Here is a 144,179-nt window from a genome sequence, read left to right as displayed (position 1 = left end):
TGAACTTCCTGCGTTTTCCTCTGGGCTTCCTGTTCGACCACTTCGGCACCATGGCGACCAGGCTCCTGGCCACGTGAGAATGTTTTATTATTGTAAAAAAAAAATGTAATGCTGCCCATCATTTATTTTTGGTGGGTCAACTAACTGGTGAGTGTCGTTTTTACAACAATGGCTTTGTCTGAAATAGCACCCTATTCCCTATTAGTGTACTACTGTTGACCAGAGACCTACACTATGAGCCCCGGTCTAAAGTAGTGCACTGGGACAGGGTGTGAAATGAATTTCCAGGTGAACCAAAAGGAGAGCAGTTATTGATAAAAATCTATCAAAAATCTATCTGGTTTATTCCAAGAGTTCAGGGAGAACCTCCAGAACAGAAGCAGAGAACATTTCTAATGTTAATCACATTGTCACAGAAGATTCTGGAAACACCAGCCTGAGAGACTTGTAGGAATTCTCATCATCAGCTGCTACAGAATCACAGTGTCACAGAGACACAGTGTGTCTGGTTCCAAACCTGAACCACATTCAACACCAGCAGACATTTATACCGGCAGCTAAACAGGTCAAAGGTTGGGACGTCCCCACTGGGCACAGACGTCAGTTCAACGTCTAGTTTTCATTTACATTTGGTTGAGTTGTCAACTGACGTGAATTCAACGCTAAATCAATAACAAAACAAAACAATCACCACGTCGTTGGATTTCAGTAAAACGTTTGGGGTGACAATATATGACATAATCTGACGTTGAAGACTTGTCAAATCCAATTCGTTTTCCACGTTGATTCAACGTCCATTACGTCAATGTTTTGGCTTGAAATGATGTGGAAACAACATGGATTCAACCACTTTTTGTCCAGTGGGTCAGTACTTAGTTCCAACCGATAATTATAGACTAACAGGGTTAATTAAACATGGTTAACTCCTGTTTCCCTCCCCAAAGGAAAGCATCTGTCTGCGTCTTGCCGCACATAAAATCATGTTTATTACATATCAATCCATATCAACAGAAAATGAAATACAAGAAAATAATTTCTCCAATAATTTCCCATTACAGGCTGTCATTTCAGATACAGACAGGTGTGTTTATAGATTTTTTCCGCTGACAATGATTTGATTTAATTGTTTAATTTTTAATTTCACCTTTATTTAACCAGGTAGGCTAGTTGAGAACACCTTTATTTAACCAGGTAGGCTAGTTGAGAACACCTTTATTTAACCAGGTAGGCTAGTTGAGAACACCTTTATTTAACCAGGTAGGCCAGTTGAGAACACCTTTATTTAACCAGGTAGGCCAGTTGAGAACACCTTTATTTAACCAGGTAGGCTAGTTGAGAACAAGTTCTCATTTACAACTGCGACCTGGCCAAGATAAAGCATAGCAATTCGACACATACAACAACACAGTTACACATGGAATAAGCAAAACATAGTCAATAATACAGTAGAAAAAAACAAAACAAAAAGTCTATATACAGTGAGTGCAAATGAGGTGAGATAAGGGAGTTAAGGCAATAAATAGGCCATGGTGGTGAGGTAATTACAATATAGCAATTAAACACTGGAATGTTAGATGTGCAGAAGATGAATGTGCAAGTAGAGATACTGGGATGCAAAGGAGCAAGATAAATACATACAGTATGGGGATGAGGTAGATAGATGGGCTGTTTACATGATGACAATGGTGATGGTATTTTCCACATTTTGTTACGTTACAGACTTACTCCAAAAATGTATTACATTGTTTTTCCCCCTCATCAATCTGCACACAATACCCCATAATGACAAAGCAAAAACTGTTTTTTGGAAATGTTTGCTAATCTATTCAAAATAAAAAACTGATATCACATTTACATAGTTATTCAGACCTTTTCTCAGTACTTTGTTCAAGCACCTTTGGCATTGATTACAGCATTGAGTCTTCTTTGGTATGTCGCTACAAGCTTAGCACACCTGTATTTGGGGAGTTTCTCCCATTCTTCTCTGCAGATCCTCAAGCTCTGTCAGGGTGGATGGGGAGCATTGCGGCACAGCTTTTTTCAGGTCTCTTCAGACATTTTCGATCAGATTCATGTGTGGGCCACTTCATGACATTGAGACTTGTTCCGAAGCCACTCCTGCGTTGTCTTGGCTGTGTGCTTAGGGTCATTGTCCTGTTGCAAGGTGAACCTTCGCCCCAGTTTGAGGTCATGAGCACTCTGGAGCAGGTTTTCATCAAGGATCTCTCTGTACTTTGCTCCGTTCAGGTTTCCCTCAATCCTGACTGGTCTCCCAGTCCCTTCCGCTGAAAAACATCCCCACAGCATGATGCTGCCACCACCATGCTTCACTGTAGGGATGGTGCCAGGTTTCGTACAGATGTGACGCTTGGCATTCAGGCCAACATTTTGTTTCTCATGGTCTGAGAGTCTTTAGGTGCCTTTTGGCAAACTCCAAGCAGGATGTCATGTGCCTTTTACTGAGGAGTGGTTTCCGTCTGGCCACTCTACCATAATGGCCTAATTGGTGGAGTGCTGCAGAGATGGTTGTCCTTCTGAAAGATTCTCCCATCTTCACAGAGGAACTCTGGAGCTCTGTCAGAGTGACCATTGGGTTCTTGGTCACCTCCCTGACCAAGGCCCTTCTCCCCCGATTACTCAGTTTGGCCCGGGCGGCCAACTCTAGGAAGAGTCTTGGTGGTTCCAAACTTCTTCCATTTAAGAATGATGGCCAATGTGTTCTTGGGGACTTTAATGCTGCAGAATTTCTTTGTACCCTTCCACAGATCTGTGCCTTGACATAATCCTGTCTCTGAGCTCTTCAGACAATTCCTTCAACGTCATGGCTTGGTTTTTACTCTGACATGACCTGTCAACTGTGGGACCTTATATAGACAGGTGTGTGCCTTTCTAAATCATGTCCAGTCAATTTAATTTACCACAGGTGGACACCAATCAAGTTGTAGAAACATCAAGGATGATAAATGGAAACAGGATACACCCGGTGCTCAATTTCGAGTCTCGTAGCAAAGGGTCTGAATACTTATGCAAATAAGGTATTTATTTTATTTCTAAAACCTGTTTTGACTTCATCATTATGGGGTATTGTGTGTAGATTGCTGAGGATTTAAAATATATATATTTTTTGAATAAGGCTGTGTGGTTAGTCAAGGGGTCTGAATACTAACCAAAAGCACTGTTTCTCTAAATCAATGTTATCATGACACCAAACCATCACAAAACTACCTATGCTCATACCCTCCCTCGCCCCTACCACCCTCCCTCCCTGCCTGCGTCTTCTTTTCTAGATGTCTGTACACCACGGGGACCTTGTTGATAACTGTCTCCAGTCCAGGTACTTTTATAACATATTGAAATGTCGGTTAGCGTGTCTTGACCTTCGGTCTTTAATTGACGTTTTTTGTTTTTTTTAGGAATTATTGCTTTGTCCCCCCCCATCAACCCACCCCATGCTTCTCTCTCTCACACACAGAGCAGTCAGCGTTGCTGTTTCCTGCCATCTCGTGCCTGATCACATCTGGAATGTTGTTCTACACCACCAACGCTCAAGTTGGTCTCTTTCAAAGCTACAGTCTGTCATCTCTATGTCATGACATGCATTTGGTCAACAGATGGTAAACTAGTGGTCATCTCTGTACCTCTGTCTTCTTAAGGTGGGGAACCTGTTCGACAGCCACCGTTCCACGGTCATATCGGTCTACGCCGGGGCCTTCGACTCCTCCGCCGCTGTCTTCCTCATCATCAAGGTAACACAGCATCTTCCTTATGACTATTCCTCAATGTGGGACAGGTTTCCTTATGACTATTCCTCAATGTGGGACAGGTTTCCTTATGACTATTCCTCAGTGTGGGACAGGTTTAATGAGGGTTTATACTGTTGAAAACCTCCTGACTTCCTGAAAATTCCTCAATTAGGGACAGGTTTAATGAGGGTTTATACTGTTGAAAACCTCCTGACTTCCTGAATATTCCTCAATTAGGGACAGGTTTAATGAGGGTTCATGCTGTTGAAAACCTTCTGACTTCCTGAATATTCCTCAATTAGGGACAGGTTTAATGAGGGTTTATACTGTTGAAAACCTCCTGACTTCCTGAATATTCCTCAATTAGGGACAGGTTTAATGAGGGTTCATACTGTTGAAAACCTTCTGACTTCCTGAATATTCCTCAATTTGGGACAGATTTCTGGTGCTTGAACTGTTGCACAGTCAGCACCTGCTGTTTTCAGAAGGGACTACATCAACTGAAATGTAGCATCCTCTAGATGAAACATGAATCCAAACGGTCATTAATGATTTGCTTCTCCTTAATCTGACCTTTGACTGACTGCTTAATTCCATTGTGACAGATGCAAGCTTAGCTCAGGCAAAAACATGAATGATTTAAGTAACCACTGATAATCAAAAGAGGTGAAGAAAGGATTCATACATGCTGTATATAACCTCTCCCTCTTCCTCCCCCCCTCTCTCTCTCTCTCTCTGAAGTTTTTGTATGAAAGAGGGGTCTCTTTCCACTCCTCCTTCCTCGTTCTCTCCGTCTGCAGCGTCATCCACGTCTTCCGGACGTTCTTCCTCATGCCCAAGACCCACATCCCCTACCCACTCCCCGACAGATACGCTTACGGGTCAGAAGAACTATGACTCCCACGATGCACCACCACACCACACAACCAGACTAACAGTCACCATGGTGACCGACCACTATGGACGCCAAACAGGACTGTCGCCGCCATGATTTTAAAGCGGTGACTCTGACTCAGCTCTTTGTGACAGGGTGAGCTGCGGTGGCCGGTGTTGGAAGAGAGGGGGAGAGAGAGGAGAAAAGGACGGAGGAGGAGGAGAGAGAAAAGGAGATGTGAATGCCAAATATCAGAAGATTGCTGTGTTACAGAAGGCTGAGAGTGCCCCGCTGCAGTCGCAGGACAAAGCAGGACCTTCCAGACCCGATCAGCCTGAGAGAGGTAAGAAACCTGGTCATCCAGTCAATTCAAATAAATATAAAGGGCTTTATTGGCATGAAATAGTCCTACATATTGTAAAAGTTACTAAAAAGCACTGAGAAAGTGAGCAACGTCATTCACTCACAGACACCTCATACAGCCACACAAGCATCATAGAATATTGCCCCAACCAACACCCAGTCTCTGTCCTCCTCCCTTCCTCCGTTTCTCCCTCTCTCTCTGTCCTCCTCCCGTCCTCCGTCTCTCTCTCTCTCTCTGTCCTCCTCCCTTCCTCCGTCTCCCTCTCTCTCTGTCCTTCACCCCCCTCCTTCTCTCTCTCTCTCTCTCTCTCTGTCCTTCACCCCCCTCCTTCTCTCTCTCTCCCTCTCTCTGTCCTTCACCCCCTCCTTTTCTCGCTCTCTCTGTCCTTTACCCCCTCCTTCTCTCTCTCTCTCCCTCTCTCTCTGTCCTTCACCCCACACCTTCTCTCTCTCTGTCTCTCTCTCTCTGTCCTTCACCCCTCCTTCTCTCTCTCTCCCTCTCTCTGTCCTTCACCCCCTCATTCTCTCTCTCTCTCCCTCCCTCTCTCTGTCCTTCACCCCCCTCCTTCTCTCTCTCTCTCTCTCTCTCTCTCCCTCTCTCTCTCTCTCTCTCTGTCCTTCACCCCTCTCTCTCTCTCTCTGTCCTTCACCCCTCTCTCTCTCTCTCTGTCCTTCACCCCTCTCTCTCTCTCTCTCTGTGTCCTTCACCCCACTCCTTCTCTCTCTCTCTGTCCTTCACCCCACTCCTCTCTCTCTCTGTCCTTCACCCCCCTCTCTCTCTCTCTGTCCTTCACCCCCCTCCTTCTCTCTCTCTCTCAGTTACCAGTTTTAGGAGTTGTGTCCTGTCCTGGTTCTTCCTGTGGCACCTGGTCTGGGTGGCTGTCATGCAGTTCTGTCACTTCCTGTTCATCGCCACGGTGAACCCCATGCTCAACCGGCTGGCCAACAGAGACCAGACCTTGGGTAAAAAATAACAGAAAAACACAAATACAGCTATTTTTCTGCCTCTGTGTAGACTACTTCTCTAATTTAGTGGTTATCAATGCTGTTCTTTTCTCTCTCTCTCTCTTCCTCCACCTGTCTCTTATTCTCTATCTCTACCCCCACCTTCTCTCTCTCTCTCTGTCTGTCTCTGTCTCTCTATCTCTACCCCCACCTTCTCTCTCTCTCTGTCTGTCTCTGTCTCTCTATCTCTACCCCCACCTTCTCTCTCTCTCTCTCTCCTCTCTCTCTGTCTCTGTCTATTTCTTTCAGTGAGTCAGTACACCAATGCCTTTGCCTTCACCCAGCTCTGTGGGGTCCTCTGTGGTCCCTGGAATGGCCTCATCATGGACAGACACAAGGGGAAGCCACTGGCTCCAGGTGGGTGACATCATAGACGTTAAGGGCAGGTGACAGTGTGGGCATTAGAATAAGATGGTGCTGCTATTGATAGACAACATTTACACACAGTCAGGCAGAGACAGCAAGGGCAGTTCGTTGCTCCAGAGCCTTTTCGTTCACCTTCACACTCCTGGGCCAGACTACACTCAATCGTATGACCCACTGAAGAGATGAGTCTTCAGTAAAGACTTAGAGGTTGAGACCGAGTCTGCGTCTCTCACATGGGTAGGCAGACCATTCCATAAAAATGGAGCTCTATAAGAGAAAGCCCTGCCTCCAGCTGTTTGCTTAGAAATTCTAGGGACAATTAGGAGGCCTGCGTCTTGTGACCATAGCGTAGGTGTAGGTATGTACGACAGGACCAAATCAGAAAGATAGGTAGGAGCAAGCCCATGTAATGCTTTGTAGATTTAGATGGTGAATAAGTCCTGGAAAAGCTTACAGCTGTACTTAAAGATGGACTCCATTTATTTAAACACAGTAGACCCAAGCAACAAGCAGTTAAAATGAAAGTCATAAGTATCTCAATCAACGTTTCATCCTCACCTACCTCTTTCTGTCTTTCCCATCCCTCCCTCTGACACACTCTCCCTTCTCTCTCCCCAAAGGAGAAGAAGCAAGAAGCCGACCTGCGCTCCTCCTCTCTCTTCCTCTCACCTCCCTCATTCACCCACTCTCTCTTCCACCTCTTTCTGACACACTCTCCCTTCTCTCTCTCCCCCTTTCTCTCCCGAAAGGAGAGACGAAGCAAGAAGCCGACCTGCGCTCCTCTTCTCTCTCCCTCTTCCTCACCTCCCTCCAGTGCCTCCTCTTCTACGTCTGCTTCTCCTCTCCTCTCCTTGCTCTTCAGTACCTCACCTTCATCCTGCAAGTCCTCAACAGTGCCTTCATCTATGGTGGACACCAAGCCTTCCTCACCATCGCGTACGTTCACACTGTGTGTGGGTGTGTTATGTCTCCTATCCTAAAGTACCCCCAGCCCCACCACCACAATTTAACCCTGCCTCGACCACCATTACTACTATTGCTTTTACCATCGAGGACCACTTTGTAAATAATCATTTTAATGAATACTTTCAAGTGATATCCTCTGGGTCCACATTGTACAGTTTGTTGTATATGTCTGTTACCCAAAATAAATTAAATTCAACAAAAGAAAACTCCACTAGTCATCCAGTTGTTTAATCCGTCTGTCTTCTTCTTTTCCTCTCATCTCCCCACCAGGTTTCCCGGCTGCCATTTTGGTAAGTTGTCTGGTCTGATAACATCTCTGTCAGCTGTGGTTCTGCTGCTCCAGTTCCCTGTTCTACACCTCATCAGAGAGTTGCTGCATGGAGACCCTATCTATGTGAGTCAGTCAGTCAACTTATTTTTCCTACAGAAAACAGTAGGGGCCTCATACCTGTGTAATGAACTAGGGTTATATACCTTTGAGTGTTTACCAAGCCTCTCATCGAGTACCCGCTGTTGTTCTACGTATTTGGTGTATTCCAGAACTAACTGTTTCAACTAGTGAGTGGCTTGGTGATGACTAGATTGATGGAATCAGATGTGCTAGAACTGTAATACATTAAGTAAGTAGAATGGCTGGAGTACTGGAGAGGATGTTTTGGGAAACAGATAGACCACAGGCTCTGCACAAGGGGGGCTCAATCTTTGTGTTCTTCTTCCCACCTCTCCTCTCCTCCAGGTGAACGTGGGTCTGACCCTCCTCACCCTCCTCACCTTCATCCACCCCCTCCACGTCCACCTCCACTGCCGCTCTCTAGCCAGTCAGAGGAGGGCTAGGACCGAACAGGAAGTAACAAACTCAGGGTCAAAGGTCACGTGCAACAGGCTGGTGGGGATGTGACGACAACCAACAACAGTAGTGGTGCGTCTCAATAGTCTAAAGTCGCTTCCTCTCCTTGTCTCCTTTCCTTTGATAACATTGATCTGATAAAATTGGTGGAAAACAGGGTCTGTGTCCCAAATAGTGCCCTATCCCCTACATGAGACATTACTTTTGATGGGACCTGGATAAAAGTAGTGCCCTATATTAGGGAATAGGGTGCATTGGGGCACAAACAGGTGCTTCTGTAGGGTGCCTTCCCTTCGCCATCTTGCTTTCACTTGTCCGATGTAGGTGAAGGAGAGGAGACGAGGAGAGAAAGCATCTTTAGACTGTTGGGATGCATCCAGGACAATTGACACTACATCATGGACAATGCCACTGACTGTTCAAGGCAGGGCAAAGGAGGACAGTGACCAAAGTGAAGACCTACTGTAATGTGCGTGTTAACCTGTCTGATTGTAATAAAGAATACAACTAAACTGTGAAACAACAAAGTCCAAAGTATAGTTTAATTGATAAGTTTGAATGGTCAAAATATCAATCACAATGGGTTAAATATGTGGCTCCCAAGTGACGCAGCGGTCTAAGACACTGCATCTCAGTGCTAGAGGTGTCACTACAGACCCTGGTTTGATCCCGGGCTGTATCACAACCGGCCGTGATCGGGAGTCCCATAGGGCGATGCACAGTTGGCCCAGCGTCCTCTGGGTTAGGGGAGGGTTTGCCCGGGGTACGCCGTCATTGTAAATAATAATTTGTCCTTAACTGACTTGCCTAGTTAAATAAAGGTGAAATAAATACAATTAATAATATATATATATATATATATATATAACCCTAACCCTATATATTAGGCGAGCCTGTAGAGCAGTTCTCAGCATGCGCCCCCAAAATTTAATGCAACTCTCTCATGTACTTACGGTAAATTGAATGAGACGTCATCACGTCATGTTGCATTATTATTGTAGACACAGGAACAGGGATTTGTTAACCGCTATGATCTGAGGTTTAAACTACCCAACCAGGTGTCCACTTACAGGCCACAGTGTTTAAACATATTACAATTCAATATCGCTATTTTTCCCTTTAAAATTTGCCATTATCAATATCTAGCTAGCTAGGCTATTCTAGCTAGAATGTCGGAGACCGTAATGTTTCAGACGCAGTTGTCGTCCATCATGGAAGCTCTATCCACCGCCGCCATGGCGGAGATAACCAAACTGGTGGACGAGTACTCCGCGTTTTTACGTGGGGAACTGTCACGTAAAAAACACGACAACGAAATCCTGATGAAAAAGCTGAAAGTAGTTGAAAACCGGCACCGGAAAAGGACATCTACGATTGAACACGGCGGGGACGGAGTTGGCGCTGTGCTGCGCGAGAGACTTTGGAACGGGGGTTCCCTACCGCCCCGTACGTGTTTATGTATTTAGTTTTAAATGCTTGGTGATTTAAAATCGACAGTCGAAAATGAAGTAATGTGGTCCCTTCTCTTTCCATGCAGAAACCAACAGAGAACACAAGCCCGACCCAGTCTTTACGCAGCAGGGTTGCAGCAGCGAGTGGAGTAATGGACCCGCGGCGCGGGAGGGACTAAGGACGGACGAGGTAGTGTAGCCGCACATTACACTCTTTTGTTTTATCAGCAGTAAAATAGTTAATCGTGGGCATGGCATTGATATTATTTACAGCTGAATTATAAGGTATAATAATTTACATAAGGATTGATAAAACATTGTCAAAAACAGGCTAATAGGCTAGTATAGGGTAAAGGTATTTATGCATGGCATACACGCAAGTACGTGTTTATGTAATTCGCCTCCCATTAACAATGCATTGATAACACTATCACCGTCTCTGTCCGTTAACAGACCACTGTAACAGACGAGACGGCTGAACCAGTTACCATCAAACAAGAGAGACTGGAGGAGGACGGCCCAGGGGAATGTGGTGCTCCAAATGAACTGAGGATGAATGGTGAGAGAGACAAACCACGTTTCCATCAACAGTTTTTATACAAGGAAAGTCATACCGAACTTTTTTTTTTATCACGATGGATGGAAACAGGAAGTTTCGGTACAATTTTCTAAATGCCAACAGATATCATTTGTTCATTCGACATGGTGGGACCTTTTTGTCTGTAAAATGAATTATGTGAGAAATGGGGATTGAAACGCCTCTGGGCCAATATTGAAATTATAACCGTCATATCGAGGTGAATTTGGAGTCACGTGATGATATGTTGTGTGTGGTCCTCCCACTACGACTCGGGAAATCATGCAGTTTATTAGGCTACAGATGAAATAACATGATGAACTTCAGGGTGGTGCTGCTCCTTTCCGATTAATATCATTGGTCTGATTCTGGGGATGCTTGACTGCCGTTTGACAAATATTCTAGCTCCATAATAATTTAGGTTTAAAGTTTATTTCCAGCAATTCTACACATTTTGTAATGGGGTGCAGAGAATATTTTGCCGTTTTTAAATGTAATTTTCTTGCAATTCTTTACATTTTGCCATGTCTAATGTGTATTCATGTGATATTTGAGTGACTCAACAAAATCTATGGGCTAAAAAACCTAGCAAAAAAAATGTTAGTTGATCTGGACATTTCTGACAAGTTATAAATAGCTCTCTAAGGTATGCAAGTGTAACAGATGTGAAACGGCTAGGTAGCGTTTCAATCGGTGACGTCACTTGCTCTGAGACCTTGAAGTAGTGGTTCCCCTTGCTCTGCAAGAGCCGCGGCTTTTGTGGAGCGATGGATAAACGATGCTTCGTGGGTGACTGTTGTTGATGTGTGCAGAGGGTCCCTGGTTCGCGCCCGGGTATGGGCGAGGGACGGTCTAAAGTTATACTGCTACACAATGACTGACATGACAAGAGGAAAGCTGATGATGTACCACCCAATTTAGAAGTTGCACCTTGTGCATTCTACTGTTTCAAGTTGAAAGCCAGACTGAGTTCCTGTTTTTTATCTGCAACAAGTCCGTTTGGTGGAAACACACCACTGGTGGGAAAATGCACATATTTTCTATGCAGATTTGAGAATATTCACATTAAATTGGATGGAAACCTAGCTACCGAGAGAGAAGGAAAGAGCTTAAATGAAATGAGGGAGGAAGAGAGGCCAAGTTCAAACATCCAGCCAGCAAAATGCAATATTGCATGGTTGGTGGTGGTGGTAGTGATGATGATGATGGTGGTGGTGAGGATGATGATGACATTGCCTTCTGTTTTCTATCCCGTGTTGTCCCCTCTCCTACATGTAAGCTCCTGAGCGTTCCACCACTCCACTGGTCGCCCGGCAACCGCATCCCACTGATCAGAGCAGTTTTGAGGAGGACTGGGGGTTCCAGAGTACACCACCAGGGGGTAGAGATGAGCTCAGTGACTCTATGGAACACAACATAGAAGTGGAACATAGAACTATGGGACACCACATAGAACAGGAACATAGAACTATGGGACACCACATAGAACTGGAACATAGAACTCTGGACCATGACCTCAGTAGCAGCTCTCACTGCCTTGACCAGGAACAGCCTGTAGTAGTTGAGATCTGCCTCAAGAGGGAGCCAGAGAGCCCATGTCCAGACCTCAACCCACTACCGGGAGGAGAACCAGGCCTGGGGGTCGACCAGGGGGATCTGGGCCAAACGTACCCCGAGTATGCAGCACTGAACCTGGGGTACGGTGGCTACACAGACACCTCTGGTCTATTTTTCACCTACTCGTCAGAAAACCAACTACAACAACACACTTCCTCCTCGACAACGACCACAGACGATTACGCATCGTTCCCGGGGAAACACTCCGTCACCGTCATGCCCGGTCACCATGGAGACCAAAGAGGAAATGGTGGGACTGTCAGAATTCGAGCTCCCCTCAGTAAAGAGAAGGAGGGGAGGTTCGTATGCAAACATTGTGGGAAGGGTTTCCCCTACATCAGCTGCCTTAAGCGACACGCCCTCAACCACACGAGAGAGAGGACGCATCACTGTTCCATGTGTGGGCGGAGCTTCATCAGACCCAGTCACCTGAGGAGGCATGAACTGCTGCACACGGGGGTCCGACCCTTCGCCTGCGCACTATGTGGACGCCACTTCTCGCATGGCGCACACCTCCGAGCTCACATGAAGACACACACGTGATGGAAGTGCCCTGTGTGTGTGTGTGTGACGTAATTGACTTCTTGTTTTACATATGATCTAAAGTTTTATGTGGAAAGACTTGAACCAGTTTTAAAAGGGGGGATTCCACGTCAATTCAAGAGTTCAATACATACAGTAGACATCTGTTCTGTGGATTGGTCTTTATTGTAGCCTGCTGTGTTGCTAGGCAGTTTCTGAGTAAAATGCTGATGGTTGAGAGAGCTGCTTTCATTGGTCAAGTTACTTTTTAATTCCAGAAGATGTATTTTATTATTGCTGTCAAATCATATTCCAAGTTTGTATTTCCATTTTACAATTAATGACATTATCATCAGAAATCCCACACAGAGCTGTTCTTAGGCACAACACGGAGTGTCTGGACACAGCCCCTAGCCGTGGTATATTGGCCATATACCACAAACCCCCGAGGTGCCTTATTGCTGTTATAAACTGGTTACAAGTGTAATTAGAACAGGAAAAATGCATGTTTTGTCATACCCCTGGTATATGTCTAATATACCATGGCTTTCAGCCAATTAGCACTCAGGGCTCTACCACCCAGTTGATAATTAGATATAAGCAACTGGAGACAACTCACCACTCACCACCATATTTTGGTCCATGGCCATGGTTCCAACATGGCCATTTAGCCAAGTCCCCAATGCCTGGCCAACGCTTGCGTCGCGTGCACCATGAAGCGCAGGTGGAAAGACAGACAGCGAATGGACAGGCACATCGCGGCGCCTGCGCGTAATGACGAGGTTTCTGTTTAGAGTTCTACCACAAATCAACAAGTGGATCGACATTAAACTAAGTGGGATCATTAAACAAGGTGAGTGGCTGGTATATAGGCTACAGCCTATGTATGGCATCGTTTTCATAGCCTACGATTTATGATCAATGCTGCATGGTTGAACTGTGGCCAGTGTAATAATTGTCATAAAAGTTGCTCTACCATAGCCATACACGTTTTTATTGTTTTATGACAGCACCGTGTCGTATACTGGCCAACGTCCCGCTATAACCTAACTATTTTACTGTCTATTAGGCGTTTTGGCAGCATACTATAGATTGCGCGCAAAGAAAACACAGTAATGCAATGACCGCATGGCGGATTAGTCTGTAGCTAATCTGATGTGGTTTACCGTTATAGGGCGAGTGTACTGTCTGTTGTAGTCTTCCCGCACTGTAATGTAGGCTCTAGCTCAGTGCACATTCTCATACCATAAGCGGATTTATTACGCTTTAGACCGTAGTCGATAGTCCCTAGACTGTATTATTCCGATTTCCGACCTTGTATTATAATTATTTATCCTTAAAGTGTTTGATGTGCACTATGTATTTTTATTATTAATTGTTATTGTATTATTACACTTGCCACGTGTTGTGATGCCTCTTTACTTGTATATTTTAGGGGAAAGATGAACAATCGCCTCTCTCAAAGCAAATGACAGGATCATTTATGAAATGGCAACAAAGGAATGAACAAAAGTCATGAGTTACACACTGAAGAAAAGAGAGGGAAATAAACACAAAGTGGAACAAAGTGGGCGGAAAGGAGAGGAAGTGAGAAAGAAAGAGGAAGAGAAACATATCTAATAGAGGGGCTATTAGAGCAACCGTTCATCAGTTTACACTGCAGGTTGAGAAACGTCACACTCCTCGTGGATTTAACCACTAGGCCTACTATTATGACAACTCGTGTTAGTGTGCTATGATCTCAAATTCTACTATGGCCACCACTACCACTTCAAGAATGAGTTGTTTGAAACGTGTCATAAAACGTGTCATCTGTAACTTCTTCTGATACTGCAAGTCGTTCTATAGACAGTCTAATGTTCTTCTACATTTAGATTTACATTTAGGTCGTTTAACAGAGGCTCTTATCCAGAGCAACACAAGTCTTCCATCCTAAAAAATACATTTAAAAAACTTGTTGAGAAGGGGAGTTAACCCGTATATTTTCTGATAAGTGCAGTTTGAATTGGAATGCCACGTCTTATCTCTCCCACCCATCACTTCTTTGTAGTGATACAGCTACTTTTCAGCCAGACACTCTCAAATACTCAAAACAACTATCAAGAGGGATAGAGAGCGAGGGAGAGAGCGAGGGAGAGAGAGGGAGAGGGAGAGCGAGCGAGGGAGGGAGGGAGAGAACGAGAGGGAGAGAGAGAGCGAGGGAGGGAGGGAGAGAGAGAGCGAGGGAGGGGGAGAGAGAGCGAGGGAGGGGGAGAGAGAGCGAGGGAGAGAGAGAGCAAGGGAGAGAGAGGGAGGGAGGGCATATAGAAAAGTAAGACAAGAGTCAGAGGATAGAAAAAGGGTCTCTTTGAATACAGTCACCCACTAACCCCACATTAATAAGACAACAAGAACAGTCCTTTGAGTGACAGTTAAACAGGCAGCCAGTCAGTCAGTCAAAGCAGGGAGTCAGCCAGGCAAGTAGCTATCAGTCGGTCAGCCAGCCAGTCAGAGCAGGGAGTCAGTCAGGCAGAGCAGGGAGTCAGTCCATCTCTCTCTCAGTCGGTCAGCCAGCCAGCCAGCCAGTCAGAGCAAGGACTCAGTCAGCCAGGCAGGTAGCTAGCCAGCCAGTCAGCCAGCCTGTTAATCAGGGAGGATGCTGGGATGCGGTGGGGGTGGAGTGGGGTTGCGGTACAGGCTGACCCTGGCCACAGGGTTGGTGGAGTGTCTGTGTTTTGCCGGCGTGGTCTTCGGCTGGGCATCGCTGGTCTTCGTCCTGAAGACAGACGGATACTTCACTGACCTGTGTGTCAATCTGACTACTGGACCCAACAGTACAGTGGAAACAGGTTAGTAGTTCAATGCTATTCAGTTCAATATGACATAGAATACAATAGTATAGATTGGAATATAATAGAATACGAAGCACAGCTGAGGAGTTCATACTAGAAAACTGAAGGACCTGGATCTCTACTTCTATCTCTCTCTGTATTCATCTCTCTCTCTGCCCCATCCCCCCTCCCCCACGCCCTCTCTCCTCATCCATCCATATCTCTCTCTGCCCCATCCCCCCTCCCCCACGCTCTCTCTCCTCATCCATCCATCCATATCTCTCTCTCTGCCCCATCCCCCCTCCCCCACGCCCTCTCTCCTCATCCATCCATCCATCTCTCTCTCTGCCCCATCCCCCCTCCCCCACGCTCTCTCTCCTCATCCATCCATCCATATCTCTCTCTATATTCATCTCTCTCTCTGCCCCATCCCCCCTCCCCCACGCCCTCTCTCCTCATCCATCCATCCATATCTCTCTCTATATTCATCTCTCTCTCTGCCCCATCCCCCCTCCCCCACGCTCTCTCTCCTCATCCATCCATATCTCTCTCTCTCAGACTGTAGTGGACAGGATGAACAGTTCTCCCTGGTCTTCATCATCCCTAATCTCTCTCCCCTTCCCTCCATCTCTCTCTCAGACTGTAGTGGACAGGATGAACAGTTCTCCCTGGTCTTCACCATCACTAATCTCTCTCCCCATCCCTCCATCTCTCTCTCTCAGACTGTAGTGGACAGGATGAACAGTTCTCCCTAATCTCTCTCCCCATCCCTCCATCTCTCTCTGACTGTAGTGGACAGGATGAACAGTTCTCCCTGGTCTTCATCATCCCTAATCTCTCTCCCCATCCCTCCATCTCTCTCTCAGACTGTAGTGGACAGGATGAACAGTTATCCCTAATCTCTCTCCCAATCCCTCCATCTCTCTCTCTCAGACTGTAGTGGACAGGATGAACAGTTATCCCTAATCTCTCTCCCCATCTCTCTCTCAGGCTGTAGTGGACAGGATGAACAGTTCTCCCTGGTCTTTATCATCCCTAATCTCTCTCCCCATCCCTCCATCTCTCTCTCAGACTGTAGTGGACAGGATGAACAGTTCTCCCTGGTCTTCATCATCCCTAATCTCTCTCCCCATCCCTCCATCTCTCTCTCAGACTGTAGTGGACAGGATGAACAGTTCTCCCTAATCTCTCTCCCCATCCCTCCATCTCTCTCTGACTGTAGTGGACAGGATGAACAGTTCTCCCTGGTCTTCATCATCCCTAATCTCTCTCCCATCACTCCATCTCTCTCTCAGACTGTAGTGGACAGGATGAACAGTTATCCCTAATCTCTCTCTCAGACTGTAGTGGACAGGATGAACAGTTCTCCCTGGTCTTCATCATCCCTAATATCTCTCCCCATCCCTACATCTCTCTCTCAGACTGTAGTGGACAGGATGAACAGTTCTCCCTGGTCTTCACCGTCACCTCCTTTATGAACAACTTCCTCACGCTTCCCAACGGATTCATCTTCGACCGCTTCGGCACCATGGCAACGAGGCTTCTGGGAATGTGAGTCTTTTTTCAACTACAGAAATCCAGGCTTCATTGCTAGGGCCCAGAGTTTTTCCTGCCCTGGTCAGGTAAGGATGGCAATATACCCATATACAATGTGATATATGGCATATCCATTGCAAATAATTCTTACAATGTCAACATTTAAAGAATATAACTAGGTCCTGACCTCTGACCAGTATTTCCAGGACATCCACAGAGTTTTATTTACACATAGTCAATTAATTACAATTCTTCAGTAAGTTTATACCTAGACTGTCGCCTAGACCAGAGAGAGTGACTGAGTCACTGAGTCTAAAGGGGGTGGGAAGGTGAGGGTCCATTCCTGGTTTACTCAGTCATTGTTGTTGTAGAATATGTATGCATATTTTAAGCTTAGTTCTACAGGTTTATTGAGGTTGTCTTCTGACCCACTGAGAAATGTGTCACGACTAAAGTTTAACAGACCATAACCCACTGTGTGACACCTCTTTATCTACCTCTGCTCTGTATTCCCCTCAGATGTCTCTACACCACTGGTACACTGATGGTTGCCTTCTCCAGTTCAGGTGAACATAGACTGTACAGTAGAACGGTGGTTATTCAATCAGAACAGCTCTTGGTGTTCGTGTATTTGATAAATGAACAAAGACAATCAATCAAATGTATTTCTAAAGCTCTATTTACATCAGCAGATGACACAAAGGGCTTGTAAGGAAACCCCGCCTAAAACCCTAAACAGCAAGCAATGCAGATGTAGAAGCACAGTGGCTAGGAAAAACTCCCTAGAAAGGCCAAAACCTAGAGAGGAACCAGGCTCTGGCTGTTCCCGCTAGAAATTATAAGAGTACATGGCCATTAAGGCCAGATCGTTCTTCAAGATGTTCAAACGTTCATAGATGACCAGCAGGGTCAAATAATAATCACAGTGGTTGAGGAGGGTGCAACAGGTCAGCACCTCAGGAGGAGTAAGTGTCAGTTGGCTTTTCATAGCCGAGCATTCAGAGGTTGAGAGAGAGACACCGGGAGAAGGAGAGAGAGTGTTGAAACAGCAGATCCTGGATAAGGTAGCACGTCGGGCAGACCAGCAGAAACTGGAGCAGCAGTACGACCAGGTGGACTGGGGACGGGGACCTGCAAAAGCATTAGGAAGAGCACATTCCTAGTGTTGGATGTTGGATGAGTAAATATTGATCCAGGCTGAACTTGGCCTATGCTGTCTGTGTCTCTCTCTAATAGCTCTGTCCATGCTGCTGTTCCCAGCCCTGTCTTTCATCGCAGTGGGAGGTATATTGTTCCTCATCACAAACATACAGGTACAGCAGCATGCCATGACTCCTCAGTTTCAACACAGTTCCAGACAGGACACACAGTATTCATTACATCTGTGTAACAGCTGTATGTCACACACTATTTTGTCTGTGTAACAGGTGTATGTCACACACTATTTTGTCTGACACATAAAACTGATATTTATTCAGTAAATACTGTATTTATACTGTATACTATATGGATACTGTGTTTATACTGTATACTATATGGATACTGTATTTCTCTGTATACTAAATGGATACTGTATTTCTCTGTATACTAAATGGACACTGTATTTATACTGTGTACTATATGGATACTGTATTTATACTGTGTACTAAATGGATACTGTATTTCTCTGTGTACTATATGGATACTGTATTTATACTGTGTACTATATGGATACTGTATTTATACTGTGTACTATATGGATACTGTATTTATACTGTGTACTATATGGACACTGTATTTATTCTGTGTACTATATGGATACTGTATTTCTCTGTGTACTATATGGATACTGTATTTCTCTGTGTACTATATGGATACTGTATTTATACTGTGTACTATATGGATACTGTATTTATACTGTGTACTATATGGATACTGTATTTCTCTGTGTACTATATGGATACTGTATTTATACTGTGTACTAGATGGATACTGTATTTATACTGTGTACTATATGGATACTGTATTTATACTGTGTACTATATGGACACTGTATTTATACTGTGTACTATATGGATACTGTATTTATACTATGGACACTGTATTTATACTGTGTACTATATGGATACTGTATTTATACTGTGTACTATATGGATACTGTATTTATACTGTGTACTATATGGATACTGTATTTATACTGTGTACTATATGGACACTGTATTTATACTGTGTACTATATGGACACTGTATTTATACTATGGACACTGTATTTATACTGTGTACTATATGGGTGGATTTCTTCTTCTTGGATGAATGTCCACAATTGTTGAACTGTTGTTCGCTACCATAGGTTGGGAACCTATTTGGCTCCCATCGTTCCACCATCATCACCCTCTATAATGGAGCCTTCGACTCTTCCTCGGCTGTCTTCCTCATCATCAAGGTATCACAGAACTCACACATACTGTAGCCAACAGGACAGAGGCCTCTGAGAGAAAAATGTTCTGCTCGTCAGGTTACTAGATAACTAACTGCCTTAAAAAGGCCAAGTGTATAAAACAGATGAATTTGTATATATTGTAGATATATCCCATATAATGATTATATTTGTATATATTGTAGATATATCCCATATAATGATTATATTTGTATATATTGTAGATATATCCCATATAATGATTATATTTGTATATATTGTAGATATATCCCATATAATGATTATATTTGTATATATTGTAGATATATCCCATATAATGATTATATTTGTATATATTGTAGATATATCCCATATAATGATTATATTTGTATATATTGTAGATATATCCCATATAATGATTGTATTTGTATATATTGTAGATATATCCCATATAATGATTGTATTTGTATATATTGTAGATATATCCCATATAATGATTATATTTGTATTATATGTAGTCATGGTCATTTAATAGCTATCCATTGGTGGCTCTGCTTATCCATCTCTCTCTCCCTCCGTCTCAGGTGATGTATGAAGGAGGGGTCTCCCTCCGCTCCTCCTTCCTCATTCTCTCTGTCTGCAGTGTCATCCACCTCCTCAGGACGTTCTTCCTCATGCCCAACACCCACATTCCCTACCCACTCCCCGAGGGCTTCACCTATGGGTGAGAACTACAACTCCCACACATACGACAGTATTCATCTGACCAGGCCCTATGATACATAATGCCATAGTATGTATGGGGGCTGTAGTTGTCACCTAGAGAACTACGACTCGCATAGGGCCTGGGGGGTTTCCAGACCATGGAGTGTTTCCTTGTCAGATTACTTGGGCAGGAAAAAGTCCTGTACATGTTCATAGATAAATGCAAAATTAAATTAAATGATTATTAGTGTTTGGCATTTAACAAATGGTATTGAATTGTTAGGTAAGTCTCAATTACATCCATTCATATCAGATGGGTGACCCTGATGATAAAACATATGATTATACTCTGATGCTTCCTTTTCAACAGCGTAAGCCCTGGAAAGTCCAACAGCTACAACGTAGAGGAGATTGAGAAGACGCGAGAGACGGGGATGACATCGGAGGGGGAGGGGCCAGCTGAGACTGACGACATGCCCCTACAGCCTGATGATGGGCAGCAGTCAGAAGACTCTGGGAAAGGTGTCGTTTGGCCAACTACAATCTTTAATCTGGCTGGGGAATGGAAGGTGCATTTTGTTGACTCAAATGTTCTCCTCTCTCTCTCTCAGTGGCCAGTTTCAGGAGCTGTGTGCAGTCGTGGTTCTTCCTGTGGCATCTGGTGTGGCTGTCTGTCATGCAGCTGAGACACTACCTCTTCATCGGAACACTGAACCCCATGCTCAACCGGCTGGCCGACAACAACTCAGCCCTGGGTAAACCACACACATGAACACACGCATGCACACACCAAAGCATAGGTTCACTGAATGAATCTAAATACTCTCTCTCTCTCCCTCCCCCCTCTCTCCCTCCCCCCTCTCTCTCAGTGAGTCAGTACACCAATGCCTTTGCCTTCACCCAGCTGTGTGGGGTCCTCTGTGCTCCCTGGAACGGCCTCATCATGGACAGACACAAGGGGAAGCCTCTGGCTCCAGGTGGGTCACATGGCTCTAGCTTAGCCTCTGGCTCCAGGTGGGTCACATGGCTCTAGCTTAGCCTCTGGCTCCAGGTGGGTCACATGGCTCTAGCTTAGCCTCTGGCTCCAGGTGGGTCACATGGCTCTAGCTTAGCAACAACAGGATGGTGTTCAATAGTGCACAAAGTAGCTAAATGTTAAGCAATTAAAGACCAAAATGGGTATCCTTATTTGTTCAGGTTGTAGGCCTACCTTCTGTTTCAGTCTAGAATATATACTTTTTAATCCTATTTCATGCCTCATGAGCAAGGCCATGGTTCTGGTGTGTGTGTGTCCATCATCATCATCCTCACCCAACCTTTCTCTCACCTCCTCCCTCTATAGGAGAAACAGATAAGGAGGCAGACCTACGCTCCTCCTCTCTCTCCCTCTTCCTCACCTCCCTCCAGTGCCTCCTCTTCTCCATCTGCGCCTCCTCTCCTCTCCTCCCTCTCCAGTACCTCACCTTCATCCTGCAGGTCCTCAACCGCTCCTTCCTCTACGGAGGCAACGCAGCCTTCATCAGCATCGCGTGAGTGAAAGAGGGATAGAGACAGATAGTGGGGGCAGAGTGGCAGATTAATAGAGAGATCTGACAGGAAGGAAATAAAAAGGAAGATTATAGAAGAAGGAACAAGGGACTCAAAAATAAAGACAATAGACTTGACATTCTAAAATGTAAAAATACAGTTGAAAGACTAAAGTTTACAATAAAGGAAGGTGACTGAGTGCTCCTCATTCATACTTCCCTCAGTTGATGTCTTTCTCCTTCCTGCCCTCTCTCACCAGTTTTCCTGGGGTCCACTTTGGGAAGCTGTATGGTTTGGTGATGTCTCTGTCTGCCGTGGTGTCACTGCTGCAGTACCCCTGTTTCGCCCTGGTCAAAGGAGCCCTAGGTGGAGACCCCTTCTATGTGAGTGGGTCATACAAACATACGGTCACTAGATGACTAACCTCGTCCCCAGGCTCAGTTGCTATCGCGAGAGAGCCGGCAGGGTGGATGAGATTAGTAGATGTACTGTGCTGTACTTGCCAAAAAGTAAATATTGAAATGTCTTTGTTGAACCTCACAGCTCATAACACAAAAACAGTGTAACTTGCAGTTGGCCTACTTTGTACACGTGTATGGTTAAGGCTACGCTCTCAAAAGGGCTGTCTTTGTCATCTTTCCTCCTCAGGTGAACATCGCTCTGACTCTGCTCACTCTACTGGCGTTCATCCATCCAATCAACATCTTCTACCACTGCAGGAAACTGACCAATCAGAGGGAGGATATGGCCGGCGGTGCTGACATCACATTGGCTGAGGCCAAAATGTAGGGCACATTACATGATGGTCCTGAGCCAAGGGAAACAGGAATTGTCTTATTTCTAAATGTTCAAAGGGAATATGTGAATATTTAAAATAATAAAACGCTTTTTTTATACTTATGTTTTACAGTAATCCCATATTCCATCAGTATGTTTTGTTGGATAGTTGTCAATAAAAATGATTATTCATTATTGTGTCCTCATTTAAGCATAATAAGTCATGCTGGAAGTCGTCAATGAAAACAAACTGGTTTCCGGTTAAATTGAATCACGCAGTCCAAAACAAACCAGTTGGCGATCACATATACATTTAGGCTGATAAAGATTGGTATTCAAGGTTTTCGTCTCGTGTAGGCAAGAGTTGCAATTTCCGATGAACACCCAATATCCTGAGTTTCACAACAGCTTTAGAAATGGAGGAAACCACGTTTAGCTACAATTTTATTCCGAGTCTAAGGGTGGATGAAGTGATCGACGTGATGCGATCTAGTTTTACACAACTTCAAAAACAACTGAACGGATCTTTACATATGTCAGAGGAAGTTGTGGTTTTATTTCTGTCCATCTCTGAAGTGCCGTTGGCTCGTTGTATGGGTTCTCTGCAAAAAGCGTTACTGGCGGAGATAACCAAGCTGTCGAAAAGTCAGGTCGCCGACGTTCTTACCGGGAAAGGTCCAGTACCGAGAACGGAGAGAGCAGAGTACTTCAGTTAGCGGCGGAAGAAGCTGAAAATGAAGATGTCAGTTACGACAACGATGGCACAGACACAGGTAGTAAATTCTACACACACAATCAATATAACATACAAAACATTGTCCAATATGTGTGTAGCTTACTGCTGGATAATTGATTGTAATCAAACACACAGTAGAGAGAAGGTATTTTGATCAAGTTTGGGGGTACATTTATGAACTGTAGCCCATAAGTTAGGAGATAAAAATCGGTTCAAGTTATTGCCAATGTTGACGCTTGCCTTACTTCCCCAACAACAACAGGTCACATGTAGACCACAGTGATACCAAAGCAGACCCAGATCCATCATACTGTGGCAGTGGATCAAGCCTCCACCACACATGTAGTCGTCTGTGGCCATATCTTCAGGACAGGATGATGCACCTAGTGTCCACACGGGAGAGAAGCCTTACTCCTGCTCCGACTGCAACAAGACCTTCCACAGACAGGTAGGAACTGGGTAGAAGTAGTAAGACATGATTTCATCTTGTGGTGAGAGTGATAAGCTCTTTGGGTAGGTTGGCACTCAGCTAGTTCCATTCTATTTTTATTGGTCGACATGAATCTAACACAAACTACTACGGGGGGGGCTCCGCCTGCCCGGGCACCTTCTTCCGTTCTGACGGATGCAAGCAACACATGCTCACCCACCAAGAGGACAGGCCCAAGCCGTACATGTGCTCACACTGCGGCAAATTCTTCTCCAATGCCACAGCAGTCGCCGCCCACGAGCGAGAAGCCGTTTCGGTGCCCGTACTGTGAGAAGACGTTTGCGACCGCCGGTATGACGAAGGCGCACGCCCTGTGCCACCTGACTGAGCAACCTCACCCGTGTCCCCAGTGTGACAAGAGCTTCAGAACAGTGTATGATCTGAAGGGCCTTGTGGTGATAAAAGGCCCTTCCTGTGTGAGAAGTGTCCCAAGGCCTTCAGGACAGCCAGGATTCTGCATAACCACAAGGTCAGTCAAGTTAGGTTGAGAGGACTGGTCCCTGGTTTTGCTGTCAGTGTACATGTAGGTAGGAAACACTGTTCATAAGGGTTTGAGGAAGTGTAGGAGAGATGTGGACTCCTGTATTTACTCTAAACAATACTACACACAATGGTATACTTATAGGTATGCTTTGAGAATGGTTGTTTTTGAAATTCTATATATTTTTTGAAAAATCTTGGCGTATAAAAGGACTGGCGAGGAGAATAGCTAAATGGAGCCGTGAGAAACTCAACATTGTTCCCTGTATTAGGTCCACCACATGGAGGACAGTGACCACGCCTTTGAGGACTGCAACAAGACACCCCTTCACCTGAAGCTCCACTCAGAGGACAAGCCCTCTGTCTGTCCAGACCGTGGCAAGGGATTCCTCTGGCTCGACCGCCTCCACCGCCGTACCCACGTTAGAGCCCAAGTCCGGGAAGATCCACGTGCCTGCGGGCGTTCACCAGGGAGTGACACCTTAATGTTGAGCACGGCGTCGAACCGTCCACCCCCGTGGGTCAAAGTTGAACTGTCATCTGGATTGGAGGCGAAGACTAGGACAGTCCAGGTCAAACCGCCTTCGTTCAGGTGTTTTACAGGTCTGAACTGGATCACCACAGCTGTCACGAGGAGACGGAGACATAGACAGTTCCAGCAGAAGAGGAGGATCACAATGAAGAAGTCAGAGCAGTTTGATGTTGAAAGAAGAAAACGTGTTCCCGTCTTATAAACTACTTCTGTCAGTGTCTAGTAGTACACTCCATAGACACCAGCTTGTGTCAGGTAGCAGGGAATACAGGTCTAGGACCAGTTGTTAGAACGCATCTTGTCAGCACCAAGAACAGGTCTAGGACCAGTTAGACTGCAGCTTGTGTCAGGGCCGGGGAGTGCTGTAGCAGCAAGAACAAGTCTAGGCACTGTTGTTAGAATGCAGCGTGGGTCAGCAGGAAGAACAAGTCCCAGGCCCGTTTTTATGATTGTAGCCAACCAGGGAGTGGGACAGCCTCTGACCTTGTTCCAGGCACCTGTAGTGAGGTTCACAACTCCTGGTAGAGTCACAGCACCATCTACAGCCCAAACAGTGAAACTACTCTGCGACTAGTTTACATGCCTGTGGTATCATCCAAAGCAACACCCATAGCACCAGTATAGTATCCAAACCCATAGTAACACTAGTAAATCCCTGACAAGTCTCACCCGTAGCAGCTAAACACAGTAGCAGCACCAGTCACCTCCATGGCCAGACCAGACATCACAACTATGGCAGCACCAGTCACCTCCATGGCCAGACCAGACATCACAACTATGGCAGCACCAGTCACCTCCATGGCCAGACATCACAACTATGGCAGCACCAGTCACCTCCATGGCCAGACATCACAACTATGGCAGCACCAGTAACTCCCAGGTGAAGACCAAACAGAAGAAAATGTTTTAGTTAAATTATATATAGAACAGGGACAGGGAGGGACCCTTTTAGTTGCAAAATGTTTTGCTACAGCGTGTAACCAATTCACTCAGTCATAGCTACTACTCCTCCATGCTAACAGTTGGCTGAAGTAAACCCTGATATGAGTGTCAATGAAAAGACCCACTGAAACATCTCTCTAAAACAAAGTTTACTTACAAATACCCAAAAGCCATTGACAGTAAGAATGTACACAGTGATAAATGCTATTTGTATGACCAAACAAACTGATCAGATATACTTCAAGTTTCTTTCATAAAGAGCCATTCTAACATGCAAACAAACACAGGATGAAGAACTGATGATGTCACCATGTTTAGGATTACAAATGTGTTAGTTTACTATTCTAACATTTAATCCTCAGAACATTTGATTAAACAGTTAAGACTATAAAAGTTACATGTTCGAGTTCTTGTTAGGTCTACAGCATAATGTACAGTGCCTTACGAAAGTATTCGGCCCCCTTGAACTTTGCGACCTTTTGCCACATTTCAGGCTTCAAACATAAAGATATAAAACTGTATTTTTTTGTGAAGAATCAACAACAAGTGGGACACAATCATGAAGTGGAACAACATTTATTGGATATTTCAAACTGTTTTAACAAATCAAAAACTGAAAAATTGGGCGTGCAAAATTATTCAGCCCCCTTAAGTTAATACTTTGTAGCGCCACCTTTTGCTGCGATTACAGCTGTAAGTCGCTTGGGGTATGTCTCTATCAGTTTTGCACATCGAGAGACTGACATTTTTTTCCATTCCTCCTTGCAAAACAGCTTGAGCTCAGTGAGGTTGGATGGAGAGCATTTGTGAACAGCAGTTTTCAGTTCTTTCCACAGATTCTCGATTGGATTCAGGTCTGGACTTTGACTTGGCCATTCTAACACCTGGATATGTTTATTTTTGAAAAATTCCATTGTAGATTTTGCTTTATGTTTTGGATCATTGTCTTGTTGGAAGACAAATCTCCGTCCCAGTCTCAGGTCTTTTGCAGACTCCATCAGGTTTTCTTCCAGAATGGTCCTGTATTTGGCTCCATCCATCTTCCCATCAATTTTAACCATCTTCCCTGTCCCTGCTGAAGAAAAGCAGGCCCAAACCATGATGCTGCCACCACCATGTTTGACAGTGGGGATGGTGTGTTCAGGGTGATGAGCTGTTGCTTTTACGCCAAACATAACGTTTTGCATTATTGCCAAAAAGTTCAATTTTGGTTTCATCTGACCAGAGCACCTTCTTCCACATGTTTGGTGTGTCTCCCAGGTGGCTTGTGGCAAACTTTAAACAACACTTTTTATGGATATCTTTAAGAAATGGCTTTCTTCTTGCCACTCTTCCATAAAGGCCAGATTTGTGCAATATACGACTGATTGTTGTCCTATGGACAGAGTCTCCCATCTCAGCTGTAGATCTCTGCAGTTCATCCAGAGTGATCATGGGCCTCTTGGCTGCATCTCTGATCAGTCTTCTCCTTGTATGAGCTGAAAGTTTAGAGGGACGGCCAGGTCTTGGTAGATTTGCAGTGGTCTGATACTCCTTCCATTTCAATATTATCGCTTGCACAGTGCTCCTTGGGATGTTTAAAGCTTGGGAAATATTTTTGTATCCAAATCTGGCTTTAAACTTCTTCACAACAGTATCTCGGACCTGCCTGGTGTGTTCCTTGTTCTTCATGATGCTCTCTGCGCTTTTAACGGACCTCTGAGACTATCACAGTGCAGGTGTATTTATACGGAGACTTGATTACACACAGGTGGATTGTATTTATCATCATTAGTCATTTAGGTCAACATTGGATCATTCAGAGATCCTCACTGAACTTCTGGAGAGAGTTTGCTGCACTGAAAGTAAAGGGGCTGAATAATTTTGCACGCCCAATTTTTCAGTTTTTGATTTGTTAAAAAAGTTTGAAATATCCAATAAATGTCGTTCCACTTCATGATTGTGTCCCACTTGTTGTTGATTCTTCACAAAAAAATAGTTTTATATATTTATGTTTGAAGCCTGAAATGTGGCAAAAGGTCGCAAAGTTCAAGGGGGCCGAATACTTTCGCAAGGCACTGTATGTTAAGTCTGATTTCCTCCACAGTACCAATACATCTTCATTTGTTTGTTTCAGCTGCAATATATTTTATATAGTGTTATTCTCAGAGAACTAAATTAATCCTACAGACACTATGAAAATTCAACCTTGTTGGTTAACCAAATATGTAGTGTATATATACAATTCTGAAAGGTAAAAAATATAAATCTAGAGTTTTCCTAAAACAAATGAATAGGTTCAGAAGTAGGAGTCCCAGACTTCGGACGGTAAACTAGTTTAAACAACAGTATATGCATTCAGTAAAACATTTTTTGTAATACTTAAACAACACATGTGTACAGTAGTTATGCTAACGGTTCAAAGAATGATAAGGCACTAACCGAAAAGGGACTTCTCTCTGAATTTAGTTTATATCTACACACTGAAAACACAACAGTAACATGTTTAACAGTCCAACATTTTAACCAAGAAAGGTTAAGTCTTTTAAGTTTCAGAGATTGAGTGATAGTCTTCACAAAGTCCATCTCATCAACTTGGAGAGAGAGAGAGAAGACCCATAATTAAATCTATGTATTGAGTGACAGTCAGCAAGTTGTGTTCATCCTTTCAGACCGTTGTGTAACCCTGTGTGGTCGCGGTCAGACCGTTATGGTGCAGAAACAGCATCTGGTCAAGGCCCTCTGGAGGAATATTGGTTCTCTTCCTCTGAGTCACCCCCCCTCCATCCTGCAGGAACATCTGGACGGCACTGCCTGCGACAGCCGGGGCAGCTAGGTAGGCACGTGCCACTTTGGCCAGCAGGGGGAGCTGTCCTGATCTAGCCTTCCACCACTGTAAAGGCTCCACGCCCAGGGTGGCCCCCTTCTCTGCTCTGAAGACGGACAGCTCAATGTCCACTGTCTCTTCCACTGAGGGCTGCTTGTTCTGGGACTGGGAGCTGAATAGGTCCCCTAGAAGGAACTCCATGCCAGTCTGCTGGGAGGTGGGCTCCAGTTTCAGCTCCATGTTATCACTCTCACTGTCGTCGTTCACAGAGCTACCGGTGGCTTCCTCGTCTGAATCACTCTCTGTTCGCTCTTTGAAACTGACCGGGGTGATCTCCTTCAGCCTTTTGCTTCTTCTCAGGACGTCTCCCTCCATCTCTCCTGATGAGGTGGTCGAGGAGGATCCCCTCTTCTTCCTCTTCCTGCCCCCTGGAGACGCTGCCTCGGCCCTCCTCCGGTCCTCCTCTACGATCCGGACCACTTCTTTCTTCAGCCAGGCGAAGGTGGTCGCCTGCTCTCTGACGTCCATGAAGCCCAGGCCGTGAAACTGGGGGTCGAGGGCGCACGCTACACACAATACCTGGTTGATCTGGGGGTCGTTGTATCGGCGGGAAAGGCCCCACCTTATCTTCTTTTTGAGTTCCTTCAAGATAGTGGAGTCGTTGCGATGGCGGGGGTGGGGGGCGAAATGTCGGTCGAGCAGGCCGGTGAGGATGGGCTTGACCAGCGAGAGCCTGGGGAACGGTTCCTTGGCCAGGGTATGGCACGCCACTTCTAGGGGTTTCAGCAAGGAGGAGAGATCCTCCAACACCTTCCAGTCAGATCGCTTGGGCACAGGGACCAATGAGTTGGAGCTGTCGGTGGTGTCAGATTTAGCACGGACAGCGGAAGTGGAGTTTGTGTCATGTTTGTCAGCGGTTATCAAAGCGGCAGTCGCCCCCGAATCCAAGTCAGTGGGACTTCCTGTGTCTTGTCCAGTTTGGATCTCACTGTCTATTTGTTTTAGTGTCTCAGAGATCATGTTTTGATAGCGGAGGAGCGTCTTAACCACACTGTAAAGCCCATTCCAGCCTGGTTTCCCATAGGCCCAAGCCTTCAGCTCAGCCGTCTCCTGCTTCTGTAGGACTACGATCAGTTTCCTGGCTGGGTGAAGAGTTACCATGTCTTTATCATGGAGGGAGAAGAGGCTGTAGAGAAGGTGTTGGAATACACTGAGGGTCTTTGAGATGATGGAATGACTCATGACTTCCTCTATGCAGCTCTGAACAGCTGTGAAGAAACAGGGTATGGGTGGAGAGTGGGACTCCTCGCTGGTGGAGTTGGCTCGTTCGATCGCTCGTTCCAGACCTGAGAGATCATCAGAGGATATGGAGTCCTCCATCTCCAGGAATGTGGTGGAGTTCGGGTGGTGGTGACGGGCACCTCCACCCACCCCTTCTCCACTTCTCTCTCTCTTCTTCGCACATACCTTCATCTTTTCCATCTCTTCGCCCCCAAGCAGGATGAAACTGGGCTGAGAGATGTCCCACTCCTGAGCCACGGACCTCACTGTAGCCTCGACCACGCTCAGATCCATATCCCCAGTTCCCGTCTCACCCAGACGCTGCGTGGCCAAAGCCAGGTTATGGGAAGTGAAGTCAGCGTTGATGAAATGGGCCCACAGGGTGGCGTATCTCTCCTGGTCTCCCTGCCAGTCATGACACCACACGTCAGCACTAACAGCTACGTGGTGAGATACTTGGTTCTGGGTCTGTGAGTGGAAACGGGCAGCTTTTCTTGTTGAGGAGCTGGGTTTGAATTGAACTGGAATATTAGGCTTGGAAGTATCTTCCTCATTGAACCCAGTGCTGTTGGTCAGCAGCTTGGCCCAGGTCTTTCTTCCCTCGGTGTGGACGTCCCTCAGCACCTCCTCCAGTAGAGAAGCTGAAGGAATCTCCTTGCAGGAAGGCAGCAGGGTCTGGATCAGCTGCTTGAAGCCCTCCCCCTCCACTGTATCCGGGGGCAACAAGTCTTTGATGAGGAAGTTAGTGATGGCTGTGGTGGTTTGATTGGTCAGGAAGTTAGAGAGCGTCCTCTGTCCCGGTGTAGCGGTGGAACCCGCGGTCACAGTATCGGTCACTGCTGAACTGCCGTTCCCACTCCAAGTCCAGTCCTCATTACTGTAGTTGCTGTTGGTGGTTCTGTGGGTGGAGGGGCTGCTAGAACGAGGTGCTCTGCCGCCCGTAGTGGGGTAAGGCCTGAAGCGCGAGGACGAAACCCAGGGCTTGTTGCCGTCCTTGATGACGTCCCGGCGCTTCATATGGTGCATCTGGACCAGGTGGTTCTCCAGCTGGGTGACAGTAGCACTGTAGTCCACCTGTTGACCACACAGCTTGCACATGACTTTGTCCTTGTCCAGCGGCTGGCCGTTGGGGTCCGGCTCAAACCCAAAGAACTCCCATACGGGGCTGTTGGGCTGAGAGGGGCTCAACAGTATCTCAGCACCCTTTACAAAGTCGTACTTCACGGTTGTTGCCAGTCCCGTCTGATTGGTGTTTTGAGGTGGGTTGAGGACAGGGGTGGGGTCAGTGGTATCAGTCTGTAACCCGCTACTGACATCACTGATGACTGGCAGGGGGCTCCCTGATTGGCTGTTGTCTGACCAGCTGTAAGAGCCATTGGCGTCTGGGAGACTGCTAGTTCCGCCCACTGGCACGACCTGGATGTCACGGAAGATCCGCAGTAGGATTTCCTTGTCCCCGAATTCACACTTGATGTTCTCACCTGTGAGAGTGACAGTAAGAGAGAGAATATTGTGTTTAGTAACAGTGTTCGTGTGAGTTAAAATATAGGCACTGCTTTATTTAGCATCTCCCTGATCAGTTCCCTTTTACTACAAGATAACAGCGTAATTCCATAATTATTACCAAAAACATACTTTTCCATCACATGGGACGAATACTAGGAAGCTCCAATTGTTATCAAGTAATAAATAATATTATACCAGTTAATAACGCCGAACAACGTTAATTCCGTTGCGCTAGAACTCCCAATCACCAAACGTACCGATCCCTAGACCCAGCATGGCAGCGTACTCCTGGCCAATCCAGACCTTGAGTTCTGTCCCCTCAGGGATGGGCTGGGAGACCCTGTAGAAGATCTGACCGCGGTACTGGAACACCGTCAGGTTGTGTTCTTCCTCGCAGGCAGCACACGCTACATACCTGAACAGGGATGAGAGGCATGACAATGCAGTGATATTAACATTGCATAGCCCATGGAGCAGTTTCCCCAGACACAGATGAAGTCTAATCCTGGACTAAAAAATATTCTCAATGGAGAATCTCCATTTCTTGCTTTTCAGTCCAGGACTAGGCTTAATCTGTGTCCTGGAAACAAGCCCTAAATGTATATCTTGACTAAAGATGATATTCACATAGATATATGACATATGAAGTAGGGATGTCAAACTTAACTTCTCACCTCATCCAGTTTGATTTGTTTTCATCCGAGGCATCTACGAAGTAGTAGGAATCATTTTCTTTGATCTGGGAACAAGAGAAGAGAATCAACTATTAGCTGATTTGTAGACCAAACTGACCACATTTGCATGTAGTTTACAGTGTATAGGTCAGCCTTTATCAAGACTATACTGAACAAAATGTAAATGCAACATGTGTTGGTCCCATGTTTCATGAACTGAAATAAAAGATCTCAGAAATGTTCCATACTCACAAAAAGCTTATTTCTAAAAAATGTGTGCAGAAATGTGTTTACATCCCTGTTAGCGAGCATTTCTCCTTTTCCAATATAATCCATCTGACAGGTCTGGCATATCAAGAAGCTAACTAAAAATGATCATTACACAGGTGCAGCTTGTGCTGGGGACAATAAAATGCCACAAAAATTTGCAGACAATACAATGCCACAGATGTCTCAAGGTGACGGAGCGTGCAATTGGCATGCTGACTGCTGGAATGTCCAGCAGAGCTGTTGGCAGATAATTTAATGTTAATTTCTCTACCATAAGCCGCCGCCAACGCCATTTGATTGCTGGATCGAATCCCCAAGCTGACAAGGTAAAAATCTGTCGTTCTGCCCCTGAACAAGGCAGTTAACCCACTGTTCCCCGGTAGGCCGTCATTGTAAATAAGAATTTATTCAACCTTATGGCAAGCCTCCAATTCAGGAGTACAACTGTGCTAAACAAGCCTCCAATTCAGGAGTACAACTGTGCTAAACAAGCCTCCAATTCAGGAGTACAACTGCTAAACAAGCCTCCAATTCAGGAGTACAACTGTGCTAAACAAACCTCCAATTCAGGAGTACAACTGTGCTAAACAAGCCTCCAATTCAGGAGTACAAATGTGCTAAACAAGTCACATAATAAGCTGAATGGATTCACTGTGTGCAATAAGTGTTCAACAGGATTTTTGAATGACTACCTCATCTCTATACCCTACACATATGTAAGGTCCCTCAGTCAAGCAGTAAATTTCAAAACAGATTCAACCACAAAGACCAGGGAGATTTTCCAATGCCTCGCGAAGGGCAACTATTGGTAAATAGGTTAAAATAAAAACAACAGACACTGAATATTCCTTTGAGCATGGTGAAGTTATTAATTACCCTTTGGATGGTGTATCAATACACCCAGTCACTACAGATACAAGCGTACTTCTTAACTCAGTTACCAGAGAGGAAGGAAACCGCTCAGGGATTTCACCATGAGGCAAATGGTAACTTTAAAATCAGTTACAGAGTTTAATGGCTGTGATAGGAGAACACTGAGGATGGATCAACATTGTAGTTACTCCACAATACTAACCTAATTGACAGACTGAAAATGAAGCCTGTACTGAATACAAAATATTCCAAAACATTCATCCTGTTTGCAACAAGGCACTAAAGTAATACTGCATAAAATGTGGCAAAGTAATTAACTTTTAGTCCTGAACACGTTGGGGGCAAATTCAATACAACACATTACTGAGTACCACTCTCCATATTTTATAGCAGGGAAGTCATCACGAGGTTTCGCAGTGGCTTGTAGGTCTGTGTAACCACGTTCATACACACCCAACCACACGAGCAAAACCTTTTAATGTCCCCCAAACTGCAAAATGTATGACAAGACCTGAAAATAGTTGTCTAGCAATGATCAACAAACCATTTCACAGAGCTTGAAGAATTTTGAATATAATAATGGGCAAATGTTGCACAATTCATGTGTGGAAAGCTTTTAGAGAGACTTCCCCAGAACGACTCATAGCTGTAATCGCTGCCAAATTTGCTTCTACTCAGGGGTGTGAATATTTCTGTAAATATTTCTCTTTTTACCTTTATTTAACTAGGCAAGTCAGTTAAGAACAAATTCTCATTTTCAATGACGGCCTAGGAACACTGTTCAGGGGCAGAACGACAGATTTGTACCTTGTCAGCTCGGGGGTTTGAACTTGGAACCTTCCGGTTACTAGTCCAACGCTCTAACCACTAGGCTACCCTGCCGCCCTTTCATTTTCAATACATTGATAAAATGTCTAAAAACATGTTTCATTTTGTCATTATGGGGTATTATTTGATTTCAGGCTATAACAACAACATGTGGAATAAGTCTAGGGGTATGAATACTTTCTGAAGGCCCTGAACATACTCTGTTACACAGCTTCCATATTGTAATGAAACCAGCAGGGAGTAAGGCTTGAACCCTCAACCTTCTGGCCAGACGCCCAGCGCGCCATCGACTGTGCCACAAAAGCATGCTGAAGTGGCAGAGTCGATATCCGCGCTTATAAACCAGGGTTGCTACAATATTCTGTTACACCGCGATTTAGTCAGGATGGTGGATCAGGCTAATATCCACCTGTCCATACTGACAGCCCAGGCTAATATCAACCTGTCCATACTGACAGCCCAGGCTAATATCCACCTGTCCATACTGACAGCCCAGGCTAATATCCACCTGTCCATACTGACAGCCCAGGCTAATATCCACCTGTCCATACTGACAGCCCAGGCTAATATCCACCTGTCCATACTGACAGCCCAGGCTAATATCCACCTGTCCATACTGACAGCCCAGGCTAATATCCACCTGTCCATACTGACAGCCCAGGCTAATATCCACCTGTCCATACTGACAGCCCAGGCTAATATCCACCTGTCCATACGGACAGCCCAGGCTAATATCCACCTGTCCATACTGACAGCCCAGGCTAATATCCATCTGTCCATACTCACAGCCCAGGCTAATATCCATCTGTCCATACTCACAGCCCAGGCTAATATCCATCTGTCCATATTCACAGCCCAGGCTAATATCCATCTGTCCATACTGACAGCCCAGACTAATATCCATCTGTCCATACTCACAGCCCAGGCGTATTTGAGGCAACTCAGAGGGCCGCGGGTCAACTCTCCTACGAAGGGTCCAAACGTCCACCCCTGATGCAGTGACAGGGTCTTGGCAAACACCCCCGCCTCTTCCTCCTCTGCTGACCCCCCAGGCACAGGCCCACTGCCCCACCTCCGCAGGCTGAGGCACGGGGGGATGGAACCCACCGCACGGGGGTCACCGCCCTCCAACCATGGCTCACCGCAGACCACCATGTCTGGGATGAAGTGAAGCGATCTGTCAGTACCGTGGCCACCACCGAAGTTACCATGGCCACCACCGAAGTTACCATGGCCACTGCCGAAGTTACCATGGCCACTGCCGAAGTTGCCTTGGGAGCCTTTGTCGTTGTTGTAGTGGTGACTCTGCTCTGAACCTGGGTAGAGGTGGAGAGGAAATTAGTAGAAGCTGTCTGGACTGTGGATGGAGGAAAATGCACACCGGAATCAGGCTGGCAGCAGGACACCTCTGTTCTCTACCCCCAGAAATAGAAGGGGGGGGGGGGGGTATATACAGTTACATAGAGATATTATTTGACGATATATAAATATTTTTTTGTGCTGGTCAGTTGTACCTGCACCAAAACTCCAGTATTATTTCTTCATAGCTTGTTCTCCATGTTTTAAAAAATGATGAGCAAAAACAACATCAGCGCTTATTTTTTTACAGGACTTCCCGTGACTGATCAAAACTCATGTTCATGGCTCTCTCTTGCCCCTTTGAAGCAGACAGTGAGCAATGTTATATGTTTGGACATTGAATCACAATATCGAATCGCAATACATATCGTATTGGCACCTATGTATCGTGATAATATCGTATGGTGAGGTCCCTGTCAATCCCCAACACACACACGGTGCAAATAACTTGCTGATTACACACCTGATGTCTCTGATGATTGACGAATGGAGGCTCCAACACCACCATACATGAGTTGATAAAACACATCAGGGTGGTGAGCCCTTAAATGTGATCTCAGGTTGGTCGGGCTCCCAGTTTTGCACGGAACTATCCTTCGGCACAACCGACAAATGGCCTCCTCCTTATTTTCAGGCTCCCCTTTATCATTTGGTTTTACACCAAAATGAACCCAGACTGTGGATGTAGCTCGTTTCTTTGAGACTAGATCCATCGTTCAATGGCTCAAATTTGCTAGTTAGCACAGTGAAATAGGTTTACCTGGATACCACGATATAGCCTAAAGATTAGGCCTCCCGATGATGAAATCCTAAACGGTCATAGATTTACACACAATAATTACCAATTTAGAATGTTTACAGAATATACCGCGTCTGTACATTGTTACTTAATTGTCAACAAATTCAGCAACATATCCGACGAACAACAAGTTAATCTGTACGATATCAGTGACCCTTAATGGCGATATCCGATACTTATTTCTCATCGAGGACAGAGTTTGACTGACATCTCTGGTTGACCAATCATATTCAGGCGTTTTGGTGCGTTAGCAAATCATGTTCAAGTATTGAGTTGTATATAATGCACATCATGCTTGACAGCGAGTGAAAGAAAAATAATCGACAATATTATGCCCCCCAAAAAACATAGGCTACAATTCTAAAAACGTTTTAATGTAGGCTACCTTGAATGTAGACTCACCTGATGGCTCAAAATAGTACCCATGCCCAGACGTTGCCGATATAAACTCAGAAAATATATCAGGGTGTCGTAGTCGCAGGTGATGTCTTAGATTGCTCGTGTTTCCTCCTTTGACAAAAACAATCCTCCGGCATAACCGGCAAACCGCCTCATCAATATTCTGAGGCTCTCCTTTCTCGTTTGGCTTAAAACCAAAATGCACCCAAATTGCGGATTTGACTTTGGGTTTAGAGACAAGATCCATTCTCACGACCGACCATTATAATCTACGCGTAGCAGTAGCCTACACTCGGTTGAGGGCTGGTCTTTCAATTTGGGTGCGCTCGTTCTACTGACCGCCCAGTAACCTACCCCGTCGTGGCATGCGTGCACTCGATATACCGGGCTCAATTTTGCAAGTGTCACCAAATGTGCAGTCTCACTTAAAAAAAGTGAGAAAAATATGTATACAAGTATTGAAATATCGAGTACTATGGGTGGGCTGCATGGAAATGTAGGAAAACAACTACAGAGAACGTCGTGGTATACCACTGGCCTGTGCGAAATGCACAGCATGGAAGTGAGTGAAATTGAGAGAGAGAAATCGACACTGGGTAATTTAGTCTTGGGGAAAAACACATCGAAGCCTACAATTCTAAAACGTTAGGAATTCAACATTTGAATGTAGATTTCAATGCCAGTGCAAATGACTTACAGCAGAGCAGACTCACATGATGGATCAGAGAAGTAGTATCCATTGCCGATATAAACTCAGAAAAACAGTAGGATGTTTTACATTACTCGTGTTTCCACTTTTGACACAAACAATCCGACATAACCTGTAAACGGTCTCATCAAGAGTATGGGGCTCTCCTTTGCCGTTTGGCTTAAAACCAAAATGCACCCAAACTGCGGCTTTGACTTCAGGTTTAGAGACTATACACATTTTCACGGCTGACCATAGCCTATAATAATAATAATAACGAAGGCGTCCACGCGCTTCCCAGCCGAAACAGTTCCGAAAAGTTCGTGCATATATTATGACGACATTTTCTGACGTTTTGGACATCGGCGAGGGTTTATCGGATGTTCGGGCACACAAAACATTTTCTGGAGGCAAGGCGAAGTTCAGAGCCGAAGTCTATGTACACCTCTTCCTCGGTGATTGGTCAACAGTAGGACTCTACAATAAGGTCTTTGTTGTCGTCCAACTGGAGACGAAAATACTGCACTATACATCTTAGTTAGATGTAAAATTGCGCAAAAACATCAAAATGAATGACAGATTTATTGAGTTATGTTAGAATCACTTTGACTATTTTGAGAAAGTACAGGTTACGGCGTCTCAAAATGGACAAACATGACTATTGCCGCTTCTCGGTTTTCAAACGAAGGTCTTTTTTTAAGAGACTTTACGAGCGCACTGGTTCGGTTCGACTAGCCGAGTTTGGCTCGGCACCAGCTGAACTTATTTTTCGGCGGGGTTTATCAGCGGTTGGCATCCAACGTTATGGTGTCTTACCGCCACCTACTGTACTGGAGTGTGGGCCAGAGACAGGGAGCAACTAAATCCTACCTGCCAGCCCCGTTGCTCTTAAAAAAAAGATAACAAAATATTTGAGACTATATCTAATGACGTTCAACTCAATGCACTCTTTAAACTAATGTCCTGTATCCCTTTCTCCCTCATACTAGATCTCATCCCCTCTCATGCTCCACATGCTCCACTGTCTCTGTTTCCTGGAAATACTCACATTTTCCTGTTGGAAGCTTTCCTATCACATGTAAGGTCTTATTCAACTGGCTGTGTCCCAACCTTAATCTTGTAAATATAGCCTCCTCTCTTCTGTTCCTTCCTGTAGTTCTCCCTTCCCCAACTTTCCTCTGTATTTGAAATAAATGCCTGCCCTTAGTATCTCTATTCCACTGCTCCTGCCATTTCTCCACCATCACTGTCCATATCATGCTTTTTGCCTTTTTGCCTCTACCTTGCTCATTGAAACTACAACTTCAACATCCCCACGACTTAGTGCTTGTTTAGCCAGTACATCATGTGCCTCGTTCCCCTCCACTCCCACATGAGCTGGGACCCATGTAAATATGATCTGTTTACCCATTTGTTTACTCCAGCAATGGGTTTGTAGCACGTATCAAGACGTCTCTTAAACCAATCAGATGGATCAACACCCTGCCTAACTTCCTGTAGTCTTTCCAACACTTCTAGATCACCTACTGGAGGTGGGAGGAGCCATGGTGGATTCACAATAATATCTACCGTTGGACTAAACTCCCTTCCATAATTATTATTATTTTATGTTTTAAGTTTTATTAGAGGACTAATCACGCTTCCCTGCAGTGTACCGTTATCCACCATGTAGCTGAGAGAGACTTCCTGACACTCACCTGGATAGACCTTCCAAACAGGAAATCCTTTATCCAGTTATACATTCTTCCTCCTACCCTCATAATATCAAGCTTGATTAACAACCCCTCCTCCCACACTCTGTTGTACAACACCAATACCTTATCCAGTGCCTCATCACTAAGATGGGCCAACATAACATAGCACACCTGATCTTTCCCAGGTGAAGTTAACCAATCCCTTTTCATCTCTGCCATGGTAAATGGGGCATTCAATGCAACATTTACATCCTCCCTACTATCCAGCATTTCAGGATTATCCTCTCTCATTCTCTCTTTCCCCCTCCACTGACAAATTTGCAGAGCTATGCACTTGGACAAATGCTTTGTCCATCATCTCTGCCTTGTTCTGTTCCTGCCACATCCTTCCAACTCGTCAACACTGGATAATACCACTTCCCTCTGAACCCACTCATCCTCTTAATCATCCTCCACACTTCTCCTACAGGTGTCGCCCTTCCAATTGTGTCACAGAAACGAAGCCAACATGACCTCTTTGCCTGACGGATGTTTCTCCTCACTAGGGCCCGGGCCTGCTTATACTGAATCAGACTGATGGATAGTTCTCCTCACCAGGGCCTGTTTATACTGAATCAGACTGACGGATAGTTCTCCTCACCAGAGCCTGGGCCTGTTTATACTGAATCAGACTGATGGATAGTTCTCCTCACCAGGGCCTGTTTATACTGAATCAGACTGACGGATAGTTCTCCTCACTAGAGCCCGGGCCTGCTTATACTGAATCAGACTGATGGATAGTTCTCCTCACCAGGGCCTGTTTATACTGAATCAGACTGACGGATAGTTCTCCTCACTAGAGCCTGGGCCTGCTTATACTGAATCAGACTGATGGATAGTTCTCCTCACTAGAGCCTGGGCCTGTTTATACTGAATCAGACTGATGGATAGTGCTCCTCACCAGAGCCTGGGCCTGCTTATACTGAATCAGACTGATGGATAGTTCTCCTCACTAGGGCCTGTTTATACTGAATCAGACTGATGGATAGTTCTCCTCACCAGGGCCTGTTTATACTGAATCAGACTGATGGATAGTTCTCCTCACTAGGGCCTGTTTATACTGAATCAGACTGATGGATAGTGCTCCTCACCAGAGCCTGGGCCTGCTTATACTGAATCAGACTGATGGATAGTGCTCCTCACCAGAGCCTGGGCCTGCTTATACTGAATCAGACTGATTGATAGTTCTCCTCACCAGGGCCTGTTTATACTGAATCAGACTGATGGATAGTTCTCCTCACTAGGGCCTGTTTATACTGAATCAGACTGATGGATAGTTCTCCTCACCAGAGCCTGTTTATACTGAATCAGACTGATGGATAGTTCTCCTCACTAGGGCCTGTTTATACTGAATCAGACTGATGGATAGTTCTCCTCACCAGGGCCTGTTTATACTGAATCAGACTGATGGATAGTTCTCTTCACTAGGGCCTGTTTATACTGAATCAGACTGATAGATAGTTCTCCTCACCAGGGCCTGTTTATACTGAATCAGACTGATGGATAGTTCTCCTCACCAGGGCCTGGGCCTGTTTATACTGAATCAGACTGATGGATAGTTCTCCTCACCAGAGCCTGGGCCTGCTTATACTGAATCAGACTGATGGATAGTTCTCCTCACCAGGGCCTGGGCCTGCTTATACTGAATCAGACTGATGGATAGTTCTCCTCACCAGGGCCTGTTTATACTGAATCAGACTGATGGATAGTTCTCCTCACTAGGGCCTGTTTATACTGAATCAGACTGATAGATAGTTCTCCTCACCAGGGCCTGTTTATACTGAATCAGACTGATGGATAGTTCTCCTCACCTGGGCCTGCTGATACTGAATCAGACTGATGGATAGTTCTCCTCACTAGGGCCTGTTTATACTGAATCAGACTGATGGATAGTTCTCCTCACCAGGGCCTGTTTATACTGAATCAGACTGATGGATAGTTCTCCTCACTAGGGCCTGTTTATACTGAATCAGACTGATGGATAGTTCTCCTCACCAGGGCCTGGGCCTGTTTATACTGAATCAGACTGATGGATAGTGCTCCTCACCAGAGCCTGGGCCTGCTTATACTGAATCAGACTGATGGATAGTTCTCCTCACCAGGGCCTGTTTATACTGAATCAGACTGACGGATAGTTCTCCTCACTAGAGCCTGGGCCTGCTTATACTGAATCAGACTGATGGATAGTTCTCCTCACTAGAGCCCGGGCCTGCTTATACTGAATCAGACTGATGGATAGTTCTCCTCACCAGGGCCTGTTTATACTGAATCAGACTGACGGATAGTTCTCCTCACTAGAGCCTGGGCCTGCTTATACTGAATCAGACTGATGGATAGTTCTCCTCACTAGAGCCTGGGCCTGTTTATACTGAATCAGACTGATGGATAGTGCTCCTCACCAGAGCCTGGGCCTGTTTATACTGAATCAGACTGATGGATAGTGCTCCTCGCCAGAGCCTGGGCCTGCTTATACTGAATCAGACTGATGGATAGTGCTCCTCACCAGAGCCTGGGCCTGCTTATACTGAATCAGACTGATGGATAGTTCTCCTCACTAGGGCCTGTTTATACTGAATCAGACTGATGGATAGTGCTCCTCACCAGAGCCTGGGCCTGTTTATACTGAATCAGACTGATGGATAGTGCTCCTCACCAGAGCCTGGGCCTGCTTATACTGAATCAGACTGATGGATAGTGCTCCTCACCAGAGCCTGGGCCTGCTTATACTGAATCAGACTGATGGATAGTTCTCCTCACCAGAGCCTGCTGATACTGAATCAGATGTTGGAAGTTATGCGCTCTTTTCAGTACTCTAAATGCCCTGTTCCTACTCCTCACTGCTGCCCCACACTCCTCCGTCCACCATGGGACTGCTTTCCTCCTCCTCCTCCCTGAACTCTTAGGTATAGCCTCAGTAGCTGCCCCCACTAACGCTGTTCTCACCCAGTTATTCATACTATCCACATCCCCTCTCATATCCACCTGAGCCATCACCTGCTCACTCAGCTCCTGAAACGGATTCCACTTTGCTCTTCCAAAGCACCCACCTGCCTACTCCATCCACTGACACCTCCTCCCTCCGGCCTACTGTGCATACTATGGAGTAATGATCAGTCCCTACTGTCGACTCCTCCCATACCTCCCCCTCACAGATTCCTGCCATCACACTAGATACCAGAGTCAGGTCCAAGGCAGACTCTTTCCCTTTGGCTGCATCCATCCTGGTCCCTCAGCCATCAGTCAGGCACTTCAGATCTTTCCTTTCCATTCAGATATTCCATCACTTGTCCCCCCCCCCCCTTGTTGTGGTGGGCATTAAAATCCCCACACCACATGACCGTACTTCTATCATCCCTTCTCTCAACCACACCTCCACCACCACATATTCCTGTTCAATACCTCTGCCTAGCATCCTGTAGGGAAGTCCTTGCTTCATGAAGGTGGCATATTCCCCCCCTCCCACTACATATATGTCCCTACGAACCACTATATATCCCTGTATTTTAAACTCCACATTCGGTTTGAGTCATGTTTCCTGCACACAGATCATATCAGCCTTAGCTGGAATATCCACAATTAACTTCTTGAATTCCTGCCCATTGGCCAACAGGCTTGGAGCATTCCATTGTAGTATTAACACCATAACTAAGATCCAGTAATACATGGCTCCACCCTCCGCTGATTGAGGTCATCTCCAACCTCTTCCCATGTCAACCCTGTCATACTCAGATGTCTCCCAACAGCTTTCACTATTAACTTAATCTTCTCCGTTTCAGACTTTACTTCAGCAGTGCTGTTGATAACTCCTGCTATGAACGTCACCAGCTTTCTCTTATCTACGTATACCATATCGCCACCCACCTGCCCCATAATCCCCGGTCTAGATGCTCCTACTCATCTCTCTCTTGAACCTGTATCTCTCTGGACCTGCCTCCGCATATGACACCCTTCTCTCCACTCTCACTTGTTGCTCCTCCACTGCCTTCTTCACAGCCTCACACCCACTATATGTCACACGATGAGCACCCCCACAGCTGGGGGGCACTTTGGGTTTACACCATCCCCACATTTCCCATACTCATGCTCCTCTCCACACCTGGCACATCTATTTTTCTCTTTACAGGCTGTTGCCACGTGCCTCAACCTCTGGCATTTATAACATCTTAAAGGCTTCGGTACATAAGCCCTCACATAATAACTCATATATCCTATGGTTACTTTATTTGGCAGTATCTGGTCCTTGAAGTGTAGATTGGGCTATCTACCCTAACTCCACTCCTTGTTGCTTAGTTGCTTGACGACTTCCCCCATCAACTTTTTTTTATCACAGCCGTCAACCTTATCAGACTCATCGCCCCCTACTCCCCCATCCTCCCTAAACATCAGAACCACTTTATGCTCCTCCTCACCTCCATGCTCCTCCTCACCTCCATGCTCCCCTCACGTCTTATCTTGCCCTTCCTCGGCACTTTCTACCTCCGAACATGGCGCAGAAGGAAAAAGCTCTCGGAGTGAAGCAAATAGAGAAGTGGAAGGTGGTGTGGAGCAGCCGGAATGATCAAGCAGGGAAGCAGTGGATTAAAGGGGTGATAACAGGAATGCCTGTGAATTTGGACAAACTATCCCTTTAAATCTAGTCTGTTACACTACAAGGTAAGGAAACCAATGTGTCAGTTTGTAATTTGGATGAACTATCCCTTTAAATTGTGCTGCAGGAGCATGTGGGTTGTGTTCACTGTACTGTATGTTTTTCACACTCTAGATTAAGGATGCTAAATCAAACTGAACAGGCATTCTTTATTGGCATCTAAAGGAAAGCGTGAATTTAATCCATATGCTCTGACCAGTGGTTGTGGTTTTGTCCGTGACTTATTGACCAATGATAATGTAGCATATCTGTTTTCAGCGCATGACTATACATAAGAATATACACCAAAAGCATTATGGGTAATGTGTGTAGATTGATGAAAAAAAACAAGATTCAATCCATTGTGGAAAAATTCAAAAGGTGTCTGAATACTTTCCGAATGCAATGTATATGTATATATATATATACATACACACATGTATGTATGTATGTATGTACTGTATGTATATATATGCATAATTACATACACACACTACCGTTCAAAAGTTTGGGGTCACTCAGACATTTATTTTAAATTTTTAAGAAAAGCACCTTTTTTTGTGCATTAAAATAACATCAAATTGATCAGAAATACAGTGTAGACATTGTTAATGTTGTAAATGACTATTGTAGCTGGAAACGCCTGATGTTTAATGGAATATCTACCCAGGCATACAGAGGCCCATTATCAGAAACCATCACTCCTGTGTTCCAATGGCACGGTGTGTTAGCTAATCCAAGTTTATCATTTTAAAAGGCTAATTGATCATTATGCAATTATGTTAGCACAGCTGAAAACTGTCTCAAACATGGGCGGGTGGAAAACAATACATGTCGTCTATGCACTGAAATTGGAGGACGCTTTTCCCAACTTATGTAACTGATGTGAAATGGCTAGCTAGTTAGCGGTGGTGCGCGCTAATAGCGTTTCAATCGGTGACGTCACTCACTTTGAGACCTTGAAGTAGTTGTTACCCTTGCTCTGCAAGGGCCGGGCTTTTCTGGAGCGATGGGTAACGAGCTTCAAGGGTGATGCTTCGAGGGTGTTGATGTGTGCAGAGGGTCCCTGGTTCAAGCCCAGGTTGGGGCGAGGAGAAGGACGGAAGCTATACTGTTACACTTAATTAATATTAGGCAAGTTGAGAAATAAATATAGTAAGCCTAGCCTATAGAAAACGGATGGGATCCTCCTCTTTTTAACATCACTGTTTTCTCACGCAATTTCATAGCCTATAGAAATGTTGAGCAACATGAGCTCTTGGGCTCTCATCAAGTGTTTTTTTCTTCGATTTTTTTATAACATTTGCATTGATGTCAGAGTGATTAGAGGGACAATAGAGTGCTGAGTACCAGGCCGTCATCACGTTTGGTAGGTTACTAATGACCATCAGCAGCATCAGAGCTTGGAGAAGCCTAATTACCGTGACTAACCCGTCACATGGAATTTGACTGCCATCCTGACTCGTGACTGCCGTTGTGGCTGTAATATGGTCACCATAACAGCCCCTGTAAGAGGCATTCATTGTTACATCCCTGTACTTACAAGACTGCAATAACAACCAGTTGCATGTTGTTATTACAGTGTAACTATGAATTATTACAATTAATGACAATACTTGTTAGTGTAATCACATATATAATTAAACTATAATATGGACCCCTTTAAAATGAAGCGTTACCAAGATTTCTATGTCACATGAATGGGTTTCCTGACATGATAAATACTTCTCCAGGCGCTGTGAGATCTGATAAGTTCATAGCGTAACTGCAAAATAAAGAGGATCTGAAACACCACTTGTTCTTGATTAAATGGGTCAGGTGTTTATGAATTACTAGGCTACTTGTGAGGTTAATGAATCACGGTTCTCCATCAGATACATATGGCCTAAAATGGTGGAGTGGTGAATACTACAGTCTATAGACTGTCTGAAACAAATTCAACTCTACAGTTGGTGACAAGAATTTAATTAGAAACTACTGGCAAGAAAATGATCAACTAAATCACGTGATGATGGTGCACCTTTACAAGTAGTCCATCTAAATCAACTGATTTATCACACTAAACTAATACAGCAGCCATCAGCATTACATTATCAGAGTACTGAGGCAGTGCTGGACAGACACCTTCATTTGTTAAAAGACACTCTTATTTATGTGTGTACCGTAGTCTACAGTGATCATTACAGAGATCCAGTCCATGTTTTCATAATACTGATAACTACTGTAGTATACAGGGATCATTACAGAGATCCAGTCCATGTTTTCATTATACTGATAACTACTGTAGTGTATGTATCCTACTAGTGAACATTACTGTGAATCCAGTCCATGTTTTCATTATACTGATAACTACTGTAGTCTACAGGGATCATTACAGAGATCCAGTCCATGTTTTCATTATACTGATAACTACTGTAGTGTGTGTATCCTACTAGTGAACATTACTGTGAATCCAGTCCATGTTTTCATTATACTGATAACTACTGTAGTGTATCCTACTAGTGAACATTACTGTGAATCCAGTCCATGTTTTCATTATACTGATAACTACTGTAGTATACAGGGATCATTACAGAGATCCAGTCCATGTTTTCATTATACTGATAACTACTGTAGTGTGTGTATCCTACTAGTGAACATTACTGTGAATCCAGTCCATGTTTTCATTATACTGATAACTACTGTAGTCTACAGGGATCATTACAGAGATCCAGTCCATGTTTTCATTATACTGATAACTACTGTAGTGTATCCTACTAGTGAACATTACTGTGAATCCAGTCCATGTTTTCATTATACTGATAACTACTGTAGTGTATCCTACTAGTGAACATTACTGATAGTCCAGTCCATGTTTTCATTATACTGATAACTGATGCACTATGTTCCATTCCATGTTTTATTTATGCACTAGTTGGTCTACAGAGTTCGTGAACAACAGTGTATCTATGTATTCCCACAATGCTTCATGAGCTATAGAGGCTATATAGTTATGAATATCTACCTTTTCCCCAGTAAAAATATCAACATAAACGGTGAAAAGAAATGCAGAAAGGAAACATCTACATCAATATTTACAGAGGGATTGTTCACATCGATACACTTTGATTCAGTAAAGGATATTCAATGACACTGTACCAGAGGAGGCTGGTGGGAGGAGCTATAGGAGGATGGACTCATTGTAATGGCTGGAATGGTTTAAATGGAACGGTATGAAACACATCAAACGTATGGAAACCACATGTTTGACTCCATTCCATTTATTCCATTCCAGCCATTACAATGAGCCCATCCTCCTACAGCTCATCCCACCAGCCTCCTCTGCACTGTATGAAAATATACCATGACAATGGGAGGGCTTCAGAGGTGTAAAGCAGAGGGCTTTAAACAAGTCTATTTTGAGATCATGGGCTTGAAATGTAACTTGCCATCTGTTATTTAGCCACGTATATCACATGAATGGGGTTGCTGAAAACACTTCTCCAGGTGTTGTGACATCAGATAATGTGCTCAACAAGACTGCAAAAAACAGATGACCTGGAACGTTACCTTTCTCTCAACTGAAATGGGTCAGATGCTTAATGAATCACTAGTCTCCCATCACATGTTTCGTTATTCGATCTTATTAGGGCAGAACTAATGTGATTGGTGCGAGTTCCAAAGGCTGCCACTTGTGATTGCATCACCTGACCTATAAAACTGTGTGTAACCCTTAACCTATAACACTGTGTAACCCTAAACCTATAACACTGTGTAACCCTAAACCTACAACACTGTGTAACCCTAAACCTACAACACTGTGTAACCCTAAACCTATAACACTGTGTAACCCTAAACCTACAACACTGTGTAACCCTAAACCTATAACACTGTGTAACCCTGAGCCTACAACACTGTGTAACCCTAATCCTATAACACTGTGTAACCCTAAACCTACAACACTATGAGTAACATTAACTCTAAGCTTAAACCTAATCTTAACCAATTGTATCCCTAATAACCCTAACCTTTGGATCTGCCAACTGAATATACACTTCCTATTGTTAAGGTTTGTACTGACAGCGATGAAATCTGATCCTAGATCTGTGGTTGGCAACTTCTCACCATCAATGCACTCTAAAACCATCATGTCATTATCTGACCCTGAACTGATCAAGTGGTTCTGTTTTACTACCAGGGTTAAAGCATGGCCCTCATTCAACTGTCTACACTAGTAAGAGATCTGCATCAACTTAATCAGTTCAGTAGCAGACCTTGAGTCCTCACAGCTCTCATGTGGTGATGTCACAATATTTATTAATCTGCCTTTATTTATTTTATGGAGGGAAAACTGTTTCACTTCAAAATGTTTTACTGAAGCTATTTAACAGAAACACATCCTCTTGTCTGGTCACACTAGGAACTGATACCATCCCTTGTTCCACTCAATTTGGAGGGAAAACTATTTAACAGAAACACGTCCTCTTGTCTGGTCACACCAGGAACTGATACTCTCCCTTGTTCCACTGAATTTGGAGGGAAAACTATTTAACAGAAAAAGTATGTTTGTAAATGTGCCAACAGGAAGAACATTAAGGTTATACTCATGTCAAAGGCAACAACATTTTCATTGTAATCCGACAGAACATGAGGTCTGGATTGTTCTGGTGGGGAAGACTGGAGTTGGAAAGAGTGCAGCAGGAACCACCATCCTGGGAAGGAAAGATTTTGAAACAAACGCATCTCGTGACTGTTATATCAGAAAGACAGAAGGAGAGGTGGTGTCACATGAGATGTCGCTGGAGAGACGAAGCAGGTACGGGGAGTAACGTTTAATAAATAACGGACATATAACGAGACAGGAACAGCGTCAGCAAACAGAAAACAAAGACAAAAAACAATCAATGAATCAGCAGGGAACAGAGCTGGGGAACTGACAAATATAGGGGAGGAAATCAACAGGAGATAAGTGAGTCCAGGTGAGTCCAATAACGCTGATGCGAGTGATGAGGGAAGGCAGGTGTGCATGATTGATGGCAGGAGCGTGTGATGCAGGGTAATCTGGCGCCCTCAAGCGCCAGGGGAAGGGAAGAGCGGGAGCAGACGTGACAGGTGGATGGGAAAAGTTTAGATGCTATATACTGAACAAAAATCTAAATTCAACATGCAACAATTTCAACAAATTTCCTGAGTTATAGTTCATATAAGGAAATCAGTCAATTGAAATAAATAAATTAGGCCCGAATCTATGGATTTCACAAGACTGGGCAGGGGCGGAGCCATGGGTGGGCCTGGGAGGGCATAGCACCACCCACTTGGGATTCAGGCCCACCCACTGGAGAGCAAGGTCCAGCCAAGGAGAATTCGTTTTTCCCCACAAAAGGGCTTTATTACAGAAATAAATACTCCCCAGTTTCATCAGGTGCCCGGGTGGCTGGTCTCTGACGATCCCTGTAGGTGAAGAAGCCGGATTTGGAGTTCCTGGATTGGCGTGGTTACACTTGGTCTACGGTTGTAGTGCCGGTTGGATGTACTGCCAAATTCTCTAAAACAACGTTTGAGAAGGATTATGTTAGAGAAATTAACATTAAATTCTGTGGCAACAGCTCTGGTGGACATTATTGCAGTCAGCATGCCAATTGCACACTCCCTCAACTTGAGACATCAGTGGCATTGTGTTGTGTGACAAAACTGCACATTTTAGAGTGGCCTTTTATTGTCCACAGTGCAAGGTGCACCTGTGTAATGATCATGCTGTTTAATCAGCTTGTTGATATGCCACACCTGTCAGGTGGATGGACACAGAGAAATGTTCACCAACAGGGATGATTTACATTTGAACATTTAAGAGAAATACGCTTTTTGTGCGTTTGGAACATTTCTGGGATCTTTTATTTCTGCTCGTGAAACATAGTACCAACACTTTACATGTTGCGTTTATATTTTTGTTCAGTATACAGTGCCTTGCGAAAGTATTCGGCCCCCTTGAACTTTGCGACCTTTTGCCACATTTCAGGCTTCAAACATAAAGATATAAAACTGTATTTTTTGTGAAGAATCAACAACAAGTGGGACACAATCATGAAGTGGAACGACATTTATTGGATATTTCAAACTTTTTTAACAAATCAAAAACTGAAAAATTGGGCGTGCAAAATTATTCAGCCCCTTTACTTTCAGTGCAGCAAACTCTCTCCAGAAGTTCAGTGAGGATCTCTGAATGATCCAATGTTGACCTAAATGACTAATGATGATAAATACAATCCACCTGTGTGTAATCAAGTCTCCGTATAAATGCACCTGCACTGTGATAGTCTCAGAGGCCCATTAAAAGCGCAGAGAGCATCATGAAGAACAAGGAACACACCAGGCAGGTCCGAGATACTGTTGTGAAGAAGTTTAAAGCCGGATTTGGATACAAAAAGATTTCCCAAGCTTTAAACATCCCAAGGAGCACTGTGCAAGCGATAATATTGAAATGGAAGGAGTATCAGACCACTGCAAATCTACCAAGACCTGGCCGTCCCTCTAAACTTTCAGCTCATACAAGGAGAAGACTGATCAGAGATGCAGCCAAGAGGCCCATGATCACTCTGGATGAACTGCAGAGATCTACAGCTGAGGTGAGAGACTCTGTCCATAGGACAACAATCAGTCGTATATTGCACAATTCTGGCCTTTATGGAAGAGTGGCAAGAAGAAAGCCATTTCTTAAAGATATCCATAAAAAGTGTTGTCTAAAGTTTGCCACAAGCCACCTGGGAGACACACCAAACATGTGGAAGAAGGTGCTCTGGTCAGATGAAACCAAAATTGAACTTTTTGGCAACAATGCAAAACGTTATGTTTGGCGTAAAAGCAACACAGCTGAACACACCATCCCCACTGTCAAACATGGTGGTGGCAGCATCATGGTTTGGGCCTGCTTTTCTTCAGCAGGGACGATGGTTAAAATTGATGGGAAGATGGATGGAGCCAAATACAGGACCATTCTGGAAGAAAACCTGATGGAGTCTGCAAAAGACCTGAGACTGGGACGGAGATTTGTCTTCCAACAAGACAATGATCCAAAACATAAAGCAAAATCTACAATGGAATGGTTCAAAAATAAACATATCCAGGTGTTAGAATGGCCAAGTCAAAGTCCAGACCTGAATCCAATCGAGAATCTGTGGAAAGAACTGAAAACTGCTGTTCACAAATGCTCTCCATCCAACCTCACTGAGCTCGAGCTGTTTTGCAAGGAGGAATGGGAAAAAAATTCAGTCTCTCGATGTGCAAAACTGATAGACATACCCCAAGCGACTTACAGCTGTAATCGCAGCAAAAGGTGGCGCTACAAAGTATTAACTTAAGGGGGATGAATAATTTTGCACGCCCAATTTTTCAGTTTTTGATTTGTTAAAAAAGTTTGAAATAGCCAATAAATGTCGTTCCCCTTCATGATTGTGTCCCACTTGTTGTTGATTCTTCACAAAAAAAATACAGTTTTATATCTTTATGTTTGAAGCCTGAAATGTGGCAAAAGGTTACAAAGTTCAAGGGGGCCAAATACTTTCGCAAGGCACTCTATATACATTGTGGATAATTGTAATCCAGATCTTCAGGATTTTACTCAGAAATGTAAAGGGAGATATCATGTCTTCAACAATGAAGATCAGAATCCCTCTCAGGTCACTGAGCTGCTGTAGAAGATAAACAAGATGGTCATGATGAATGGAGGAAGATACTACAGCAATGAGATGTTCTTGAGCTAACGTGCGCTAATGTGATTAGCATGAGGTTGTAAGTAAACAAGAACATTTCCCAGGACATAGACATATCTTAGATGGGCAGAAAGCTTAAATTCTTGTTAATCTAACTGCATTGTCCATTTTACAGTAGCTATTACAGTGAAAGAATACCATGCTATTGTTTGAGGAGAGTGCACCGTTTTGCACTTGAAAATGTATCAATAAAGCAATAGGCAGATTTGGGCAGATCTGATACAACATTTTGAACATTTTAAAACTTTTCACATACACTGTGTCGCGATACGAAACCTTCAGCCCCGCCCCTTGGCCGGCAGCGGGGTGCTAGAGGTGGTTAGCGTCCCGTTCCCTGGATTGGACAGGGCACTATAGATACTTCAGGTTATCTCGGTATAACCAGGACCGCTCGCGTAGCCCTGCCTCCCTTTCTATATCGATACGTTGTCCGCGTAGGGATGTCTTTTGCCTTGTCACTCTCAACGGTCTAGCTCTAGCTGGGATGTGTGAACCCCACGTTTATCCTCTAGACTACTTTTACACCACTAATAGATCCTTGAGTTGTTATTAAGCCTTCTTCCTACCAGTCTCTATATGATTTCCCTCAAGTTGAGTATTTCCCCTCTGTGATGTATCTAGTTTAAAGTGTGAAGACCTTTAGTCAACTTAGTCTCACTACTCTGCCCGTCGGCTATGTATCGCTTGGATAATAAAACTTAGATCGATAAGACAATTAATGAATCACTACTGGACACACCTTCCTCCTTGTCTTTTAATGGTAACTAATTTCGTCATAGAATATTGGACTCCGTTTCCAGTGTCCCGGTAGAGGGGAGTGTCAGAGTTCTCATCTCCCGTGCCGTTAACTGTCTTGGGAGGGCGTTTTACTCTAGACAAAATAAGACTACCGTTTATTTTTGAAAACACTGTTTTTTGTCTTTTACAATCAAACACACTTCAAAATACACAATTTGTTACTTGGTCACACACAGCGTTAATCAAAAACATGCAAATGCCTTAATGCTCTATAATGCCTGGTACAATGATAACACCTATCTCTAATGAAATATAATATTTCAACTTAATTACCTTTAAAAGATGACAGGGAGACAGACCCACGGTATCAGGAGCAGAGTTTCAGTCGGTCAGAGTTCTTTTAAGAATTTAGGTAGGTAGCGACTCCCCTCTACTGGCTGAGAGGTTGAATTGGAGTCGGTGCTTTACTAAATTTAGAGATTCAAGTTTGGACTGGATGAGAGAACCCACTGGTGATTCCCTGCCCCACTGGAATATCGAATAGTCTGTGCCATGCACCTAGGGCAAGGTACTGAGCTCAATCGAGAGGTTAAGTTTTTTAGACTTTCTCTGGATGTAATTTGCATCAGTATACAAGCACCAAGGCCACAGGCGACAGAACAGCTGTTCAATAGTTAAACGGTATATCGGAGAGTCACTTCTCAGATCCAACAAGTTAGAATCTTTAAGTAATTTGAGTCAGGTGCCAATTACCCTAAGTCAAATGGTTGTCTAAATGAATTCAGAATTCAAGAAGGCAGCGCCGAAGTATCGGCAGTTTCTCTATATATACCTTTTTTATCTCTCACTCGAGGTCACGTGATTGTCCTCCCCTCTACAAACTTTGGAGGACACACAGCTGCATTACCACATATTAACAACAGTTGATATATGGGCATCCGTTTATGATAGTGCCCTTGCTCTTATAACAGTACATATATGGGCATCCGTTTAGGACAGTGCCCTTTACTCTATCAGCAATGAGTCTAACAGCTGTTCCCATTCAGAGGTGTCACTTGAGGCAGAGGGTGGTTCTTCCTGACACCAGTCTTGTTCAGTAGTGGGTTGGCTTGAGTCATCTTCTGGTGACGCTGTCCAATCCGGCATTTCAGTAGGCGTGGTCATCTCTGTCTCTACCATTGGTGGGTAAGGCAGGGGAAGAGGGCCAGGAGGTAGATCCATTTGGTGTTTTACTACAACTGCTTCCATCTAGTGGCCAACATCTAAAGTGCGCCTGTTCTCCTAAGTAATATTATGTCCCTTTTCTTGCATTTAAAAGATGTGACAAAAAACCACATGTTTTTTCTTTGTATTATCTTTTACCAGATCTAATGTTTTATTCTCCTACATGAATTTCACATTTACACAAACTTCAAAGTGTTTCCTTTCAAATGGTATCAAGAATATGCATATCCTTGTTTCAGGTCCTAGGCAACAGGCAGTTAGATTTGGGAATGTCATTTTAGGTGAAAATTGAAGGGTCCGATCCTTAAGAGGTTGCTGTACATTCTACAAGTTGTTTGACTTCATTATTTGATATCTATAGAGAGTACAAAACATTAACAATTACCTGCTCTTTCCATAGACTGACCAGGTAAATCCAGGTGAAAGCTATGATCGCTTATTGATGTCACTTGTTAAATCCACTTCAATTAGTGTAGATGAAGGGGAGGAGACGGGTTAAAGAAGGATTTTTAAGCCTTGAGACAATTGAGACATGGATTGTGTCTGTGTTTCATTCAGAGAGTGAATGGGCAAGACAAAATACTGAAGTGCCTTTGAACAGGGTGCCAGGTTTCTGTCAACATGGGCCAGCTTCCCTGTGTAACGCTTTCAACACCTTGTAGAGTCCATGCCCCGACAAATTGGCACGGTTTTGAGGGCAAAAGGGGGCTGAAAATCAATATTAGGAAGGTATTCCTAAGGTTTTGTACACTGTGTATATCCGTCAATGTTCTGACTTGACTGGTTGGCTGGTTTGTTGCTGGGTTGCTGGTTGGTTGATTTATAGTTCATCTAAGGACTATCTGTGGACACATTCTAATGATTTACAAACATTAGAAGAAGTATCAACCAACCTCAACAAATGAATATTAATTTATGACAAATTACTGTTCTTAAATAACTAAATGCCCTATTGTGTTCAGTTTAACCCCCCCCCAAAAAAGCACCCCCCCCAAACTACTTCCTATGGTCTCTGTACCTCTGAAAGCGTCCCTTCACTCCTTTCATTTCCACTGTCTCTTCTAAGGTCTCAGGACCCATCAGCTCTACAAAGTCCTCTGTCTCCACCTAGAGGAACAAAGGAGTGATTACAACTATCACAGGAATGACAAAAATATTATGCAAATGTAATACTGTATGTTTTCTGATCTATGCTTGTTTGTGTCTTCACTGCATTTAATAAGCACGATCTGAAGACATATTCACACATGATCAAATCATTTTAATGGACAATAAATATTTTCTTTATAGAGTTTGCGGCGTATGCCAATACCAAGATGTATCAGATGTGTCGTGTTATTTCAATGTTTTGAATTAATTTGACCCTAACAATATTTGACATCACAAATATTTCAGTATTAGAACTACATATTCTGCCTCTTAAAAAATGTAGACCTGTTTTTTTTAAAGCGGGAGTTGTTTGTCTAAATTCTTTCCTGTTAGAAACTGAAAGTAATTTCGACAACTTTTCTCTCTTCCTGTTGCTTCATCCCAGGTTTTACGACTTGCAAGACAGCAGGAGAAATGGTAGGTTCATATTTTCATTATGAAAGTCAGGTGTAAGATTCTTTGGGAGTCGATTCTTATTCAACTCAACGAAACTTGCTTTTAATAAAGGCCCGATTTTTCAACTTCTTTCTAATAAATGGCAAGTAAATAAATCTAGTACTCCGCTAGGCCCAGTAGCATAATGGCGGAGTGCGCACAAGGAATACCACGACAAGTGTTCTCTTTCACACAGCTACCAGACGCTGAGATTTAAGATATTTAGCGGATGTATTAATATAGTTAACCTAAAATAAGACATACTTATGTAGAAAGGAACAATAGACAATCGTGTGTATTGTGTTGTGTACATAGTGCATTTCTTCCAAACGTTGAAAGGCGGTCATAGGTCATTGAGTTACATTTTTGCAGGGTTGTTTCGAAATACCCATACTTGCGTTCTTAATATTAGGAATTTTAGCTATGCGAAAATGCAACGTTTTATATGTGAAATGTGGAAAATCCAGTATGCTTTAAATGCCAGGATGTTATACTCATTTCGGCTATACTTCGCTGCACACTTTTGAGGGAGCATGTTTATATTTGTTGCTTACTGCATACATTGTTAGTAAACAGTACGTTTCCAAATAGTATCTAGTACGATTAGTAGTACACATTGTCTTAGAAAGTAGTGGGCAATATGGATTTCGGATAGGGCCTCTGACTCCCAGCCAACATTGACAAAATTGATTCATAAAAATGCAGCCACTTTGGTTTTGAGCCATAGAGATAGCAGCAGCATTTTTTAAAAAGTAGGCAAGTCGGGTAAGAACAAATTCTTATTTACAATGACGGCCAAACCTGGACGACGGTGGGCCCTATGGGACACCCAATCACTCCCGGATGTGATACAGCCTGGATTTGAACCAGGGACTGTAGTGACACCTTGCACTGCTATACAGTGCCTTAGACTGCGCCACTCAGGAGCCGTTGATGCTATCTCCTTTTTAAAGTAGTACATTTTCTACATCAGAACTGACTGATCCCTCCCGTTGACCCGGCTGGACATGACTCCAACAGGGTCACCAGGAAGGGTAAGCCAATGATGTCCCACCCAGTTGACTACATAAAAATGGTGGAAGCTGTTAATGGCGCTGCCCATACTAATGCAGCCTTTTGGCCACTAGAGGCATCTAATCATTCTCTTTGGTTGGGGAAGCGTTTTGGCTAGAAGGGGTACAGGTTATGTCAGAATTGACCAGGATTGACTTTTCCTAGCAGGTTAGAAGAAATTACTCTGCAGGTTAGTATAATTAACCTAGTAGGTTGTGAAAATTAGGTCAAAGTTAAGGAAAGCGTTAGGGTTACCTAAAATGTAAAAATGTACTTTTGACATAAACTGTGTTCTGTCCAGCCATGACCAGCCATGACCAGGTTGGGGCGGTTTGGTGTCCAGCCTAGGCATAATACCATTTCATAAAAGAGGACTGACACACAAAAAGACAATTAAATAACATAATTACATAAACACTATAATTATGCTACATTGCTGGGCTAAATCTTTTTTTTGTTATAATAATAATACAAAAGAAAACATTCAACCTTTAGTGTTTTTCACAATTGTATTCTGAACCAAATTCTTTACAGAATGTAATTATAATGTCAATTTAAATCCCCAGCACTGCAGGCCAACAGTAGTTCTATTCTGCTTTTGTATTGAAACATTTTAATATAATGGTGTTTACTCTTCTTATTTACAGATTAATTTGGGACCAGACCAGTCCTCTTCAGGATTGTGAGACCTCCTCTCTGAGAGTTATAATGAGTCATCAGGGGGCTGAGGGTAGAGCCATCCCTAAAAAAAGACAGAAGGATGGGTCACCAAACAAGGATCTTGATGAGACCATGGACCCTGATATGAGGTAGGCATGTATGTACAGTGCCTTGCGAAAGTATTCGGCCCCCTTGAACTTTGCGACCTTTTGCCACATTTCAGGCTTCAAACATAAAGATATAAAACTGTATTTTTTTGTGTAGAATCAACAACAAGTGGGACACAATCATGAAGTGGAACGACATTTATTGAATATTTCAAACTTTTTTAACAAATCAAAAACTGAAAAATTGGGCGTGCAAAATTATTCAGCCCCCTTAAGTTAATACTTTGTAGCGCCACCTTTTGCTGCGATTACAGCTGTAAGTCGCTTGGGGTATATCTCTAACATCGAGAGACTGAAATTTTTTCCCATTCCTACTTGCAAAACAGTTCAAGCTCAGTGAGGTTGGATGGAGAGCATTTGTGAACAGCAGTTTTCAGTTCTTTCCACAGATTCTCAATTGGATTCAGGTCTGGACTTTGACTTGGCCATTCTAATATGTTTATTTTTGAACCATTCCATTGTAGATTTTGCTTTATGTTTTGGATCATTGTCTTGTTGGAAGACAAATCTCCGTCCCAGTCTCAGGTCTTTTGCAGACTCCATCAGGTTTTCTTCCAGAATGGTCCTGTATTTGGCTCCATCCATCTTCCCATCAATTTTAACCATCTTCCCTGTCCCTGCTGAAGAAAAGCAGGCCCAAACCATGATGCTGCCACCACCATGTTTGACAGTGGGGATGGTGTGTTCAGGGTGATGAGCTGTGTTGCTTTTACGCCAAACATAACGTTTTGCATTGTTGCCAAAAAGTTAAATTTTGGTTTCATCTGACCAGAGCACCTTCTTCCACATGTTTGGTGTGTCTCCCAGGTGGCTTGTGGCAAACTTTAAACAACACTTTTTATGGATATCTTTAAGAAATGGCTTTCTTCTTGCCACTCTTCCATAAAGGCCAGATTTGTGCAATATACAACTGATTGTTGTCCTATGGACAGAGTCTCCCACCTCAGCTGTAGATCTCTGCAGTTCATCCAGAGTGATCATGGGCCTCTTGGCTGCGTCTCTGATCAGTCTTCTCCTTGTATGAGCTGAAAGTTTAGAGGGACGGCCAGGTCTTGGTAGATTTGCAGTGGTCTGATACTCCTTCCATTTCAATATTACCTTGGGATGTTTAAAGCTTGGGAAATCTTTTTGTATCCAAATCCGGCTTTAAACTTCTTCACAACAGTATCTCGGACCTGCCTGGTGTGTTCCTTGTTCTTCATGATGCTCTCTGCGCTTTTAACGGACCTCTGAGACTATCACAGTGCAGGTGCATTTATACGGAGACTTGATTATACACAGGTGGATTGTATTTATCATCATTAGTCATTTAGGTCAACATTGGATCATTCAGAGATCCTCACTGAACTTCTGGAGAGAGTTTGCTGCACTGAAAGTAAAGGGGCTGAATAATTTTGCACGCCCAATTTTTCAGTTTTTGATTTGTTAAAAAAGTTTGAAATATCCAATAAATGTTGTTCCACTTCATGATTGTGTCCCACTTGTTGTTGATTCTTCACAAAAAAATACAGTTTTATATCTTTATGTTTGAAGCCTGAAATGTGGCAAAAGGTCGCAAAGTTCAAGGGGGCCGAATACTTTCGCAAGGCACTGTATGTGTGTGTGTTGTCCGTCCATTGGAGGACGTTGCACTTCTAATGATGTAGTTTTCAGGATAACTGTATTATAGTAATGATCAGGATAACTGTGTGTTATAGTAATGATCAGGATAACTGTTTATTATAATAATGATCAGGATAACTGTTTATTATAATAATGATCAGGATAACTGTTTATTATAGTAATTATCATGATAACTGTGTATTATAGTAATTATCAGGATAACTGTGTATTATAGTATGTTAGGTTCTTATTTTTCAGAGTAAATGACTCACGGACACTAGAGCAGCTTATCCAAGGTTAATACTTCCCAAAGGTTCTGTACAGCTGTATTCAGACAGCAAAACATTTCTCACCATCACAGTTATATACACCCCACTTTAGGACACCCCTCCTTCTCTCCAATCCTTACATCTTATGGTTTAACAGGAAGAAGGTAATCAGATACTAAACCCTGATTACTCCCTCAAGGGGAACTGTCCTCACCTCCTGACCTCCTTTCCCTAGTCCACAGATGTCCATTTGTCTCCCCTATCTCAACCGTTGCTCTACTCCCTTCCACCCAACACATTCCAAATCTATCTGTCTTCCCACAGAAAACCATTAACTTCTGACACACAACCCAGTCTCTTTCACTCTTTCTATTTAATGCTTCTCTATCAATTATTTTCTATCTCAGTGTACAAAGTTTAGCTAATTCCAACAAGTAATAATCAGGATAAGTGATTATTACTGTATTTACTGACATTACAAGGTATAGTAATAGATTCAATTGCAAAATGCATCTGGAAAATGAAAATTCAATTTCAACTGAATGCTGTTTCCAGTCAGATAATGTTGGAACTCAGTTTCCCCTAATTAACCCCTGCAGCATGTACTGCAGTCTTGCATTTCTATCAAACTAATACTCTATTTGTGTTCACCACATGGGTTGGAACAAACATTATTTTCCAATCGTTTTTTTTTCTGAACAGAACCCCGATATGTCCCGTTCCGCTGTTCCAACCACTATAATAAAGTTCTGAACAGAACCCCGATATGTCCCGTTCCGCTGTTCCAACCACTATAATAAAGTTCTGAACAGAACCCCGATATGTCCCGTTCCGCTGTTCCAACCACTATAATAAAGTTCTGAACAGAACCCCGATATGTCCCGTTCCGCTGTTCCAACCACTATAATAAAGTTCTGAACAGAACCCCGATATGTCCCGTTCCGCTGTTCCAACCACTATAATAAAGTTCTGAACAGAACCCCGATATGTCCCGTTCCGCTGTTCCAACCACTATAATAAAGTTCTGAACAGAACCCCGATATGTCCCGTTCCGCTGTTCCAACCACTATAATAAAGTTCTGAACAGAACCCCGATATGTCCCGTTCCGCTGTTCCAACCACTATAATAAAGTTCTGAACAGAACCCCGATATGTCCCGTTCCGCTGTTCCAACCACTACAATAAAGTTCTGAACAGAACCCTGATATGTCCCGTTCCGCTGTTCCAACCACTATAATAAAGTTCTGAACAGAACCCCGATATGTCCCGTTCCGCTGTTCCAACCACTATAATAAAGTTCTGAACAGGTCTGACTGAGAAAGAAATAGTGATTTATATTGTTCCTTTGTTAACTTGTGAAGTAGACAGTTTTTACATTTAGCTCATTAAATTACTCCACCAATCAGTGCTGAGAGAGCAGCTAGTTGTTTACATCCTTGAATGACAGTCAAGTGTAGGGAGCGAGATGTGACTTACATTTTGCGGGATTGGGAGAGAGTGAGAGAGAGGGGTGCTGCCTTGAAGTTCTCGGTATCATGATATGACATGCATTATAATGTGTTTAGGATATTACTAGTAGGCCTATCATTACTTCACTGAATTACATAATTGTATGCTAGCTAGATACAGAGCCTTCAGAAAGTGTTCATACCCTTTGACTTATAGCCCATTGTTGTTTGAGCCTGATTTCAAAGTACATGACATTTATTTTTGTTCTTACGCGTCTGCACACAATACCCATAATGACAAAGTGAAAACATGTTTTTTAGATTTTTTTTGCAAATGTATTGAAAATTAAATATATAAATAACTCCTTTACGGTGTATTCAGAAAGTATTCAGGCCCCTTGACTTTTCCAAATTTTTTTACGTTACAGCCTTATTCTAAAATGGATTAAATCGTTTTTCCCCTTCATCAATCTACACAATGCAACAGATTTTTTGACATTTTTGCTAATTTATTTATTATAAAAAATTGAAATATCACATTTACATAAGTATTCAGACCCTTTACTCAGTACTTTGTTGAAGCACCTTTGGCAGCAATTACAGCCTCAAGTATTCTTGGGTATGACGCTACAAGCGTGGCACACCTGTATTTGGGGAGGTTCGCTGCACAGCTATTTTCAGGTCTCCAGAGATGTTTGATTGAGTTCAAGTCCGAGCTCTGGCTGGGCCGCTCAAGGACATTCAGAGACTTGTCCTGAAGACACTCCTGCGTTGTCTTGACTGTGTGCTTAGGGTCATTGTCCAGTTGGAAGGTGAACCTTCTGCCCAGTCTGAGGTCCTGAGTGTTCTGGAGCAGATTTTCATCAAGGATATCTCTGTACTTTGCTCCGTTCATCTTTCCCTCAATCCTGACTAGTCTCCCAGTCCCTGCCTCTGAAAAACATCCCCACAGCATGATGCTGCCACCCCCATGCTTCACCGTAGGGATGGTGCCAGGTTTCCTCCAGACGTGACGCTTGGCATTCCGGCCAAAGAGTTCAATCTTGGTTTCATCAGACCATAGAATCTTGTTTCTCATGGTCTAAGAGTCCTTTAGGTGCCTTTTGGCAAACTCCAAGTGGGTTGTCATGTTGCCTTTTCTGAGAAGTGGCTTCCGTCTGGCCACTCTAGCATAAAGGCCTGATTGGTGGAGTGCTGCAGAGATGGTTGTCCTTCTCTCCCATCTCCACAGAGGAACTCTGGTGCTCTGTCAGAGTGACCATCAGGTTCTTGGTCACATCCCTGACAAAGGCCCTTCTCCCCCGATTGCTCAGTTTGGCAGGGTGGCCAGCTCTAGGAAGAGTCTTGGTGGTATCAAACTTCTTCCATTTAAGAATGATGGCCAATGTGTTATTGGCGACCTGCAATGCTGCAGACATTTTTTCGTACCCTTCCCCAGATCTGTGCCTCAACACAGTCCTGTCTCGGAGCTCTATGGTTTTTGTGCTGACATGCACTGTCAACTGTGGGACCTTATATAGACAGGTGTGTGCCTTTCCAAATCATGTCCAATCAATTCAATTTACCTCAGGTGGACTCCAATCAAGTTGTAGAAACATCTCAAGGATGATCAATGGGAACAGGATGCGCCTGAGCTCAATTTCGAGTCTCATAGCAAAGTGTTTGAATTTGTATGTGAACAAGATACCTGTTTTTTATTTGTAATAAAAATACAAATCTGTTTTCACTTTGTCATTATGTAGATTGATTGATGAGACAAATGTTTCAAAATACATTTTAGAGTAGGGCTGTACCGTAACAAAATGTGGAAAAAGTCAAGGGGTCTGAATACTTTCCGAATGCACTGTACATAAGTATTGACACCCCTAAGTTAATACTTTGTAGAAGCACCTATAGCAGCGATTACAGCTCTGAGTCTTTCTTTGTAAGTCTCTAGAGCTTTCCACACCTGGATTGTGCAACATTTCCATTTTTCCTTTTCAAAATTCTTCAAGGTCTGTCAAATTGATTGTTGGTCATTGCGAGACAACCATTTTAAGGTCTTGCCATAGATTTAAGTCAAAACTGTAACTCGGGAACATTCACTGTCTTCTTGGTAAGCAACTCCAGTGTAGATTTGGAAATGTGTTTTAGGTTAGTGTCCTGCTGAAAGGTGAATTAATCTCCCAGTGTCTGGTGGAAAGCAGATTGAACCAGGTTTCCCTCTAGGATTTTGCCTGTTCTTAGCTCAATTCGGTTTCTTTTTTATCCCGAAAAACTCCCCAGTCTTTAACGATTGCAAGCATACCCATAACATGATGCAGCCACCACTACGCTTGAAAATATGGAGAGTGGCATTTATGCCCCAAACAATTGGTTTTCAGGACAAAAAGTTAATTTCTTTGTTAATTTTCTTTTGCCGGTATTACTTTAGTGGCTTGTTTTTACTCTGTCAATTATGTTAGTATTGAGGAGTAACTACAATGTTGATCCATCCTCAGTTTTCTCCTATCACAGACATTGAATTCTGTAACTGTTAAACTCACCATTGGCGTCATGGTGAAATCCCTGAGCAGTGTCCTTCCTCTCTGATAACAGAGTTAGGAAAGATACCTGTATCTTTGTAGTGATTGGGTGTATTGATACGCCATCCAAAGTGTAATTCATAACTTCACCATACTCAAAGGGATATTCAATGTCTGCATTTTTGTTTTTACCCATCTACCAATAGGTGTCTTTCTTTGCGAGGCATTGGAAACAACCCTGTTCTTTGTGGTTGAATCTTTGTGGTTGAATCTTTGTTTGAAATTCACTGCTCGAATGAGGGACCTTACAGATAACGTGTATGTGTAGGGTACAGATATGAGGTAGTCATAAAAAAATAATGTTTAACACTATTATTGCACACAGTGTGTCCATGTAACTTAGTATGTGACTTGTTAATCAAATAAGATAAGTAAGTTGGTGCCGGAGCAGAAGGTAGATGTTTTACGTGCCCCCAAACAAATGTGTTTTTTCCATTTTTTATCTGCGCTGTTTGTGACCTATTTTTTAAACTATTTTTGTACATAATGTTGCCGCTACGGTCTCTTATGAACGAAAATAACTTCTAGACATCAGGACTGCGATTACTCACCACGGACTCGCAGAATCCTTTTTCTTTCATGACTCTGACGAGCCCGAGGTGTAGGATATACGGCTCCCTCTGGAACAGGCCCTGACCCCAGTGATCTGCGTGAAGAGTAGGCGGAGGAAGAGAGGCCGGAGTGCAGAAGCATCGAATAAACCCCCACTCCCCTCAATTCTGCTAGCAAAATCTTTGGACAATAAAATGGACGAGCTATTGGGAAGATTAAACTACCAACGGGACATTAAAAACAGTAACATCTTATGCTTCACGGAGTCGTGGCTGAACGACGACAACATCAACATACAGCTGTCTGGTTATACAATGTACCGGCAGGAGAGAACAGCGGCGGTGATCTATGTATTTTTGTAAACAACAACTGGTGCACAATCTTTTTTTTATTTTACCTTTATTTAACTAGGAAAGTCAGTTAAGAACAAATTCTTATTTTCAATGACAGCCTAGGAACAGTGGGTTAACTGCCATGTTCAGTGGCAGAATGACAGATTTGTACCTTGTCAGCTCGGGGATTTGATCTTGCAACCTTTCGCTTACTAGTCCAACACTCTAACCCCTAGGCTACGCTGCCACGAGCTATTGCTTGCCTGAGGTAGAGTTTTTCATGATAACCTGTAGAACACACTACCTACCGAGAGAGTTTTCATCTATATTCTTTGTAGCTGTTTACACACCACCACAGTCAGAGGCTGGCACTAAGACAGCATTGACTGAGCTGTATTCCGCCATAAGCAAACAAGAGAAAACACTCACCCATTGGCGGTGCTCCTATCAGCCGGGGACTTTAATTCAGGGAAACTTAAATTAGTTTTACCAAATTTCTATCAGCATGTTAAATGTGTAACCAGAGTGAAAATAACTCTGGACCACCTATACTCCACACACAGAGATGCATACAAAGTTCTCCCTCGCCCTGCATTTGGCAAATCTGACCATAATTCTATCCTCCTGATTCCTGCTTACAAGCAAAAATTAAAGCAGGAAGCACCAGTGACTAGATCAATAAAAAAGTGGTCAGATGAAGCAGATGCTAAGCTACAGGACTGTTTTGCTAGCACAGACTGGAATATTTTCCAGGATTCCTCCAATGGCATTGAGGAGTACACCACATCAGTCACTGGCTTCATCAATAAGTGCATCGATGACGTCGTCCCCACAGTGACCGTACGTACATACCCCAACCAGAAGCCATGGATTACAGGCAGCATCTGCACTGAGCTAAAGGCTAGAGCTGCTGCTTTCAAGGAGCGGGACTCTAACCCGGAAGCTTATAAGAAATCATGCTATGCTCTCCGATGAATCATCAAACAGGAAAAGCGTCATTACAGGACTAAGATCGAGTCGTACTACACCGGCTCCGATGCTCAACGGATGTGGCAAGGAAGCACAGCCAAGAGCTGCCCAGTGACACGAGCCTACCAGACGAGCTAAACTACTTCTGTTCTCGCTTCGATGCAAATAACACAAACATGCATGAGCGCACCAGCTGTACCGGAAGACTGTGTGATCACGTTCTCAGCAGCCGATGTGAGTAAGACCTTTAGACAGGTCAACATTCATAAGGCCACAGGGCCAGACAGATTACCAGGACGTGTACTGCGAGCTTGCGCTGACCAACTAGCAAGTGTCTTCACTGACATTTTCAACCTTTCCCTGTCCGAATCTGTAATAGCAACATTATTTAAGCAGACCACCATAGTGCCTGTGCCCAAGAACACTAAGGTAACCAGCCTAAATGACTACCGACCCGTAGCACTCACGTCTGTAGCCATGAAGTGCTTTGAAAGGCTGGTCATGGCTCACATCAACACCATCATCCCAGAAACCCTAGACCCACTCCAATTTGCATACCGCCTCAAAAAATCCACAGAGAATGCACTCTATTGAACTCCACACTGCCCTTTCCCACCTGGACAAAAGGAACACCTTCGTGAGAATGCTATTCATTGACTACAGCTCAGCGTTCAACACCATAGTGCCCTCAAAGCTCATCAATAAGCTAAGGACCCTGGGACTAAACATCTCCCTCTGTAACTGCACCCTGGACTTCCTGATGGGCCGCCCCCAGGTGGTAAAGGTAGGTAACAACACATCCGCCACGCTGATCCTCAACACAGGGGCCCCTCAGGTGTGTGTGCTCAGTCCCCTCCTGTACTCCCTGTTCACTCATGACTGCACGGCCAGGCACGACTCCAACACCATCATTCAATTTGCAGATGACACAACAGTGGTAGGCCTGATCACCGACAACAACGAGACAGCCTATAGGGAGGAGGTCGGAGACCTGGACGTGTGATGCCTGGACAACAACCTCTCCCTCAACCTCTCCCTCAACGTGATCAAGACAAAGGAGATGATTGTGGACTACAGGAAAAATTATACCGAGCATGCCCCCATTCTCATTGACGGGGCTGCAGTGGAGCAGATTGATGGCTTTAAGTTCCTTGGTGTCCACATCACCAACAAACTAACATGGTCCAAGCACACAATGTCACTTGTGAAGCAGGCACGACAAAATCTATACTCCCCCAGGAGACTGAAAAGATTTGTCATGGGTCCTCAGATCCTCTAAAAGTTCTACAGTTGCACCATCGACAGCATCCTGACTGGTTGCATCACTGCCTGATATGGCAACTGCTCAGCCTCCGACCACAAGGCACTACAGAGGTTAGTGGGAACAGCCCAGTATATCACTAGGGCCAAGCTTCCTGGATGAGATTCCTGGACCTCTATACCAGGCGGTGTCAGAGGAAGGCCCTAAAAATTGTCACAGACTCCAGCCACCCTAGTCATAGAGTGTTCTCTCTGCTACCGCACGGTAAGCGGTACCTGAGCGCCAAGTCTAGGTCCAAGAGGCTTCCTAACAGCTTCTACCCCCAAGCCATAAAACTCTAGTCAAATGACCTCCCAGACTGTTTGCATTGCCCCCCTCCCCTCTCCACACCACTGCCACTCTCTGTTGTCATCTATGCATAGTCACTTTAATTAACTCTACCTTCATGTACATACTACCTCAACTAACCGGTGCACATTGAGTCTGTCCCGGCACCACCCTGTATTGTTATTTTTTTACTGCTCCTCTTTAATTACTTGTTACTTTATACTCTTATTCTTATCTGTATTGTTTGAAACTGCACTGTTGGTTAGGGGCTCATAAGTAAGCATTTCACTGTAAGGTCTACTACACCTGTTGTATTCAGCATTTCACTGTAAGGTCTACTACACCTGTTGTATTCAGCATTTCACTGTAAGGTCTACTACACCTGTTGTATTCAGCATTTCACTGTAAGGTCTACTACACCTGTTGTATTCAGCATTTCACTGTAAGGTCTACTACACCTGTTGTATTCAGCATTTCACTGTAAGGTCTACTACACCTGTTGTATTCAGCATTTCACTGTAAGGTCTACTACACCTGTTGTATTCAGCATTTCACTGTAAGGTCTACTACACCTGTTGTATTCAGCATTTCACTGTAAGGTCTACTACACCTGTTGTATTCAGCATTTCACTGTAAGGTCTACTACACCTGTTGTATTCGGCGCATGTGACTAAAACAATTTTATTTGATTTGAAATATGTACTCCAGAACTTATTTAGGCTTGCCATAACAAAGGGGTTGAATACTTATTGACTCAAGACATTTCAGCTTTTCATTTTTTAATAATTTGTAAAAATGTCAAACAAATTCCACTTTGACATTTTAAATTCAGGATGTAACACAATGCATGAAAAGTAAAGGGGTGTGAATTATTTTTGAAGGCACTGTACCTAGCTACGGAGGAGCGGCTAATATGGAGGAGCTTTGAATGTCCAAGAGTTGGCTGAACACTGAGGCTAGCTCAACGCCCTGGACCAGAGCTAGCTAACAAGCTTGTTTGTGCAGCGGCACCAGAATTCAAAATAAGTATTTCCTTTCTGTTAAATCCAATGTGAAATGTGATAACTATAGTATCCGTAACTAGCCTAGAAAACTAGCTGGCAGGCAGACACTGGAAGGAGAGGTTTCTGTTTGACAGAGTAAGTGCTTTTCATAGGCGCTTTCATGCCATTTCCCATCAAATTTAAAAGAACGTTATTAATAGGTTCCCATAAAATAATGGTTCTGTTCCGGAACAGTAGAAGCCACTTTCGTCCACGGTTTTGTTTACGTTCCTCAAAAATGTTTTTGTTCCATTACGGTTTTCAGTTCGGTTCCCTGAACCGTTCCAATCCCTGTTTCACTATCAGAAGGTTCTCAAACTCTATAGCTGCAATAAAATTCTACTCTGTTCAGTGTCCATGTGCATAAAACAGACTTTTCTACACCCAGCTGTGAGTCCACTAGAACACTGGAGAGTGACGGAGAACTAAGGTGTTCTAATTATTATTTGTTGCTTGTCTGAACGTTTTTTATTGATTACCTCAGTTACTTTGTTTTATGTTCACAGAAACAATTTGAAGCATCTCCAGCTACTTCCAGCTAGTCATATGTCTATGAGTGACCAGTCAGTGACTTCAAGCAGAGACCCAAGTGATGATGGAGACCAAATCATTGATGAAAGGTAAACCAGTACAGCCTATACAGAGTAGTATAGCTGTGTGACATATACATGTATCATGTGATGTACATGTTTATTGTAGGTTCAATTGAATTGTGGGACTGTCTTTTGTTGCTTGCAGGGTCCATCTGCGGGGACCAGTGTCACCAGCTCCCAGTTATATATCCATGAAAAGTGATCAATCTATGGGTATCCCTCTTGGATTCAAAGAGGGAAACTTATCTCAAAAAGAGGAGTAAGATCACACATTTTATTTATGGCATTTTATCCAATTTGCTGTCACTAATGAATCTATTTACTGTTGTCGCTTGTAGGAGGCTATAATTGGTTGTATGCAGTAGAATATAGAAGAGTAACCAATTACATTGTTATTATCCTATTCAAGTCTGTAGAAAAGGGTTTTGTTCATTGTGTGTCCACCACAAGAGGTCCCCACTTGCCTTGTTATGACAGTCCCCCCAGGATTTCACCGTTTGTTTTTGTCATAGTTTCAGGCCAAAATGCTTGATTCTGCTTTGGCAATAATGACACTTTGCATTGCAATTTGCAATGATTTTGTGTAATTTGTCACGAAAATGCGCTGACAAGGGAAAACGTTTGTTGACGTGTTGCTTGATTGAACCAGTTTATGCAGCAAACGTGTTGTGATTGGTTAAAATTGAGAGCCCTCTTTTTGAATTGCGTTGATTGTGAACGCAGAATTACTAAATCCTGGAAGGACGATAGGTTGTGTCTTCTGTAAAATCACGCTAGAGATTTCAGGCAGTTGAGAACAGCAAGCAAACTTTAGCTATGAAGACAATGGCAAAACTCCTCACAAAAATGTGAGCTTTATTTCAAGATAAGCAAGTTACCATTGACCTCAAACTAATAATAGTTCAATGTTCTCTGACTTTTTGTGAAGTTTTCATTTGAATTAAAACATTTTTAATCTAGCATACAATGCTTGTTAGTTTTAACCAGCTAGCAAACAATTAGCTAACGTTATCTAGTTACCTAGCAACAGACTTGCCAGCTGTGTATGGAAACAATTGAATGTGTGTCTGCGAACAGGGGTTGTGAGAGCTTTCAATTTTGTGTAGATATGGGATATACATTTTTAAATAAATTATATATATACACTACCGTTCAAAAGTTTGGAGTCACTTAGAAATGTCCTTGTTTTAGAAAGAAAAGCATTTTTTTGTCCATTTAAAATAACATAAAATTGATCAGAAATACAGAGTCGACGTTGTAAATTACTTGTAACTGGAAACTGTTGATTTTTTTAAATGGAATATCTACATTATCAGCAACCATCACTCCTGTGTTCCAATGGCACGTTGTGTTAGCTAATCCAAGTTTATCATTTAAAAAGGCTAATTGATCATTAGAAAACCCTTTTGCAATTATGTTATCACAGCTGAAAACTGTTGTCCTGATTTAAAGAAGCAATTAAACAGGCCTTCTTTTTAGACTAGTTGAGTATCTGGAGCATCAGCATTTGTGGGTTTGATTACAGGCTTAAAATGGCCAGAAACAAAGACCTTTCTTCTGAAACTCGTCAGTCTATTCTTGTTCTGAGAATTAAAGGCTATTCCATGTGAGAAATTGCCAAGAAACGGAAGATCTCGTACAACGCTCGGTACTTCGTGCAAAACGCACAAAAGTGCTGTTTGAGTGAATGCTTACGAGCCTGTGGGGCAAAAAAGTATTTAGTCAGCCACCAATTGTGCAAGTTCTCCCACTTAAAAAGATGAGAGAGGCCTGTAATTTTCATAATAGGTACACTTCAACTATGACAGACAAAATGAAGGAAAAATATCCAGAAAATCACATGTAGGATTTTTTATGAATTTATTTGCAAATTATGGTGGAAAATAAGTATTAGTAACTAAAATAAGTATAAGTAAAATTACAGGCCTCATCTTTTTAAGTGGGAGAACTTGCACAATTGGTGTCTTGACTAAATACTTTTTTGCCCCACTGTATATATTCCAGGGTTTTTCTTTATTTTGACTATTTTCTACATTGTAGAATAATAGTGATGACATCAAATCTATGAAATAACACAATTGGATACATGTAGTAACCGAAAATTTGTAAATGTGATACTTCAGTTTTTTATTTTTAATAAATTAGCAAACATTTCTAATAACCAATTTGTCATTATGGAGTATTGTGTGTAGATTGATGAGGAAAAAATACAATTGAATGCATTTTAGAATAAGGCTGTAATGTAACAAACTGTGGAAAAATTCAAAGGGTCTGAATACTTTCGGACAGTATCCAGACCTAAAATGTAATTGATGAGGAAAAACATTTATTTAATCAATCTACACACAATACCCCATAATGACAAAGCGAAAACAGGTTTTTAGAAATTCAAGGGGTAAGAGATTGACTTTATTCATTTTGACATCAATTCATTTTTTATTTTGTTTTGTTATATCCACCTCTCATAGTGTTGTTTTACTATTCTTTTCAAAAGAAGACTTTTCTCAAAAAGATTTGACCCCCGATCTCACGGCCCCAACCCTGACCTTAAATCTAATCCTTAACTTAAACAATTTTGATCCCTAAGGCCTAATAATAACCTTTTGAATCGGCAGGTAAAATATTCACCCACTTTATGGGATTTTGTTGAAGTTGATAGCAATACTAATTAGTGGACTTTTAACGCTTCTACTCCTCGAAGTTATGAATTATTGTACTTTCAGAGTCCTTCTGGAGAGAGCAGAGTCTCCGACTCCGAGTTATGCATCAGCAAACAGTCACCAGTCAATGGATACGGATGAGGAAGACGAGGAGGAGAACTCGGCTCCAAAAGAGAAGTAAGATCATCCATTTTATTTAAGCAGAGGCTGCATGACCAAATCAGACTTTTCTTACCCAGAGCCCAAAAAACAAATCACGTTCTGTGCATGTGCTACAGAGGCTGTGAGACATGCGAGCTGAGACAGGATCAGAGACAGTGTCACTGTCAGTAGTGTCTTGGCTAACTGTTTTCCTCTTCTTTTATTTATTTATTCCAAGTAGGATCTCTTCATGAGAAATATTGTAATATTGGTATTGGTAACCATCTGGATGTCACCGGGATACAGTCTATTCAGTGGGGAGAGCATGCATGGCTAGTCGGCTCACAGTGTCCTTTGTGGGGGTTTATCCACCGTTGAATAGTTCTGTTATTAACATCATGGCGAGGAAAGTGCTAGCTAGCTATTGTAGCCACTTAATCAAGGCAAGAGCTAAAGTACAAGCAACAGTGGTTGCTAGGTTGTGGTGATATTTCACAGGAAATATGGCATTAACATTGTATCCCAAAATGGTCAATAAATTACACTTGAACACTTAACTAACTCTCCCAATGTAACACAAGGACACACACACACACACACACACAGGAGAGGGAATTGGCAGCGTTGGGAGCAAAAAAAGCAGAGAATCCTGCACATGCGCAGAAGGTTAGTTTTTTATGCTATTGGGAAGATATACAATGTTTTTAGCAACCCTGCCACTCCATCTTATTTTCAGGGTATTTCATTCAACTAAGGATCCATTTACACTTCAATATGAACTCCAGGATAGCATTGCTGTGTCTCTGCGTGCAGTTGGAAGGAAGTTGAAGGTTGTTTTGTGAGCCATTGCTAACTAGCATTAGCGCAATGACTGGAAGTGTGCAGACAACTTACAATTGCGCTAATACTAGTTAGCAACTTCCGTCAAAATGCCCAAATATTGTACTATCCCTTTAAGAAAGAGGCCTACACGTTCCCTAAGCGTTTTTGGAATGAAGCACATGGCAGTTTTTGGTAATCAGACTTATAAAACAAGCTCTTTGGGAGTGTCTTCATTATGGGCCATGAATAATTTGGATTCAACATTAAAACTCCCACCCACTCGTGGCGGACAAGTTTGGAGTTAACACTTTCCAGTTAATAGACCAGAACCAAACCAGTTACGGGTTAACTTTCATTCAAAATGACTTGACACAAGCGGAGTAGTCTCTGTAGACAGACATCCTTCCAGAGCCTTATCCGTTCATGTCCTGCAATAAATATTTCCGGTAGCTAGATGGAACTCGCATTGAATATTTTCAATGAGTGTATTTTCACAAGCGAGTTGTTTGCATGCAACATAACATTAGCGTTACAAGTTACAACCACTGACTTGCTGTGAGTACCAATGGGGACCTGAATCCTAGCTCTAAACCTGACTCTAATAGTAATATCAACCCCCCCCAATACACACCCAGTGAGTCTGTCTGTATGTGTAAAAGAGAGAGAGATCTGGACATAAGTCTGGTTCCATCTACACTCTGTAACGGCGCAAGTCTGTTGTGGCAATGGATACAAATGCAAAGTGTTTCTCAAGTGTGTGACACTTAGTATGCATGATATTAAAGAAATTGTGTTTTTAGGTTATTACATTATTGGTTTAAGTTACAACACTATTGATGAAAAAAGTTACCACTTTATAATGTAATCAATGGAAATGTAATATAATTATAATAATTATTACATTAAGCACAAAAACGATATTAAGTTATGCGGTCAGAATATTACATTATCAGCATTTATTACATTATAAATGCAAAAGTTATTACGTTATTTTCAGGTGTTACATTATTCACTGTTATTACATTATCAGTTGCTACAAAGAGGTCCAGGACCAGAGAGGTCCAGGACCTGAACCACAATTTGCAGTTCTCTCAGGGTCAGCTCAATGAGTTTAATCAGGAAAACTGCAAGATGACAGCAATATGTAAGTCATTGAGAGAGGACATCAGTTCTTTATGTTAATCCATGATAACAATGATGGAGAAATCAGATAATCGAGGGACAATCAAGGCGCAACATCGTTTGTTGTGGATGAAATTGCAGAATCTCCATGAGACCTGGAGTCTTAGGACAAAGTGAGAGAAAGAATCTCAGAGAAACTGAAGATGAACCACAGGAAGATTGAAGTGGAGCGTGCCAACAGGAGTGGAAAACCCACCACCGTCCCAGGTGACAAGCCCGATAGTGGTCAAATTTCTGAGTTTCAATGAAAACGTAGCTGTTCTGGAAAGAGCCAAGACCTTGAGAGGAACATACGTCTTCCTCAACGAGGACTATCCTGAAGCTGTGGGCCAAAAGAGGAAAGAAGTTATCCCAGCCATGAAAGCTGCAAGAGCGCGTGGGGACATTGCTTACATCAGCTATGAAAGGCTCATTGTCCACCCTCCCTCCCAAAAGCCTGGAAGGGATGAGAGAGCCAAGCCTATTGGTTCGTAGCTTCAAGCCTGCAGCGTGCGCACACACACCAACTGATTAATGGACTGCTGAATATTTGTTTCTCTTGTTTAGTTTGTTCTTTTCCATATTATGTCTATCTCTGATAAGCCACCCAGGAAAGGGCTGAAAATAGCCCATATTAATATATGTAGCCTTAGAAGTAAAGTTCATGATGTCAATAACTTGCTAACATCAGATAACATTCATATATTAGCAATTTGAGACTCACTTAGATAATTCCTTTGATACAGCAGTAGCAATACAAGGATATAAGATCTATAGACGAGACCGGAATGCTTATAAGGGAGGAGTTGCTGTATACAGTGGCTTCAGAAGTGTTCACCCCTCTTGACCTTTTCCACATTTTGTTGTGTTACAGCCTGAGTTTAAAATGGGTTAAATTAAGATAATGTCAAAGTGGAATTATGTTTTTCAGAATTTGTACAAATTGATTCAAAATGGAAAGGTGAAATGTCTCGAGTCAATAAGTATTCAACCCCTTTGTTATGGCAAGCCTAAATAAGTTCAGGAGTAAAAATCAGGTTTGACTCCGTTACACCATCTCTGTCAGGAGGAATGGGCCAAAATTCAACCAACTTATATTGGGAAGCTTGTGGAAGGCTACCCGAAACGTTTGACCCAAGTTATACAATTTAAAGGCAATGCTACCAAGTACTAATTGAATGTATGTAAACTCCTTGCCTCCTTGCTCGCACACGCTTTTTCAGTTCTGCCCACAAATTTTCTATGGGATTGAGGTCAGGGCTTTGTGATGGCCACTCCAATACCTTGACTTTGTTGTCCTTAAGCTATTTTGCCACAACTTTGGAAGTATGCTTGTGGGTCATTGTCCATTTGGAAGACCCATTTGCGACCAAGCTTTAACTTCCTGACTGATGTCTTGAGATGTTGCTTCAATATATCCACATAATTTCCCTGCCTCATCATGCCATCTATTTTGTGAAGTTCACCAGTCCCTCCTGCAGCAAAGCACCCGCATAACATGATGCTGCCACCTCCGTGCTTCACGGTTAGGATGGTCTTCTTTGGCTTGCAAGCCTTCCCTTTTTCCTCCAAACTTAATGATGGTCATTATGGCCAAACAGTTCTATTTTTGTTTCATCAGACCAGAGGACATTTCTCCAAAAAGTACGATATTTGTCCCCATGTGCAGTTGCAAACCATAGTCTGGCTTTTTTTATGGCGGTTTTGGAGCAGTGGCTTCTTCCTTGGTGAGCGGCCTTTCAGGTTATGTCGATATAGGACTCGTTTTACTGTGGATATAGATACTTTTGTACCTGTTTCCTCCAGCATCTTTACAAGGTCCTTTGCTGTTTATCTGGGATTGATTTGCAATTTTTGCACCAAAGTACGTTCATCTCTAGGAGACAGAACGCGCCTCCTTCCTGACCGGGTATGATGTCTGTGTGGTCCCATGGTGTTTATACTTGCGTACCATTGTTTGTACAGATGAACATGGTACCTTCAGGCATTTGGATATTGCTCCCAAGGATGAACCAGACTTGTGGAGGTCTACAATTTGTTTCCTGAGGTCTTGGCTGATTTCTTTTGATTTTCCCATGATGTCAAGCAGAGGCACAGATTTTGACAGTAGGCCTTGAAATACATCCACATGTACATCTCCAATTGACTGAAATTATGTCAATTAGACTATCAGAACCTTCTAAAGCCATGACATCATTTTCTGGAATTTTCCAAGTTGTTTATTAACTTCTTAGGGATGAGACGGGCTGAAATCCCGTTAACGGGATCGATTTGTCAACAACAGAAATCTCATAATTAAAATTCCTCAAACATACAAGTATTATACACAATTTTAAAGATACATTTGTTGTTAATCCCACCACAGTGTCCGATTTCAAAAAGGCTTTACGACGAAAGCATACCATGCTATTATGTTAGGTCAGAGCCTAGTCACAGAAAAACACAGGCATTTTTCCAGCTAAAGAGAGCTAAGTCACAAAAAGCAGAAATAGAGCTAAAATTAATCACTAACCTTTGATGATCTTCATCAGATGACACTCATAGGACTTTATGTTACACAATACATGTATGTTTTGTTCAATAAAGTTCATATTTATGTCCAAAAATCTCACTTTACATTGGCGCGTTATTTTTCAGTAATGTTTTGCTTCCAAAAGATCCGGTGATTTTGCAGAGAGCCACATCAATTTACAGAAATACTCATAATAAACATTGATAAAAGATACAAGTGTTATGCATGGAATTATAGATACACTTCTCCTTAAAGCAACCTCTGTGTCAGATTTCAAAAAATCTTTACAAACTGATGCTGGCACTAAGACCGCACTCAACGAGCTGTATAAGGCTATAAGCAAACTAGTTTTACCGTAGCCCTTCTCTCCTCTTGACAGGTGAAGTCTCTCATTCAGGTACATGCAGCTCATCTGTCTCACTTCCCTCTGCATACTGCAGCACAGGATCAGCCTGAATATGGCTAGCTGACTACACTACCACTTTTGCTAGGCACATTTGAACAGCCTAATCTGCAGTAAAACACCCATAAACATCTTATTTAAAGTGGAACTGACAGCGGTTTAAACTACTTTGCAGATATGAAACAATCATATCAGTCAAAAATATAAAATTCCCAGTGTATATGTTACAAAACCAACTTTATAAGAGGTTTAAAAAATATTTTTTTACAAAAAAATCCATGATGTACAGTAAGGCATTGTTGGCAGAATAGATGGATGCAGTTCAATGCGTGATTAATATAATTCACAAATACATTTTTTGGTAGTCCCAAAAATATTGATTGCAGTCAGGATGTAAATCACAGCTGGTCTGGTACATTGTGTGCTGCTTAAATTGAGGCAGACTACATAACTGATTTACAAATGCGCAATACTCGTTGAATATGCCCGGTGTCAGTAAACAGTTTGCAAAAAAACAGTTAAATAGTTGCCAGCAGCACAGTTACAAATGCTCTAGATAACATTAAAACAGCCTAACCAGCTTTGCTAGAGCGAATAAAATGATCAGAGTGAGGTGTTCTCTATTTGTGTCTGGTTGGAAGTCAGTTAGTTTGGGTGCTTGACTGCTGTTGTGAGGTCAGAACGCTCGGATCAACCCTACTCCACGGCCAGAGTGTCCAGTGTCAATAGTTCAGTATGTGCTCTGAACGCTCAGAGAGCAAAACGCTCAGAAAACAGATTTGAATGAGATTTCATGTTAAATTAATTTCATGCTAAAATGCTGTCAGTACACCTTTAATTTACCTTTATAATGCGGTTACTTTCTCAGCTCAAAATACACTTCTTGACTCTGCAGCTCTCGTTAAATAGTCTTACATGCATGTCTTCTCATTTTCTCCTTCTTTGTTATCCACTAGATACACCTATTTTCTCTAAACCTTTTGTAACTTCTCATTGGTTGAGAAAACTGTCAATTGATCAGCAGGTGTCTCTTATTAAAGAACCAGGGGTGCCAAATGGCATCACCACATTAAAGATGCACTATGCAGAAAACGCTCTGCCATTTCATGGTTGCTAAAACTCTAATAGTTTGCCTAATTTCAGTTTGTGACAAAACAAGCAGTCATAGTGTGGAGAATCATTGTACCACTGTGAAATAACTTTTCCATAACGATAACTATGGGATATCCAGCTGTTTGAAGCTGGTGTACAAAACCGAAAGTAAAGGATACAAAAATGAAACTTCAGAACGCAAAGCATAGAAATATAATAGATATACCGCTTCTTAGACTTGCTTTCAATGGGAATAAAATATCTGTACCTCACATTTCTTGGTGAATTTTGGTTGGGTTGCCCAAAAAGGTAAACATTGTAGCTTTAAGTATCCATATTTGTTTACCACTCCACATAAGATAATTTGTTTTATGTAAGTGCCTTTTATTAAATTAGCAAACAAGAAAATGAGCTTTCTGCTTGTTTCTTAACCTCCCTCAACAGTAGCAGTGGCACGCCTTTCATGAAGGCAATTCTTGAACTGCTCGAGCAGTAGCGGTGCGTGGATAAAATCACTGGGGAAGACCAGCCATGAAAAAAAAGCCATATTACAATTACAATCTATGTGTTGTAATAATTGCGTTGTTTGCTCTATAACCCGTTAGTTCATATGCCTTGTCAGTGTGATACAGTGCATTCGTAAAGTATTCAAAACAGACTTTTTCCACATTTTGTTACAATACAGCCAGATTCTAAAATGTATTAAATAAAACAATTTCCTCATCAATCTATACACAATACCCCATAATGGCAAAGTAAAAATTTTAGCAAATGTAAATTAAAAAATAAATAAATACAGGAATACCTTATTTATTTAAGTATCCAGACCCTTTGCTATGAGACTCGAAATTGAGCTCAGGTGTATCCTGTTTCCATTGATCATCCTTGAGATGTTTCTACAACTTGATTGGAGTTCACCTGTGGTAAATTCAATTGATTGGACATGAATTGGAAAGGCACACACCTGTCTATGTAAGGTCCCATCGTTGACAGTTCATGTCAGAGCCAAAACCAAGCCACGAGGTCGAAGGAATTGTCCGTAGAGCTTTGAGACAAGATTGTGTCAAGGCACAGATCTGTGGAAGGCTACCAAAACATTTCTGCAGCATTCAAGGTCCTCAAGAACACAGTGGCCTCCATCATTCTTAAATTGAAGAAGCTTGGAACCACCAAGACTCTTCCGAGAGCTGGCCGCCTGGCCAAACTAAGCAATCAGGGGAGAAGGGCCTTGGTCAGGGAGGTAACCAAGAACCCGATGGTCAGCTCCAGAGTTCCTCTGTGGAGACGGGAGAAACTTACAGAAGGACAGCCATCTCTGCAGCACTCAACCAATCAGGCATTTATGGAAGAGTGGCCAGACAGAAGCCCTCTTGGAGTTTGCCTAAAGGCACCTAAAGACTCTCAAGACCGTGAGAAACAAGATTATCTGGTCTGATTAAACCAAGATTGAACTATTTGGCCTGAATGCCAAGGGTCACGTCTGGAGGAAACCTGGCACCATCCCTACGGTGAAGCATAGTGGTGGCAGCATCATGCTGTGGGGATGTTTTTCAGCGGCAGGGACTGGGAGACTAGTCAGGATCGAGGCAAAGATGAACGGAGCAAAGTACAGAGAGATCATCTACATGAAAACCTGCTCCAGAGTGCTCAGGACCTCAGACTGGGGCGAAGGTTCACCTTCCAACAGAACAATAACCCGAAGCACACAGCCAAGACAACGCAGGAGTGGCTTTGTGATAAGTCTCTGAATATCCTTGAGTGTCCCAGCCAGAGCCCGGACTTGAGCCCGATCGAACATCTCTGGAGAGACCTGAAAATAGCTGTACAGCAACACTCCCCATTACACCTGACAGAGCTTGAGAGGATCTACAGAGAAGAATGGGAGAAACTCCCCAAATACAGGTGTGCTAAGCTTGTAGCGTCATACCCAAGAATAATCAATGCTGTAACCGCTACCAAAGGTGCTTAAACAAAGTACTGAGTAATGTGATATTTAATTTTTTAATAGTTCATCCCAAAGGTGTTTGATGGGGTCAAGTTCTTCCACACTGACTTCGACAAACCATTTCTGTATGAACCTCGCTATGTGCACGGGGGCGTTGTCATGCTGAAACAGGTTGGGATTTCCCCAGAATTGTCTAGAATTCCACTGTATGCTGTAGTGAAACCTGTTGGGGATGGGTGTACCGCTAACTGTACAATTTCTACCCAAGCAGCATGACACGTAATTCAAGTATTTTTTTTTGTGGTTAAACATTTAGGTACATAAGTGTCTTATATCGGCTGAAAGCTGAAATGATTGTTAATCTAACTGCACTGTCTGATTTACAGTAGCTATTACAGCGAAAACATGTCATGCTATTGTTTGAGGAGAGCATGCAACAACAAAATATATATTATTATTTTTCACCTCCACATATTTACTTAAATTCTGAAATCTTGCTCTGATTTGTTTCGAAAGGGACCCAGAGACATGTTGTCTCGCTTTTGTTAGATAAAATCATTTTTCATATCCCAAAAAGTCGCTATGGTTGGCTCCATCGATTTGGGAAATCCACTTGTTCAACTTACAAAGAAAGGAATCTGAAAATCTACCCCTAAACTTTGTTTCAACAAGTCAAAATGTGTTTGTATTTGTTCCTCAGACACCCTAAAAAATTATCAAACTTGAATATATCTTTCGGAAAGAAGTATGTTCAATAGGACACCGATTGCAACTGCATCATGGCGCGCAAGGACACCGATTTTTGAAGACTGTCTTTATACAAAATGTCATATTTCTTGCTTGTTCTTGAAGTTACAAGTCTGAAACTTTGCACATACACTGCTGCCACCCCGTGGACAGCCTCCTGGATGCAATTCAGATCGTATCTTGCTGTTTGACCTTTCTCTTGCATTTCAAAGATGGTCTCTCTCGCTTTTTGTTTTTCTTTGGATTTTCTTCTACCATATCTATTGTGTTATATTATCCTACAATAGTTTAACATTTCTACAAACGTCAAAGTGTTTCCTTCCAAATGGTACCAAGAATATGCATATCATGGCTTCAGGGCCTGAGCTACAGGCAGTTTGCTTTGGGTATGTCATTTAGGCGGAAATTGAGAAAACGGGGCCCCATCCCTAACACTGGAACTAAGAGGCCGAGCCTCCACAGACCTACCACAGACAAACTGACTTGTTGGAAAGGTGACATCCTATGATGGTGCCACGTTGAAAGTCACTTAGCTCTGCAGTAAGGCCATCCTTTCCCAATGTTTGTCTATGGCGATTGCATGGCTGTGTGCTCAGGTTTATACACCTGTCAGCAACGGGTGTGACTGAAATATCATTTGAAGGGGTGTCTACACACTTTTGTATATATAGTGTACATGATTGACATGTATATAAAGTACATTTTTCTTGTGAAATTTAAAGTTGCTTGGCCAATCTAATAAATTAATGTATTTTGTTATGTTTTAGTGTTTACATTTTAATGTGTGTAATTGTCTTACACTTCAGGCCAGGAGAGGTGGTCTGTGATGTATGTGAGGTCCAAGCTGTGAAGTCCTGTCTGACCTGCAACCAGTCCTACTGTGAGACCCACGTTAGGAAGCACTACACACTACCTAAACTACAGAGACACACCCTGGTGGAGGTGACTGGAGACCTGGAGGAGAGACTCTGTCAGGAACACCACAGAGCTCTGGAGGTGTTCTGCAGGACAGACCAGAAGCTGATCTGCTTGGAGTGTTCAGTGACAAAGCACAAAGGTCATGACACAATCATTGAAGAGATAAAACAAGCTGGAAAACAGGTAGGTTCTGTTCTCTTTTCTTGTACCTGATGATGTTCTTTAAAGAAGATATTGAATTTGATAATAATGATGTTCAGACATACAAGCTTTTTCATCGTATGTTCTGTAAAACATGTGTTTTTCATCAAAATAATGGATTCTTACTCTGTTTTCAAGACTTTTGATAGAGATCAATGTCGAAGACTAAAGCTGGCCTCAATTGACGGTAGGTGTTTGTACAATCAAGAAATACATTTCCCAAACATTGTATTTTCAGACCTTTACATGGTGTTCAACAACATACATACAATTTTAAGACCATTAAAAGAGGAAGATGAATTTGTTTAGATTAATAATTCTTATTCCATAATGATTGTTTGATTAATATGTATTTTTATTTTTTGTTTCGATGCAATTAAAGTAATAATTTTTCTCTTCCATTATTTCTTTAAGTGCTCCCCCTTCCTGGTGAGATCCAGTTCTCGCCCGTGACATCAGGCTCTGTGTCTCTGAGCTGGGGTTCTCCTGAGGGACTGACAGGACCACAGACTTTCAGAGTGACCTGGGGATGTGATGGAGAAGAGAGGAGCCTGAGGGTGGAAGATGGGTTTAATGTTGAAATAGATGGACTCCAGCCTGGTAAAAAGTACCAGTTCAGTGTGGCTTCAGAGGGAGAAGATGGCAGACAAAGCAGACGGATCTCAGCATCTGTATTCACTGGTACAGTAACTTGAGTTGGTCTTTGGTTATGTGCTTCTAGGGATGTTGTTGTTTTCATGTGATGTCCAAACAAGACATTAACAAACAAGACATCTTATATTTTGTCAAACAAATTATATTTCTTTCTAGTGGTCCCAGCACCCATGGACTTACACATAAAACAGTCTGGAGCGACCTCCTTCACTGTCAGTTGGTCCAAGGCTGAAGAATTGGAGAAAGTCCCACAATACTTTCTCATATCCTACTGCAGCCTGGGAACAGAGACCCGCTCTGCCAATACTGAGGACTCCTACAGAACTCAATTCAATTCAATTCAAGGGCTTTATTGGCATGGGAAACATGTGTTAACATTGCCAAAGCAAGTGAGGTAGACAACATACAAAGTGAAAATATAAAGTGAAAAACAACAAAAATTAACAGTAAACATTACACATACAGAGGTTTCAAAACAGTAAAAACATTACAAATGTCATATTATATATATATATATATATATATATATATATATATATATATATATACAGTGTTTTAACAATGTACAAATGGTTAAAGGACACAAGATAAAATAAATAAGCATAAATATGGGTTGTATTTACAATGGTGTTTGTTCTTCACTGGTTGCCCTTTTCTCGTGGCAACAGGTCACAAATCTTGCTGCTGTGATGGCATACTGTGGAATTTCACCCAGTAGATATGGGAGTTTTTCAAATTTGGATTTGTTTTTGAATTCTTTGTGGATCTGTGTAATCTGAGGGAAATATGTCTCTCTAATATGGTCATACATTGGGCAGGAGGTTAGGAAGTGCAGCTCAGTTTCCACCTCATTTTGTGGAACTCTCTCTGGCCTGCAACCTGGTACTCAGTACAACATCAGTGTCTCAACTGTGTTGAACAATGGGGAGCAGAGCAAACCTCTCTCTACAACCATCTGCACAAGTAAGCCTCATACCGACTCACTTCACTTCTGGGGGGTGGAATTGGACAAATCTGAACTAGACTGAACCATTTTTCTGAAGAGGAATTGTGTTCTTGTTTTAGCTGTCCAAAAATTATTATTTTGGTAGTCTAAGAAGTTTAGAATTCTAATTGTTAGAGCCTAGTGTTGTAAAAGGCTAAAGAGATGAGTGGTGTAGTGACCCAGTACAAGGGTACTTGTTTTTAAATACCCCCAAGGCAAGCTAATCTCCCCTGTTATAGGTCATGTTGAGAGATTAGCATATCTTGGGGGTATGATGTTTGACCCTCTGTAACTTTCTCACTCATCATTATTCATGATTCATTCAGGACTATTTGTAATCATGGTAGCATCCACATTAATGTAGATATGTTATTATATTCTTATTTATAATAAAAGTTACTCCAAAATGACACAATACATTATTTACCATTAATTTCTATTAGGCACAAAATATTCTGAAACAATCCAGCAAGTTTGTAGTCAAAAGCTTGATGTAGTCATTGGGTGCTAGGAATATGGGACCAAATGCTAAACCTTTGACCACTTTATTTATAAGAATCTTTAGGGGTGTCAATAAGTTGGACCCCTAACTTTTTTGAGAAAATAATATGTATATTTCTATGAGCAGTTGTATTAGTATAAAATAATATCCACATTTGTTTGCAATATAGGCCAGTATTGGATGTATTTTATACAGTCATTATTGCTCATCTTTATCAAGAGGGTCAATCATTTCAAACACCACTGTATGTTACAAATCACCATGTTTTTAATAATCCAATACAACTCTGTTTTGTGTTATTTCTGTTACACAGACCCTTCGCCTCCAGGAAATCTTGTTATATGGTCCTATAGTGCGACCTCTGCTAAACTGATCTGGGATCATCCTGATGGCATGGAGGACATCCTGCACCACTTCAGGGTGACATGGTGTGACAATGCCAGTCCAAGTGAGTCCTTCACTACCAACAAGATCTTTGGAAATGTTACTGGTCTGACGCCAGGCACAGAGTACACCATCACTGTCTGCACCATTGACAAGAGAAATATGGAGAGTGACCCAGTCTGTACTACCCTACATACAAGTAAGTAATCAACTGCAGCTTCAAGATGAAATAAACTTGAATATTTTTGTAAACTCAAACATCTTCCTTTGTTATTGCAGAGCTCACTTTGAACCGTTTTATGCAGAAGTTGGGACTGACACATCATTTTGAGGAGAAACTGTCGTTGAATGCCGTGCTTTCAATCGATGGCCTAACGTTAGGAAAGAACCATACGGTAACTCCTCAATCTCTACCGTGGTGTTTTCTGAAAGAACTGATGAGGATGAACGTCTCAGCAAGGGATGTAAAGTACACCCTCACTGATGAGAAGGATCATATGAAGGTAAACCCCCTAGACCTGATCACAGCCCTGTTTCTGTGCTCAGATGGTGTCCTGCAGCAGGAGATGGTCCAGAAAATGTCCATGTGTCAGTTTGCTGTTCCTCTCCTGCTGCCCAACTGTGACACAGAACAAAGCACTTTGATGCTGTGGGCCCTGAGGAACATAGTGAGGAAGTTCAGGCCGTCTTCACAAGCTGACTCAAAGTCCATCATAGAGGAGAGAATTGTTGTCTCTGGTATTCCAATGGTGTCCTTTGTTAGGATAGGAAAGAGCAGCTTGTCCAAGTCTCAGATTTTGAACAAGTTGCTTAGTAACCCTCAACAGTACCATGACACATTTGTTCATCGTGATATGGAATGTGGAGATGTCCCTTTGCAAATTTCAGATGGTCTGGTTGAAATCAGCTGGTACCTTCCATGTGGGAACAGAAACATAGACATGTTCACTAAGCCTGTGGCTCTGGCCAATCTCAGAGGAGACATCAGGTCCTTTGAAAAACAGTTCTCCTTTCTGTGTCAAACATCAGCTGCAGTTTACATTTTTTGTAATGAATTAGATGCATATTCTGAGATTTTGGAACGCAGAACTGGAAAAGCAGAGTTATTTCTGGTTGTTGACTCTCAGAAAAATAAAATCACAGAAAACACATTGAGAAAACTCACCACAGAATTCAGTATCAAGCCAACAAATGTGATTGTTAAGGAAAATGAAAATGATGCAAAATTTGTAAAAACCTTGCAGTCATCTGTCGGTGACATCACCGAAACAAGTCCAAACAAACTGCCAATTGAAAACATGGCTGACGAGGCTCGTCAGATGGGGATTCTGGTTGATGAAGACAGTGATGAGTGTCAGAGTGCCAGGAAGATGGCAAATGAAATCACCAGGAACATCACAGACACAATTAAATTCAAAGATGAACAGCTACCCTTACAGGGAACAATCTGGAAAGAGATTTCCCAGTTGGAGAAAGAGAGATGTAGACTGAGAAAAGCAGGGGGTCAGGAAATTGAACACTACAAGAGCTCTCTGAAGAAAAGGCAAATAGAACTGAGAGAGGAGCAACAAAGATTTGAGATGACAAAAGCAATAAAAAACATAACTGGAATGTCAAGCTCAAAAGTGGAGCGATCCTATTTCCTCAAATGGATGCAGATTAATTTGGACAATCTGTCTCGGCAGAACTTATCTGGTTTGCGGAAGCAGTACAAAGAGCTTTGCCAAAATCATCCAGAGAAAAAAGACATTGCCGATTTGGATAGGAAAATGTGTGACTGTTCCCTGGGACTTGAACACTTCCTGCGTGAGTTGGGCCAGCTGTATGAAGCTTCCTGCTATCTCCCTAAAGACAATCCAGAATGGAAACAGATGGAGCATCTCCCTGGATTGTGTGCTCAGATGCTGTTGGATGGTTTCCCCATTGAGCTTGTGGATGGAGATGCATCAAATATCCCTCTGAAATGGATATCAGCTGTTCTGACTGAGCTTCATACTCTTGTGGACTCTAACAGCAAGATCCGGGTCGTCACAGTTTTAGGGGTCCAAAGCACAGGGAAGTCCACTCTCCTCAACACCATGTTTGGGGTCCAGTTTGCTGTCAGCAGTGGAAGATGCACCAGAGGGGCCTTCATGCTGCTGATTAAAGTCAACAAAGACCTCAAGGAGGAGCTGAAATGTGACTTCATCATGGTCATTGACACAGAGGGGTTGAAATCACCAGAGTTGGCTCAACTAGATGACAGCCATGAACATGACAATGAACTGGCCACACTGGTGATTGGACTCAGTGATGTCACTATCATCAACATTGCCATGGAGAACTCCACAGAGATGAAAGACATTCTGCAGATTGTAGTTCATGCTTTTATCAGGATGAAGGAAGTGGGGAAGAAGCCAGTATGTCATTTTGTGCACCAGAATGTGTCAGACATGTCTGCTCATGACAACAACATGAGAGACAGGAAGAAGTTGTTGGAACAGTTGAATGAAATGACCCAGGCAGCAGCCAGAATGGAGAAGAAGGAGAATATCACCAAGTTCACTGATGTGATGGAGTATGATCCAGACACTAGCAGCTGCTACATCCCAGGACTCTGGCATGGGACTCCCCCGATGGCTCCAGTCAATGCTGGATACAGTGAGGCTGTGTATGATTTAAAAAAGAGCTTGATGCAAGACTTAATCAAATGCCAGAGTAATGATGACATTACACATTTGCTGAAGTGGACACAAAGCTTGTGGGAGTCTGTTAAATTTGAGAAATTCATCTTCAGTTTCAGAAACAGCTTGGTTGCAGATGCATACTCCAGATTATGTTCCGAGTACAATGGTTGGGAATGGACCTTCCAGAAGGAGATGTATACATGGATGGTCAGTGCTGAAACTAAAATATCCAATATTGGCATGTCAGATCAACATCCCCAGAGGTCCATAAGAGATGTGCTACAAGACTTGATGATAGAAGCATCTATGAAGATGACATTGGGAGAAAAGAAAATCCAAGACAATCTAGTAAAATACTTTGAAATTGAAGATGGCCATGTCAATCTGGTGGAAAAATACCAGGAGGACTTTGTGTCCAGTGCCAAAACACTGAGACGAGAGACAGAAAACACAGTGAAGATCAAACTGCAAGGAGCTGTTGAGATCAAAGAGGGAATGACAGAACTGAACAACATCAGGAGTTCTCAGACAAGTACAATGGGGAGAAAGGTGCTGGCTTTGCTGCAAACCTGTAGACAGAAAAAAACTGATTTATCAGATCAGGAACTCCAAGAAGAGTTTGAAAGTATGTGGAAGGAAACTCTGTCTGAGATCAACTTTAGTGGACTGCCAAGGAGAGAAGTGGCTCAGGATGCCTTCCTCATGTTAAGTGGAAATCTTTCACGAAGGGGGAGTCATGTAAATAGTATGTTGGTAAGAAACAATTTGGTGGATTGTGGGAAGACAGACTTTGTTGTGAAATCAGTTCATTGGTGGCGGAATGCTGAAGGCTTTGTAAAGCACATGGATCATTACCATTACAGGAAAAAACTACAAGTCTTCTGTGATGACATCATAACACAGTGTCAGGAGTTTATAACCCAGAAGGTGGAAAGTAAAACAGATTACCATGACACTGACATCAAAGAGCTGCTGAACAGGATTGATGAAACAATTAAACAATACAAGAAACGTAAAGTTAATGAAGAGTGTGAGATCCATCTGAAGCTACACATCTGTGGCATAGCAGCCAGAGAGTTCCAGAAGATGCATAATCATTTCATTGTATCCAACGACCCCCGAATGTGTCTGGAACTGTCTAAGAACAAGTACCTTACTGATTTCAAAGACTTATTTAATAACCGAGACCAGTGCCAAAAGAAAGCTGAGGAGTTCTCAAAGCTGTGTTTGCAGCCAGCTGTACAGGACTATGTGAGCAAAATGATTGGTCCTGATGTAGTTGATGAAATGAAGACTGGTAAAGGGTCAGAGGATTACAGCACACGGACGTCCTTCCAGTTCTCTGTTTTGAAACAGCTCCTGACTGATGGAGAATATGAGAAATATAGAAAGTACATAAGGAATTATGAAAACTTTGTGAAGGACTGGCTGTTTGACCAGATTGTCCAACAACTCTCAAAGGACAGCAGACTGGAGAAATCAGAGAAGAAACATCTTTCAGAGATAGTCAAGATAATCACTGATGCCATTTCTATCAGAAAAACACATAGCACTATAACGTGCATCAAGACTTTAATTCTGAACAACTGCAGTGCTCTTGGAGAGAAGCTTGTCTTTCCAAAGGATGCTCTGGATTCCGTTATGATTCTGAACTCTGCAAACACAGATCAGTTTGCTGACTACCTCACAGAGTTTGTGGGGGAAATGAAGCAGACCGTGACATCAGAGTATGAACAGAGGACTGACATCAAAGAGAGGCTCAGATCTCTGCCATTCAAGCCTCAGGACAATATGTTCACCAGCCAGTTTGGCTGTGGGGAAGTATGTCCATTCTGCTGTGCACCTTGTGAAGCAGGAGGGAAGGAGCATACCAAACACTTTACCTCCATTCACCGTCCACAAGGTGTCAGGGGTTGGAGGAAGACGCATTCAAAGGTGTTAGTGACTAATATATGTTCCTCTGATGTGATTAGTGATGCCACATTCAGGACTTCCCTGACAGAAGACAAATTTCACCCCTACAAGGACTACCAGACATATTACCCTGACTGGATCATAACTGGAGATTCCAGCATCAAGGCTTCAGACTACTGGAAGTATGTGATGGCCACATTCAATGAGAGAATCGCTAAAGACAGGGGAGACTCAACACTGCCTGCTGATCTCCCAGAGGACTGGAAGGTATTAACACATGATGATGCAATGAAGAGCTTGAAAGACATATTCAACATGAAATAAAGTGGAAAATGAGCGCATGACTCTTCTTGACCTAAACATAAAATTGGCCAATCAAAGATATCAGACATGGCAACCAGAAATAACTCACCGAGCATGAACATGGCAACACAAAGCCAAGAGCCATTCAATCAATCAACAACTTTTGAAATAAATAGCACTTCCAAAACAATTAGTGATTTGAAAAACAACAAAAAGGGGCCCACAACACTAGTTTTGACATTCAGCTGATGGATGGGGCTATGGAAATGACTAATACAACATTACATGTTGGTATTCAGCTGATGGATGGGGCTATGGAAATGACTAGTAAACATGACATGTTGGTATTCAGCTGATGGATGGGGCTATGGAAATGACTAATACAACATGACATGTTGGTATTCAGCTGATGGATGGGGCTATGGAAATGACTAGTAAACATTACATGTTGGTATTCAGCTGATGGATGGGGCTATGGAAATGACTAGTAAACATGACATGTTGGTATTCAGCTGATGGATGGGGCTATGGAAATGACTAGTAAACATGACATGTTGGTATTCAGCTGATGGATGGGGCTATGGAAATGACTAGTAAACATGACATGTTGGTATTCAGCTGATGGATGGGGCTATGGAAATAACTAATACAACATGACATGTTGGTATTCAGCTGATGGATGGGGCTATGGAAATGACTAGTAAACATGACATGTTGGTATTCAGCTGATGGATGGGGCTATGGAAATGACTAATACAACATGACATGTTGGTATTCAGCTGATGGATGGGGCTATGGAAATGACTAGTAAACATTACATGTTGGTATTCAGCTGATGGATGGGGCTATGGAAATGACTAGTAAACATGACATGTTGGTATTCAGCTGATGGATGGGGCTATGGAAATGACTAGTAAACATGACATGTTGGTATTCAGCTGATGGATGGGGCTATGGAAATGACTAATACAACATGACATGTTGGTATTCAGCTGATGGATGGGGCTATGGAAATGACTAGTAAACATGACATGTTGGTATTCAGCTGATGGATGGGGCTATGGAAATGACTAGTAAACATGACATGTTGGTATTCAGCTGATGGATGGGGCTATGGAAATGACTAGTAAACATTACATGTTGGTATTCAGCTGATGGATGGGGCTATGGAAATGACTAGTAAACATGACATGTTGGTATTCAGCTGATGGATGGGGCTATGGAAATGACTAGTAAACATGACATGTTGGTATTCAGCTGATGGATGGGGCTATGGAAATGACTAGTAAACATGACATGTTGGTATTCAGCTGATGGATGGGGCTATGGAAATGACTAGTAAACATGACATGTTGGTATTCAGCTGATGGATGGGGCTATGGAAATGACTAGTAAACATGACATGTTGGTATTCAGCTGATGGATGGGGCTATGGAAATGACTAGTAAACATGACATGTTGGTATTCAGCTGATGGATGGGGCTATGGAAATGACTAGTAAACATTACATGTTGGTATTCAGCTGATGGATGGGGCTATGGAAATGACTAGTAAACATTACATGTTGGTATTCAGCTGATGGATGGGGCTATGGAAATGACTAGTAAACATTACATGTTGGTATTCAGCTGATGGATGGGGCTATGGAAATGACTAGTAAACATGACATGTTGGTATTCAGCTGATGGATGGGGCTATGGAAATGACTAGTAAACATTACATGTTGGTATTCAGCTGATGGATGGGGCTATGGAAATGACTAGTAAACATGACATGTTGGTATTCAGCTGATGGATGGGGCTATGGAAATGACTAGTAAACATGACATGTTGGTATTCAGCTGATGGATGGGGCTATGGAAATGACTAGTAAACATGACATGTTGGTATTCAGCTGATGGATGGGGCTATGGAAATGACTAATACAACATTACATTTTGGGTTGTGATTAAGACAGACAGTTCTGGTCATGAGGCATTTATATTCAATCACTGGGTAAATATACAAATCTGAAATGACCATTAACAGCTTCCCAAATATCAAACTGTAGCTTTAAAGAAAGTGTAGTGAAACGCCAAATGGATCTCCCCCTTGCCCCCCCGGCCCCATTGCCCCCTTTACCAATTACCCAATCTGCATCAATGGAACTACCGGATTGGACTCAATCACCAGAAGATGGCGCCATCCAACCATCCACCCCACTAGACTGGTATCAACAAACACCAACCCCGCCCACTGAGGACACTCCTGACGAATGGGAGAAACTGTTAGAAACACTGCTATTAGAGTAAAGCTCTGCCTTAAGCAGAAGCGCTTATATGGACTGTTGTGATATGTTTCCTGCAAAGTATTATCTAGTGTAAACGCTGCAGTGATGTGTCATTGATGTCTTGTGTCTGACAGAGGGAACACTGACGCGATCTGGAGCAGAATCAAAAGGTATATAAAGAGACATTTGCCATTACTTTGGCGCTGACTTCTTGAATTCTGAATTCATTTAGACAACCATTTGACTTCGGGTAATTGCCACCTGACTCAAATTACTTAAAGATTCTAACTTGCTGGAACTCAGGTTCGTGCCGCTTGCCTATTGAACAGTTGCTCTAGTCGTCATTTGACTTGCGCCCGGCTTATCTTGATGCAACAATATCTTAACTGATTGAGCTCAACATTCCGGCCAAGGTTTATTGCCACAGACACTGCGGTAGACCAACGGTGAACCACTCGCCTAGGAACCAGGAGATTATCATAGACTGATCCTGCCGCCAGTTGACCCGGAGCCTGTTTTGTCTTGTTGCCACCGAGCACAATACTACAGCCCGATCGAGTGCCGCAGCCAGCCTCGGATATATCCTCTGGGGCGAGAAGGGTCTCTCCAGACTAACTTGAATCTCGAAATTTAAGTGAACCACCGATCTCTCATAGGAGGAATCGATGCCGAAACTGAATTCTCAGAACTCTGACCGATTGAAACTGCTCCTGATCTCGTGGGTCTTCCTGTCAACTATTAAAGGTAATTAAGTTAAACTATTACAGTTTATTAGAAATAAGTGTTATCATTGTACCAGGCATTATAGAGCATTAAGGCATTTGCATGTTTTTGATTAACGCTGTGTGTGACCAAGTAACAAATTGTGTATTTTGAAGTGTGTTTGATTGTAAAAGACAAAAAACAGTGTTTTCAAAAATAAACGGTAGTCTTATTTTGTCTAGAGTAAAACGTCCTCCCAAGACAGTTAACGGCACGGGAGATGACAACTCTGACGCTCCCCTCTACCGGGACACTGGAAACGGAGTCCAATATTCTATGACGAAATGAGTTACCATTAAAAGACAAGGAGGAAGGTGTGTCCAGTAGTGATTCATTAATTGTCTTATCGATCTATCTAAGTTTTATTATCCAAGCGATACATAGCCGACGGGCAGAGTAGTGAGACTAAGTTGACTAAAGGTCTTCACACTTTAAACTAGATACATCACAGAGGGGAAATACTCAACCACAGGGAAATCATATAGAGATTGGTAGGACTAGTGCTTAATAACAACTCAAGGACCAATTAGTGGTGAAACAAAGAGTCTAGAGGATAAAGGTGGGGTTCACACATCCCAGCTAGAGCTAGACCGTTGAGAGTGACAAGGCAAAATACCTCTCTACGCGGACAACGTATCGATATAGAAAGAGAGGCAGGGCTACGCGAGCGGTCCTGGTTATACCGATATAAACTGAAGTATCTATAGTGCCCTGTCCAATCCAGGGAACTGGACGCTAACCACCTCTAGCACCCTGCTGCATGCCAAGGGGCGGGGCTGAAGGTTTCGTATCGCGACAAAAGGAACTGTGAAAATCAGTCACAGCCACCTGTGACAATCCGTGATGGCTGTAAGGATAGTGACATCACTGACTGACAGCTACCAGCAGGCTGACATAGAAAGGAAGGTGAAGTTGTCATAACTGCTGTAGATCACTATATCACCTGGACGGGAGTATAGTCTTTCATGTTAACGTTAGAAGATATGATCACACTATATCACCTGGACTGGAGTATAGTCTTTCATGTTAACGTTCATGTTAACGTTGTCAAATGTAAGAATGTATACACCTATATTTTAATTTACAAATCTCAGCATTATTTTATTGACGAAAAATGCTTGTAACACAATTCTATGATTTTTCTACTTATCATCATATGAACAAATATGTATAACACATCACTGAAGGACTTTATGAATAAAAACTGTTTTGACAAAGAGTTCATTTTACTTTATTTCCTCATAAATAAAACTATTGGTCAAAGCCTTATATTTAGAAATAAATCAAATACTTTTGACATATCATTGCTTTACCTAATCAGAATCATAGAAGACATGGTAAAGTTATCATGTGTTCAGATGGCTTCATGATTATATGGTCAGCTATGATGACATACACTGAACATGTTATCAGGTACTGTACTTTTCATGTCAGCAATAATAATGTCTGTATATAAAGGCTGATGCTGTGCTGACTCATTCTTAGACACTGTGATCTAGATTCCATAGTCTAAAGGGTAGATGCGCTTCATTCAGCAGGGACCAGAGAAGAGGGCTGGAGACACACCAGCAAAGCAAATGGAGGCTCCAATGGAACCTGTTGAAGAAGCAATAGGCTCTGCAAGCAAAGCTTTTAGACCAATGGTGAACGTGCATAAAGATGGCAGAATTCCGATATGAAGTCATTGTTTTAGCTCTGTTCATAGAGTTTTTAAACTACGGCGTGCGACATGGTTCAATGTGCTAATAAAGCAGCATAATCTCTCGTCTTTTTCAAATTGCAGCCCTCTTGGAGCTAAACTTGGGATCAGGTATACTCTGCTAATAACCATAGAAAATAAAGAGTAACGGAGAGCAATATACAATACAGAGAATTTAGCAAACAAGGAAGTTGTGGTAAGTGCATGGGGTCGCCATCTTTATGCACCTCCACTATTATGCAGGTGTGTGTTGCCAGAATGCAATCAGCTATGCATGGTTGTCTAGTGTAGTTGCATCACAAAAATATGCAAGTGTGCAACACAAAATGAAAGCTTTTGTACGTTGTGTACTTTATGGGTTGTGTACTTGTAAAATAAATACTCAAGGCATTAGTTAACGTGTGTTAAGTCACCCTTTGTAAAGCACGGCTTTTTGAAAATGTACATAGTGGGTTATGTCACATTTGTCAGTGCAACCTTCAGAGGGGGCTGTTATTTCACCCTTCATACACCCTTTATAGAGTAGGTCAGATTTTTTTATATTTAGAAATGTGTTTTCTTACCCATACAGCAGTCTATGGAGAATGAGCAACTGCAATTCACACTGGTTTTGTTAAACAAAACAAAAAAACTGTATTTTAGGATCAATTCCTTTGCAAGTCAATCTCCTCTGTTGAGCGTGTTTTAAATGTCATACCCAAATCATCTCAAATGGATTGTGTTATTCAATGAATTGGTTTTAATCTACTAGATGATTTGGGCTGAGTCCTGGGCGGCTCAACGATCAAAAGCACTACACCACAGTGCTGAGGCACCACTACAGCCTGGGGTTCGGCCCAGCGGCCCGTCCAGGTAAGGGAGGGTTTGGCAGGTGGGGTTTCCTTGGCTCACCATGGTCTAGCTACTCCTTGTGATAGGGCCGGGTGCCTACAAGCTGACTAGCAAAAAATAATAATAAAAGATGATGATTTGTGTGTGTGAGACTCTATTAACAGTACAAGGCATTGGTGGCTTTCCTGATAATCTTTTTTGGAGTTATGTGAATGTCTCAGAATGAATGGGGTTGCTGAAAACACTTCTCCAGGTGTTGTGACATCAGATAATGTGCTCAACAAGACTGCAAAAACAGATGACCTGGAACATTACCTTTCTCTCAACTGAAATGGGTCGGATGCTTAATGAATCATTAGTCCCCCATCACATTTTTCTTGCTCAGTGGAGTTTATCTTCAGTCAATCAGATTAGGGCAGAAATAATGTGATTTGTGATTGTATCACCTGGCTGCATACCATGAATAACAGCTGATTAGTCAGTATTCCTCAGGTCCTCACCTGGCTGCATACCATGAATAACAGCTGATTAGTCAGTATTCCTCAGGTCATCACCTGGCTGCATACCATGAATAACAGCTGATTAGTCAGTATTCCTCAGGTCCTCACCTGGCTGCATACCATGAATAACAGCTGATTAGTCAGTATTCCTCAGGTCATCACCTGGCTGCATACCATGAATAACAGCTGATTAGTCAGTATTCCTCAGGTCATCACCTGGCTGCATACCATGAATAACAGCTGATTAGTCAGTATTCCTCAGGTCCTCACCTGGCTGCATACCATGACTAACAGCTGATTAGTCAGTATTCCTCAGGTCATCACCTGGCTGCATACCATGAATAACAGCTGATTAGTCAGTATTCCTCAGGTCATCACCTGGCTGCATACCATGACTAACAGCTGATTAGTCAGTATTCCTCAGGTCCTCACCTGGCTGCATACCATGAATAACAGCTGATTAGTCAGTATTCCTCAGGTCCTCACCTGGCTGCATACCATGACTAACAGCTGATTAGTCAGTATTCCTCAGGTCATCACCTGGCTGCATACCATGAATAACAGCTGATTAGTCAGTATTCCTCAGGTCCTCACCTGGCTGCATACCATGACTAACAGCTGATTAGTCAGTATTCCTCAGGTCCTCACCTGGCTGCATACCATGAATAACAGCTGATTAGTCAGTATTCCTCAGGTCATCACCTGGCTGCATACCATGAATAACAGCTGATTAGTCAGTATTCCTCAGGTCATCACCTGGCTGCATACCATGAATAACAGCTGATTAGTCAGTATTCCTCAGGTCATCACCTGGCTGCATACCATGACTAACAGCTGATTAGTCAGTATTCCTCAGGTCATCACCTGACTGCATACCATGAATAACAGCTGATTAGTCAGTATTCCTCAGGTCATCACCTGGCTGCATACCATGAATAACAGCTGATTAGTCAGTATTCCTCAGGTCCTCACCTGGCTGCATACCATGAATAACAGCTGATTAGTCAGTATTCCTCAGGTCCTCACCTGGCTGCATACCATGACTAACAGCTGATTAGTCAGTATTCCTCAGGTCATCACCTGGCTGCATACCATGACTAACAGCTGATTAGTCAGTATTCCTCAGGTCATCACCTGACTGCATACCATGAATAACAGCTGATTAGTCAGTATTCCTCAGGTCATCACCTGGCTGCATACCATGAATAACAGCTGATTAGTCAGTATTCCTCAGGTCCTCACCTGGCTGCATACCATGAATAACAGCTGATTAGTCAGTATTCCTCAGGTCATCACCTGGCTGCATACCATGAATAACAGCTGATTAGTCAGTATTCCTCAGGTCCTCACCTGGCTGCATACCATGACTAACAGCTGATTAGTCAGTATTCCTCAGGTCATCACCTGGCTGCATACCATGAATAACAGCTGATTAGTCAGTATTCCTCAGGTCCTCACCTGGCTGCATACCATGACTAACAGCTGATTAGTCAGTATTCCTCAGGTCCTCACCTGGCTGCATACCATGAATAACAGCTGATTAGTCAGTATTCCTCAGGTCATCACCTGGCTGCATACCATGACTAACAGCTGATTAGTCAGTATTCCTCAGGTCCTCACCTGGCTGCATACCATGAATAACAGCTGATTAGTCAGTATTCCTCAGGTCATCACCCGGTGGATAAGAGCTGCTCTGAGAACCAATGAAAACATAACCAGGTAGGGTGTTGTGGATGGGAGATGTTTAAGCCGCAGACTCCAGTGTGAAGAGAACTCAATCCGATGGAGACGACGATAGAAGCTCTTATTTCAGAGAGCTCTCCGTAAGCCACGCCCCCAGTGGGCAGAGCTAGGCATGTTGGACTGGGACATGTTTTAATATGATGAAAAGCCTCGTTTTGCAGGGAAACAACAAGTCCCAGTTCACAATAGAACATACCAGAGGAGGTCATAGTTTACTAGGCTACCTACATTATTGAGATCATCTGGTCACCACTAGGGTTTGGAATACACTGAGCTCGTTGACAAAACAGACCATGGAACGTCTTTTCAGACCAAGGTCTGCGGTGGGTCTGTGTAAATGATGTGATTATATTGGAGATGGGGTTATGGCAGTGAATGTCATCTATTAATTTACTCATATAGTATTTCTATGTAGAAGCCATATGAGCCAGGGAAACTGATTGTTCTCACTTTTCTGCCTGAGTGTGACGCCGTTTACTGCAATTTTCTGGATTATCTTGTGACCAGAACAAACTACTTATTTTACTCAACTAGACATTGAAATAAATGGTGTTTCTTTAAAAAAATGTAACACAGGACATTGAATGATACCTGAACTAACTCAGAAAAGTAACATAAGTAGGAATACAGCATCACAGAGGTCAAACAGATGTGTGTTAGTCATGTTATCCAGTGTCCACAGCAACACTACTGTTTATTCTCTACCCCCAGTGCATATGGTGTACTATCTTAGTCTTAGTCATGCTCTCTCGAGGGGAAGCAACAGGCAGGTATCAGGTAGAGTGGGGCTAGGTGGGGTTGGGCCAGGCACGTCCAGGTGTAAAGCCAGGGTGTACTCAGTCACGGTCCATGGCCCTCAGGCTACACCTGTTTGACCTCTCTGTGATACTGTAGGCCTAATTATGTTACTTTTCTGAAACATCATTTATTTCAATCTCTAGTTGAGTAAAATAAGTCGTTTTGTTCTGGACACAAGATAATCCAGAAAATTACAGTAAACAGGGTCACACTGAATGTTATATTCTCAGCCAGGCCCATCTTTTCAAAGAAAATACAATTGAATTATATCTCTATTTGAGCAAAATACCTAGTTGTGATCACAAGGCAGGCAGACAAATCTGAATGTCCTGTCATAAAGTGAAAACTATTAGTTTCCCTGGTTGATATGGTTTCTACATAGAAATACTATAAGAGTAAATGAATAGATGCCGATCACTGCTATAAACCTGTCTCCAAAATAATCGCATAATTTGGTGTTGAAAGTAGAGTTTTGATGGCAGTGGAGGGAACTACAGTGGAAGATGTAGTGAATAGATGCAGGACTCAATGAGAGTCAATAATTAACAGTGCTGATATTTAGTCTATATTAATATATCAGTCAATGTTCTGACTTTACTTAGTGTCTCTGCTTTGCCTGTTCCTGTTTACTGCTGGAGAACAAGCCACGACACCAATTAGATGTTCTCGAGAGAGGGAAGTTGTAAAACAAGGGGATGCTGTGTACACTGAGTCTGTAACATTACCATCTGTCATTATTTTGACTGGTTGGCTGGTTTGTTGCTGGGTTGCTGGTTGGTTGCTTGGTGTTTGATTCACAGTTCGTCTAAGGATTATCTGTGGACACATTCTAATGATTTACATAGATGTTACGAAGTAAATCAACCTCAACAATTGAATATTAATTTATGACAAATGACGGTTCTTTTATAACTAAATGCTATATTTTGTTATGTTTCTTTGTGTCTATTCCTATTCCTGAAATTCTTTCCTGTTAGAAACTGAAAGTAAATTCGACAACTTTTCTCTCTTTCTGTGGCTTCACACAGGTTGTTCGACTTGCAAGACAGCAGGAGAAATGGTAGGTTCATGTTTTTATTATTAAAGTCAGGTGTAAGATTCTTTGTGCGTCGATTATTATCCAACGAAACATATATAATACAGGCCCGATTTTTCATATTTTTTCTAATAAATGGCAAGTAAATAAATCTAGTACCCCACTAGGCCCACTGGCATAATTGCGGAGTGCGCACAAGGAAGACCACGAAAAGTGTTCTCTTTTACACAGCTACCTGACGCTGAGATTTAAGCTATTTAGCAGATATATTAATATATTTTTCCTAAAATAAGAGATGCTTATGAGGAAAGAAACAATAGACAATCGTGTGTATTCTATACATGTTTTTCTTCCCGAACTCTGATAGGCGGTCATAGGCCTAATTAAGCCCCGTTACATATTTTTTTATTTGTTATGTCCGAATACACATACTTGCATTCTAAATATTAGGCATTTTTGGTATGCGAAAATATAACGTTTTATATGTGAAATTTGGAAATCGAGTATGCTTTAAATGCAATGATGTTGTACAAATTTCGGCTATAATTCGCTGCACACTTTTGAGGAACGACGGACGCACTGTGCCCAAATTAAAGGTGAGTCTAGTAGTTGATATTTGGTGCTTACGGCATACATTTTTAGCAAATAGTACGTTTCTAAATAGTATATAGTAGTACCCGTTGTCGTTTTAGTAAGTAGTAGGCAATACAGATTTTGGACAGAGCCTATGACTCCCATCCAACCATGACAAAATGGATTCCTAAAAAGACAGCCACTTTTGTTTTGCGTTGGGCCATAGAGATAGCATCACTGGCGCTGCCCCTGCTGTCTCTCTTTTTTTAAAGTAGTACCTTTTCTTCTTCAGGACTGGCTGATTCCTCCTAATGACCCGGCTGGACATGACTCCAACACGGTCACCAGGAAGGGTAAGCCAATGAAGTTGGAAGTCACACCCAGTTGGTCGAAGCGCTGCCCATACTGATACAGCCTTTTGGCCTCTAACGTTCTCTATGTTTGGGGCACGTTGAGGCCTTTTGGTTAAAAGGGATACAGTTTATGTCAGAATTGACCACAGGATTTACTTTTCCTAGCAGGATAGGACCTACTTCGCAGGTTAGTATAATTGGCGTAGTAGGTTGGGAAAATTAGGTTAACGTTAAGAAAAGGGTTAGGGGTAACAAAAATGCAAAAATGTGCTTTTGATGTCAAATTGGCATAAACTGTATCTCGTCTAGCGATGACCAGGTTGGGGCGTGTCCAGCCTAGGCATAATACAATATCCTGAAAGAAGACCTTAACGAAAAAGACATTGAAAGAACCTGATTACATGATCACTATAATTATGCCACATTGCTGGGTTAAATCGTTTTTTTTTTTTTTTTTAACATAATAATAAATAAATAAATAAATTCTGCCATTAGTGTTTTTCACAATTATATTCGGTACAAAATGCTTTACAGAATGTCATTATATTGTCAATTTAAATCCCCAGCACTGCAGGCCAACAGTAGTTCTACTCTGCTTTTGTATTTAAACGTTTTAATATAATGTAATTTACTCTTCTTATTTACAGATTGATATGGGACCAGACCAGTCCTCTTCAGGATTCTGAGGTCTCCTCTCTGAGAGTTATAATGAGTTATCATCAGATTGATATGGGACCAGACCAGTCCTCTTCAGGATTCTGAGGCCTCCTCTCTGAGAGTTATAATGAGTTATCATCAGATTGATATGGGACCAGACAAGTCCTCTTCAGGATTGTGAGACCTCCTCTCTGAGAGTTATAATGAGTTATCATCAGGGGGCTGAGGGTGAAGCCATCCCTAAAAAAAGACGTAAAGTTGGGTCACCAAACAAGGATCTTGTTGAGACCATGGACCCTGATATGAAGAGGTGGGTGTTCAATTAAGCATGTGTAGCACTTCTCATGATGTCTGTTTCCATTACAGTTGTCAGGATATGAGGTGTGTTTGTGTTCTTGTTTAATACTTATAGATCCTATGCTATAATTATGTAATAGATTAACGTGAGGATTTTGACCAGAAATACAACACACCTCTCAAATATATACCAATATGTTCATATGATTTCTATGAAAGATATTGAGTTACTGCATAGTAAATATAACATTTTATTCTATGGGAAACCTAGTCAGTTGCATAGCTGAATGCATTCAACTGAAATATGTCTTCCACATATAACCCAACCCCTCTGAATCAGAGAGGTGCGGGAGGCTGCCTTAATCAACATCACGTCATCGGTGCCCAGGGAGCAGTTGTTGTTGGGAGTTAACTGCCTTGCTCAAGGGCAGAACAGCATATTTTTCCACCTTGCCTGCTCGGGGATTCAAACCAGCGTCGTTTCGGTTAAAGGCCCAATGCTTTTAACCACTAGGCTACCTACTGCCCCTATAATGACCCTAAGCATGATGGGATGTTTTAATTCCTTTAATTCTAATCAATATAGTTGGTGTAAATAACGGAGGTGAAATCATGGGCCAGTGGTAGTGCAAATCAAATGTTATTGGTCACATGCGTCGAATACAACGGGTGTAGACTTTACCGTGAAATGCTGAATACAGCGGGTGTAGACTTTACCGTGAAATGCTGAATACAACGGGTGTAGACTTTACCGTGAAATGCTGAATACAACGGGTGTAGACTTTACCATGAAATGCTGAATACAACGGGTGTAGACTTTACCGTGAAATGCTTTCCTACGAGCTATACAGTTTAAAAAGAATACTGAAATGAACAAATGAAATAGTAACACGAGAAATCAAATAGATACACATTTTTATGTATGTACAGTGGGGAGAACAATTATTTGATACACTGCCGATTTTGCAGGTTTTCCTACTTACAAAGCATGTAGAGGTCTGTAATATTTATCACAGGTACACTTCAATTGTGAGAGACGGAATCTAAAACAAAAATCCAGAAAATCACATTGTATGATTTTTAAGTAATTAATTTGCATTTTATTGCATGACATAAGTATTTGATACATCAGAAAAGCAGAACTTAATATTTGGTACAGAAACCTTTGTTTGCAATTACAGAGATCATATGTTTCCTGTAGTTCTTGACCAGGTTTGCACACACTGCAGCAGGGATTTTGGCCCACTCCTCCATACAGACCTTCTCCAGATCCTTCAGGTTTCGGGGCTGTCACTGGGCAATACGGACTTTCAGCTCCCTCCAAATATTTTCTATTGGGTTCAGTTCTGGAGACTGGCTAGGCCACTCCAGGACCTTAAGATGCTTCTTACGGAGCCACTCCTTAGTTGCCCTGGTTGTGTGTTTCGGGTCGTTGTCATGCTTGAAGACCCAGCCACGACCCATCTTCAATGCTCTTACTGGGGGAAGGAGGTTGTTGGCCAAGATCTCGCAATACATGGCCCCATCCATCCTCCCCTCAATATGGTGCAGTCGTCCTGTCCCCTTTGCAGAAAAGCATCCTCAAAGAATGATGTTTCCACCTCCATGCTTCACGGTTGGGATGGTGTTCTTGGGGTTGTACTCATCCTTCTTCTTCCTCCAAACACGGCGAGTGGAGTTTAGACCAAAAAGCTCTATATTTGTCTCATCAGAACACATGACCTTCTCCCATTCCTCCTCTGGATCATCCAGATGGTCATTAGCAAACTTCAGATGGGCCTGGACATGCGCTGGCTTGAGCAGGGGGACCTTGCGTGCGCTGCAGGATTTTAATCCATGACGGCGTAGTGTGTTACTAATGGTTTTCTTTGAGACTGTGGTCCCAGCTCTCTTCAGGTCATTGACCAGGTCCTGCCGTGTAGTTCTGGGCTGATCCCTCACCTTCCTCATGATCATTGATGCCCCACGAGGTGAGATCTTGCATGGAGCCCCAGACCGAGGGTGATTGACCGTCATCTTGAACTTCTTCCATTTTCTAATACTTGCGCCAACAGTTTTTGCCTTCTCACCAAGCTGCTTGCCATATTCCTGTAGCCCATCCCAGCCTTGTGCAGGTCTACAATTTAACCCTGATATCCTTACACAGCTCTCTGGTCTTGGCCATTGTGGAGAAGTTGGAGTCTGTTTGATTGAGTGTGTGGACAGGTGTCTTTTATACAGGTAACGAGTTCAAACAGGTGCAGTTAATACAGGTAATGAGTGGAGAACAGGGAGCTTCTTAAAGGAAAACCAACAGGTCTGTGAGAGCCGGAATTCTTACTGGTTGGTAGGTGATCAAATACTTATGTCATGCATTAAAATGCAAATGAATTACTTAAAAATCATACAATGTCATTTTCTGGATTTTTGTTTTAGATTCCGTCTCTCACAGTTGAAGTGTACCTATGATAAAAATTGCAGACCTCTACATCCATTGTAAGTAGGAAAACCTGCAAAATCGGCAGTGTATCAAATACTTGTTCTCCCCACTGTATATATAGTGGGGCAAAAAAAGTATTTAGTCAGCCACCAATTGTGCAAGTTCTCCCACTTAAAAAGATGAGAGAGGCCTGTAATTTTCATCATAGGTACACTTCAACTATGACGGACAAAATGAGAAAAAAAATCCAGAAAATCACATTGTATGATTTTTAATGAATTTATTTGCAAATTATGGTGGAAAGTAAGTATTTGGTCACCTACAAACAAGCAAGATTTCTGGCTCTCACAGACCTGTAACTTCTTCTTTAAGAGGCTCCTCTGTCATCCACTCGTTACCTGTATTAATGGCACCTGTTTGAACTTGTTATCAGTATAAAAGACACCTGTCCACAACCTCAAACAGTCACACTCCAAACTCCACTATGGCCAAGACCAAAGAGCTGTCAAAGGACACCAGAAACAAAATTGTAGACCTGCACCAGGCTGGGAAGACTGAATCTGCAATAGGTAAGCAGCTTGGTTTGAGGAAATGAACTGTGGGAGCAATTATTAGGAAATGGAAGACATACAAGACCACTGATAATCTCCCTCGATCTGGGGCTCCGCGCAAGATCTCACCCTGTGGGGTCAAAATGATCACAAGAATGGTGAGCAAAGATCCCAGAACCACACGGGGGGACCTAGTGAATGACCTGCAGAGAGCTGGGACCAAAGTAACAAAGCCTACCATCAGTAACACACTACGCCAGCCAGGGACTCATATCCTGCAGTGCCTGACGTGTCCCCCTGCTTAAGCCAGTACATGTCCAGGCCCGTCTGAAGTTTGCTAGAGAGCATTTGGATGATCCAGAAGAAGATTGGGAGAATGTCATATGGTCAGATGAAACCAAAATAGAACTTTTTTGGTAAAAACTCAACTCGTCGTGTTTGGAGGACAAAGAATGCTGAGTTGCATCCAAAGAACACCATACCTACTGTGAAGCATGGGGGTGGAAACATCATGCTTTGGGGCTGTTTTTCTGCAAAGGGACCAGGACGACTGATCCGTGTAAAGGAAAGAATGAATGGGGCCATGTATCGTGAGATTTTGAGTGAAAACCTCCTTCCATCAGCAAGGGCATTGAAGATTAAAAGTGGCTGGGTCTTTCAGCATGACAATGATCCCAAACACACCGCCCGGGCAACGAAGGAGTGGCTTCGTAAGAAGCATTTCAAGGTCCTGGAGTGGCCTAGCCAGTCTCCAGATCTCAACCCCATAGAAAATCTTTGGGGAGAGTTGAAAGTCCGTGTTGCCCAGCCCCAAAACATCACTGCTCTAGAGGAGATCTGCATGGAGGAATGGGCCAAAATACCAGCAACAGTGTGTGAAAACCTTGTGAAGACTTACAGAAAACGTTTGGCCTCTGTCATTGCCAACAAAGGGTATATAACAAAGTATTGAGATAAACTTTTGTTATTGACCAAATACTTATTTTCCACCATAATTTGCAAATAAATTCATAAAAAATCCTACAATGTGATTTTCTGGATTCTTTTTCTCATTTTGTCTGTCATAGTTGAAGTGTACCTATGATGAAAATTACAGGCCTCTCTCATCTTTCTAAGTGGGAGAACTTAGACAATTGGTGGCTGACTACATACTTTTTTGCCCCACTGTATACAGTGCATTCGGAAAGTATTCAGACATCTTACCGTTTTCCACATTTTGTTACTTTACAGCCTTATTCTAAAATGGCTTAAATATTTTTTTTCCCCTCATCAATCTACATACAATACCCCAAAACTACAAAGGAAAAAATGATTTTTTGAAATTGTTGCAAATTTATTAAAAATAAAAAACAGATACCTTAATTTAAACATTTAAAAATTTAAATTTCTGCAGCATTGAAGGTCCCCAAGTACATAGTGGCCTCCATCATTCTTAAATGGAAGAAGTTTGGAACCACCAAGACTCTTCCTAGATCTGGCTGCCCGGCCAAACTGAGCAATCGAGGGAGAAGGGCCTTGGTTAGGGATGTGAACAAGAACTCGATGGTCACTCTGACAGAGCTCCAGACTTCCTCTGTGGAGATGGGAGAACCTTCCAGAAGGACAACCATCTCTGCAACACTTTACCAGTCAGGCTTTATGGCAGAGTGGCCAGACTGAAGCCACTCCTCAGTAAACGGCACATGACAGCCTGCTTGGAGTTTGCCAAAATACACCTAAAGGACTCTCTGACCATGAGAAACAAGATTCTCTGGTTTGATGAAACTAATATTAAACTCTCTGGCCTGAATGCCAAGCGTCACTTCTGGAGGAAACCTGGCGCCATCCCTACGGTGAAGCATGGTGGTGGTTGCATTATGTTGTGGAGATGTTTTTCAGCAGCAGGGACTGGGATACTAGTCAGGATCGAGGGAAAGATGAATGCGGCAAAGTACAGAGAGGTCCTTTATGAAAACCTGCTCCAGAGCACTCAGGACGTCAGACTGGGGCGAAGGTTCACCTTCCAACAGGACGACCCTAAGCACACTGCCAAGACAACGCAGGAGGGGCTTCAGGACAAGTCTCAGAATTTCCTTGAGTGGCCCAGCCAGAGCCCAGACTTGAACCTGATCAAACATCTTTGGAGAGACCTGAAAATAGCTGTGCAGCGACACTCCCCATCCATCCTGACAGAGCTTGAGACAATCTTCAGAGAAGAATGGGAGAAACTCCCTAAATACAGCTGTGCCAAGCTTGTAGCGTCATCCCCAAGAAGAAAGGTGCTTCAAAAAAGTACTGAGTAAAGTGTCTTGAATACTTATGTAAATGTGATATTTCTGTTTTTAATTTTTAATGCATTTGCAAACATTTCTAAAACCTGTTTTTGCTTTGTTATTATGGGGTATTGTGTGTAGATTGATGAGGAAAACAACTAATTCAATCAATTTTAGAAAAAGACTGTGACGGAAAAAGTCAAGGGGTCTGAATACTTTCCGAATCCACTGGCACAACAGGGATCACCAGATCAATGTAGAGCTATATACAGGGAGTATCAGTACCAGATCAATGTGCAGAAGTATGAGGTATTTTAGGTAGATACACTACATAGCCAAAAGTACATCTCATTCCAAAATCATGGGCATTAATATGGAGTTTGTCCCCTCTTTGCTGCCATAATAGCCTTTACTCTTCTTGGAAGGCTTTCCCCTAGATGTTGGAAAATTGCTGCAGAGACTTGCTTCCATTCTGCCACATAGCGTATAGTGAGGTCAAGCACTGATGTTGGACGATTAGGGCTCGCAGTCTGCGTTCCAATTCATCCCAAATGTGTTTGATGGGGTTGAGGTCAGGGCTCTGTGCAAGCCAGTCAAGTTCTTCCACTCCAATCTCGACAACACATTTCTGTATGGACCTCTTGTGCACAGAGGCATTGTCATGCTGACACAGGAAAGGGCTTCCCCAAACTGTTGTCTCAAAAGTGGAGGCACAGAATGGTCTAGAATGTCATTGTATGCTGTAGATTTCTCTTCACTGGAACTGGTCAACATCCGGTGAAATTGCAGAGCGCGAAATTCTAAAATACTAAATTCAGATATTTAACATTCTTGAAAATATATGTGTTATACATCAAAATAAAGCTTAACTTCTTGTTAATCCAGCCGCTGTCAGATTTAAAAAATGCTTCACGGCGAAAGCACACCATGCGATTATCTGAGGACAGCGTCCCACATACAAAACACATGAAAATCATTTTTCAACCAGGCGGGTGCGACACAAAAGTCAGAAATAGCAATAAAATTAATCACTTACCTTTGATGATCTTCATCTGGTGGCACTAACACGAGTCCCTGTTACACAATAAATGTTTGTTTTGTTTGATAAAGTCCCTCTTTATGTCTATAAACCTCAGTTTAAATTGGAGCGTTTTGTTCAGTAATCCACTGTCTCAAACAACATCCGGTGAAATTGCAGAGAGCCAAATTCAAATGACAGAAATACTCATCATAAACATTGATAAAATATACAAGTGGTATAGATAGGCTTAAATATTAATTTACTGTTAATCCAGACGCTGTGTCAGATTTAAAAAAAGCTTTATAGCGAAAGCATACCATGCGATTATCTGAGGACAGCGCCCGCATACAAACACATGAAAATAATTTTTCAACCAGGCAGGTGCAACACAAAAGTCAGAAATAGCGATATAATTAATGCCTTACCTTTGAAGATCTTCTTCTGTTGGCACTCCAAAATGTCCCAGAAACATCATAAATGGTCCTTTTGTTTGATAATGTCCCTAAAATGGCCATTTATTTGGCGCGTTTGATTCAGAAATACACCGGTTTCAACTCGCCCAACATGCCTACAAAGTATCTAATATATTACCTGTTAACTTGGTCCAAACATTTCAAACCAACCACTGGGACCCTAAAACGTAAATAATCGATAAAATTGAAGACATAATAAACTGTTGGTAATAGCGGATAAAAACAATGTGCACTGCGTTCCTGTTCATGCGCACTAAAACAGTAGATTCTTCTTTAATTGTATTTAATTGTATTTTCTTTAATTGTATTTTTAGTATTTAGTGTTGTATTTGTTTTTGTGTGTTTTGTGTGAAGGTCTTGTACTACTAGGGGCCCTCCAGAGAGCGCAGAGTCTATTTCCTCTGGTTTTCTATCAATGACGACTGACAAATCCATGGATTTCCCTCTTAATTTCAAAGGAGCAGACTCTCTACAAAACAAAGGGTGAGATTCTGATTTGAGCCCAGCTGTAAATACAGGTCTATGTTTTAATAATGATGACCTCATGAAATAAAAGATCTGTGACTTAATGCAAAACAAATATACACATCATGATAACAGATAGTTATAGGTACAGTAGGTTACCATGTAATATCATGATAACAGATAGGTAGGATACCATGTGTTATATTATCATGATAACAGAAGTTATAGGTAGGTTACCATGTGTTATAATATCATGACAACAGATAGGTAGGTTACCATGTGTTATATTATCATGATAACAGAAGTTATAGGTAGGTTACCATGTGTTATAATATCATGATAACAGATAGGTAGGTTACCATGTGTTATATTATCATGAAAACAGATAGGTAGGTTACCATGTGTTATATTATCATGAAAACAGATAGGTAGGTTACCATGTGTTATATTATCATGATAACAGAAGTTATAGGAAGGTTACCATGTGTTATAATATCATGATAACAGATAGATAGGTTACCATGTGTTATAATATCATGATAACAGATAGATAGGTTACCATGTGTTATAATATCATGATAACAGATAGGTAGATTACCATGTGTTATAATATCATGATAACAGAAGTTATAGGTAGGTTACCATGTGTTATAATATCATGAAAACAGAAGTTATAGGTAGGATACCATGTGTTATATTAGTTATAGGTAGGTTACCATGTGTTATATTATCATGATAACAGAAGTTATAGGTAGAATACCATGTGTTATATTAGTTATAGGTAGGTTACCATGTGTTATATTATCATGATAACAGATAGGTAGAATACCATGTGTTATATTATCATGATAACAGCTAGGTAGGTTACCATGTGTTATATTATCATGATAACAGAAGTTATAGGTAGGTTACCATGTGTTATATTATCATGATAACAGAAGTTATAGGTAGGATACCATGTGTTATATTAGTTATAGGTAGGTTACCATGTGTCATATTATCATGATAACAGATAGGTAGGATACCATGTGTTATATTATCATAATAACAGAAGTTATAGGTAGGTTACCATGTGTTATAATATCATGATAACAGATAGATAGGTTACCATGTGTTATAATATCATGATAACAGATAGGTAGGTTACCATGTGTTATATTATCATGATGACAGATAGGTAGGTTACCATGTGTTATATTATCATGATAACAGATAGGTAGGTTACCATGTGTTATAATATCATGATAACAGAAGTTATAGGAAGGTTACCATGTGTTATAATATCATGATAACAGATAGATAGGTTACCATGTGTTATAATATCATGATAACAGATAGGTAGGTTACTATGTGTTATATTATCATGATGACAGATAGGTAGGTTACCATGTGTTGTATTATCATGATAACAGATAGGTAGGATACCATGTGTTGTATTATCATGATAACAGAAGTTATAGGTAGGTTACCATGTGTTATAATATCATGAAAACAGAAGTTATAGGTAGGATACCATGTGTTATATTAGTTATAGGTAGGTTACCATGTGTTATATTATCATGATAACAGAAGTTATAGGAAGGTTACCATGTGTTATAATATCATGATAACAGATAGATAGGTTACCATGTGTTATAATATCATGATAACAGATAGGTAGATTACCATGTGTTATAATATCATGATAACAGAAGTTATAGGTAGGTTACCATGTGTTATAATATCATGAAAACAGAAGTTATAGGTAGGATACCATGTGTTATATTAGTTATAGGTAGGTTACCATGTGTTATATTATCATGATAACAGAAGTTATAGGTAGAATACCATGTGTTATATTAGTTATAGGTAGGTTACCATGTGTTATATTATCATGATAACAGATAGGTAGAATACCATGTGTTATATTATCATGATAACAGCTAGGTAGGTTACCATGTGTTATATTATCATGATAACAGATAGGTAGAATACCATGTGTTATATTATCATGATAACAGATAGGTAGGTTACCATGTGTTATATTATCATGATAACAGAAGTTATAGGTAGGTTACCATGTGTTATATTATCATGATAACAGAAGTTATAGGTAGGATACCATGTGTTATATTAGTTATAGGTAGGTTACCATGTGTCATATTATCATGATAACAGATAGGTAGGTTACCATGTGTTATATTATCATAATAACAGAAGTTATAGGTAGGTTACCATGTGTTATAATATCATGATAACAGATAGATAGGTTACCATGTGTTATAATATCATGATAACAGATAGGTAGATTACCATGTGTTATAATATCATGATAACATAAGTTATAGGTAGGTTACCATGTGTTATAATATCATGATAACAGATAGATAGGTTACCATGTGTTATAATATCATGATAACAGATAGGTAGGTTACCATGTGTTATATTATCATGATAACAGATAGGTAGGATACCATGTGTTGTATTATCATGATAACAGATGGGTAGGATACCATGTGTTATATTATCATGATAACAGAAGTTATAGGTAGGATACCATGTGTTATATTAGTTATAGGTAGGTTACCATGTGTTATATTATCATGATAACAGAAGTTATAGGTAGGATACCATGTGTTATATTAGTTATAGGTAGGTTACCATGTGTTATATTATCATGATAACAGATAGGGAGGTTACCATGTGTTATATTATCATGATAACAGAAGTTATAGGTAGGTTACCATGTGTTATAATATCATGATAACAGAAGTTATAGGTAGGTTACCATGTGTTATAATATCATGATAACAGATAGATAGGTTACCATGTGTTATAATATCATGAAAACAGAAGTTATAGGTAGGATACCATGTGTTATATTAGTTATAGGTAGGTTACCATGTGTTATATTATCATGATAACAGAAGTTATAGGTAGGATACCATGTGTTATATTAGTTATAGGTAGGTTACCATGTGTTGTATTATCATGATAACAGATAGGTAGGATACCATGTGTTATATTATCATAATAACAGAAGTTATAGGTAGGTTACCATGTGTTATATTATCATGATAACAGATAGGTAGGATACCATGTGTTGTATTATCATGATAACAGATGGGTAGGATACCATGTGTTATATTATCATGATAACAGAAGTTATAGGTAGGATACCATGTGTTATATTAGTTATAGGTAGGTTACCATGTGTCATATTATCATGATAACAGATAGGTAGGATACCATGTGTTATATTATCATAATAACAGAAGTTATAGGTAGGTTACCATGTGTTATAATATCATGATAACAGATAGATAGGTTACCATGTGTTATAATATCATGATAACAGATAGGTAGATTACCATGTGTTATAATATCATGATAACATAAGTTATAGGTAGGTTACCATGTGTTATAATATCATGATAACAGATAGGTAGGTTACCATGTGTTATATTATCATGATAACAGATAGGTAGAATACCATGTGTTATATTATCATGATAACAGATAGGTAGGTTACCATGTGTTATATTATCATGATAACAGAAGTTATAGGTAGGTTACCATGTGTTATATTATCATGATAACAGAAGTTATAGGTAGGATACCATGTGTTATATTAGTTATAGGTAGGTTACCATGTGTTATATTATCATAATAACAGAAGTTATAGGTAGGTTACCATGTGTTATAATATCATGATAACAGATAGATAGGTTACCATGTGTTATAATATCATGATAACAGATAGGTAGATTACCATGTGTTATAATATCATGATAACATAAGTTATAGGTAGGTTACCATGTGTTATAATATCATGATAACAGATAGATAGGTTACCATGTGTTATAATATCATGATAACAGATAGATAGGTTACCATGTGTTATAATATCATGAAAACAGAAGTTATAGGTAGGATACCATGTGTTATATTAGTTATAGGTAGGTTACCATGTGTTATATTATCATGATAACAGAAGTTATAGGTAGGATACCATGTGTTATATTAGTTATAGGTAGGTTACCATGTGTTGTATTATCATGATAACAGATAGGTAGGATACCATGTGTTATATTATCATAATAACAGAAGTTATAGGTAGGTTACCATGTGTTATATTATCATGATAACAGATAGGTAGGTTACCATGTGTTATATTATCATGATAACAGATAGGTAGGATACCATGTGTTGTATTATCATGATAACAGATGGGTAGGATACCATGTGTTATATTATCATGATAACAGAAGTTATAGGTAGGATACCATGTGTTATATTAGTTATAGGTAGGTTACCATGTGTCATATTATCATGATAACAGATAGGTAGGATACCATGTGTTATATTATCATAATAACAGAAGTTATAGGTAGGTTACCATGTGTTATAATATCATGATAACAGATAGATAGGTTACCATGTGTTATAATATCATGATAACATAAGTTATAGGTAGGATACCATGTGTTATAATATCATGATAACAGATAGGTAGGTTACCATGTGTTATATTATCATGATAACAGATAGGTAGAATACCATGTGTTATATTATCATGATAACAGATAGGTAGGTTACCATGTGTTATATTATCATGATAACAGAAGTTATAGGTAGGTTACCATGTGTTATATTATCATGATAACAGAAGTTATAGGTAGGATACCATGTGTTATATTAGTTATAGGTAGGTTACCATGTGTTATATTATCATAATAACAGAAGTTATAGGTAGGTTACCATGTGTTATAATATCATGATAACAGATAGATAGGTTACCATGTGTTATAATATCATGATAACAGATAGGTAGATTACCATGTGTTATAATATCATGATAACATAAGTTATAGGTAGGTTACCATGTGTTATAATATCATGATAACAGATAGATAGGTTACCATGTGTTATAATATCATGATAACAGATAGATAGGTTACCATGTGTTATAATATCATGAAAACAGAAGTTATAGGTAGGATACCATGTGTTATATTAGTTATAGGTAGGTTACCATGTGTTATATTATCATGATAACAGAAGTTATAGGTAGGATACCATGTGTTATATTAGTTATAGGTAGGTTACCATGTGTTGTATTATCATGATAACAGATAGGTAGGATACCATGTGTTATATTATCATAATAACAGAAGTTATAGGTAGGTTACCATGTGTTATATTATCATGATAACAGATAGGTAGGTTACCATGTGTTATATTATCATGATAACAGATAGGTAGGATACCATGTGTTGTATTATCATGATAACAGATGGGTAGGATACCATGTGTTATATTATCATGATAACAGAAGTTATAGGTAGGATACCATGTGTTATATTAGTTATAGGTAGGTTACCATGTGTCATATTATCATGATAACAGATAGGTAGGATACCATGTGTTATATTATCATAATAACAGAAGTTATAGGTAGGTTACCATGTGTTATAATATCATGATAACAGATAGATAGGTTACCATGTGTTATAATATCATGATAACAGATAGGTAGATTACCATGTGTTATAATATCATGATAACATAAGTTATAGGTAGGTTACCATGTGTTATAATATCATGATAACAGATAGATAGGTTACCATGTGTTATAATATCATGATAACAGAAGTTATAGGAAGGTTACCATGTGTTATAATATCATGATAACAGATAGGTAGATTACCATGTGTTATAATATCATGATAACATAAGTTATAGGTAGGTTACCATGTGTTATAATATCATGATAACAGATAGGTAGGTTACCATGTGTTATATTATCATGATAACAGATAGGTAGAATACCATGTGTTATATTATCATGATAACAGATAGGTAGGTTACCATGTGTTATATTATCATGATAACAGAAGTTATAGGTAGGTTACCATGTGTTATATTATCATGATAACAGAAGTTATAGGTAGGATACCATGTGTTATATTAGTTATAGGTAGGTTACCATGTGTTATATTATCATAATAACAGAAGTTATAGGTAGGTTACCATGTGTTATAATATCATGATAACAGATAGATAGGTTACCATGTGTTATAATATCATGATAACAGATAGGTAGATTACCATGTGTTATAATATCATGATAACATAAGTTATAGGTAGGTTACCATGTGTTATAATATCATGATAACAGATAGATAGGTTACCATGTGTTATAATATCATGATAACAGATAGATAGGTTACCATGTGTTATAATATCATGAAAACAGAAGTTATAGGTAGGATACCATGTGTTATATTAGTTATAGGTAGGTTACCATGTGTTATATTATCATGATAACAGAAGTTATAGGTAGGATACCATGTGTTATATTAGTTATAGGTAGGTTACCATGTGTTGTATTATCATGATAACAGATAGGTAGGATACCATGTGTTATATTATCATAATAACAGAAGTTATAGGTAGGTTACCATGTGTTATATTATCATGATAACAGATAGGTAGGTTACCATGTGTTATATTATCATGATAACAGATAGGTAGGATACCATGTGTTGTATTATCATGATAACAGATGGGTAGGATACCATGTGTTATATTATCATGATAACAGAAGTTATAGGTAGGATACCATGTGTTATATTAGTTATAGGTAGGTTACCATGTGTCATATTATCATGATAACAGATAGGTAGGATACCATGTGTTATATTATCATAATAACAGAAGTTATAGGTAGGTTACCATGTGTTATAATATCATGATAACAGATAGATAGGTTACCATGTGTTATAATATCATGATAACAGATAGGTAGATTACCATGTGTTATAATATCATGATAACATAAGTTATAGGTAGGTTACCATGTGTTATAATATCATGATAACAGATAGATAGGTTACCATGTGTTATAATATCATGATAACAGAAGTTATAGGAAGGTTACCATGTGTTATAATATCATGATAACAGATAGGTAGATTACCATGTGTTATAATATCATGATAACAGAAGTTATAGGTAGGTTACCATGTGTTATAATATCATGATAACAGCAGTTATAGGTAGGTTACCATGTGTTATAATATCATGAAAACAGAAGTTATAGGTAGGATACCATGTGTTATATTAGTTATAGGTAGGTTACCATGTGTTATATTATCATGATAACAGAAGTTATAGGTAGGATACCATGTGTTATATTAGTTATAGGTAGGTTACCATGTGTTGTATTATCATGATAACAGATAGGTAGGATACCATGTGTTATATTATCATAATAACAGAAGTTATAGGTAGGTTACCATGTGTTATATTATCATGATAACAGATTGGTAGGATACCATGTGTTGTATTATCATGATAACAGATGGGTAGGATACCATGTGTTATATTATCATGATAACAGAAGTTATAGGTAGGATACCATGTGTTATATTAGTTATAGGTAGGTTACCATGTGTTATATTATCATGATAACAGAAGTTATAGGTAGGATACCATGTGTTATATTAGTTATAGGTAGGTTACCATGTGTTATATTATCATGATAACAGATAGGAAGGTTACCATGTGTTATATTATCATGATAACAGAAGTTATAGGTAGGTTACCATCTGTTATATTATCATGATAACAGATAGGTAGATTACCATGTGTTATAATATCATGATAACAGAAGTTATAGGTAGGTTACCGTGTGTTATATTATCATGATAACAGATAGGTAGGATACCATGTGTTGTATTATCATGATAACAGATAGGTAGGTTACCATGTGTTATATTATCATGATAACAGAAGTTATAGGTAGGATACCATGTATTACATTAGCATGATAACAGATAGTTATAGGTAGGTTACCATGTGTTGTATTATCATGATAACAGATAGGTAGGATACCATGTGTTATATTATCATAATAACAGAAGTTATAGGTAGGTTACCATGTGTTATATTATCATGATAACAGATAGGTAGGATACCATGTGTTGTATTATCATGATAACAGATGGGTAGGATACCATGTGTTATATTATCATGATAACAGAAGTTATAGGTAGGATACCATGTGTTATATTAGTTATAGGTAGGTTACCATGTGTCATATTATCATGATAACAGATAGGTAGGATACCATGTGTTATATTATCATAATAACAGAAGTTATAGGTAGGTTACCATGTGTTATAATATCATGATAACAGATAGATAGGTTACCATGTGTTATAATATCATGATAACAGATAGGTAGATTACCATGTGTTATAATATCATGATAACATAAGTTATAGGTAGGTTACCATGTGTTATAATATCATGATAACAGATAGATAGGTTACCATGTGTTATAATATCATGATAACAGATAGGTAGGTTACCATGTGTTATATTATCATGATAACAGATAGGTAGAATACCATGTGTTATATTATCATGATAACAGATAGGTAGGTTACCATGTGTTATATTATCATGATAACAGAAGTTATAGGTAGGTTACCATGTGTTATATTATCATGATAACAGAAGTTATAGGTAGGATACCATGTGTTATATTAGTTATAGGTAGGTTACCATGTGTCATATTATCATGATAACAGATAGGTAGGTTACCATGTGTTATATTATCATAATAACAGAAGTTATAGGTAGGTTACCATGTGTTATAATATCATGATAACAGATAGATAGGTTACCATGTGTTATAATATCATGATAACAGATAGGTAGATTACCATGTGTTATAATATCATGATAACATAAGTTATAGGTAGGTTACCATGTGTTATAATATCATGATAACAGATAGATAGGTTACCATGTGTTATAATATCATGATAACAGAAGTTATAGGAAGGTTACCATGTGTTATAATATCATGATAACAGATAGGTAGATTACCATGTGTTATAATATCATGATAACAGAAGTTATAGGTAGGTTACCATGTGTTATAATATCATGATAACAGCAGTTATAGGTAGGTTACCATGTGTTATAATATCATGATAACAGATAGATAGGTTACCATGTGTTATAATATCATGAAAACAGAAGTTATAGGTAGGATACCATGTGTTATATTAGTTATAGGTAGGTTACCATGTGTTATATTATCATGATAACAGAAGTTATAGGTAGGATACCATGTGTTATATTAGTTATAGGTAGGTTACCATGTGTTGTATTATCATGATAACAGATAGGTAGGATACCATGTGTTATATTATCATAATAACAGAAGTTATAGGTAGGTTACCATGTGTTATATTATCATGATAACAGATAGGTAGGATACCATGTGTTGTATTATCATGATAACAGATGGGTAGGATACCATGTGTTATATTATCATGATAACAGAAGTTATAGGTAGGATACCATGTGTTATATTAGTTATAGGTAGGTTACCATGTGTTATATTATCATGATAACAGAAGTTATAGGTAGGATACCATGTGTTATATTAGTTATAGGTAGGTTACCATGTGTTATATTATCATGATAACAGATAGGAAGGTTACCATGTGTTATATTATCATGATAACAGAAGTTATAGGTAGGTTACCATCTGTTATATTATCATGATAACAGATAGGTAGGATACCATGTGTTATATTATCATAATAACAGAAGTTATAGGTAGGTTACCATGTGTTATATTATCATGATAACAGATAGGTAGGATACCATGTGTTGTATTATCATGATAACAGATGGGTAGGATACCATGTGTTATATTATCATGATAACAGAAGTTATAGGTAGGATACCATGTGTTATATTAGTTATAGGTAGGTTACCATGTGTCATATTATCATGATAACAGATAGGTAGGATACCATGTGTTATATTATCATAATAACAGAAGTTATAGGTAGGTTACCATGTGTTATAATATCATGATAACAGATAGATAGGTTACCATGTGTTATAATATCATGATAACATAAGTTATAGGTAGGTTACCATGTGTTATAATATCATGATAACAGATAGATAGGTTACCATGTGTTATAATATCATGATAACAGATAGGTAGGTTACCATGTGTTATATTATCATGATAACAGATAGGTAGAATACCATGTGTTATATTATCATGATAACAGATAGGTAGGTTACCATGTGTTATATTATCATGATAACAGAAGTTATAGGTAGGTTACCATGTGTTATATTATCATGATAACAGAAGTTATAGGTAGGATACCATGTGTTATATTAGTTATAGGTAGGTTACCATGTGTCATATTATCATGATAACAGATAGGTAGGTTACCATGTGTTATATTATCATAATAACAGAAGTTATAGGTAGGTTACCATGTGTTATAATATCATGATAACAGATAGATAGGTTACCATGTGTTATAATATCATGATAACAGATAGGTAGATTACCATGTGTTATAATATCATGATAACATAAGTTATAGGTAGGTTACCATGTGTTATAATATCATGATAACAGATAGATAGGTTACCATGTGTTATAATATCATGATAACAGAAGTTATAGGAAGGTTACCATGTGTTATAATATCATGATAACAGATAGGTAAATTACCATGTGTTATAATATCATGATAACAGAAGTTATAGGTAGGTTACCATGTGTTATAATATCATGATAACAGCAGTTATAGGTAGGTTACCATGTGTTATAATATCATGATAACAGATAGATAGGTTACCATGTGTTATAATATCATGAAAACAGAAGTTATAGGTAGGATACCATGTGTTATATTAGTTATAGGTAGGTTACCATGTGTTATATTATCATGATAACAGAAGTTATAGGTAGGATACCATGTGTTATATTAGTTATAGGTAGGTTACCATGTGTTGTATTATCATGATAACAGATAGGTAGGATACCATGTGTTATATTATCATAATAACAGAAGTTATACGTAGGTTACCATGTGTTATATTATCATGATAACAGATAGGTAGGATACCATGTGTTGTATTATCATGATAACAGATGGGTAGGATACCATGTGTTATATTATCATGATAACAGAAGTTATAGGTAGGATACCATGTGTTATATTAGTTATAGGTAGGTTACCATGTGTTATATTATCATGATAACAGAAGTTATAGGTAGGATACCATGTGTTATATTAGTTATAGGTAGGTTACCATGTGTTATATTATCATGATAACAGATAGGAAGGTTACCATGTGTTATATTATCATGATAACAGAAGTTATAGGTAGGTTACCATCTGTTATATTATCATGATAACAGATAGGTAGATTACCATGTGTTATAATATCATGATAACAGAAGTTATAGGTAGGTTACCGTGTGTTATATTATCATGATAACAGATAGGTAGGATACCATGTGTTGTATTATCATGATAACAGATAGGTAGGTTACCATGTGTTATATTATCATGATAACAGAAGTTATAGGTAGGATACCATGTATTACATTAGCATGATAACAGATAGTTATAGGAAGGTTACCATGTGTTATATTATCATAATAACAGATAGGTAGGTTACCATGTGTTATATTATCATGATAACAGATAGGTAGGTTACCATGTGTTATATTATCAGGCCATGTGTTTGAGTTTGAGTTTATTTTATTTTTACAGGGACAGTGCACATTAATCAACGTTTCCGTAAAAGTTCCGGTTTTAGCCAGCCGGCTAATTTTCAACCGCAGTCCCTGGGCAGGTTATTAAAAACAATATCAATATAGACAATCATTGAGCAGTGAGAACACGCAGAGCAACATAGGACAAGCAAGACGTAATATACAGACAGAGCGACAAAGGACAAGCAAGACGTAATATACAGACAGAGCGACATAGGACAAGCAAGACGTAGCATACAGACAGAGCGACATAGGACAAGCAAGACGTAGCATACAGACAGAGCGACATAGGACAAGCAAGACGTAGCATACAGACAGAGCGACATAGGACAAGCAAGACGTAGCATACAGACAGAGCGACATAGGACAAGCAAGACGTAGCATACAGACAGAGCGACATAGGACAAGCAAGACGTAGCATACAGACAGAGCGACATAGGACAAGCAAGACGTAGCATACAGACAGAGCGACATAGGACAAGCAAGACGTAGCATACAGACAGAGCGACATCGGACAAGCAAGACGTAGCATACAGACAGAGCGACATAGGACAAGCAAGACGTAGCATACAGACAGAGCGACATAGGACAAGCAAGACGTAGCATACAGACAGAGCGACATAGGACAAAAAGCAGCACAACAAAATTCATAAAAGCAACAAAGTGTTTCCACACCTCACAAACAGACAACATGGAAAGCGACAATACACAGCTAGGGATTATGATCACAAATCTGATTGACCTTTAGCCATGTATTCATACATTTTGTGAAAGTGTGATAGGTGGTGCAGTTATGTGTGTCTGATGGCAGTGTATTCCAGACATGGGAAGCTCTCACAGAGAAAGCGGATTTACTGAACATGCTTTTCCTTAAGGGACTATACAGTCACCTCTCATGGCAGACCTTGTGGATCTGCTGCCATATGTTTGGGTTTTCTGTTTGACAAAACATACTGAGTGGAGGGGGAGCCAGGGCATTTAGGATCTTGAATACAAGACATGCGTCGGTGTATTGCACAAGATTTTCCCAAATCAGGAGCTCATGCTTTCTGAGGATGTAACAGTGATGATGGCTATTGGGCTTCCTATCAAGCACTTTGAGAGCCTGTTTGTCGACAGACTGAATAGGTTTTAATGTTGTACAGCAAGCTTGGTTCACTAGTCAAGCAGTATGTTAAGTGGGGGAGTATCATAGATTTGAAGTAAGTTTTGCTACCTCTCTAGTCAAACAATTTCATATAAATCGGGAAATTATCTAGGTTGAATTTGGTTATCTGAATGACCCTTTTCACATGCTTTTTAAAATAGAGGTTGGAATCAACTATGATGCCAAGGTACTTAAAATCAGATACCACCTGGAGCTTCTGAATGGATCAGGTTCTTTTGATCAATGTATTTAATAACTGTTATTTCCAATTCCCATCAGGCCAGGAGAGGTACCCTGTGATATCTGCTCTGAGGTCCAAGCTGTGAAGTTCTGTCAGACCTGCAGTGTGTCCTACTGCGGGGCCCACATCAGACAGCACTATACAATACCTAAACTACAGAAACACACACTGGTGGATGTGACTGGAGACCTGGTGCAGAAACTCTGTCAACATGTCTACAGTCCTCTGGAGGTGTTCTGTCGGACAGACCAGATGCTGATCTGCAGTCAGTGTGCAGAGACAAACCACAAAGGACATGATATGATCTCCCATGAGATAAAGAAAGCAGGAAGACAGGTAACTACTGGTGTTAATCTGGAAGACAGGTAACTACTGGGGTTAATGTGGAAGACAGGTAACTACTGGGGTTAATCTGGAAGACAGTTAGCTCCTGGGGTTAATCTGGAAGACAGATAGCTCCTGTGGTTAATCTGGAAGACAGGTAACTACTGGGGTTTATCTGGAAGACAGGTAACTACTGGGGTTTATCTGGAAGACAGGTAACTACTGGGGTTAATCTGGAAGACAGGTAACTACTGGGGTTAATCAGGAAGATAGGTAGCTACTGGGGTTAATCTGGAAGACACGTAACTACTGGGGTTAATCAGGAAGACAGGTAACTACTGGGGTTAATCAGGAAGACAGGTAACTACTGGGGTTCTCTTTTCTTTCGGGGTTGTTCAGTGCAGTTCCAGTAAATGTCTGAACACTCCTTAATTAACACTAGAACCGTTGGGACTCGAGGCATCCCAGTTTGGGCCGTCAACATTCTAACAGCCCAATAAAAACATTTCATATGTGCTACGGCAACAATAATCCTTTGGCTGTGTTCATGAAGATCTTAGTATTATTAGTTCTGATTAGGATCTGCAATTATCTGCTGCTGAGGAAGTGGCTACTCTTCCTGGGGTCCAAACAGGAAACAAAACACAAAGTAGTATATATTGCACTATATTTATGTTACAATTAAATAACGTGGCAGACATAATACAATACATAATACAATACAAAATATAGAATGTCTGTCTCTTCACAGTCCCTGTTGTAAGGGCTTATTGTGATCTGTTTTTCATTCTGGTTTTATTGCTATCTTAAATTACATGGGAAAGGGGATAACTAGTCAGTTGTACAACTGAACGCATTCAACTGAAATGTGTCTTCCGTTATTTGAAAGTATCACAGCAATCCATGCTTTGGTTTAGTTTTCCTGGCACTGTTTCCACATGCACGTTTTTTTTTCTCGCATTTGTGGCTCAAATCCAATTCAAGTCATGGGACTGATATTAGCATTTTACACGTATCATGTCCAAATCATCCAAAAGTACTGTATCTAAAATTGATTGTGAAGCTCAACGAGGTCACTTGTAGATGATTTGAACATGATGTGTGAACAAGGCTAATATTTGTCCCATGACTTTAATGAGATGTGTACAATAATTGCTAAAATGTTAGCATGTGTCAACAGTGCCAATGAAGCTAAACCAAAGCATGGATTGCTGTCATACCGTTTCCATTGACTGCTTAGAGGACTAAGGAAAACAATATTTCATTTTGTAATTTGGGTGAACTACACCATCATGATTTTGTTTAGGCATGTCTTAAATATTATTGAACTAAATGTATTTAAAAAGTACAGAATAGGAGTTTTATTATGTTACTATTATGTTATTAGTTTCAATATAGTTGATGTGTAGTTTTGATGGGCTATTAGTCGGATGTGCAGCCGGATGAAGGAAGGGATGAAGGAAGGGATGAAGGAAGGGATGAAGGAAGGGATGAAGGAAGGGATGAAGGAAGGGATGAAGGAAGGGATGAAGGAAGGGATGAAGGAAAGGATGAAGGAAGGGCTGAAGGAAGGGATGAAGGAAGGGATGAAGGAAGGGCTGAAGGAAGGGATGAAGGAAGGGATGAAGGAAGGGATGAAGGAAGGGATGAAGGAAGGGCTGAAGGAAGGGCTGAAGGAAAGGATGAAGGAAGGGCTGAAGGAAGGGATGAAGGAAGGGATGAAGGAAGGGATGAAGGAAGGGCTGAAGGAAGGGATGAAGGAAGGGATGAAGGAAGGGATGAAGGAAAGGATGAAGGAAGGGCTGAAGGAAGGGATGAAGGAAGGGATGAAGGAAGGGCTGAAGGAAGGGATGAAGGAAGGGATGAAGGAAGGGATGAAGGAAGGGATGAAGGAAGGGCTGAAGGAAGGGCTGAAGGAAAGGATGAAGGAAGGGCTGAAGGAAGGGATGAAGGAAAGGATGAAGGAAGGGCTGAAGGAAGGGATGAAGGAAGGGATGAAGGAAGGGATGAAGGAAGGGATGAAGGAAAGGATGAAGGAAGGGATGAAGGAAGGGCTGAAGGAAGGGATGAAGGAAAGGATGAAGGAAGGGATGAAGGAAGGGATGAAGGAAGGGCAGGGGGAGAAGAACGTCCTCCTAAAACGGCTTATAATACATTATGTTTGTGATATGTAATTATAGTTTTTGTACGATTTTATTTTTATATAATACACTTAACAAAAATATAAATGCAACATGCAACAATTTCATTGCTTTTACTGAGTTACAGTTCATATGAGGAAATCAGTTAAATTCATTGGGCCCTAATATATGGATTCCACATGACTGGGAATACAGATATGGATCTGTTGGTCACAGATATCGTACAAAAGGGGCCTCACAATGGGCTTCAGGATCTCGTCATGATAGTTTTGTGCATTCAAATTGTCATCAATAAAATGCAATTGTGTTGGTTGTCCGTAGCTAATGTCTGCCCATACAACAACACCACTGCCTCCGTGGGGCACTCTGTTCACAATGTTGACATCAGCACACCGCTCGCCCAGAAAACATCATATACGTGGTCTGCGAAAAATACAATTTCTGTGCAATGGAGCATTTCTGGGATCTTTAATTTCAGCTCATGAAACATGGGACCAACAATTTACATGTTGCGTTTATATTTTTGTTCAGTGTATTTTCTCAAACAATAATAACCAAACATAATACAATAAACAGACGCACAGAAATGTCAACAAACATCAGTGACATCACACCTGCTCAGATTCACATGTTCCCACCCATACACATCATGTATGTCTCACAACCACACTCCCCCTCCATCTCCTGGAACCTTCCTGTGCTTGTAGCACTCTATGCCATACAGCCTCAAGTTACACTGTTCTCTGGAGCCCACACCTTTTCAATATTTAAATAATAATGCATTTCATTCGTCCACTGTTTTAGTGATGGAGCATAATTTGATTTCCAGTTTTTAAAGTTGAATTTTGTTCAAAATCATTAACGAGAAAGGTACTGTATGGTCCACCCCATTGGGTATCTCACCGCTCCCTCAAATACCATGTCTTGAAATATGCAGATAGACAGATTAACAGTTAACATTGTAAAAGTTGTGATATCGTCATTTTAACAACGGCAGTGTAATACATTTACTTATTTAGGAAAAGTCAAGGATGGAGGGGGACATGACTCTAAAAATGGACTATTACAATGTTAAATTCACAACGTTGTTCAAAATACGTCATCTGCACTCTCAGCGTTGCAGAAGAATATCAAAAGCAGTTGATGTATCTTTGAAAAAACATCTGTTTTACATTTAGCAAAATATTTTGTTTTGAAGAAATTACTAATTCTAATTTTGTTTTCGCAGCCTAAGAGTTTTGATAGAGACCAACACACAACGTTGGCCGCAGATGATGGTATGTACAGTTTACAGTATGTGGAAACAGAATAAACTGACCCAAACAATATTATTTCATTTGAATCTCAATTTTATAGGATACATTTTGTAATACGTCAATTGTTTTCCTTTAACTGCTGGTATAAATAGTACAAATGTGTGTTTGGAATGTCAATGAAGTCTGTTTTTCAATCCCCCGTTATTCCTTCACTAGTGCTGCCCCCTCCTGGTGACATCCAGGTCCTGTTGCTGACATCAGACTCTGTGTCTCTGAGCTGGGGTCCTCCTGAAGGGTTGAAGGGACCACAGAAGTTCAGAGTGACCTGGGGTTGTGACGTGGAACCGTGCAGTATAGGGGTGAAACATGTTCATGAAGTTGAAATAAGCAGACTCAACCCTGGTAAAAAGTACCAGTTCAGTGTGGCTACAGAGGGAGAAGATGGAAGCCAAAGCAGATGGATCTCAGCATCCCTATCCGCAGGTACAGTGGGTCTCAGCATCCCTATCCACAGGTACAGTAGGTCTCAGCATCCCTATCCACAGGTACAGTGGGTCTCAGCATCCCTATCTGCAGGTACAGTGGGTCTCAGCATCCCTATCCACAGGTACAGTGGGTCTCAGCATCCCTATCTGCAGGTACAGTAGGTCTCAGTATCCCTATCCACAGGTACAGTAGGTCTCAGCATCCCTATCAACAGGTACAGTAGGTCCTCGCCTCCCTATCCGCAGGTACAGTAGGTCCTCGCCTCCCTATCCACAGGTACAGTAGATCTCATCCCTATCCACAGGTACAGTAGGTCTCAGCATCCCTATCCACAGGTACAGTGGGTCTCAGCATCCCTATCCACAGGTACAGTAGATCTCAGCATCCCTATCCACAGGTACAGTAGGTCTCAGCATCCCTATCCACAGGTACAGTAGGTATCATCCATATCCGCAGGTACAGTAGGTCTCAGCATCCCTATCCACAGGTACAGTAGGTCTCAGCATCCCTATCCGCAGGTATAGTAGGTCTCAGCATCCCTATCCACAGGTACAGTAGGTCTCATCCATATCCGCAGGTATAGTAGGTCTCAGCATCCCTATCCACAGGTACAGTAGGTCTCATCCATATCCGCAGGTACAGTAGGTCTCAGCATCCCTATCCGCAGGTACAGTAGGTCTCAGCATCCCTATCCGCAGGTACAGTAGGTCTCATCCATATCCGCAGGTACAGTAGGTCTCAGCATCCCTATCCACAGGTACAGTAGGTCTCAGCATCCCTATCCGCAGGTACAGTAGGTCTCAGCATCCCTATCCGCAGGTACAGTAGGTCTCAGCATCCCTATCCGCAGGTACAGTAGGTCTCAGCATCCCTATCCGCAGGTACAGTAGGTCTCAGCATCCCTATCCACAGGTACAGTAGGTCTCATCCATATCCACAGGTACAGTAGGTCTCAGCATACCTATCCGCAGGTACAGTAGGTCTCAGCATCCCTATCCGCAGGTACAGTAGGTCTCAGCATCCCTATCCGCAGGTACAGTAGGTCTCAGCATCCCTATCCGCAGGTACAGTAGGTCTCAGCATCCCTATCCGCAGGTACAGTAGGTCTCATCCATATCCACAGGTACAGTAGGTCTCAGCATACCTATCCGCAGGTACAGTAGGTCTCAGCATCCCTATCCGCAGGTACAGTGGGTCTCAGCATCCCTATCCGCAGGTACAGTGGGTCTCAGCATCCCTATCCGCAGGTACAGTGGGTCTCAGCATCCCTATCCACAGGTACAGTAGGTCTCAGCATCCCTATCCACAGGTACAGTAGGTCTCATCCATATCCGCAGGTACAGTAGGTCTCAGCATACCTATCCGCAGGTACAGTAGGTCTCAGCATCCCTATCTGCAGGTACAGTAGGTCTCAGCATCCCTATCCGCAGGTACAGTAGGTCTCAGCATCCCTATCTGCAGGTACAGTAGGTCTCAGCATCCCTATCCGCAGTTACAGTAGGTCTCAGCATCCCTATCCACAGGTACAGTAGGTCTCAGCATCCCTATCCGCAGGTACAGTAGGTCTCAGCATCCCTATCCGCAGGTACAGTAGGTCTCAGCATCCCTATCTGCAGGTACAGTAGGTCTCAGCATTCCTATGCGCAGGTATAGTAGGTCTCAGCATCCCTATCCACAGGTACAGTAGGTCTCATCATCCCTATCTGCAGGTACAGTAGGTCTCAGCATCCCTATCCGCAGGTACAGTAGGTCTCAGCATCCCTATCCGCAGGTACAGTAGGTCTCAGCATCCCTATCTGCAGGTACAGTAGGTCTCAGCATTCCTATCCGCAGGTATAGTAGGTCTCAGCATCCCTATCCACAGGTACAGTAGGTCTCATCATCCCTATCTGCAGGTACAGTAGGTCTCAGCATCCCTATCCACAGGTACAGTAGGCCTCAGCATCCCTATCCGCAGGTACAGTAGGTCTCAGCATCCCTATCCGCAGGTACAGTAGGTCTCAGCATCCCTATCCACAGGTACAGTAGGCCTCAGCATCCCTATCTACAGGTACAGTAGGTCTCAGCATCCCTATCCGCAGGTACAGTAGGTCTCAGCATCCCTATCCACAGGTACAGTAGGTCTCAGCATCCCTATCCGCAGGTACAGTAGGATAACTTGTGTTTTTATTCAGACTACGTTTTAGTCATTTTGCAGACACTCTTATCCTGAGCAATTAGGGTTAAGTGCCTTGCTCAAGGGAAAATCAACAGATTTTTCACAGAGTCGGGGATTCCAGGTCCTGTTGCTGATATCAGACTCTGGGATTTAAACCAGCGACCTTTCGTTTACTGGCCCAACACACTTAACCACTAGACTACAACTGTGCTGAACAATGTGGAACAAAGTCAACCTGTCTCTACAACCATCTGCACTAGTAAGAGATCTTCCCCCAACTACAGCCCATCATCTCTTTACCAGTAACTAGAGAGATATATCTTTACCAGTAACTAGAGAGATATATATTTACCAGTAACTAGAGAGATATACATTTACCAGTAACTAGAGAGATATATATTTACCAGTAACTAGAGAGGTATCTCTTTACCAGTAACTAGAGAGGTACAGTGCCTTGCGAAAGTATTCAGCCCCCTTGAACTTTGCGACCTTTTGCCACATTTCAGGCTTCAAACATAAAGATATAAAACTGTATTTTTTTGTGAAGAATCAACAACAAGTGGGACACAATCATGAAGTGGAACGACATTTATTGGATATTTCAAACTTTTTTAACAAATCAAAAACTGAAAAATTGGGCATGTAAAATTATTCAGCCCCTTTACTTTCAGTGCAGCAAACTCTCTCCAGAAGTTCAGTGAGGATCTCTGAATGATCCAATGTTGACCTAAATGACTAATGATGATAAATACAATCCACCTGTGTGTAATCAAGTCTCCGTATAAATGCACCTGCACTGTGATAGTCTCAGAGGTCCGTTAAAAGCGCAGAGAGCATCATGAAGAACAAGGAACACACCAGGCAGGTCCGAGATACTGTTGTGAAGAAGTTTAAAGCCGGATTTGGATACAAAAATATTTCCCAAGCTTTAAACATCCCAAGGAGCACTGTGCAAGCGATAATATTGAAATGGAAGGAGTATCAGACCACTGCAAATCTACCAAGACCTGGCCATCCCTCTAAACTTTCAGCTCATACAAGGAGAAGACTGATCAGAGATGCAGCCAAGAGGCCCATGATCACTCTAGATGAACTGCAGAGATCTACAGCTGAGGTGGGAGACTCTGTCCATAGGACAACAATCAGTTATGTTTGGCGTAAAAGCAACACAGCTGAACACACCATCCCCACTGTCAAACATGGTGGTGGCAGCATCATGGTTTGGGCCTGCTTTTCTTCAGCAGGGACAGGGAAGATGGTTAAAATTGATGGGAAGATGGATGGAGCCAAATACAGGACCATTCTGGAAGAAAACCTGATGGAGTCTGCAAAAGACCTGAGACTGGGACAGAGATTTGTCTTCCAACAAGAAAATGATCCAAAACATAAAGCAGCTCGAGCTGTTTTGCAAGGAGGAATGGGAAAAAAATTCAGTCTCTCGATGTGCAAAACTGATAGAGACATACCCCAAGCGACTTACAGCTGTAATCGCAGCAAAAGGTGGCGCTACAAAGTATTAACTTAAGGGGGCTGAATAATTTTGCACGCCCAATTTTTCAGTTTTTGATTTGTTAAAAAAGTTTGAAATATCCAATAAATGTTGTTCCACTTCATGATTGTGTCCCACTTGTTGTTGATTCTTCACAAAAAAATAGAGTTTTATATCTTTATGTTTGAAGCCTGAAATGTGGCAAAAGGTCGCAAAAGTTCAAGGGGGCCGAATACTTTCGCAACTCACTCCAGTTCTCTGCTGCCTGTGACTGGAACGAATTGCAAAAATCGCTGAAGTTGGAGACTTGTATCTCCCTCACCAACTTCAAACATCTGCTATCTGAGCAGCTAACCGATCGCTGCAGCTGTACATAGTCTCTCGGTAAACAGCCCACCCATTTTTACCTACCTCATCCCCATACTGTTTTTATGTATGTACTTTTCTGCTCTTTTGCACACCAGTATCTCTACCTGTACATGACCATCTGATAATTTATCACTCCAGTGTTAATCTGCATAATTGTAATTATTCGCCTACCTTCTCATGCCTTTTGCACACAATGTATATAGACTCCCCTTTTTTTCTACTGTGTTACTGACTTGTTAATTGTTTACTCCATGTGTAACTCTGTGTTGTCTGTTCACACTGCTATGCTTTATCTTGGCCAGGTCGCAGTTGCAAATGAGAACTTGTTCTCCACTAGCCTACCTGGTTAAATAAAGGTGAAATAAAAAAATACAATAAATAAAGAGCTAAACCGTGGTAAAGAACTTCCAGCATCTCTCATGCCAAATGGAGCAAATGGTCAGCTGCTCTTAAATATCCCCTGTGCCAGCACAACTGACTAATGAGGCAACAGGTGAAACACATCCTGTACAACGAGGATGATTCCAATCAGGTCAAACCCAAACAGAACCATCCTCAAAAACAAAAATGAGCAAAACCCCAAAACCTGCGTATAATATGTTGTAATATGTTTCTGGAGTTAAACTGTAGCCCTGACAATAATATATTTCCCCTTAGTACCCCCTGTTCCAGACCAGCTGACTGTTGACTCAGTGGATACCACATCAGCTGCTGTTAGCTGGAGCCAGCCACCAGGATTGGACCAAACCCAACATCATTACAAGATCTCCTACCGCTGTCCAGGGACAGAACAACACATCACTACCACATCTTCACACAGCATCACTCTTTCTGACCTGCAAGGTGGTACTCAGTACTCCGTCACTCTCTGCACTGTGCTGGAAGATGGAAGGCAAAGTCAACTGGTGTCAACAACCCTCATTACAAGTAAGGATGTTCCCTAATTATAAAAAATGTAAAAAGTAAGATGTTTATTTACACGGAACCCAAACCGGCATTAAACATTAAACATGTATGGCAATTTATCTAGTTAGCTTGCACTTGCTAGCTAATTTGTCCTATTGAGCTAGCTTGCTGTTGCTAGCTAATTTGTCCTGTGATATAAACATTGAGTTATTTTACCTGAAATGCACAAACTCCTCTACTCCGCCAATTAATCCACACAAAACGGCCAACCGAATAGTTTCTAGTCATCTCTCCTTCTTCCAGGCTTTTTCATCTTTGAACTTATATGGTGATTGGCATCTAACCGTTCATAGTATTACCACGACAACCGGCAAAACATTTCGTCTTTCAATCACCCACGTGGGTATAACCAATGAGGAGATGGCACGTGGGTACCTGCTTCTATAAACCAATGAGGAGATGGGAGAGGCAGGACTTGCAGCGCCATCTGCGTCAGAAATAGAAAGGAGTTCTATTTTAGCCCTTGGCATCGCAGACGCTCGTTGGCGCACGCGAGCAGTGTGGGTGCAATAATTGAATAACATGGATTTCTACATTTATTTTGTGACGCTCGCGCACGTGACGTGTCCGGTCTGGTCAGCATGTTAACCCATCCACCACCCACCTCTTCGGGGGACATTTTTTAAATATATTTATAAATATTTATAAATATATTTTTTTACAGCTTTTCTGCTACTTATACATACATTCTACACATACAATTTACATACCTGGTACTTTTATATACAGCAATCACATAATAATACATTACCAAACATAAACTCTTTAATCCCACCACTCAGCCACTCTCAACCCATCCTTCCTATCACCATAGACCTCAGCTCTTTAATCCCACCCCTCAGCCACTCTCAGCCCATCCCACCTATCACCATAGACCTCAGCTCTTTAATCCCACCCCTCAGCCACTCTCAGCCCATCCCACCTATCACCATAGACCTCAGCTCTTTAATCCCACCCCTCAGCCACTCTCAGCCCATCCCACCTATCACCATAGACCTCAGCTCTTTAGTCCCACCCCTCAGCCACTCTCAGCCCATCCCACCTATCATCATAGACCTCAGCTCTTTAATCCCACCCCTCAGCCACTCTCAGCCCATCCCACCTATCACCATAGACCTTAGCTCTTTAATCTCAACCCTCAGCCACTCTCAGCCCATCCCACCTATCACCATAGACCTCAGCTCTTTAATCCCACCCCTCAGCCACTCTCAGCCCATCCCACCTATCACCATAGACCTCAGCTCTTTAATCCCACCCCTCAGACACTCTCAGCCCATCCCACCTATCACCATAGACCTCAGCTCTTTAATCCCACCCCTCAACCACTCTCAGCCCATCCCACCTATCACCATAGACCTCAGCTCTTTAATCCCACCCCTCAGCCACTCTCAGCCCATCCCACCTATCACCATAGACCTCAGCTCTTTAGTCCCACCCCTCAGCCACTCTCAGCCCATCCCACCTATCACCATAGACCTCAGCTCTTTAGTCCCACCCCTCAGCCACTCTCAGCCCATCCCACCTATCACCATAGACCTCAGCTCTTTAATCTCAACCCTCAGCCACTCTCAGCCCATCCCACCTATCACCATAGACCTCAGCTCTTTAATCCCACCTATCACCATAGACCACCCTCATTTGGTTTCCATGTGCCATATATTTTTCAATTGTGCTGTGATGTTTTACAAACATTTAGATCCTTTCTAGTCAAAGAGTATCCACAGATTGTGAGTTTAAGATGAAAACCTTTCCTACGAGTATTATTCTATCATTTATTGAATATGGCTTTTCATATCACCCAACACTGTTATTTGTAAGGTTCATTTTAAGCGAATGTTGTAATGAAGTAACCTACTTAAATATTATCTCTGGTGTCAAACTGACTAGTTATCTAAATGACTGTAATGTAAATGAAATAATCATAATGGATGTGTCAGAATAGGATGTAAAGGTACAGTATCTTCCCTGATGAGAAATATATGATGGTGATTTTCCTGAATATTTCATATTTCCTGATCTTCCTTTCTATTTACAGGATCCTATCTGATGGATCTGTTGTCAAAGACTGGACTGGAAGATCATTATGAAAACAAGCTGACGTTAAGTACTGTCCTTGAGATAAATGCTGATACTACATCAGATGAACCTCTTACCACTATGCAGGCACTTCCAGGGGCCTTCCTGAAGAAATTAATGATGGCAAATCTGAATGCTAGGAGTGTCAAATGTATGTCCTCTGACACAGATGTTTCATTTCCGGGTACAGACCGTTTTGAGAATCTAAAAAGTGACTCTGCTAACAGCGATGTCATTAATCCACTGGACCTGATAACTGCCCTGTTTCTGTGTTCAGATGGTTTCCTGCAGCAGGAGATGGTCCAGAAAATGTCCATCTGTCAGTTTGCTGTTCCTCTGCTGCTGCCCAACTGTGACACAGAACAAAGCACTTTGATGCTGTGGGCCTTGAGGGACATAGTGAAGAAGTTTAGACTCTCTTCCCAAACATCCACAAAGGCTTTTGTGGAGGAGAGAATTGTACTCTCTGATATTCCCATGGTGTCCTTTGTTAGGTTAGGTGAGATTAGAGTGTCCAAGTCTCAGATCTTGAACAAGTTGCTTAGTAACCCTCAGCAGTACCATGACACATTTGTTCATCATGATATGGAATGTGGCGACATCCCCCATAGAATTTCAGATGGTCTGGTTGAAATCAACTGGTACCTTCCATGTGGGAACAGAAACATAGACATCTTCACTAAGCCTATGGTGGTGGCCAATCTCAGAGGAGACATCAGGTCCTTTAAAACACAGTTCTCCTTTCTGTGTCAAACATCAGCTGCAGTTTACATTTTCACTGATGATTTAAAGGCAGATCTCAATTTGTTGAAAAGCAAAAACACAAAATCAGAGTTATTTCTGGTCGTCAACTCTCAGAGAAAATCATTCAGAGTAGACACATTAAAACAAATGATCACAAACTGCAGTATCAATGAGCAAAATGTGATTGTTAAGAAAAAGAAAAACGATGCAGAATTTGTCAAAACGCTGCAATCATCTGTTGGTGACATCATTGAAAATAGTCCAGACCGGTTGACAGTGGAAAACATGACTGACATAGCTCGTCACAGTGGGATTCTGGTTGATGAAGACCGCCATGACTGTCAGAGTGCCAGGAAGATGGCAGATGAAATCACCAGCAACATCACAGACACAGTCAAATTTAAAGACAAACAGCTACCCTTACAGGGGCAAATCTGGAAAGAGCTTTCCCAGTTGGAGAAAGAGCGATGTAGGCTGAGAAAAGCAGGGGATCAAGACATTGAACACTACAGGAGCTCTCTGAATACAAAAGAGGAAGAGCTGAGAAAGAAACAATATACATTTGACATGTCAGATGCAATGGAAAGCTTCATTTCAGGATTGTCAGGTTCAGGACCTGAGCGTTCCTATTTCCTCAAATGGATGCGGATAAATCTGGACAATCTGTCACCAAAGAACCTGTCTGCTTTGCGGGACCAGTACAAAGATCTTTGCCAATATTCTCCGGAGAGAAAAGACGACATTAAAGATTTGGATAAGCAATTATCTGACTGTTCCTTGGGTCTTGAACACTTCCTGCGTGAGTTGGGCCAGTTATATGAAGCTGTCTGCTCCCTCCCTGAAGACAGTCCTAAAAGGAAACAGATGGAGCATCTCCCTGGATTGTGTGCTCAGATGCTGTTGGATGGTTTCCCCATTGAGCTTGTGGATGGAGATGCATCATATATCCCTCTGAAATGGATATCAGCTGTTCTGACTGAGCTTCATAATCTTGTGGGCTCTAACAGCAAGATCCTGGTTGTCTCAGTTTTAGGGGTCCAAAGCACTGGGAAGTCCACTCTCCTCAACACCATGTTTGGGGTCCAGTTTGCTGTCAGCAGTGGAAGATGCACCAGAGGGGCCTTCATGCTACTGATTAAAGTCAACAAAGAACTCAAGGAGGAGCTGAAATGTGACTTCATCATGATCATTGACACAGAGGGGTTGAAATCACCAGAGTTGGCTCAACTAGATGATAGCTATGAACATGATAATGAACTGGCCACACTGGTGATAGGACTCAGTGATGTCACTATCATCAACATCTCCATGGAGAACTCCACAGAGATGAAAGACATTCTGCAGATTGTTGTTCATACCTTCCTCAGGATGAAGGAAGTGGGGAAGAAGCCGATATGTCATTTTGTGCACCAGAATGTGTCAGACATGTCTGCTCATGACAACAACATGAGAGAGCGGAAGAAGTTGTTGGAACAGTTGAATGAAATGACCCAGGCAGCAGCCAGAATGGAGAAGAAGGAGAATATCACCAAGTTCACTGATGTGATGAAGTATGATCCAGACACTAGCAGCTGCTACATCCCAGGACTCTGGCATGGGACTCCCCCTATGGCTCCAGTCAATGCTGGCTACAGTGAGGCTGTGTATGATTTAAAAAAGAGCTTGATGCAAGACTTAATCAAATGCCAGAGTAATGATGACATGACACATTTCCTGAAGTGGACAGAAAGCTTGTGGGAGTCTGTCAAATTGGAGAAATGAATTTTCAGTGTCTGAAACAGCTTGGTTGCAGATGCATACACCAGTTAATGCTTTAAGTACAATGGTTGGGAACGGTTCTTCAAGAAGGACATTTATTCCTGGATAATGGGTGCTGAAAGCAGAATATAAAACAGATCCAAACCCCCAAATGAGCATATGAATCGTGCTGAAGGACTTGTCCTGTCATCCCAATGGTGGATGCAGTTTATTACCGTCACTAGGACAGCAGAATCCCTGCCCATCAGGTTCTAAGTGTTCTAAGTTACCAGTTAGAATAGTAGAATACACAAGGTGCAATTTAGAAATGTGGTTTTATATCAGCAGTTTTTCTCTTGTTATGCAAGTCACTGACAGTCAGTCATTTAGCCCATGTCAGCAAAACAAAGATTGCTAAGTTAGTTTAGCGGCCAGCTATCTAAACTATTATGGTTGAATTACCTGCTGGGGTCTCCTATTGATTTTGTCAGTCTAACGCCGATATTATATAAAAAAAATGTAATTAAAAAATGATATTATATTAAATCAAATGTATTTATAAAGCTCTTTTACATTAGCAGATAATTATACACAAACCCAGCCTAAAAGCACAAACAGCAAGCAATGCAGACGTAGAGTCATGGTGGCTAGAACAAACTCCCTAGAAAGGCAGGAACCTAGGAAGAAACCTAGAGAGGAACCAGTCCTCTTCTGGCTGTGCTGGGTGGAGATAATAATCATACTGTTGACTACTAGTTGACTTGGACTGGAGTATGAAGACAAATCTCAACATTAGAAAAAATACATTCATATAATTTGTATAAACAGCTGGATTAAAATTAAATGAAGATTATGCTCATTGGGATGAATTTAATGAAACAAGGATATCTATTTACAAGAGGGAAGTGTAACTAATTATGAAAGAAAGGTCATTTTGTTTGTTTGAGGTTCGATATTGTATATTATCTTTGGTTTGATTCAGTTTTATCTTGTATACCATTCATACAGTCTTTGAAGGACTAGCCCAGTGATGGACTAAAGGGGTCCATAGATCAGTGCAGACTGTACATACTGTGATTGTAAATATTGTCCATTAGATTTACATCCATAGAGATGTGATTCTATATGTAATGCTATGTTTTACACCTTTACAAAAAGCCTCTGAAACAGATACATACATACTTGTTTAAGGCTTTTGTATGTTTGTAAGCAGAGAACATCTTAGTCCTCGTCTTTAGAAAGGAAGTTGCATTAAGGGCTACTTTAGTTGCATGCATGTTAAAATATTCATTTCCGTCATGTAACAAGTTCATTATTCCATTGTCTGTTTATTTGCCTGAGATTTGTCAAATGTAAAGAATGTATACACATCTGATTTCATAAAAAAATATCTGCATTATTTTACTTTAGAAAAATGCATAACCAATGATTCATCACCTACTTAACATCAACATTTATCATTGAAATAATTTTTATATATCTAATTCCAGCATTATTTTATTGTAGAATAATCCATGTATCATATCCTATGATTATCCTATGATTAATCTACTTATCATCATCATACTAACAACGATGTATACCACTTATCATTGAAGGACTTTTTAAATAAAAACTGTTCATTGAGATTAAGTTTATTTTACTTCATTCCCTCATAGATATATTTTAAGTTAATAAAAATATTATAATTAACATTTTAAAACTCGAAATATTTGAAATATTTGTATTATACAGTAGGATGAACCCCCCCCCCCCCCCCTAATCTACCTTATATTATACAGTATAATCATACCACAAACCTTTTCTTTAAATAATGAATCTATATTTGTTAATTGACTATATGGCATAGTGCTATTAACAAAATGCATGAAAAGTGCTTTACAAATCGTTTTATTATTACAATGTAGGTTATGCAATTAAAACAGACATTAAGTATTGTTAGGGATTGTTTCTATAGCAATGAAAATCAGTAAGAACAAATACACCCACAAATATATTAAAGTGAGTGAGAGAAAGAGAGAAGAGAAGTAGAGGAAGACCAGGTTTGATTGAGGAAATAAGTGAATTGCTTTGATATTAGGTGATTCTACACTGACAACAGATTTAAACAGTCATGTTAACTCCATACCTCTGAAAGCATCCATTCACTCCTATCCAACGGGGAAATTAACAGGTAAATCTTGGTGGGGCAAAAAAAAGTGGGCTGCATCCCAGCAAAGACACTGCACAACACTAAACAATACATTAATTGCACTATAACGGTGACAAACGGTGCCCACAAACTGTTAGGGCCTACATAAAGCTGTCCCATCATCTTACCACTGCTACACCTGGCTACCAGCGGAGGCGAAACAGTTAATTCAGCCTCATTTACTGCCTTTTAAAAAACACATCTGATATGGCTGTCTTGCTTAAACAATTGTGGTTTCTAATGACAATTGAGATGTACAAACTATGGCATGAGGCGACGATAAGCGGATAAGCGGATAAGAGGCTATCTGTAATTTCGATTAAGACATTAATGAGCGAGCTAGGATGGACGTAATCAATATAACTATTTGTTTAGCACTTTTGAAATGTAGAGCAACAGAGTTCAGAACATGGGCCATTCTTACAGTGTTCTCCCTCTACACCAAGTCAGAACCATAGGATAAAGAAAGGAGGCATATAAGCAGATAATGAAAGCAACATTTTTTGATTACATTTCTCGAAAACAGGTTATAGGCTACATGTGCACCACCAAGTCAGAACAGTAGGCAAAATTAGAGGGGTAAATAGACCAAATTATTAGGGTGAGGCACATGGGCTACTAACAGCATACTACACAACATACACTTATGTATACTGTAGCTAAGAAAGTAATACTATCTCCCTGGCATATTACATTATTTACGCAGCAGCATGCTGTGCTCACCTTGTTGTGCTGTGCTCACCTTGTTGTGCTGTGCTCACCTTGTTGTGCTGTGCTCACCTTGTTGTGCTGTGCTCACCTTGTTGTGCTGTGCTCACCTTGTTGTGCTGTGCTCACATTGTTGTGCTGTGCTCACCTTGTTGTGCGTGCTCACCTTGTTGTGCTGTGCTCACATTGTTGTGCTGTGCTCACCTTGTTGTGCTGTGCTCACATTGTTGTGCTGTGCTCACCTTGTTGTGCTGTGCTCACATTGTTGTGCTGTGCTCACCTTGTTGTGCTGTGCTCACATTGTTGTGCTGTGCTCACATTGTTGTGCTGTGCTCACCTTGTTGTGCTGTGCTCACCTTGTTGTGCTGTGCTCACCTTGTTGTGCTGTGCTCACATTGTTGTGCTGTGCTCACCTTGTTGTGCTGTGCTCACCTTGTTGTGCTGTGCTCACATTGTTGTGCTGTGCTCACCTTGTTGTGCTGTGCTCACCTTGTTGTGCTGTGCTCACCTTGTTGTGCTGTGCTCACCTTGTTGTGCTGTGCTCACCTTGTTGTGCTGTGCTCACCTGAACAGGAAAGTGGCACGGCGGTCTTTCATCTGCAAATTTTGTTATCAAAGTTTGTCATTCTCTGGATTTATGGTTCTTTCAAGACAACTGGGAACTCTGGGGGGAAAAAGGTCAAATCATGATGACGTCAGTGATCTTCAAGTCTTAGCTCTAGAAAGAGGCCCGAGTTCCCGATGTACAATTCCGAGTTGGATGAACGTTCAAAACGTATTTCCTAGTCGGAGCTCGTTTTTTCAGGAATTCCCAGTTGTCTTGAACCCACTGAAGTCAAGTTTTCGCCGTTTCGAGATAAGTTGTTTTTGAGCGCAGCACAAATCCTGCTTCATTGACAGCATGGCCAATGTTGAATGTTTATCATTTTAAACTTGGAAAAGAGACACTAAATCCCAGATTTGGGACCACACAGACACTCCAATGAATAGCAGATTATTGATTGCTTTGCAAGGCTTGCAGTTACCCACAGTCTCTGATTCCTTCCACACCACTCATTGTTGAATAGCGATTTCCAACTTGTGTAATGTTTATGTCCAATGGCCGATGAGCGCTGATATTATCTATAATCTCCCTTCATTATTTATCTTCATATGACAAGGATTATAAAGTATTTTGATCAAGTCGACTTGATTCATGATGATGACTGCTAGCTAATATTTTGAAAGTATTATGTAAACACAATCAGTCCAATCAAAGCTACTGTAGATATTACGCGATTTGACGTAATTTTATCTGTGGCCAATGACCTTGAGCCTTACCAACCCCTACGCTCCATATTTTCCGCTGGCTGCCCCACCACCACAGAAAGCACCGAGCTAGGCTGCCCCACCACCACAGAAAGCACCGAGCTCGGCTGAAACACCTGCATTTTGGAGCTGTCTTACTCAATAAAGCATAAAATAGACAATGTTTGTATGCAGCTTTATTAACTCAATATTATATATTTTTTTACATTGTTTTGCAAACTGATAAGTATTAATGCCAAAATAACATGCAAAACAGGTAAGACCTCCCCCTTCCCCAAAAAATGTGGGGCTCATAATGACGGGTCACCACTGCTCCTGTCATGTCTGCTGTCTCTGTCAACATCTAAGTCCTGGCCCATCATCTCCACAAAGTCCACAAAGGTCACTCTGCCGCCAACTAGAGGGAAAATGCCATTGACTGGAAGCAGAGAGGGATAGTGGAGGAGAAAAATAGATAACATTTATGGTGGTACAGTCTCATGAACCCAACCTATTTTAAAATAACACAGTTTATAGAGCTCTGTTTACAGTCAATGTTAGCAGAGAACTGGCATAGAAAGTCCATCTAGTCGGTCAAGAGGAAATGGCATCGGGTGGGCTTCTCAGGTTTGTATGGGATAAATAATTTGACATTAACATGAACTATATGTAGTTGATTGTTAAAGTGATTTACTACTAAAACTTGACTTTCATGATAGGTATTTCATCTTATTTATTGTTTCTAATGTGTTTCTAACGTGTTTGTAATTAGTAAATTGTTTACTGTTGTTGATCAAACAGTTAATGTGTCATTGAAAGTGAACCTTAGTCTACTGTCAAAACGGTGCCAGGGAGAATGGCAAAGAATGTTAAATGTTAAGATATACTGTGCATGTAGACAATTCAACTTGAAACTATTCAAGGAACATTAATATTCTCTGGTAATTATTATATTGTTGATCTTCATTTAATTTTCAAATGTATTTCAGTCCATAAAGAGTAAAACAATGTGCGACATAATCATGTGTGACAATCATGTCAAACTGTTGTTGACATCAGAGCCTTCATGCAGGGACCAGAGGAGGGCTGGAGACCCCTTATCAAAGCAAATGGAGGCGCCAATGAAAACTGTTGGCTCTGCAATGAAAGCATTAGACCAATTATGCAAGTTTACAACGCAAGAACACAATGAGCTATGTGTTGTCCAGTGTACTTGCTATGTGTTGTCCAATGAGCTATGTTGTCCAATGAGCTTTTTGAGAATTGACATAGTGGGTTATGTTTTTGCATTTGACAATGCAACCTTCAGACGGAGCTATTATTTCACCCTTTATACATCCGTTTTAGGTGTACAAGTACAGCACCGTTTTAGGTGTACAAGTACAGCACCGTTTTAGGTGTACAAGTACAGCACCGTTTTAGGTGTACAAGCACAACACCGTTTTAGGTGTACAAGTACAACACCGTTTTAGGTGTATAAATATAACAGAAAGATTGATTGTTTATTGAATCATTTAAAAGTAAATGCTGCCTACAGCCCATATTAATATGCAAAATATGAATTGTTGATATTTCGTTCATCAATACATGATTGTGTTTCTATCTCTGCCTTGGTATGAGGCCTGAGATTAACTGGCTATTATAAACTAGCTGGTTCCAGCTCTGGAATTAATTGCCCATTATAAACGGGGTGGTTCGGGCTCTGAATGCTGATTGGGTGACAGCCGTGGTATATCAGACTGTTAATCACACTGTGTTATTGATCTACTAGTGGTGTGTCATGTTAATCACACTGTATTAGTGATCTACTAGTGGTGCCATGTTAATCACACTGTGTTAGTGCTCTACTAGTGGTGTGTCATGTTAATCACACTGTGTTATTGATCTACTAGTGGTGTCATGTTAATCACACTGTGTTATTGATCTACTAGTGGTGTCATGTTAATCACACTGTGTTAGTGATCTACTAGTGGTGTGCCATGTTAATCACACTGTGTTAGTGCTCTACTAGTGGTGTGTCATGTTAATCACACTGTGTTATTGATCTACTAGTGGTGTCATGTTAATCACACTGTGTTATTGATCTACTAGTGGTGTCATGTTAATCACACTGTGTTATTGATCTACTAGTGGTGCCATGTTAATCACACTGTGTTATTGATCTACTAGTGGTGTCATGTTAATCACACTGTGTTATTGATCTACTAGTGGTGTCATGTTAATCACACTGTGTTAGTGCTCTACTAGTGGTGTGTCATGTTAATCACACTGTGTTATTGATCTACTAGTGGTGTGTCATGTTAATCACACTGTGTTATTGATCTACTAGTGGTGTGTCATGTTAATCACACTGTGTTATTGATCTACTAGTGGTGTCATGTTAATCACACTGTGTTATTGATATACTAGTGGTGTGTCATGTTAATCACACTGTGTTATTGATCTACTAGTGGTGTGTCATGTTAATCACACTGTGTTATTGATCTACTAGTGGTGTGTCATGTTAATCACACTGTGTTATTGATCTACTAGTGGTGTGTCATGTTAATCACACTGTGTTATTGATCTACTAGTGGTGTGTCATGTTAATCACACTGTGTTATTGATCTACTAGTGGTGTGTCATGTTAATCACACTGTGTTATTGATCTACTAGTGGTGTGTCATGTTAATCACACTGTGTTATTGATCTACTAGTGGTGTCATGTTAATCACACTGTATTAGTGATCTACTAGTGGTGTCATGTTAATCACACTGTGTTATTGATCTACTAGTGGTGTGTCATGTTAATCACACTGTATTCGTGATCTACTAGTGGTGTCATGTTAATCACACTGTGTTATTGATCTACTAGTGGTGTGTCATGTTAATCACACTGTGTTATTGATCTACTAGTGGTGTCATGTTAATCACACTGTGTTATTGATCTACTAGTGGTGTGTCATGTTAATCACACTGTGTTAGTGATCTACTAGTGGTGTGTCATGTTAATCACACTGTGTTATTGATCTACTAGTGGTGTGGCATGTTAATCACACTGTGTTATTGATCTACTAGTGGTGTGTCATGTTAATCACACTGTAATATTGATCTACTAGTGGTGTCATGTTAATCACACTGTGTTATTGATCTACTAGTGGTGTGTCATGTTAATCACACTGTGTTATTGATCTACTAGTGGTGCCATGTTAATCACACTGTGTTATTGATCTACTAGTGGTGTGTCATGTTAATCACACTGTGTTATTGATCTACTAGTGGTGTCATGTTAATCACACTGTGTTATTGATCTACTAGTGGTGTCATGTTAATCACACTGTGTTATTGATCTACTAGTGGTGTGTCATGTTAATCACACTGTGTTATTGATCTACTAGTGGTGTCATGTTAATCACACTGTAATATTGATCTACTAGTGGTGTGTCATGTTAATCACACTGTGTTATTGATCTACTAGTGGTGTGTCATGTTAATCACACTGTGTTATTGATCTACTAGTGGTGTGTCATGTTAATCACACTGTGTTATTGATCTACTAGTGGTGTGTCATGTTAATCACACTGTGTTATTGATCTACTAGTGGTGTCATGTTAATCACACTGTGTTATTGATCTACTAGTGGTGTGTCATGTTAATCACACTGTGTTATTGATCTACTAGTGGTGTCATGTTAATCACACTGTGTTATTGATCTACTAGTGGTGTCATGTTAATCACACTGTGTTATTGATCTACTAGTGGTGTCATGTTAATCACACTGTGTTATTGATCTACTAGTGGTGTCATGTTAATCACACTGTGTTATTGATCTACTAGTGGTGTCATGTTAATCACACTGTGTTATTGATCTACTAGTGGTGTCATGTTAATCACACTGTGTTATTGATCTACTAGTGGTGTGTCATGTTAATCACACTGTGTTATTGATCTACTAGTGGTGTGTCATGTTAATCACACTGTGTTATTGATCTACTAGTGGTGTCATGTTAATCACACTGTATTAGTGATCTACTAGTGGTGTCATGTTAATCACACTGTGTTATTGATCTACTAGTGGTGTCATGTTAATCACACTGTATTAGTGATCTACTAGTGGTGTCATGTTAATCACACTGTATTCGTGATCTACTAGTGGTGTGTCATGTTAATCACACTGTGTTAGTGATCTACTAGTGGTGTGTCATGTTAATCACACTGTGTTATTGATCTACTAGTGGTGTGTCATGTTAATCACACTGTGTTATTGATCTACTAGTGGTGTGTCATGTTAATCACACTGTGTTATTGATCTACTAGTGGTGTCATGTTAATCACACTGTGTTATTGATCTACTAGTGGTGTGTCATGTTAATCACACTGTATTAGTGATCTACTAGTGGTGTCATGTTAATCACACTGTGTTATTGATCTACTAGTGGTGTCATGTTAATCACACTAATATTGATCTACTAGTGGTGTGTCATGTTAATCACACTGTGTTATTGATCTACTAGTGGTGTGTCATGTTAATCACACTGTGTTATTGATCTACTAGTGGTGTGTCATGTTAATCACACTGTGTTATTGATCTACTAGTGGTGTGTCATGTTAATCACACTGTGTTATTGATCTACTAGTGGTGTCATGTTAATCACACTGTGTTATTGATCTACTAGTGGTGTGTCATGTTAATCACACTGTGTTATTGATCTACTAGTGGTGTGTCATGTTAATCACACTGTGTTATTGATCTACTAGTGGTGTCATGTTAATCACACTGTGTTATTGATCTACTAGTGGTGTCATGTTAATCACACTGTGTTATTGATCTACTAGTGGTGTCATGTTAATCACACTGTGTTATTGATCTACTAGTGGTGTGTCATGTTAATCACACTGTGTTATTGATCTACTAGTGGTGTGTCATGTTAATCACACTGTGTTATTGATCTACTAGTGGTGTGTCATGTTAATCACACTGTGTTATTGATCTACTAGTGGTGTGTCATGTTAATCACACTGTGTTATTGATCTACTAGTGGTGTCATGTTAATCACACTGTATTAGTGATCTACTAGTGGTGTCATGTTAATCACACTGTATTCGTGATCTACTAGTGGTGTGTCATGTTAATCACACTGTGTTATTGATCTACTAGTGGTGTGTCATGTTAATCACACTGTGTTATTGATCTACTAGTGGTGTCATGTTAATCACACTGTATTAGTGATCTACTAGTGGTGTCATGTTAATCACACTGTGTTATTGATCTACTAGTGGTGTCATGTTAATCACACTGTGTTATTGATCTACTAGTGGTGTGTCATGTTAATCACACTGTGTTATTGATCTACTAGTGGTGTGTCATGTTAATCACACTGTGTTATTGATCTACTAGTGGTGTGTCATGTTAATCACACTGTGTTATTGATCTACTAGTGGTGTCATGTTAATCACACTGTGTTATTGATCTACTAGTGGTGTGTCATGTTAATCACACTGTGTTATTGATCTACTAGTGGTGTGTCATGTTAATCACACTGTGTTATTGATCTACTAGTGGTGTGTCATGTTAATCACACTGTGTTATTGATCTACTAGTGGTGTCATGTTAATCACACTGTGTTAGTGATCTACTAGTGGTGTCATGTTAATCACACTGTGTTATTGATCTACTAGTGGTGTGTCATGTTAATCACACTGTATTCGTGATCTACTAGTGGTGTCATGTTAATCACACTGTGTTATTGATCTACTAGTGGTGTGTCATGTTAATCACACTGTGTTATTGATCTACTAGTGGTGTGTCATGTTAATCACACTGTGTTATTGATCTACTAGTGGTGTCATGTTAATCACACTGTATTAGTGATCTACTAGTGGTGTCATGTTAATCACACTGTGTTATTGATCTACTAGTGGTGTGTCATGTTAATCACACTGTGTTATTGATCTACTAGTGGTGTCATGTTAATCACACTGTGTTATTGATCTACTAGTGGTGTCATGTTAATCACACTGTGTTATTGATCTACTAGTGGTGTGTCATGTTAATCACACTGTGTTATTGATCTACTAGTGGTGTCATGTTAATCACACTGTGTTATTGATCTACTAGTGGTGTGTCATGTTAATCACACTGTATTCGTGATCTACTAGTGGTGTAATGTTAATCACACTGTGTTATTGATCTACTAGTGGTGTGTCATGTTAATCACACTGTGTTATTGATCTACTAGTGGTGTCATGTTAATCTCACTGTGTTATTGATCTACTAGTGGTGTCATGTTAATCACACTGTGTTATTGATCTACTAGTGGTGTCATGTTAATCACACTGTGTTATTGATCTACTAGTGGTGTGTCATGTTAATCACACTGTGTTATTGATCTACTAGTGGTGTCATGTTAATCACACTGTGTTATTGATCTACTAGTGGTGTGTCATGTTAATCACACTGTGTTATTGATCTACTAGTGGTGTCATGTTAATCACACTGTGTTATTGATCTACTAGTGGTGTCATGTTAATCACACTGTGTTATTGATCTACTAGTGGTGTCATGTTAATCACACTGTGTTATTGATCTACTAGTGGTGTCATGTTAATCACACTGTGTTATTGATCTACTAGTGGTGTCATGTTAATCACACTGTGTTATTGATCTACTAGTGGTGTCATGTTAATCACACTGTGTTATTGATCTACTAGTGGTGTGTCATGTTAATCACACTGTGTTATTGATCTACTAGTGGTGTGTCATGTTAATCACACTGTGTTATTGATCTACTAGTGGTGTCATGTTAATCACACTGTATTAGTGATCTACTAGTGGTGTCATGTTAATCACACTGTGTTATTGATCTACTAGTGGTGTCATGTTAATCACACTGTATTAGTGATCTACTAGTGGTGTCATGTTAATCACACTGTATTCGTGATCTACTAGTGGTGTGTCATGTTAATCACACTGTGTTATTGATCTACTAGTGGTGTGTCATGTTAATCACACTGTATTCGTGATCTACTAGTGGTGTGTCATGTTAATCACACTGTGTTAGTGATCTACTAGTGGTGTGTCATGTTAATCACACTGTGTTATTGATCTACTAGTGGTGTGTCATGTTAATCACACTGTGTTATTGATCTACTAGTGGTGTCATGTTAATCACACTGTGTTAGTGATCTACTAGTGGTGTCATGTTAATCACACTGTATTAGTGATCTACTAGTGGTGTCATGTTAATCACACTGTGTTATTGATCTACTAGTGGTGTCATGTTAATCACACTGTGTTATTGATCTACTAGTGGTGTGTCATGTTAATACCACTGT

At 41.3% G+C, this 144,179-nt stretch overlaps 6 protein-coding genes and 1 long non-coding RNA gene across 9 annotated transcripts in view; 6 read left to right on the top strand and 1 right to left on the bottom strand.

Moving 5' to 3' along the window:
• Positions 1–8,691, top strand: part of LOC110498611 (equilibrative nucleobase transporter 1) — a 10,761-nt gene extending 2,070 nt beyond the window's left edge. The window contains exons 3-13 of one of the 2 annotated variants that reach the window (XM_090188014.1): positions 1–73; positions 3,288–3,334; positions 3,473–3,549; positions 3,654–3,746; positions 4,485–4,624; positions 4,773–4,960; positions 5,800–5,943; positions 6,235–6,342; positions 7,101–7,287; positions 7,588–7,711; positions 8,054–8,691. The exon at positions 1–73 is cut by the window's left edge and continues 57 nt beyond it. In XM_090188014.1, coding sequence (XP_090044140.1) covers positions 1–73; positions 3,288–3,334; positions 3,473–3,549; positions 3,654–3,746; positions 4,485–4,624; positions 4,773–4,960; positions 5,800–5,943; positions 6,235–6,342; positions 7,101–7,287; positions 7,588–7,711; positions 8,054–8,215 — 1,343 coding nt within the window. In that variant the 3' untranslated portion in view covers positions 8,216–8,691. Of the gene's footprint in view, positions 74–3,287; positions 3,335–3,472; positions 3,550–3,653; positions 3,747–4,484; positions 4,625–4,772; positions 4,961–5,799; positions 5,944–6,234; positions 6,343–6,971; positions 7,288–7,587; positions 7,712–8,053 lie in introns of both variants that reach the window. The other variant, XM_090188013.1, reaches the window with a different exon arrangement.
• Positions 8,692–9,117: 426 nt separating this feature from the next.
• Positions 9,118–12,573, top strand: LOC149980321 (uncharacterized). The gene is made up of 4 exons (XM_090188017.1): positions 9,118–9,610; positions 9,702–9,805; positions 10,069–10,174; positions 11,472–12,573. The coding sequence occupies exons 1-4, from the start codon at positions 9,334–9,336 to the stop codon at positions 12,350–12,352; spliced, it is 1,368 nt and encodes a 455-aa protein (XP_090044143.1). The 5' UTR covers positions 9,118–9,333; the 3' UTR covers positions 12,353–12,573.
• A 346-nt stretch (positions 12,574–12,919) lies between these two features.
• On the top strand, positions 12,920–22,276 carry LOC110512491 (equilibrative nucleobase transporter 1). The gene is made up of 13 exons (XM_036934052.2): positions 12,920–13,184; positions 13,767–15,159; positions 16,563–16,692; positions 17,197–17,243; positions 17,914–17,990; positions 19,007–19,099; positions 19,657–19,796; positions 20,148–20,299; positions 20,389–20,532; positions 20,647–20,754; positions 21,120–21,306; positions 21,564–21,687; positions 21,953–22,276. The coding sequence occupies exons 2-13, from the start codon at positions 14,967–14,969 to the stop codon at positions 22,091–22,093; spliced, it is 1,536 nt and encodes a 511-aa protein (XP_036789947.2). The 5' UTR covers positions 12,920–13,184; positions 13,767–14,966; the 3' UTR covers positions 22,094–22,276.
• Positions 22,277–22,324: 48 nt separating this feature from the next.
• On the top strand, positions 22,325–25,654 carry LOC118941439 (uncharacterized). Of its 2 annotated transcripts, none has more exons than XR_005037649.2 (3): positions 22,325–22,854; positions 23,080–23,265; positions 24,060–25,654. It is a non-coding gene; the product is annotated as an uncharacterized LOC118941439 (long non-coding RNA). The 2 variants fall into 2 exon arrangements; XR_005037647.2 differs by having other exon boundaries at positions 22,334–22,854; positions 23,080–23,776.
• On the bottom strand, positions 25,402–35,877 carry LOC118936568 (uncharacterized). Its single transcript, XM_036954145.2, has 5 exons — positions 35,322–35,877; positions 34,418–34,815; positions 31,529–31,593; positions 31,112–31,269; positions 25,402–30,829 (listed from the first exon to the last, which is right to left on the bottom strand). The coding sequence occupies exons 1-5, from the start codon at positions 35,569–35,571 to the stop codon at positions 27,909–27,911; spliced, it is 3,792 nt and encodes a 1,263-aa protein (XP_036810040.2). The 5' UTR covers positions 35,572–35,877; the 3' UTR covers positions 25,402–27,908.
• Positions 35,878–53,979: 18,102 nt separating this feature from the next.
• LOC110497213 (interferon-induced very large GTPase 1) lies at positions 53,980–88,660 on the top strand. Its single transcript, XM_090188028.1, has 12 exons — positions 53,980–54,377; positions 56,096–56,257; positions 67,149–67,262; positions 67,381–67,494; positions 69,959–70,072; positions 79,525–79,819; positions 79,976–80,024; positions 80,252–80,518; positions 80,648–80,812; positions 81,350–81,454; positions 82,292–82,561; positions 82,642–88,660. The coding sequence occupies exons 2-12, from the start codon at positions 56,157–56,159 to the stop codon at positions 87,264–87,266; spliced, it is 6,219 nt and encodes a 2,072-aa protein (XP_090044154.1). The 5' UTR covers positions 53,980–54,377; positions 56,096–56,156; the 3' UTR covers positions 87,267–88,660.
• An 8,172-nt stretch (positions 88,661–96,832) lies between these two features.
• LOC118941438 (up-regulator of cell proliferation-like) lies at positions 96,833–134,307 on the top strand. The gene is made up of 8 exons (XM_090187984.1): positions 96,833–96,906; positions 98,456–98,775; positions 105,833–105,961; positions 118,972–119,269; positions 122,627–122,675; positions 122,871–123,137; positions 127,814–128,083; positions 130,158–134,307. Exons 2-8 carry the CDS (start codon positions 98,669–98,671, stop codon positions 132,701–132,703), a joined length of 3,666 nt encoding a protein of 1,221 aa, XP_090044110.1. The 5' UTR covers positions 96,833–96,906; positions 98,456–98,668; the 3' UTR covers positions 132,704–134,307.
• Positions 134,308–144,179: the final 9,872 nt, after the last annotated feature.

This window comes from Oncorhynchus mykiss, chromosome 10, assembly GCF_057628025.1.
Source record: "Oncorhynchus mykiss isolate SJ-2025 chromosome 10, ASM5762802v1, whole genome shotgun sequence".
Classification (NCBI taxonomy): Eukaryota; Metazoa; Chordata; class Actinopteri; order Salmoniformes; family Salmonidae; genus Oncorhynchus; species Oncorhynchus mykiss.
The sequence above is the reverse complement of the archived record's forward strand: the minus strand, read 5'-3'. Positions and strand labels throughout refer to the sequence as shown.

Bases quoted from the DNA above. Each gene is read 5' to 3' on its own strand.
- LOC149980321 (XM_090188017.1), top strand. From the start codon at position 9,334: ATGTCGGAGACCGTAATGTTTCAGACGCAGTTGTCGTCCATCATGGAA. The intron at 9,611-9,701 runs GTACGTGTTTAT...CTTTCCATGCAG, and splicing joins CGGGGGTTCCCTACCGCCCC to AAACCAACAGAGAACACAAG. The intron at 9,806-10,068 runs GTAGTGTAGCCG...GTCCGTTAACAG, and splicing joins AGGGACTAAGGACGGACGAG to ACCACTGTAACAGACGAGAC.
- LOC110512491 (XM_036934052.2), top strand. From the start codon at position 14,967: ATGCTGGGATGCGGTGGGGGTGGAGTGGGGTTGCGGTACAGGCTGACC. The intron at 17,244-17,913 runs GTGAACATAGAC...TCTCTCTAATAG, and splicing joins GGTTGCCTTCTCCAGTTCAG to CTCTGTCCATGCTGCTGTTC. The intron at 19,797-20,147 runs GTGAGAACTACA...CCTTTTCAACAG, and splicing joins CCCGAGGGCTTCACCTATGG to CGTAAGCCCTGGAAAGTCCA.
- LOC118936568 (XM_036954145.2), bottom strand. From the start codon at position 35,571: ATGGATCTAGTCTCAAAGAAACGAGCTACATCCACAGTCTGGGTTCAT. The intron at 31,594-34,417 runs GTGAGTATGGAC...TCTTGTTCCCAG, and splicing joins GCCTCAAATACGCCTGGGCT to ATCAAAGAAAATGATTCCTA. The intron at 31,270-31,528 runs GTGAGAAGTTAA...ATCCCTGTTCAG, and splicing joins AACAAATCAAACTGGATGAG to GTATGTAGCGTGTGCTGCCT.
- LOC110497213 (XM_090188028.1), top strand. From the start codon at position 56,157: ATGAGTCATCAGGGGGCTGAGGGTAGAGCCATCCCTAAAAAAAGACAG. The intron at 79,820-79,975 runs GTAGGTTCTGTT...TCTGTTTTCAAG, and splicing joins TAAAACAAGCTGGAAAACAG to ACTTTTGATAGAGATCAATG. The intron at 80,813-81,349 runs GAACTCAATTCA...CCTCATTTTGTG, and splicing joins CAATACTGAGGACTCCTACA to GAACTCTCTCTGGCCTGCAA.
- LOC118941438 (XM_090187984.1), top strand. From the start codon at position 98,669: ATGAGTTATCATCAGGGGGCTGAGGGTGAAGCCATCCCTAAAAAAAGA. The intron at 105,962-118,971 runs GTGAGATTCTGA...AATTCCCATCAG, and splicing joins GACTCTCTACAAAACAAAGG to GCCAGGAGAGGTACCCTGTG. The intron at 123,138-127,813 runs GTACAGTGGGTC...ATTTCCCCTTAG, and splicing joins CTCAGCATCCCTATCCGCAG to TACCCCCTGTTCCAGACCAG.